The sequence below is a fragment of the Ursus americanus genome, chromosome 4, assembly GCF_024610735.1.
Source record: "Ursus americanus isolate L20-20 chromosome 4, mUrsAme1.1.p, whole genome shotgun sequence".
NCBI lineage: Eukaryota > Metazoa > Chordata > Mammalia > Carnivora > Ursidae > Ursus > Ursus americanus.
The window spans coordinates 95,970,778-96,091,292 of NC_142130.1; the positions used below are offsets into that span (position 1 = coordinate 95,970,778).

Genomic DNA, 120,515 nt, shown 5'->3' on the forward strand with positions numbered 1-120,515 from the left:
GCTACAATGTTCAGAGCACAATTCTGGAACCCACCATGGCCTCCAAGGCTATCAGTGTCTGTTATCAGGTGATGTGAGCTCCCCTAACGCAGTGAGGTCTCAGATGCCCCACCAGCTCATTTGGCCCCCACTTTGCAGCAACAATCGCCAGCCAGGGCTGTCGTGATGGAATGTTATTGAAGTCATTCTAGCCCTTCCACTAGGACATACTCCGTTTATCCTTAACCATTACCCTAGAGGCCCTGATGCTTTTTAGTCTTTGCTGTAATTGTTTTTAATGTGCATTACAAAAAAGTAAGTAAATTCCACAGTGTTCGCAAATGTGAAATCTATCATCTGACCAAAAGTGGGAAATAAGTAGATTTCACACTTGGCCCATCTGTGGACGGACAGGTAGTGGCTGCTCTTTTATGCCAGTAACCTTGGAGGGAGCACACTGACCTTCAGTAACCTCACAGGCTTCCTGTTTGCTGCAGAAACAGTGACACCGGCCGTATTCTTACACATATGATTGCATTATGCCTATTTTAAAACCTTTTGTCTTGTATGTGCATAGAGCAGAAACTGAAATCATTGTTTGTGGTTTGGGGGTTTTCACATGTCTGCAGTGATGAAAATTGAAATTCTGTCCTACAGAAGGCAAGGGTTACTTCCCTTTATTAATTGCGGAATAAATACATCTCACTGCGGAAGGGTCTGTTTTGCAGCAGAAGGGCTCCCTGGGAAGTGTGTGCATCTAAGCTGTGGGTAAGTCACTGACAAAGTGCTTTTTAGTAAAAAAAAATGTTTTTTCAATATAAATGTAGAGAGTAAATGTAATTAGTTGTAGGTCAAAGAAAATATGCCGTGTGTGCATATAGGCCCAAACAATGATTTATAATTTGAGCTGTGATGTAAAGTGTCTCTGATTTAAGTCAGTCAGTCTGCAAATACTGGGGGAGGCAGGCACCTGCTGGAGGTGGGGGCTCAGTAAGAACGAGCCAGAACCTCCCTGTGTCCTCCGGGCCCACAGACCAGTGAGGGAAATACAACCGATCTGTGAATTGGGATGGGTTGCCTCTCTATGAAAAGCAAGATGCCTCAATTTTTCCCCCAGTTTTGTCGAGACTGAACTGACATATAACATTGCACGAGTCCCACGGTGTACAGTATAATGATTTGATAACATTTATATTGCAAAATCATCACCACAAGAAGCTTAGTTAACACCCATCTCCTCACATAGTTATAATTTTTTTCTTGTGATGGGAACGTTTAAGATTTCTTCTCTTAGCAATTTGCCGAAACACGCTACAGTAACATGCACCATGCTGGATGTTATGTTCTCCGGGACGTATTTGTCTTAGAACTGGACGTTTTAACCTTCGGACCGCCATATTGACGCCTTCACATTGGATATCGAAATGTTATCCCTCTGAGCTAGGAGGCCCTTTGTACATTTATCCACCCATTTTTCTTTGTAGAACGTCCCAGGCAGCACGGTTCATCACAGGAGGAAAAGAAGAGCAAGCCACTTGGGGAGATGGTGAGCAAGGGCAACACCGGGGGAGGGGCAGGGGAGGGTTGTGGTCTCAGGACCTGGAAGACAAGGTTAGATGCACACGAGCGCCCTACTCTTCCTTCTTCTCGGCTCCGGGCACTGGACCCGCTCCATCTTCCTCAACCGTCATCGTGGTACTGTTAGTATTCCCATTTTACAGATGAAGGTTGAGGCTCTGAGAGGTGAGACCAGCCCAGCACCACAGATGGCTAATGATGGGGCTGGCGTCCCTGCAGGTGCCTGGGCACTGGAGCACGTGCGCACACAGGGGTTCTAGTAAGGACGAGGAGCATCGGCCCAACCTTCTCAAGTTGACAGTTGACAAATAACGGTCACAAATGCTTCCTGGTCCAGCGGCCCACTGTGTGGTCCCGAGTGACCTGGTACTCCCTGGTTTCACGTCCTCTCCCTATTCATCCCCAAAACTCCGCCACTTACTTCCTCGTTCCCCATAGTCCACATGAAGTCTACTTGGTGCCACAGGTTGATCTGAGGTCACCTCATCCGAAGTGGCCTCACTCAGGACTGTCCTGTGACTTCAAAAACATTAACCTTTGAGTTTTGAGATAATTGTAGGCTCCCATGGAGTTGTAAAGAAGAACACAGAGAGACCCTATGTGCCCTTGACCTAGTTCCCCTCTTGGTCACATCTTGCAAAACGAGTACAACATCACATCCAGGGTGTTGACACTGGTCTAGTCCAGACACAGGATGCCATCCACACAAGGCTCCCTCACGCCACCCTCCAATAGCCCCATTCTTTCTTTCCACTCCATCCCCTCCTTAACCCCTGATAATCACCAGTCTGTCCCCATTTGTGTAATTTTGTCATTTCAAGAATGTCACATAAATAGAGTTGTACAATGTCTAACCTCTTCACATTGGCTTTTTCCAGAAGAACTCTCTGGACAGCCATCCAAGTTGTTGGGTGTTGAGTAGTTCATACTTTGTATTGCTGAGTAGTGTTCCATAGCGTAGACCACAGTTTCACTCTTTCCCTACTGACGGACATCTGGGCTGTTTGTAGGTTTTGGCTAATCACAGACAAAACTGCTGTAAACGTTTGTGTGCTAATTTTTGTCTGAATGTGAGTTTTCATTTCTCTGGGACAGATGTCCAGGAGCACAATTGCTGGAAAATGAGGAAATTGCTCTCTATTTCTATTTTTCTGAGTTTTTTAAAAAAACCATGAATAGGTGTTCAGTTTTGTCAGATGCTTTGTCCGTATCAGTTGGCATGATTGTGTGATTTTTCTTCTTTAGTCTGTTAATACGGTGTACTACACGGACGTGCAAATATTGAATCAGACTTGCATGCTTGGGATAAATCCCACTTGGACATAGAGTATCTTTTTAAATGTAGATTGCTGAATTCTTTTTGCTAATATTTTGTTAGTGATTTTTGCATTTATATTTATGAGGGATTTTGATCTGTAGTTTTTAAAAAATACTATCTTTTTCTGATACCAGGGTTATAGTAGTTAAATAAAATGAATTGTGTAGAGTCCCCTCCTTTTCTATTTCTGGAAGAGATTGTAGAGAGTTGATGTGAATTCTTTAAACACTGAGAATTCTCCAGGGAAGCTGTCTGGGCCTGGAGACTTCTTTTCCTTCCTTCCTTCCTTCCTTCCTTCCTTCCTTCCTTCCTTCCTTCCTTCCTTCCTTCCTTCTTTCCTTCCTTCCATCCTTCCTTTTCTCTCTCATTTTTAAAATGATGAATTCAGTTTCCTTCATAGTTATAGGACTATTCAAATAACTTATTTTATATTCAGTGAGTTGGTGAATTTGAGGAATTAATTCATTTTATCTAGATCGTCAAACTTAGATGTGCGGAGTTGTTCGTAGTGTTGCCTTATTGTCGTTTGGATGACTGTGGGATCTGTAATGATATCTCCTGCTCCATCTCTAATATTGGTACTTTGTGTTTTCCCTGTTTTTTCTTTGTCAGACTTGCTGGAGGTGTTTCAATTTTATTCATCGTTTCTAAATGATCAGTCCAGCTTTGTGTTTCTTTGGCTTTCTTTATTCTTCTATTTTTAATTTCGTTGAGTTCTTGTCTTTATTATTTCCTTTATTTTGGTTTATTTTGCTCTACTTTTTCTATATTCTTGAGGTGGGACTTTAGATTATGGATGAGACTTTTCCTCATTTTTAATTTATACACCCTTAGCATTATAAATTTCTGCTCCACACTGATGTAGCTCTCACATGTGTACTTTGAGATATGTACTTTCATTTCAATTCAGTTATTCTGTTTGCCATTAAGACCTCCTCTTGGATTCATGGATTATGTAGAAATGTGTTTACTTGGATTCCAAGTATTTGGAGATTTTCCTATTACCTTCCTTATATTGATTTCTAGTTTGATTCCATTTGGGTCAGAGAACACATTCTGCATAATTTCAGTTCTTTTAAATTTGTTGAGGCTTGTTTCATGGCCCAGGATATGATCTATGTTAGTACATGTTCCACGAGCGTTTGAGAAGAATGTGTATTCTCCTGTCGCTGGCTGGAGTCGAGTGTTCTATAAATACTAACTGGATCCTGTTGGTCAGTGGTGCTGTTGGGTTCTATGTCCTTGCTAAGTTTTCTGTCTAGTTGTTCTAGTGGTTGTTGAGAGAAGTGATGAAGTCTCCAACTGTAATTGAGAATTTATTTATTTCTCTTTTCAGTTCTCTCAAGTTTTGCTTCACATAGTTTGTAGTTCTGTTGTTTGGTTCATTTACATTTAATGTAAATATTGACATGTTGGACATAAGCGCGTATTTTATTTTTTTATTTCCTGTGTTCTCAGTTTTTCATTTTCCTGTTTTCTTTTTCCTGCCTTCCTAGGAGTCACCTGAACGTTTTTTAGAATTGCTTTTTGACTTCTCTATAATGTTTTTGAGAGTATCTCTTTGTATTGCCTTTTTAGTGGTTTCTCTAGGTATTACATTACATATACATAACATAAGTCTTTTGGTGTCATAGTTTTATAAGTTGGCGTGCCTTGTGCCTCCCTCTATATCTCTTTATCCTCTAATTGTCTTAAATAAATATTTACTCCACACACATTTAGAATCACATCAGACAATATTACAATTTTTGCTTTAACCATCAAACACAATTTGAAAAACTCAAGAGCAGAAGGAAAATTTATTTTGTTTACTCATATTTTTACTTACGGTGTTCTTTCTCTTTTTTGATACATAAAATGTCCTTCTTTTACCATTTTCTTTATTTTTAGAGAACTTCCTTCAGCAATTCTGTTAGGGTAGGTCTACTGGTAACAAATTTTCTTAAATTTGTCTTGATTTCCCTTTCATTCCTGAATATTTTTCTGGATATAAGAATCTGGGTTGATAGTTCTTTTCTTTCAGCAAGTGAAAAGTGTCGTGCCAATTCTTTCTGACCACTCTTGTTTTTAATGAGAAATCTGCTGTAATTTGAATTGCTTTTTCTTTTGGTAAGATGTCATGTCTCTTTCACGGCCTTCAGGATCTCTCCTTTGCCTTTAGTATCAGAAGTTTGACTATGGTGTGTCTAATTGTAGATTTCTTTAGATTTAGCCTATTTGGAGTTACTCAACTACTTGAATCTTTTGAATTTGGAGGTTTCTGTCTTTTGCCAAATTTGGAAAGTTTTTAGCTATTATTTCTTTCAGTATTTTCTTTTTTTAAAGATTTTATTTTTCTATGAGAGAGCGAGAGAGAGCATGAGTAGGTAGAAGAGCAGAGAGGGAGGGAGAGAGAGAGAATCTCAACCAGACTCTGTGCTGACTGTGGAGCCTGTCCAGGGCTCAATCTCACGACCCTGAGATCATGACCTGAGCCAAAACCAAGAGTCAGGTGCTCAACTGACTGAGCCACCCAGGCACCCCTCTAAGAATTTTCAACCTCCAACCACCCTTCTGGAACTATAGATTTTCCATTAGATCTTCTGTTATGGTCCCATATGTCCCACAGCTTTTGCTCATTTTTCATACAACATATTTTTTCTCTGTTGTCTGGACGGGGTAATTTCTGTTGTTCTATTGTCCAGTTCATCAATTCTTTCCCTTCTCCTCTCCATTCTGCCGTTGAGCCCAGTTTGGGTATCATATTTTTCAGTTCTAAAATTCCATTTTATTTGTTTTTTATATCTTTTATTCCTTTGCTGAGACTTTCTATCTTTTCATTTGTTTCAAGTGTGTTCATAATTGTTCACGGAAGCATTTTGACGATGGCTGCTTCTAAATCTTTGCTAGGTAACGGTAAGTCATCTTGGTGTTAGCATCTACTGACTGGTTGCTTTTTTCATTTGAATTGTGAATTTCTTGGTTCTTAGGTAATGAAAGACTTTTGATGGAAACCTAATATTTTTGGTATACTGTTAGGAGACTTTGGATCTCATTAAAGCTTTCTGTTTAGCTCGCTTCCTCTGACATCACTCAGGTAGGAGAAATGGGGGGGACTGCCTCATTACTGCCAGGTGAGCACAGAAGTCCAGGTTCCCTGCTCAGTCTTTGCTGGCATCCTCATTACTGCTGGAAGGGTTGGCCACCACCCACACCGCCCTGGCCAGGAAAGGTAGGAGACCTCATTATTGCTCCCTTGATGATGGGAGCATGATCTCCACTGACACCATGATTTGGGGAGAGTGTAGTGTCCTTGTTAACCCTGTGTGGTGGTGAAAATCCTGAGTCTATTGGATCTCCTCTGCCACCACCCCAGTGAGGAAAGGAGGAGCTCCTCATTACTGCCTGGTGGGGACGGTTCTGGCCTCTGGATATGGCCTTCTCTGACACCATTTTGACTAGGGATGGGGGCACTTTGGGGTGCTTCATTACAGTATGAGGAGGGTGGAAACCTGGCTCCCCACTCATCTTTATTGGTGTAGGCAGGGTGTGGAGTTTGACTGGAATAGCGCAACTGTCTAAAAAATGTCTATATTTCTAGGGTGCCCCTTTTCTGTTCTTTTGGCCAGAGAGAGTAACCTTTTGTTGGGGCTTACTTTGTTTGTGCCCATGAGCATTTCCAGGTTGTTGGTTTCTTCAAATGAAAGTCTGGGCTATATGAGGCACAAAGAGAACCCAGGGACCTCAACACAGCGTGGTTCCTTGGGTCCCAAGGTCCCTGGGCCATCTGCCTTGTGCTCTCCACCTTTCAGGGTCTCCTCATGTGCTTTGTACAATGTCCAGAGTTTTTAGCGGTGCTCAGGTGGGGGGAATAACATATATCTACTCCCTCTCCCCACTAGCCTGCCTGTGATTTTCAGCAGCTGGACGTGGGCGTCTTCAGATCTCTGTCCCTGTTTGGAGGAGCCGTGACCCTCCAGTGGAGAGGACTCAGCAGGAGGCAGGAGACCTGGGGCTTTTCAAACCTCACGGAACCTCAATCGCCTTGTTTCCAAGTGGCAGGATCATTTACTGAGATAGTTCTGAGGCTAATTTCCTTCCTTTAGATAATTTCCCCTCCTCTCCCTTAAAAAGTAGCCAAGTCTTTTTTTTTTTTTTTAATTAAATTGTTTTTCTTTTGCCTTGGGGACTTCCGAGTGCAGGTCCCTGCCCAGAAGTTTCCAAACATGCAGAAGATAATCTTCCCAACCAAATTTTTGCTTTCAAAAGCTCAAGTTCAAGTAGGTGACCGCCCAGGTCTTCTTGGGAGGGAGGAGAAGGGGAGCTGGGGACTTGGAGGAGAGAGGCAGGGGGCTCAGGAAGAACATCCCAGGCCTGGGGAAGGGGAGGGGGAGGGTTTGCAGATCACAGGAGAGCTCAGGTGTCTCAGGGAAGCAAGAGGGCTTCTGGGCACCTAGCACACAGGACTTGAGCTGTGGTCTTTGGAGCCAGGGGGAAAAGATCTGTGCCTGAGCTGGCGTGGCATGGAGGCACTGCCTTCCAGGGACCAGGGGCACATTATCTGACTGCTAAGGAAAGTAAAATGTGGCCTGCCCTGTATCTAGGGCTGGGGTGTCAGATTCTCACGTGATCCAGTGATGGCATCTGCTCTCCTAACCTGCAGGGGCGTCCCGAGTGTCCCATGCGATAATGCCTGGTTCAGCGCTTTCCCAAACATTGGAGGTTATTCAACATAACTCGTGATGTTTATCAAGCACCTACTTGGCTAGATGCCAAGCTAAGAACGATGTTGGAGGCAAAGAAATAATCCAGAGACGCTGGGATTTATGATCTCCTGAGGGAGATAAGGCAAGTGCCAGGTGAACAGAGACGAAGGCAACAAAGGGTTATAGGATTTCTCCATATCCTGGCTTAGGGGCCCCGATTTTTAACAGCCTGTTTGTCCTAATGAGGATTTCTAGGCTGTAAGCGACTGAAACCTAATTTATGCTAGTTCAAGGTCAGAGGGAGAGAACTGGTTCTCATAATGAGGATGACCAGCCTTTGTGTGTAAGACACACACAATGAGCCAGATGTGATTATCACAAATTTGACTCATTTAGTCCTCCCAACGATCCTGAGATGGGCATGGCTGCCAGTCCCTTTCTAGCTGTGGTCATGGAGGCACCGAGAGGCACGAACTTGTTCAAGGGGCCCAGCGCGTCCCACCATGCCTCGCAGCCTTTGTGCCTCCGCGGTTTCCCTTCCCAGCTGGCCAGTCTCCGCAGGCAGAGCAGGTGGCCAACGTACAGGGCTGTCAATCCCCAAAGGGGAAGAAACACTTTCCTTCTCAGGGCTCTGGCAAGTCCCAGGGAGAACTCTGATGTCCCCCCCGCCCCCCGCCCCGGGCTGGTAAATCCTCTCCAGAACAAACACAGTGGCCTTAGGGATGGAATGTTCTGGCTGGTTCCAGGTGGGGGTTGCATTCTAGAATCGATCACATGCAGTTCGGACAGAGCAGCTCTGTAGAGGAAAAGTGGGGTGCACACCCCGAGCTACCTGTTTTCTCCCTACTGGACCCTTGAATGGGGGCAGCGGGAGGCTTTTATTTCTGTGTGGGAAGAGGCCTCCGGTAATTTTCCGGTGTCTGACTCTGAGACTTCTGTCCTGGTCTTCAGCTTTGAAGGTCATTTCATTGCCAGATGTTATTTCCTCTTTCTTCATTTGTGGAAATTGTTTCCTAGAACTTTCTTGCCACTCTCTGTTCTGTGCTAATGGAAGAAAAGAGGAATAATCTGCAACACTTACTTTTTCCTAACTTAGCTTATGAATATTTGCTTGCATTTTTTTTTCCTGAAAACATCCTTCATTAACCTCATCCTTCCATCTTCTGGCGCTCCCCCACTTCCTACCTCCACCCTGCGTGCACCTGTGGCTCCTCTGCTGCCCCCGCCTCCCGGAGGGTGAGGAGGGAGGGGCCCCTTTGGAGCTGGGCCAGAGGATGCAGTGTGGGGACATCGGGACACTGGAGGCAGAACATGACAGGGGACGGGAGGGCCAGCAAAACAGGAATCCAGCAAACCATGGAGATGAAAACAATGTTTCTTTAAAATGAACCAGCCTACAGAGAGTTCCCATTCGGTACTCAGACCCAGCCTTCGGCTGCCACCCTCCCTGATCGCACTGTGTCTGCTGCCCTTTCCCATCCCTACCCACAGGGCTGGGACAAGGTTTTCCTCTGCACTTCCTCCTACTTCTTAATATTCTTTCTTTCTTCCTTCCTTCCCTCCCCACCCCTCCTGCCTTTGCTCTCTTTCTCATTTTCTCACTCACCCAAATTCTTCTTTCCTTTCCCTCATTCTTTCTCTCTCCTCCTTTTTTTAAAGTGGAAGCATTGGCTTTTATGTAGAGGTAGAAAAGGCCCGATGGCCCTAATTCTCTGTTAAAATGACAGGGAAAGGATCAGAGACGCCAACAAGTCAGGGGCCATGACCAGAGGAAGGTGTCTAGCCGGGCCCAGCGGGTTTCCCACAGGGACGCCTCCAGGAATGCGCACCTGTTGGATGGTCGTAGGTGTGGGATACAACAGGGGTGGGATTCATCCCTGCTGGCCCAGCTCCAGGAGTCCCCGTCACATCTCCCACCTCTGTCTGCCAAGAGAAGGGACGAGCCCCGTCCCTGCTGCCTGGTGCAGACCAACAGTTTGCTTTTATTTGTCTGAAAACATTTACCTTCAGAGCCAGAGCTTTGGGTTGTAAAAAGCAAGCAAGCAAACAAGCAAACACCTCCCTACACCATTCCCTCCAGAACCGAGTTTCCTTGAGGCTTTGGGGAAAGCCATCGCACAAACCCTCACACATGGTCACAGTGCAGCCCTTGATGTGGTGGAAGAGGGGCTGCGGACGGGGCAGGGGAGCAGGCTTCTTTAGTTTTTCATTTTCCTCCATGAAATGGTGATATGTCAAATGAGGGAGATGTTCCCGCGGCAGAATATGGGCAGGGGGGCACTTTTCCACACTGGGAGTTTTGAGTATGCTGGAAACAGCCTGAAGGATTGGCTCTGAAAGGGGCAGGGCCACCGAAGACCGGGAGGCCCATGTGTCCCCACTTTTCCTCTCCCCCAAAACTACAAGAGCTCCTGCAGCTTTAGGGAAAGAATGATCCCTAAAGTGTGTTAAGCTCACGGAATGAGTTAGAAACATACCCAATCTAGTTGAGAACCTCAGCTTTCCGATCGCTCCCCATTACTGCCTGACGACTCTTTAGGGCGGGGCTTTCTCCATTTTGCTCCCTGCCACCCCCACGCCCTGTTCCAATGCAGAGATCAGCTCCTGGCAGAGCAGACAATTTTTTTTAAAAGACTTATTTATTTATTTGAGAGAGAGAGAGAGATGGTGCACATGTGAATGGAGGGAGAGGAGAGGGACAGAGAGAGAATCTCAAGCAGACTCTGTGCTGAGCTCAGAGCCCAACAAGGGGCTTGATCCCAGAACCCTAAGATCATGACCTGAGCTGAAACCAAGAGTCAGATGCTCAAGCGGCTGAGCCCCCCGGGCGCCCCCAGGGCAGGCGATCTCTGAGTGTCCACTGAGTGCAGGGCAAACGTCGTAGTGCCTGGAAAATGAAGCTCAGCTGGTGCAGCCTGTAGTTGAGCGGGAGCAAGTCAGCCGATGGTTCATTCAGAGCTGGACTCCCTGTAAAGAAAGAAAGCTCAAGGTCGAAATTGTTGAAAGCCAAATCACCATGGTATGAAGAAGACGGTATTAGTAAAGAATCTATTCATTAGATTTCTTCCTAGCCAGCTGGGAGCAGGGGGGCTGGGAAGACATGGGATGTCCCCGAAGGGTTCTCTGGAGGGATCTTGTGTTTCGGACCTGCAGGGGTGGGGCAATCCACGGTGCCAAGCCCAGCCTCACCCCCTTGCGGCCGGCCTCCCGCAGGAGCTCATTCATGTCAGTCAGGCCTGCGGTGAGCCCATCTGGATGTCTGACCTACCTGTCACCCCTTTTACCCCCTTCACTGGACACCAAGAGCAGAAAGCTTGTACCAGAGACTGGGTGCTCGGGGTGCCCCTGTCTCCCCACCATTTCCCGGTCTCAGTGGCTAGATATCTGGCAGAGATGAATTGGACAGTCCTTAAAATGGAATTTGGGGCATAAAGTGCAAACCAGGCAACTGAAATGACATGATAAGGAAAGTGAATTCAGTCCCCGGTGGTGGAGTCCACGGACCTGCCTGTCCCTAGATAGCAGGTGGCCGGTTCTGTGGCAGGGAAGCTTGTCCTTACCGGCAGTCTGAGTGGAGCCTGGGGCCACTGGCTCCTCAGCAAGAGGAGGGAGTGCCTTGAATAGGCGGTCAGTCGTGCACCTCAAGTTTCACAAGGGACACTGAGTAAATGGAACCCATGCAGAGAAAGGTAAGCAGGAAGAAGGCGCACAGTCTAAGAAGAACCGTTGGGTTGGGGGCAGGGATGTTTGGTCCAGAGAAGCCAAGGTCTAGAGAGAAATATGGTGCCTTGGTCAAATACCTCAAGGTTTACTGTGGGGAGGGGGTGCCACCTGGCTCTGTCACTTGATGTATTAGCAGAAATCCCTATTGGGTTTGGGGTCTGGGCTGGACAATCCTGTGACGAGCTCCTCTTGTGTTTGCCTGCTTGACACATATACTTCTGCTCAGAGTGCCCCCAAATGGCCTCGTGAAGCACCCGTGTCCCAATCTTTCTGCATGGTTCCAATGGGCTGCTCTTCCCTTTGGCCTTCTTGGCCCAGCTAATCAGTGTTTGGCACCCCTCCCCCAACCCCCTCCACCTGGGGACAGTGACTGGCTGCTGACTGATAGGATGAAGCCTGCAGCTGCTTTGCAGAGACAGCCTCGCTGAGGGGGAAGCCAGCAAATGGAAAGTGGAGTCATGGAAAGAGCTAGAGACCAAGAGCCGAGGACAGAATATGGGTCCTTGGCCCTGGCAGGCTTGAAACCAGCACACTCTGAACCTTTCTGTGACCTAAGACAACGCTTTACCTTTAGTGTAAGCCAGTTGGGATTGGGTTTCTGTTACAACCAGGAGTCCCGATACAAATGTCACAGATCCGACTTATTCTACTGTTTGCTTATTCCCTGACTTGGCACTAGAAGGATGATACCAGTAAGGATTGGGATTGGCTTGCTTGCTAGGTGCCGTGCATGGTGGAAAGTGTAAGATATGCGCTATTTCCCACATGGCTGAGAGTCTTATTACCCAGCCTACAGATGTGTAAGTGAGGACTCTTTCAAGGCGTGTAATGGAAAAGCCAGCAGCTCAAGCCGTGCCAACAAGGACTCACTTTCCTGCTGTCTTCCGTCTCTGGCTTCATACCCGGGCTCTGCACACTGTCCCCGTGGCCGTCCCCAGAAGCCTGGCAGGCACTGCCTTACACCTCTAGTTCCTGACCAACCGTTGCTATAAATCACACGATGCAGAACAGGGTGGGGGTGGGGTCGGGAGTTTTCCAGAGGGAAATTCTGCGCTCATCCATAGGAGTGAGGACAGTGGACAGTGGACAGAAAACAGAGGCCAGAGCCATAAGACTACGATGTCACATTGCCTGCCCTGACCACAGAACAGGGTGGTGTCCAGCCAGATGCTTATGGAGAAATCCTCCCCTGCTGTGTTTCATGTCTTCCTCTTTCTGCTTCTTGTCCTGTCTGCCCCTGGAGCAGGCGGTGGGCTGCAGGGCTAGCCACCAGCCCTGAGCTTCAGTAGTGAGGCACCTTTGTCTCTGCCTTTTGACCTCAACTCTCCCCAGGAGGTTTGTGGATTTGAATCCTCTTTCCAGAACATTTGGAGTTTTTTGGCTTCCCCGTTCAGTACATTTAAGGTACCACACAGCCTTCTGGGCCGAATGTGCAGAGTGGCACCTGAAAATACAGTAGTCATGCTTCCTTCCTCTCGGACAAAGAGAATAAAGGTAATGCATTGATCTTTGGGTGAAACTATTCAGACAAGAGCAGGGCCCCCCTCCCCCTGAACTCCACATCATACTCCCTTTCCCTCCGTTGGGTTGAGAGGAGAATAGGACTATGTTTGTTAGACCTCTGGGTGTGAAGTCCACCTGCCAGGTGTGCGGTAGGTGAGGAGAGGTGCATTCCTACCTGCAGTCGCAACATGCAAACCGCTGAACAAAAGCATTAGCCTCTGAGATTGGGAGAAAGAATGCCTTGTCACCATGGTTACCAGGAAATGGTCCCACTTATATATAATAAGGGAATTAGCAGATGCCAGGCCATCTGATATTCATCTGGGGCCAAATGAGAGGGTGTCTGGAGGGACATTCCTTATTCCTTATGCAGTTACCTGAACACAGCTGCGGGCCAGGGACTGAGCCAGGCACTGGAAACCAGCCTTTTTTTAGTGGGGCTGGGTGGGCGGGACGGTGGCAGGACAGAGGCCTGGGCACCTTCACCTAGCGCCCCTTTGTTACCCAGCATTTAGTCCTGCAGCTGGCCACAACAGTGGTGCAGGAATGAGTGTGTTTGCACTGTCTCAGTGCTGGGGCGGGTCACCCCAGATACAGAGCTGTATTTGGGGGGATGGCGGGCGTTGGAAAGGCCATGTCTTCTTTAGTCCTCACGCTCCTATCTGACAGAAAGGTACTCGACAATGAGAAAAGACAAGAAAAGAGCCCCCCACCCCCACCCCACCCCGCCCGTTCCAGCCTCCCTGACGCTCCCTCTGGCCCCATCCACACAGCCGCGCGGGCTTGGAGGCGGCAGTCCTGGAGTGAGACCCCGCTGTCCGTCTGGCGCTCAGGGCCGCTGGTCCATCCCCCTCCAGTTTCTGGGCGCGGGGGCTCCGGGGCTGGGGAGGGTCCGCAGCACCTGCCGGCCCCCGGCGCCGGCGGCGGGGCAGCAGGGACCTCCTCGAGCTAGCCCGCAGCCCTCCGCGGGAGCAAAACAAGAGCACGCGCACCTGCCGGCTCCGCCCCGCCCCGCTCGCCGGCCAATCGAGGGGCGTGGGCGGGGCGTGGGCGGGGCCGGCGCGGCAGGGTGGGGCGGGGCCAGCGCCCCAGCGGCAGCCCAAGCTGGAGCCGGCGCGGGACGCAGCAGCCTAGCCTGGAGCGAGCGCAGCCTCGTGCCCGCCGCCCGTGCCCGCCGCCGCCGCCGCCGCCCGTGCCCGCCGCCCGCCGCCCGTGCCCGCCGCCCCCGGGGCATGGCCTGTCTGATGGCCGCTTTCTCGGTCGGCACCGCCATGGTGAGTGAGCGCATCCTTCGCCCCCGGGGCTTGCTTCTGTTTTCCAGCAGAGCCAGAAACGCACAAAGACCCGCACCCTCACCCTTACAGCCGCCTCTGGGTCCCCGGGGAGAAGTCCGCCTCCCATTGCCCCCCGTCCTGTTCACCTGGCGCCTCGGGATGCTCCTTGCACCCGCCGGGGACGCGGGGCAGGCGGAGGGGCCAGGAGTGTGCGGGAGGTGGCCAGCAGCCCCACAAGTGCACCGATGGCCCCACCTCGGCCCCCTCCGGGTAGCGGCCTGGGGCCTGGGTTCCTGAGCGCACTGGGGAGGGTGGCAGCCTGGGCCCGAGGAAAGGGGGAAGGTCCTCTCTCTCAGTCAGCGCGCGGCCCGGACTCCGGGAGCCGGCACTTCTCTCGCCACCCTCCGGAGCGCCGGGCATGGTCTGGGGGAACAAAAGAGAGAGCTGCTCCCTGAGAACCAGAGCCTGCGCTGCCCCTGGCGCTCCCCGGGGACAACCTCTCCTGGACCTGCTCGGGAGGGGGCGGCGGATTCCGGGGAGGCAGCCCAGGGGCGAGCCTGGATACCTGCAGGCCACCTTTCCTGCACCCTGGACAGAGACCAGGGTGGGGACAGGGACGCGGAATCTTCCGTTCCCGAGGGTGCCAGCTCCGTGGAGGGACCACCGGGCCGGCAGATTCAGTGCTAGACACACTGACATCAAGTGCTATTCCCAGGGGTGGTCCAAAGTCTCCTCTTGCTCCTTTATAAGAGCTCCATAAACTCACATCAGTGGGGGGGGGGGAACCAAACCCGCCCTCCCCCACCAAACAACAAACTAACCATCGGCCTTTTATTTTTATGCCTAGCACACCGACATTGCAGTTAGGTACTCACAGACTAGATTTCAGGTCATCTAAAGTACAAATATAAAGTATTCAGTATTCCAACCCACCTCGCCCTCCCTTTCCACCCCTCTTTCTATCATCTGTCTATGGATTTACTATCCTGCTAATTACTCTCCATAGGCTGTAAGCCCACAGTGCACAGCACGCAGCGGGGTTTCACCCCCACCCCTCGCCTTATTTCATTTTTAGCATCCTGTATTTGAAGTCAGCAGGGCTCAGCAGGATTTGACCGACAGTTACCTCTTGCCTTGAGCCCAAGGAAAAAAAAAAGCATAGCTGCTGTGTGCGCATGCGCTCTCTCACAACTGCATCCTATGCCTCCAAACAGGTTACTGTAGAACACATACCGAGCGGCGCCAGCTCATTATATAATGATTTTGTGTAAACCGATAGAATGGGGCCGCAGACGTGTTTAGGACGTTGGTGGAGCAGGGGCCCGTGGCAGGGGGACTCACCGACCGGGTCCCCTCTCTGGGCATGCCCTGCCGTCATTACTTGGCTTCTCACGTTTGAGGGGGGATGGAAACAGGAGAGGCAGCCCCTCCTCCTGACATTTGCTTTTATCTGGATGAATGTTTGGGTAATGCTTGGCCATTCTTCCTTTTACATTTACCCATCTTTTTGGGCTTCCTAAATTATGTTGATAATGGAAAATTCAGGAGATTATTATTGTTAGCTGTAGGTAAGGAATGTTTCAGATCTTTTCGATGCCGGGTAACTCTTGAAGTCCTTTCAAAGCTGCAAAAGTGGCTTATACATGTGGAAAAATGATGAATCGGGATGTTTTGAGATGTGGATGTTTTTATGTCAGGATTTTTTAATGTTATGTGATAGTTTGATACAGACGCAGAACTCCAGTGCTCTATACTCGACGTGGAGACACTAAGGGCTGGGCTCATTTTTTCAGGGAACGTTGTTTTGTTTGACAAATCATCTTCCTTCTCGAAAATCTTGTACTTTTTTTTTTTTTTAGTTTAAAAAATTGTACCCAAGTCATAAACAGCCCTTGAGAGAGCCCCAGGATCCTGAGCTCTTCCCTCACCCCCTGCTCTAGGGTCCCACCTGGGACTGATTGCACCAGGTGTGAGCCCGGAAAAGCCGACTTGCAGGATGGGAGAAGCACCTGGCCCTGAGCTGGGCTGGGAAGGACAGGCACGAGGTCCCAACAGGATGGTGGTATTCGGGGCTGTCTGGAGCGGGGCTTGGTGATGAGGTCAGCAGTCTAAGTGACCACACAAGTAGTACCAGCCTTCGGCTTAGTTAAGGGTGTGACATTTGGATTATTTTCCCCAGGGCAGTGGCCTTGAGGATTCTTGGCTAGCGTTTTCCTCTTATGTGGGCCGGGTACCCGGGAGGGAGCTGCCCTCCAACTGAAGGGTCCACTGGTCTAGGTGGGCACCAAGCCCAGCAGTGACACGCAGGAGAGAGAACTGAGAGAGAAGAGTGTGCCAATGCCTGCTGCCTGCACCTTCCTCTTCCTTTTCCTCCCTTCCCCATGGGCTGTGGGAAGAAGTTTCTCTCATTGCATGTCCTTGGGTAAATAGCGTGAACCCGCCTCACAGTCGCCTGGGGGACTGTGAGAGACCCTCCCCAGCTACACAGGCATCTCTGTATGCTTGCATTCCAGTTGAAATCAGCACCCAAGAAAATGTTCTCAGGAATGGCAGGCAGCAACAATTCCAAATAGGGTCTCCTCGGCATTCAACACCCATGAATGGACTTACTATCATTTATCATTTATTATGCAGCACAAATTGTGTGTGGATGGGGAGATCAAAGACAATGCTTAGAAGGAAAAGATTGGGAAACATACAATGAGAGGGAACAAATGGGGAGGGAAGATGTATTTGTTTCATTTTTAATGAGCTCAGGAGGCTAAGGACAAGCTCGCTGTAACCTACATTGCCGACCGCGCTCATCTGAGGATGTGTTTCCAGAGAGCTGGTCTATTTCAGAATGACAGCCACCGCCTCCCATCATCCAAGGTCTCATGATTTTATTAATTGGGCAAGGTCATTGGACACCCGTGGAAGAAAGGTGGATAATGGTATGCACTGCTTGGGCGTCAGTTTTTTTTTGTGGGGGCGGGATTGTCTGGTTTCCTCAGTTTCTTGTGGATTCTTCTCTAATGGGCAGGGGCTGTGATGACCCCGGGTCACCTAAAACTTGCCTCTAGAAACCTAAGCAACGTTCGAGTGCTGTTAAGGGCACTGGCTGGGACAACAGGGTGCAGAACGGAAGCCACACAGAGCTGGACCCTGGCTTGGCTACTCATTAACTGTGGGTCTCGGGCAGGAGGCAGTCTCAGTGTCTTAGAGCCCAACTCTGAATGGAGTGGGAGATGGCGATCCCCCCTTGGTGCGGGGATAGTAAGACGCATCCTCTTTGTAGCTTAGAGTTTACCGGGTACAGGTAATTACCGAACCAACAGTCACAATTGTTTACGATCAGTCACCTAGTACGCAGGAAGCAGTATTTAATACTTCAAATAATGAGTGCTTGACTCTGCCTCCTCCCTCCCTCTCTCTCTCCCAGATCAGTTTAGTCACCCAGCTTTGTCCTACTGGCCTGTCCACTTGCCTCCCTCCCCACTGCCACTAGCTGGTTATGGCCACAGTCACCCTCCCATCTGCATGTTGCTTCAGGAGATGGTTTTTAATTACAGTTTCTGGTCCGTTACCTCCATTTCAGATCCCGGGTGCCCCCCAAGACTTCCAGATAAAGTGCAAAACTCTTCACAGCGTTTGCAAGCACTTCATGGGCAGACCCTGTGTGTCTCCAGTTTCCTCTGACCCTCCCTCCCTCCTTCCCTACCACCTGAAATCTGAGCTCTAGCCTCTGAATTTCTCTCAGATCTCCAGAGATTCTGCTCCCTCCTGCTGCTGAGCCTTTGCACATGCTGTTCCCTAGCAGGCACCCTGCTCCCACCCCACCTGGTCTCATTCTAGCTCTGGCCTCAGGGCATTGTGACTGCCTGCATTCTTGCCTGGGGCCCAACCTTGAATGGGGAGCTTGCTGAGGCCACAGGCTGCATCTGCCTGGCTGACTGCCAACCCCCAGGGCTTTGCTGGGTGCTCTCATTTCTGAATGAGTGAGTGAGCGAGAGAAGAGATAGGCCTGGAGTCTAGACCCGCATCATAATACGGGTTGAGCATCTGCTGTAGTCCTGTGGTGGGTGCCAGGGAGAGGGGTGCAGTTTGGGTGGGCAGCTGGGATGGGAGCCTGGAGCTCCTGGGGCCACCACTGGTGAGGGGCTGCTTGATGCTCCCAGCTGACCCCCCATGGCTGAAGCCAGGTCTGCCCGCAGGTGCGAGTTTGGAAGCAGACATTTAGCCTTTCCGCAGAGGTGGCAGGTGGGGGGAGCATGGGCTTTGGGGACCAGGTCTGGAGCTCCCTGTCTTCCCCCACTGCTCTCTCCGCTAACCCCCGGTGTGCCGATGGACTCAGAGCGGGTGTGAAGTTGGGTGGGTGGGCAGAGGGGTGGCACTCGGAGCCCACCGTGGGTGTTGCAGTGATGTTGCTCGCGCAGCCAAAGCCAAGAGTGTGCTGAGCGAGGGTGAGCCCCGCCGTCCTTCCTTCAAGGGGCCCCAGCACGGAAGGCAGTGGGCAGAGCCACGGCAGAGGCCGCGTCCTGCAGCTCCCCCCAGAGTGGAGAGGCTCCGAGGAGCCCGTGGCCGGCCAGACGCAAGCCTTGCCTGCTTCTGCCTCGGGAACGTAGGAACCTACTTATGTTTGCGTGTGAAATGTTTCACATGCTCCGTGCCAGCAGCAAACCGAACTTAATTTTCTCAGTTTTACTTTGCACTTTAATTTTTATCCACAGAATGTTATAGTCAGTGAGCTAAGCTTTGATTTGGTTAAGCGTTTCAGAGGTAGGAGATGCCTGGGAGGGCTGTGTGTGTATGTCATTGACTTAAACAGCAAAGCAACATTTTCAAACACGCCGAGGACCAGAAATCCTTGTGCCCACACCTCCCCTTGCCCTGTGTGTGCTTCCAATATTCGGAAACTTCAAGCCCTCCAAGATTTTTTTTTTTAAGATGTATTTATTTATTATTTTAGAGAGGGGAGGGGCGGAGGCAGAGGGACAGAGAGAGAATCTCAAGCAGACTCCCTGCTGAGCAAGGAGCCCAATGCGGGGCTTGATCCCACAACCCTGAGATCATAATCTGAGCTGAAATCAAGAGTCCGACGTTTAACAAACTGAGCCACCCAGGCGCCCCAGCCCTCTGAGATTTTTGAGCCTTTCAATATCATGATGGAAATAATGCCAGCTCTTCCATCACAGACCCTAAAGAGGGCACTCTAATGGGGGAAGAGCAGAGTGCCTGCAGTCCTATGGCAGGCGGAAGGGCCTGAATCATCGAAGAGGGTTATCGATGGGCTCTCCCAATCAGGCAGCCGTATGGAGGAGAGGTGCCAAAGGCCCAGACTTTTGGCACTGTGGAATGTTCTCTTTGGATCGAGGGATGGCCAGGAAAAGCACAGCATATTGGCCTGCCCAGGGTTCCTCTATGTTCTGGAGGTACCAGAAGCACGTCGATGGGCTCCGCATTGCCAAGCCATTAGATAAGGATCTTCCTTTCTTTGCATAAATGCTTTCGGTTCTTTGGCGTATCTGTAACAGTTCAGTGACTCCCAATGGAAGCTTCAAAAAGCCAAGGTCGCTACAAAATATCAGGTCCTCTGCTGTTGCAGTGGGAGGAACGCCTCCTTTTCTGATGACTCAATTCGGGGATCAGTTCTGCCCCTCTCCCGATTGTAGGGCTCGGAGCAAGCTCCTTAGAGTGTCTGTGTCTCCATTTCCTCGTGTGTATAACAGAGAGAGAGAAAATCAACCTTTCCAAGTTTCCAGTGCGATCAGGAAGAGACAGTGAGAGGCAGAGTTGGAAGCGAATTGGAACATTTGCAGGGAAGGCACGAAGCCGACTCCCACAAAACAGCGCGGTTCGAGTGGAGTCGTGGCTCTTGGGAAATGTTTACAAGCTTCAGAGGAAGGCAATAAAAGAGCTCATTTTAAGTAAAACTCTTTCAATTATGCATTTCTTAGGGACCCCATGCACCTTCCCTGGGTCTTTGAATGAGTGTACTTACTGTAAAGAGGTAATTTTTTATGGTGGCTGGTGTCTGACTCTTTGAGACAAGCAATTCGTTTATTACAGTTTTGTGAGGCGATCTGATGATTCCACAGTGAGACTTCGACAGATTCGTTTAATATTCTATCTTAAGCATTTTTTTTTAAATAGAAGCAGCCGCGATGGCTAGAGATGACAAATCCCTCTGCGTAAGCACGTGGCGGTACAGTCACAAGTGTGGCCGTGGAGAGCCGATGACCCCGAGCCTCATGGCCGGTCCCTGGGGCCCTTCCCTTCGTGGAGCGCTAACCTCTCTTGGTGCTTCCTCCCCATTTCTTCTAGAATGCCAGCAGTTACTCCGCGGCCATGACGGAGCCCAAGTCCGTGTGCGTGTCGGTGGATGAGGTGGTCTCTGGCAACATGGAAGCCTCCGAGACCGACCTGCTGAACGGACATCTGAAGAAGGTGGACAACACGCTCACGGAGGCCCAGCGCTTTTCGTCCCTGCCGCGCAGGGCGGCCGTGAACATCGAATTCAAGGACCTCTCGTACTCGGTCCCCGAAGGGCCCTGGTGGAGGAAGAAAGGTAGGGAGGGCTGCTGTGCGCGCTGGGGGCGGCGACAGGTGGTCTGGGACAATCGGGGTCTGGAAGTCAGGAGGCGGGGAGCCTTGCCACCCCTATCGCTGGTGCTGCGGCGGCTGCTGTGGCGTTTCTTTAATGGCTTCATGCCAGACTTGTCCTCGCCTCTGATGCAAACAGGCTGGATTAGAGGACTCTGGATTCATGGTGGCTCTTCAGTCCCGCCCTGACGGCAGAGATGCTTGGGAAGGCTGGCCAGCGTCTGCGTGTCCTGGCTGCCAGCGTGGGCTCGGCCCCTTTGCTGGGTGCCCTTCATGCTGGTCTTGCAAGAGACACGATTTCTTACTGTTTCAGAGGGGAAAGGAAGGCACGTGCTGCCTCCCAAGTTTGAAGGGGTACAAAGTAGCCGGTGCCCTAGAGTGGCCTCTCTGGCCACCTGTCATCTACGTCACGGGTGGTGCCGATGGGCTATAAATAGGCTGTTGTCAAAAGAGCCACAGAAATGACAACAGACGAGAGAGAGGACGGGACTGGCAGGCGCTGGAGTGCGCTGCAGTTTGCTGCGTGTTCACGGGATTTGGTGACCGACGACGGTAGTTTGAGTTTTCTCAGCAACCTCGACGTTCTGGGCTAGCTCTCGATTTAAGTGTGTAGAGTTAATGCTTCCCTGGGCTGGTGTTTCTTTTTCCAGCCTGACCTATTTCTTCCCATGGAATTTACTCCGTATGTCCCTCTGCTCCGTGTGCCCACCCTGCACCCCTCTTTCAGGCGGGTGGGGGGCCGGTCAGGAGAGGGCATGTCCCACATCCCCCAGGAACAACAGCCCGTGGCTTCTCATGAGTCATTTACAATGACGTGGACATCTGTGAGGAGTCTGGCCCAGGGACCACTGGCATGTTGCATTTTAGGACTCTCCACTGAAATCCAGAGCCAGCCCCTCCTTCTCTTCGAGGAAGACCCGCCAAGACTTTTTCAGTTTTCATTTTCCTGTCTCTTCCCGCTATTACCTTCCTTTGTTCTCCTACTCCTTTGAAGCTAAGCTGTTGAGATTGTTGGTGCGGACGCTCTGGCTTCCTTGTGACCACGGGGCTGGACCCTTGACGGACTGGCTCCCAGGACTTGCTCACCACGTTGGTTGCTGGATGACTTTATGTCTGTTTGTACAAGTAGGAACACATCCTGAGACTTATCAAAGGCCGACTGTACGTTGCCATCTGATACTTACATTATCAGAGTTTGCCAACCAGCGTTGTAAAGAAAGAAAGTCTGTGGCAGGCTCAGGGTTGGGCCCGTGCATGCGAGCCCGTTGAAATTTCAACACAGGCTTATGGCCTTTTCCTTTTCACCGTGAAAGAAAAAACTTAGGGACAAACTTGCCAAGCCACCGGGAGGGCCTTGTTATGTTGGCTTGGTTGGCCTAGAGAGACAAAGCGTGGCAGGCCTATGAGTGGCAGAGGTCGATTTCGGCATGCCTGGTACGTGTGGCCACGGAAACGGTCATGAGTCTTGATGGGTGTCCGGTATGGTGAAGGTGGCTTGCAGAGCAGACATGCAAACATTGGAAAACGGTGGCAGACTCTTGGTTTGACATCCAAGACAGCAAGTGTTCGTAGTTTGCAAGTGGAGAACGGCATTTCCCATTAGGTAGGGGGCTGTGAATCCCATCCTCTCTACATGTGAGAACCGGTCACGCTCATTGTCCAAGTTGGTCCGGGGTGACGGCCTCTTCAATAGTGAGGGAGGGGCCCCCACAGCCCGTTCCCAGCAGCCTCCTTGGGAGCCCCGCCCAGGTGGCCTCCAGACAGACACTTGCCCTACAGTAACCTGTGTGGGCTCCGGAGGGGAGGAGCAGGAAGTGGGCCCCACGGGACCTGCCGGTGAGTCAGAGATGGTTAGGGCTAGAGGGGAAGATGGCAAGATCGGGCTGGTGTGTCCCAGTTGCTCGCTTCTGAACCACTGGGGCCTGGCTTCCTTCCCTGCCCCCCTCGGCAGCACCTGTTTCCGCTTTGCTCCCCTAGCCCTTCCCCCGCTGGGCGCCCCATCGTTTCCTGCGTTCTTGGTACCCTGCAATTCAGAACTTAGATGGCTTTCCGCTCCCCATAAATTTAGGGTGGGAAATGCTTCTCACTGAACAGAAAGGAAACTGAGCGGTGAGGGGCTTGCCCGTGACCCTGAGCTCGTCAGCCGGGCCGGTTTAACTCTGTGGCCCACCTGGGTGCCCATGCCTCGCCTGGTGCAGGGCCTCAGGGACGTGGCACTGCCCCTCGAGGCTGAGTGCCCACAGAACCTCGCTGCTGCTGCTTGGCGGGTTGGCTGCCCCATTAGGCTGCAGGCTGTGGCCAGGGAAACCCAGGGCTTCCAGAACGAAGAAAGGTAGCTGCTGACGCCGGTCGTGCTCACTGCGTCATCCCCAACAGGCTCCTGAGCGCTACGTCCCATGGGCTCGGAACTTGGGGACCACATCTCCCCGACTAAGAGCCCCCCAGGACAAATCACAGAAGCAGGCATGAAATCTGGAACCGGTCGTTGGGGCTGCCCGGGGGTGGTCCCTGTGAATCTGCCTTTCCCACGCAGTTCGCCACGTCCTCATCGGTGAGCCCCCTCCTTCCTGGGGTCCCGCTCCGTTGCCCTCAGCGCGGGATCCTGCTTTCCTGCTTTTGTTCCTCTGATTGTTGGTGATTGCCTCAGCCCCCAGCCAGGATTCGGCTAAGCTGAGAAGTCAAACCAGCCACTCTGCACGCCCCGTTTCTCACTGTGGCCGTCGTGTTTCTGGCAGCACCTCTGTCTGAGGCCACGCGTGGCTGACCTTCAGGGCAGGGGCTCTTCCTCTTACTTCTCTCACCATATTGGTTCTGCTGACTTTTTTTTTAAGGCTTATTTTTCTTAGAGAAAGAGAGAGAGCGGGGGGTAGGGACAGAGGGAGAGAGAGAATCTCCAAGCAGACTCTGCGCTGAGCACGGAGCCCAGTGTGGGGCTCAATCCCACGACCCTGAGATCGTGACCTGAGCTGAAACCAAGAGCCAGACACTTAACCCACTGAGCCCCCAGGTGCCCCTGCGGCGGTGTTTAATTGTTTAAAATTCAGCTTTACGTGTGGAGCTCCAGGCAGTGACCGCACTGGGCCTGGACGCCCTGGCATTTCCGGGACGTGAGTTCCTGGAGGGCCCGGCTCCAGAGAGCCACAGTGGTCGTGCAAGGTCAGAGCCAAGGCGGGACCCGCGGTCCAACTCCTGCTCCAGCTCTCTTTCCCCCACAAAGACACCAGACCACTCTGTACGTTCCAGACCAGCCTCTTTCTCACACGGCTTCTCCCAGAACCAGGCGCTGGGACCCAACTCGACACAGAGCGCTGTCGCAGAGCTTGGCGGTGCGACGGGAATGATATTATAAACCCCCACATGATCGTTTTAAAGAAAGGGAGCATCCTAATCCTTGGAAGAAAAGTGGCCGGTGAATCAGTGGCACCGTTGTGAGATGTCGGGCGCTGGTTCTTTAAAATCCTTGAGCGGGACGATTGCCAACATTGAATATGGCGTTTAACAAACATCTCTACATTTTCAATTGTAGTAACATTTTCACCAGATGATTAATGATGTCTTTGGAGGAAAAACTAGATCATATAATAGATTCCTTGTAGAGAGCATAATTGTGAAAGGAAGTGTTCTCAGGAGAACACAGCACACCCCAAGGATAATTTCGCCGGCTTCTGATGCAGTAATTACTTTCCCCCAAGGAATGCACTCACATAGCACAAGTTGATGGGACAAATGATCTGGAAGAGCGTGGACACTGGCACGGCCACACAAGCCAGTGTCGGGGATGTGTCGGCCGGAGGTCCTCATTCACCCTCAGTGTGACTTACTTTGAAAGCGGCTTCCATTCCTGTAAAGAAGACACAGTGTTGGGAATATTTAGGACCCCCGATGAAGAACAGAATCCACATCATGAAACTCTCAGGTGAACACGCCGTTGCGGGAGGCAACGAGGACATTCACGCTTACGTGGCACTTCCTGGCTTTCAGAGCTCTCGGCAGGATGTGACCCTTCGCAAGGAACAAGAAGATACTTGGGGTACTGGGTAACGCTGCTCCCCAAGGAGACCCCAGTGGTTTCCATCTGTAGAATGAGAGCAGTTTGTGAGGCCACTTGGCTCAGGGGCCAATTCTTCCCTCTCTCCCCGTGGAATACATGAGGTTCAGAGACAGGGCCTGGCCCAGGAGCACAGAAGATGGCAATTGGAAAGCGGGTCTGTACAATTTGAGGCCAAGACCCAACGGGGCACCTGGTAAGCTCGTGGCCCCGAGACGGCACACCCTCAGACCACCGTGGCCTGGGGGTGCCGCACCCCATTTGATGAAACCACGAGGCACTGCCTTGACCGTTCACGCTGATAGATTTCCCTCTTACCTGACCTGTGGGGATGTCAGTCCCCTTTGCCATTCCTAGGGACCCAGGAAGGATCTCCTAGGCCTGGGAGAGGCTCCAGCTGTCCTGTCCCCTCACCAGGGAGGTGAGCTGATATGTGTGGCATGCTTTCATACAAACAGGTGACATGATTCTTAGAAATTAAATACACATCCCATGATTATCAGGTGACAAAGTTCAGGTTGAGAAGGAAAGGAATCCTGTCTGGGCTTTAGAGAGTTTTCTTTACCACTCCTCAGCCTGGCACTGGTCTCAGCATGGTGCTCCTGATGGAATGGAATAGCCTGGGCTGCTCTGAAACCCTACCTCCCAGCCTCCGCCTCGCTAGAGGCGTTAGAACATTCTGGGCAGACCCACATCGGATTATCTGTCCCGGTTTGCGTCTAAGCTTTAAAAATGCGTTTCTGATATTAAAGTTTGCTTTCTCTTAATTTCCAAAGCTACCTCCCGGGGCCTGCAATGACAGACTGGCTAACATGAGTGGAATGTGCCACTAATAAAGCCCTTTCAGGAATTCCATTAGGGGAGGACTGGATTCCAAGCAAGCGCTGGCTGGCTCGATGCAGCCCACGGGGGCAGGGGTGGGGAGGGAAGGCCGAGACGGGAGGCCTGTGGGGGTCCCATGGCACTGTGGGTTTGCAGAGGGGTGGGGCTGCTCAGGTTCGAGGGGGTTATATAACCCCCAGCATGAATGAATGACTTTTGTGCTTCCTGGCAACCATCACACTAAGGTGGACTTCCTTTGGGTACAAGAGAAGATTGGTTGTACTACTGTCTTTATCTGAGGCTGTGACCAGGCTTCTGGTGGAGCGTGGTGAACCTAGGCTCACAAGGGCTCCTTGCTTGAGGCTAGGCGTTTACAAAGGAAGCCCAATGGCCCTACGTTGCCGTTGCCGTGGAGAGCCCAGACACTGCAGTGCTCCTCCCTTCCCCTCTGGGGCCACTTCTTCGGTCCTCAGTACTTGGTGGCTCCCTGGGGCAGACCAGCCGGCCACCCACTCAGGCCCTGTGGTGATGAGGTCTTCTGGAACAGTGTTGATCTTCTGCTTCACAGGCTTTGAAAACATGTTGAGGACGGGCTGGCTCTCCCACAGAATCATAACAGAGGAATGCGTAGTGACCACGTTCCACACCAGGGGGTTGCTAGTTTACAAGGAGAACGTTACAAGAGTCTCTATGCTCCCCTTCTCCCGCCGGCACCCTGCGCGGAAGCCCCACCATCGCCAGCTGGGACCTGCAGTCAGGTGCACAAAGCAAAGGTGTGGCCCCGTCAGCCTGAGGGCCCCTGCAGCCCTGGCTTTGGTGGCCCAGCCAGCATTGGCCTTGAGGTCTCCTTTCCTCCTCCGCTTCCACGCCTGGCCACCCTGTCACCCTCCCATCTGCAGCATCTCTATTCGGGCACGCTCCCCTTTTGTCATTTTCCCAGAGACTTTGCTTGTTCTTGGGCCATCTGGTCTCTTCGAGGAGACTTTGCAGGGCTGCGCTCTGCTCAGCGGGGCACTGGTGGCTTGGTGTCACCGTCTCACTTTTTTGAAGACATTCTTGCCACCCTTGTTTTCACCTGCCAGGTAGGTGCCCTCCTGCCTTCCTTTAACACCCCAGACAAGCTCGTGTCTTGAGAACTGCACGTTCTTGAACTCAAGTCCTCTGTTATAAACCAGAACCTAATCTGCGAAGGCAAAGAAATAACCCGAGGTGACATGTTGCTGAACACGAAACCATTTCTGTTGTTTATAAACTGGCAGAAAGAAATGTTTAGTAACCATACACCTGCCCTTATGAGTTCAGTTCTGGAACCAGCAGACTTGCTGATTTAAGGAACAAAGGTAACCACGTGGTCAGGGTAAACCGGACCTGTCCCATCCAGGGCTTGTAGAACGGAGGTGCATTCTCTATCAAATCCGTGCTGACCGGCTTCCAAAACCTTTGTAGGAAAGCTTACCTCCAAATGAAATATATCTAATGCTGAGTGTTTTGCTCATAATATGAGAAAAGGCAGCAAGAGGAGTTTTCAGAGTCAAGGGTGGAGGCTGGCGTGCCTGCAGGGGCCAGTGTGACCCCAACCGTTAGCTTCACTTCTCACCCTTCAGCTGTGTTGTCAGCCAGCTGCGGCGCTGTGGGGTGAACGGCGTTCTGCGTCAACATTAAGAGTGACCGCGAGACTCTTACTATGTCCAACTGAGACGTAGATTTAGAGTCCGAATCTTGGAGACCCACGGGGGCCTCGAAGCTCCCTTAGTCTGACCTCCCACCTGTGGAGCAACTCTTCTTGCTGCATCCCTACCAACGGGCGGCCGGCCTCTGTCTGAGCTCTTGCAACAACCAGGGACCGACATCTCCCCGGGTGGCCAGGTCCTTGCTCGCACAATGTCATTCTCAGAAAAGGCTCCTGTCTGTTGAGCTGAAACTGAATCTGAGTTCATCTGTTGATCCAAGTTCCGCTTTTTGGAACTTTGCAAAACACTTATAATCTTAGTCTTGAAATAAGCTCACATATTAGGAAGAGAAAAGCTGAACCAAGTACAAAACCATAACCAAGTGCATCAAGACCAAGGGCCACCTGAGAAGGAAGACACAGAGCATGTGGCCCCTGGAGGAAAGGAGGCTCGAGTCCCGCTTTGGGTGTGGGCATCACAACAGCATCCCTGGGGGCAGGGCAGTGAGCTGAGCTCTTGCTCTCTGTCCCTAAACCGAGGAGAGGAACTTCACCGAGGAGAACGTGAGGCCGTCTGTTTCTTTTATTGTCATGAGGCAACAAAAAGTCCCTCACCTTCATATCTCAGTGGCTTATCTTGAAACTGAATCTTTTGAGCAGGAGTTTTGTGGGATTTCTCAGTTGTTATTTTGCCCCTCCCACTTTTTTAGGAGAAGTGTTTATTTTTTTAGTAGAAAGGTAACTGCCCCCTGAGCACATTGCGTCCTGAACGGCTCACAGGAGAGTCCTGGGGGCAGATCAGTATGGACATCTCATCCAGGAGTAAAGGTTTCCAGGGAGGCAGATCTTAGATTCAGGCTTAAATCTCAAGTCTTAACTCCCTGCGTCTCAGCAAGCTCCACTGCTAACTCACCTACCTTTGTCATCTCCTGGGCCCACGTCAAACGAACTGTGTGAAATGTTCTTTGCCTGTGACATACACAACCCCAGGCCCTGAGGAGCGCTGAGGCACCACAGAAGGCCTCCCCACCTCCCTGGCCAGGCGGTTCCCAGATTTCCGGCACACAGCAGGCTGGGGGAGGGAGCAGTTTCCTCCTCTGGCCTGGGTAGGAGCTCCTGCCACTGGTCTGGGGACTGTGCTGAGCACCTCTGCCTGCCCTCCCCCTGCAGGATGGGGGTATCGCGCCACCTGCCCTCCACCTGCACGGTCCTTCCAAGGGCTTCGAGCCTGGCTTGTTACCAAGGAACGAATTCAGTCTGGCCCATTTTCACCTGCACCTTCTTGGGAAAGTGAGATTCTGGCCAAGGGCCTAGAGGAGGCTCTTCAGCGGGCTTTAAAGACGGAGTAAAAACCCACCCCTTTCCCGGGCTGCGCTGTTCCCCCGCTGACTCTGCAGGCCTGCTGCCCCGGCGGGGTGGGGGGGGGCGGAGGGGGGGGGTGAGGCGCTCGTCCCCGCCGGTGGGCCGGACGCACCTGCTCCCACATGCAGATAAGGCTGCGGGTCTGCTGGGGGCTGCCCGGGAGGATTTTCGTGTGCCTCGGGAACCCTAAATTCTGAAGGGCTCCTAGAGCCCCACTCGGCCGGCCCCCAGCTCGCGAGAGGATGCGGGCGGGGTAGGTGCACGCCGCGGCGCGTGCGCAGTGGCCGCCGCCCAACGTTGCCACCGCCCGCGCCGGGGTTACTCTCGGTCAACGCTCGCGAGTAACCTCGGCGGCTCGATTGGCTGCGCGCGGGGCGCTGTTGCTAAGCGGGAGGGAGCCGAGGGCTGAGCGCGGGTGGGATGCTGCGGACCCAGGGGCGGCCGGGTCTCCGTCTCCCCGGCCCGGTTCCCCGTTGTTCCTCCGGGCGTGCAGACCCCGGACGCGCAGACCCGGTGCTCGCCCCGGGCCCGACGAACACCTGCGCCCGCGCAGCGCGCGCTCCGGTCCGGGAGCCTGAGTTTACCCCGGAGACGTCACTAAAATGGATCTGATGAATGGAGAGAATCTTCACTCGATGATTATTATTTTGATGGCCGTTTAAGCGTAACTGGGAGGCTCCGCCGGAGTGGGAACGGCACACAGACATTTAGAAAGGCCATCGCAGGGAAACGGCGGGTGTCCCGTGTAGTGTCTGCGTCCTTGCAAGCGTTCATCAGCAGCCTGGGGAGGGTTCACGAATTTTCCAGACTTCTATTTAAAGTGGAAGGTGGCGCCATTAGGTCGTTCCCTTATGAGACGACCGACTTCTGATTCCCTGTAAAAGGTTCCTGTATCATTTTGTTTCAGGCTCACCTGTATGTAAGGTGCTGAGAGGGTGGGGCCGAGCAGGTCGGGCGGGAAGCACCCGGCCCAGCCGTGGAGCCCTCTCCACCGGGGCGGGTCAGCGTTTAAAAATGACCAGGGCGGCTTCTGGAATCCTGGAATTCCCCTTAGGAATCTGGAGCGGGGCATCCAGTAAGCGGGCGGGAATCCCGAGGGCCAGGCTGCGGCCTCCCTGCCGCCTGCTGAGTCACTTCCATGCTGGGCGTGGCAGCCAGGGCAGAGGAAGAACAGCCGAACTTGACCCTGTGTTTTCTGGAGCAGCCAGTACACATTTTCTGTGAACCCACAAATGTGATGATAAGCACAACTTCTGCAGTTAACCTGGGGATGTCGCGGTGAGATTGGGTGCCGTCCTTCACCCTCCCTGGGGACGGGGCCTTCTCCAGACATATGCAGCTCTGGTGTGTCTGGGCTTCATTTCCGTGTGTTATGAAACACTAAACACCATCACTCATATGCTTTGCTCAACCTTCTGGGCTCCTGACCCAACGCAAGGAGACTAAGGACCAATGATTTTTCTCACAGGCTTGGGTTTTCCTGCCTTGCTTATTTGATTCTGTGACTGTAGTGTTGGCATTTTTGTAAACCGACATAGGGACCTACAGAGTCCCCCAGTCTCTGAGGTTTGCTGAGCTGAAGGTAGAATATACAGGAAGTCAGAGACGGCGGCGGGTAAGTTTCATCACCATAAATTCCCTCTCACGTTTTCTGGAGGATTTGTTGGTGCGGAGGGTAAAAACTTTGGCAAAAAGAAGGAAGTGCACATTTCTGATAACTGAGACAGTCCATCGTCAGGAACCGCAACAATGCATGTTGCTAAAGTAAGACCATACCATATACAAAAGTCTGGTTGAAAAGTGGGGGGCCCAATGTACATGCAAAGGAAGCTTGCGGGTTTCCTGTTTCTAAGAGCTACATATCAGCTTGTCCAGAAAGTGGTTACGTCTTCAGTGGTGCGAACAGTGAGCCTTCTAACCTCATCTGGGTCTGGCCCTGCTTCCCTTAACTTGTTCACGAACGTGCCACATGCTCTGGGCCAAAGCCCCCCCCCCCCCCCCGCCTCTCATTTTTATCAGGCTCAGAGAGGAGAATGATCCCGATCATCTTGTCTCTTTCTCTGTTCATATGAATGTTCTGTGCGTCTCGATTTTGGAATTGGGTATGTCTCAAAGGCTCCCCTTGGGCCCCCCCCTGCTTGTCTCCAGACTCTTCTCTCTGAAGCCAATCTGCAGGGGTAGCCAGGCAGAACTGCTCACTCTTTTCCTGCGCCATGCCCCCTGCCGGAACCCACCTTGCCTCCCCAGGTGGGGGAAGCGCTCCTTCACCCGTGCTTCCCTCTGCACATCGTGCCTCCATGCCCTGCTGCCCCCACGGTCATGGCACTCAGCACACGATTTTGTGTTTTTCTTCTTCTCTGCTTCCAAATAGGAAATAAGTTACCCCTTAGCCCTGCAGTCCTGCCCAGGGCCTGGCTCAGTGGGTGTTCACTGCCAGTTGAATGAATGCAATAGCAAAAGGCTAGGTCACAGTAGAGGAGCATATGTTCACCCCGGAAGAGACCTCAGGGCAGCAGGAGCCTCGAGGAGGTGGGACACTTGGATCTTCCCTTGCTGCGTGGAGCCCACAAGCCACCTCTGGCCGACCACCTAGGAGCAGGGGCTGCTTGCTTTTTTCTTGGGTCAGCCCAGCCTAGGGCCTCACCTTACAGCATCCGGCAGGGGCAGGCTGGCCGGTGGGTGGGGGATTGGGTGGTGGAAGTCTGGATTCCGGGCCAGGCAGCCTGCTTGTGAATCCTGGCTCCACCCCTTGTGAGCCATGGGGCGTTAGGCCTCAGTCCTCACATCTGCAGAATGGGTGAGGAGAGTACCATCAGGGGGTTGGTGCAGGGAGTGGCTGAGGCCCCCCCCACACCAGGAGCGGCACACAGCGGGGCGCGTTTCAGTGCTCTAGGACGGACTTTGCCCACCTGCTGGTTTCTGTCTTCTTGGCTTCATTGAGGGTCTTACTCCTGAATAAGAACAGTGATACCAGCGTGTTTGTCTTCCCAGCAACCACATGGAAAGCTCTTCTTACCGTTCCCCTGTGGCTCAGAGCCGGGAGGTCCCCTGTCCTCGCAGCACGGAGTGCCCTCTCTTACCCGGGACCCACAATCTCGCATCCCCATGCCCTGGGCTCTCTGTCCTGTGTGAGGAAACCTTGACAAGCACGCCAGGAGCTGTGCTCTGAGGGCATTTCTGTATTGTTCTTTCTTTAAGGCGTCCCAGGCTTCCTGCTCATGATTACTGCCAGGACTGACCCCCACCATTTCAGGGAGGCGAACAAACACCTTATTTAAGGCTTGCGCAGTTCCGTGGATGAGATAAGCAGAGGTCCTGTTATTTCTGCGGGGTCTTTCAAGAACTTTCAGCTCACCAGCTGATGTGGGTTGTGTCACTGAGACTATTGACGACAGAAGCATCGACGTTGCGGTGACCGGATGGAAATTTCCACCGTAGGAACAATGTTCCCAGCAACATTACACTTCAGAATTTGGCCCAGGAGCGAGGTTCATGCGGCTTATCTTAGGAGGGTGTGAGATGTAATCAGGTGCTGTGTGTGTGAGTCTTCTGGCTAGATTTTCATGGCTGCAAATTAAGGACGTCGTGCCCATTGCTCGCGCACAGGCAGCCGTGGTGGGTCCGGTGGCTTCTCGGGCGTGGGTGGTGATGGGCCGTGGTCTCCGCGTGGCGGCTGCATCACCTGCATGTGGATCTCGCTCTTGCATCTGCAGATGTTAAGTGTGAAATCCGTCAGGTTGTAATTTTGTAAAAAACGCATATCCCTTCCTTTGAGTCATAAGTGAATGTGTAACAAGGCGGAGGTTAAGACGAACTGAATGAGACATGGGCTTAGGTAGAATCTTCTTTCTTTCTCTCTCTCTTTCCTTTAATAAAAACATCTCAGGTCCAGCACCTGCTAGCAACGTGCACTCTGTGGATGAGGGTTGGGCTTGGGAATAAGGGAGCGTGTGTTCGCAGCCCGGCCCTACCTCTTACGGCCTGGGCAGCCGGGGGAGTGACCTCATTGGCTGTGAAAGGCCATCATCACCACCATCATCATATCCATCTCATTGAATCAAATTACTTCATACATAGGAAGTACTGTGCCCAACATGTAGTGTCTTGGGTTATTTTTTTTAATATTTTATTTAGTTGGAAGAAAAAGAAAGAGTAGGGGGAGGTATAGAGGCAGAGGGAGAGGGAATCCCAAGCAGACTCCCCGCTGAGTGTGGAACCTGACCCGGGGCTCGATCCCATGACCCTGACTTCACAACCAGAGCCAAAACCAAGAGTTGGACGCTCAACCGACTGTGCCCCCCCGGCACCCCTCCCCCACATAGTGTTTAACAAATAGTGGCTACTATCCTTACGAATGGTTTTATACGTGATATAGTAATAAAATAATCACTGTAGCCTGGAATCAACAGACTGGATCAAAGCCATTTGGTTATCATTCTAAAAGTAAGTTTGGGGTAAAATCTTAGGCTTTAAAAATCAGATCACGGTGACAGTAAAGACATGTCAGAGCTGTGAGCTCACGTGACCCTCACCTTGGCCCCGTGGGGGACGGGAGGACAGCCGCGTGGGACAGCCGCAGTCACAGGTTCTAGGTCTTGTCGTAGAGCCACCTTGGGCTCTGAGGCACCCGTGTGGGTAGAACAGGAGGGCGGTGGCATGACCTGCCTTGCTGCGTCCCCAACAGCACGTGGGGCACCGTGTCCACGTCATCGATGATGGAACCGTATAAGCACCAGGTTCGGAGTTCCTGCGGGGGCCACGGAGACCCCGGGATCGAGGCCAGCCTGGCCGACCCCCACGCTCTTCCTCTGCCCTTGGGCATGTGAAGCAGATCCAGTGACCACCCAGGCCCATGGTCATGTGTTGTCAACGCCCTACGTGAAAACGTTTCCCTCCTTCACGCGTGTGCCCTAAAGCCATTTTCAGGGAGAACGCGGCAGTGTGGACAGAAGTCTGGGGAGCTCGGAGCACTGTCGGGTGTTGGGGGCTGCAGCCGGTTCTCCTGACCTGGCCCAGACTCTCCCGGGTGCGTGTGCAGCTGTGCCGCGGGACTCGCTCCCCCGTGTGACCCCGGGTGGAGATGGGCAGTGGGGGAAGGGGGGTGAAGTCAGCCACTTTGTCACTTTGTCAGCGCAGGGCATGGGTAGACTCACCAGAGGAGAACAGGGGGTCTGGGAGCCCGGAACAGCCTGGGAGGGCCGCTGTGACAGCGATGCCCACCTTCCAAAGTGACTGCCTCTCACGACGCGGGTACATGCAAACTAGTGCCAAACGGACATTCTTTGTTGTCACATCAGTGAGCTCGCTGTCACCCGAAAGGGGAGGACATGTGGGCCTGTGTGTCTGTTGGGGGTTTGGAAATCTGTAGGGCTCTAGGAGGGTGGGACGAGGATGCGGGGGCTGCTCTGCGTGCGGCAGGGGCCAGGCCCAGGCTTCTGAGCCCCACGTGGCCTGAGAGAGCCTCTCCGTCCCCCCCTTCTGCTGGGGACTAAAAGCTCACTGTCCTTCAGGGCATCTCTGCAGGGAGAGCGGGCTCGGGATGCTGGGTAAATTCAGCAAATTCATTACTCTTACTTAAGAGAGTACACGTTGTATTTTTATCTTCATCTGATCCAGAGAACGATACTTTAGATAGGGCGTGTGTGTATGCCCGCACGCGTGTGCTCGTTTGAAATGTCACCTGTGTGGGCTAAAGAAGGTAGGTTTCCTCCTGCTTATTTGTCCAACCTGTTCAAGCCCCCAGATAAAGCCGTCGTGAGCTCTGTCGCTGTCGGATTCCTACACTGGCCAGTTCCACCGAGAGATCTGGGAAGAGGGCCGTGTGAAGGGCCGTGGGTCTGCTGCAGCATCTGGGTGGAAAAGCGAGGACAGAGTAGATGCGGGGGGTTCGTGGGTCTGCAGGATGGGCCATCGGACCCCAGCGGCTCCTCGCCCCTCCCGGCACGGGGCTCCAACACGAGCCTACCTGAGCCATCTGTTAGGATTTAGAAATGCTCCGTCAGAATAAGGTCGCGTTTCCAAAATCCTCCGCACGAGCTCTAGGGACTTGGTAAGAAACACGGCGGTTGGCACGGTCGTCGCTGTGCCGCTGAATTGGCTCGTCTGGAATCCTCCAAAACTTGTTCTCTTCTGCACTGCCTTCCCGTGGACGCTGTCTTACTTTGCAGTCCCCGCTCCCTTTTCGGCAAAGAACTTGAGCGTCTTCCTCGGCTCACAGATGGTAGGTTCTGAATCATGGGATTGTACTTCGTGAATTTTAAAAATCATCCTGGGAGCGCAGGGCTGGTCCTGATGGCTGGAGCGTGAGCGGGACGATCCAAGGCTTCTCCCCTCTGCGCTGAAGGGCAGGGGCTCTGAGGGGGCGTCCGTTTCCCTGCCACAAAATAGTTGACGCCACAACAGTACCTCCATTAGAAGAAACTGGTGAGAGCTGGTGGTGACTTTACCAGCGGGGAAGCCCCTTCACCTGCAACAGACCTGAGGCAGAGAGAACCCCAGGCTTGCTGGAAGAGCTGGAGTTTCAGAGAGGGCTGTTGACTTGGCAAGAGTCATCCCAGGAGGGACGAGTAGAAACCAGAGTGTGAACTCCCTCCCTTCCCGACTTGCCGGCTGAGGGGGACTTCCAAGTGAGAAGACCTGTGCCTGGCAGGGTCCTGGGTTCCCCAATCATTGGCCCAGCTCTACCCCCAGATGCAAGTCAGACCCATCCTAGGAGCCGTGTTTGCTGACCCTGGGTCCCCTGGGCTGCCTCTGGAGCTCGCTCCAGTCCGTTCCGGACACCCCGTGCTTTGTGCCAGAGCATGTAGGATGGAGCAGACCTTTAGGGTCAGAAGGCTTTTTGGAACTTCACAGATGGAAGAGCCAAAGAAAACGGGGTTTACATGAAAACTTGAGCCTTTCATTTGGCTTGTGGATCAGCTTGATTTATAAAGAAGCTGTTGGGTGGGGCTTTTGAAGTCCTAAAAATTAGAAGGGAGCTGGAAAGTTGCATTCTTCTCCCGCAGACCTTAGTCATCCCATGCAGATAAAGGGACTACCCGGGGGGGGAACTTAACCCCAGTTTGCTTCAGCCTACTGCCTGCCAGAGCTCTCTTGTGGGGTCCTTTGGTTTGTAAGCTGGGGCTTGCCTTGTTTCCCACAACCCGGCACAGAGGAGAGGCCAACCAGGAGACAGGAAGGGGTCAGGGCAGGGGGCAGAGCAGAAACAAAGGCTGTGGGGGAGGCCAGAAGAGGCCCACGAGGCTGGCAGGGGGCTGGGGGCCTCACTAGAGACAGAGAAGAGGGAGCAGCTGAGGGCTGGGATGCAGCCAGGCCAGGTGGGCCAAGCTTTGGGGAAAACCACGCAACTGAAGCATTTTCCTACATGTTCCTGGGCTCTGCCCATCCTGGCGCACCGCCACAGCTGGGTGTCCTGGTGGAACTGGGTTGCACAAGCTCCGGGGGGGCTGTGCCTGCACCTCTTCTCCCTAGGAGCATCCTGGAGTTAGGTCAGGAGCGGTGGTCCCGTCAGGAGACCCCAGAGAGCCTGGGCAGGCAGGGGAGGCGGCAGGCGGGGGTGCAGGGGCAGGGCGCTACTCCGAGGACAGTGACCCCGACACCTGAGTGGCTCACTGCAGCGGCAGGTGTCAGCTTCGAGGTGTGTGGTGTGGCCATCCCCGCACTTCAGAGGAGTGAACGTGGGGATTTTTACACAGGCGTGTGTCCAAGGCTGTTTCTTAAGAGGAAGAGTCATCGGTGGATATAAAACAGCTTTTCAAAGGATGTATGGCCCTTGAGAGCTTTTTCACTTATGATACCGGCCAAACACTAAAGCTGTATAATAAACGACCTGTTCGTGAGTATTTTCATGCAGTGACCTCAGTTCCGCGCAAGAAGCGTCCCCGGGGCTGCGGGGCGAAGAGAAGATTGTCAGGCACAGCGTAAACTCCCTGGTGGAAAGGAGTGGACTGTCTCATGAGCTTCTTTTCAGTTTCTTTTTCGTGATTTTGCCTCACAGAGAGAAAGAGATGTCGTCTCGAGACACGTGCAGACATTCATGCCGGTCTACGCGGTGCGTACATGGATGCTTGCGTTTATACGTGAGTGTTTCTTTTTAAGTCAGGGAAAGAACGTAAAGAGTCACAGAAGCCAGGCTTCTAGAAAACGAAGGCCCAGGCTCGACGGAGTTTGTTTGGAGAGAAATCAGCTTTTGAGATCAAACGCTATCCCGGCTGCATCCAAACTTCCGTGTCCTGTGTGTACGTTTGTTTCGTTCCGAGGGAGAAGGTGATGTATCGTTGACTACTGCCGGTCCTAAAGCCTCAGGTAACCAGCTTAGGAGAAGTTCAAGAAGGAAAAAAAGGCAAAGCCTGTGATCAAACGACAGTAAATGTGACCGTGATTTTTAAGTGACACTAGGAAAACCCCGTTCTACCTCGAATCATACAGGGATGTGTAAGGTAAGAGATGTGAGGTGCTATACACTGTCGAGATGTAATTTCTAGCCAACGCGTTTTCTGCTTCTTGGTGACTGTGCTTCTTTCCCCATCTGAGCAATTTTCAGAGTAGAAAATGCTTGAGATTTTCCCCCATTCTCATGATGGGGGATAAAGCATCTACTCATGACTCGACACGTTCCCTATGAATTCTCTGTTACAAGCAAAGTAGTTTTGCTAAGTGTTAGGGAGGGAAAAAGTGGATAAAGTACAGTCCTCGAGGTGTAGATTTCCCTGGGACAGTGGCTCGTGGGAAACGGGGAGGGGTGCGCGAGAAGGGTCCTGGGAATGGGGAGCAGAGCGGGCTGGGCATCAGTACCACTGCGAAGAAGCTGGGGCAGGGGATGGATGTGTAATGAGCCCAGATCCCCAGAAAAGAAAGGGGTCAGAGCTGCCCGGACGGCCCCGCTGAGTGCCCGGCCATGGTGCTGGAGGGACTCTGGACCAGGCTGCGTGGTTGAAGTTCTGGCTTCCCACCTGCTGGCTGCGGGACCCGGGGAAGGTCATTTAGTTCTCCATGACTCATTTTCTCATCCATAAAGTGGGGGCATTAAAGTGTGTCCCACGGAGTGTGGCGTGGGAATCAGATAAGCATGGGAGTGCAGAGCAGTGCCCAGCGCAGCGAGCCTGTGTAAGCGCTGGCCGCTGCGGTCACCACCGTCCTGCCATGGAAGCACTTCCAGATCCAGAAAGAAAGAAGCAGAAGGCACGGAACCACAGGGCAGTGAGGGACAGGACGGAAGGAGGGACAGGACGGAGGGAGGGATAGGATGGAGGGCTCCCGCTAAGGGAGGGCAAGTATGTGTGCGTCCAGGACGTGCAGTGGGATTCTGACTGCAAGCCGAGGGACTGCGGACCACAGGGGACAGGAGGGGAGACACCTGGAAGGAGGTGTGATGAGCCCTGCTTGGGCGGGTCTCCTTTCTCCTGACTGCCACCCCCGCGGGGCTGACTGGTGGTGTCGGCTGCCTTCCTGGGGGGAGCTGGCCAGGGGCCCTGGGGAGTGTGGCACCTTTGGCCACATTCTGAAGGCATTTCAATGGGCAGAAGCCAGATTCGAACCCACCCTGATCTCGGTGTCCTGCTGGGTGCCTCTCTGTTCTCCCGTGGCTGTCCGTGGGTGTCCTGCCCAGAGACGAGGCCTCCGGGCTGCCCAGGGCCCAGCGGCTGCAGACACTGAAGAGCCACACTCAGGCTAGCTCCTGGGACATGGGCCCTGAAGGTGGGCACCGGGGCGTCCAGAGAACGAGCCCGTCTGTCCAGGGGCAGCACCCCGTCTCCGGCTGGCTCGAGAGTTCTCTTTATGGCCGTGCGTGATCCTTGCAATTGACTCCAGGGGCCACACGTGCTCTTGGCACACATGCGTGTCTGTGTCGGTCTCCCGCATACCCGGGGGACCAGCCACCTGCGGGGGACACGAGGCCAGAGCTAACAACAGGAATGACCGCAACAGCACGGCAATGACGTAACGAACACTCCGGCTGCTGATGCGCGGCTGGGCCTATGTCCCACCGGACCCCCGACCCTGGCGCCATGAGGGACTGGATGGCCCTGTCCCCGCGGTGGCGGCGCCTGGAGGAAGGCGGGAGCGGGATCTGACCGGGTGCCTCCAGGCCCGCTGCTTTGACTCTCAAGGTGGTGAATGAGTTGGCAAGTGGAACAAACAGATGAAAATAGGCCCGGGGCTTGGAGGAAGAAGACGTTTGGGGGCAGGGAGGGGCCCGTTCACAGAGGCCCAGCCAAGAAGCACCTGGTAGGTGTCATCCCCAATTTATAGATGAGGAAACCGAGGCACACAGCGATATGTCAGTTGCCCCAAGCCAAATGAGAAACAACGGTAGATTTAGGATTTGAGCTATGGCCGGTCACCGTATAAAGGTCACTCTGTTCTCCACGGGCCTTGTAACTGGCAGGACCAGGATGGAGCCCGCACAGAGAGGGCGTTCTCTGGGGTGAAGTGCACCAGCCCAGGCGTGTTTGGGAGACCCCAGCAGACTGGCCCAGTGTGTGGGACAGTTGAAGGGTGATGGGAGACGGGCCTAGAAGGGCCAGTTGTGGGAAGGAAGGCCCTGAACCATAGGCCGGAGCACCTAGAGTAGATCCTGGATGGAGATAGTGGGGCCTCATCCAGAGGGGGCCTCAGGAGGCTCAGGATGCCACCCGGAGGCCCCACTGGTCCAGAGGGCGCCATGCTTTCACTCGTGACATTGAGTTACCCGCAAGATGAGTTTGAACATGCAGGTGGGGGGGGGCGGGCGTCCCCACGGCGGTCTCACCTGGAACACCGGGGAAAGTTCATGAAAGCGGGGAGGGGTCAGGAGCACGCCTAGCTCGGCAGCCATCTGGGTCATGGCCCTGGGTCCTTGGAGGTCCCGAATGTGGAAATGCAGCAGTGCTCTGAACTTCTGAAGCTGTCCCAGAATGCCTCTCGGATGTGGCCACGCACAGCAGCGAGGGGCTGAGCTGTCCCCAGCTCTGCACGGCTCCTCGCGGGAGAACGAGCTGTTGGCTGCCATTTTCCGTCTGAGAAGCGTCATCAGGGAGGGTGGTAGAGCCGAGCGCCCGTCAGCCCAGGCTGCTTCTGGAAGCCGTCCAGGGCTCTCTGGACCTACAATGGCGCGTGTGCTGATTTCTGCTTTGTTCTTCCTTTCTCCGTCAGAGTTTGAATTTGGGATGGGGATGCAGTCGTTTGCTCTATCCCAGCAGTGATCGTGACTTTCGTTAAATAGACCCCGCGAAGCACGAATCGGCCCAGGAGGACGGGGAGGCCTCAGAGCGCAAGGCAAGCCTGCGCTCGGTCCAGTGCAACATGCGTTATGCAGGTCCGGCCTGGCTGTGGGCTCAGACTTCGGGGCCATCCTGTCTGACAGTCTTCACGGTGCCTTTTCTGAGAGTGTGTGGCTGGTGGTCAGAGTTGTACCGTGATTTTTCTGTAATGGAAGGTGACACGAATGTCATTCCGTTCTGAAATGTGTCCCAGGATAAACTGACTCACAGAAGAGCCGCCTGCAAGGCTGGGGGCAACTTCCTGGTGCGGTGACTGCGGGGGGCAGGCGACCATCCCTGTTCAGAACCTCAGCCACCACCGCCTCTTCTGGGCTTTGGGGTTCATCACTGGGCTTTTAACCCACTTCGGGGGAGGGTTTGGAAGTCATTGCAGGAAGCCCTCTTCCCGCTGTCATCCCAGGCAGGAGGCGGTGGCGGTGAGCAAGGAGCAGGTGCGGGGAAGCTGCGGCTTGGCCTGGCTGTGCAGGGAGGAACTTTGGTGCCGTGGGCTGCCCGGTGAATGCTCGGTCTCCCAACGTCCCCCCTGCCTGTGTGCAGCATCCGCATGCGGGCTGGACAGAGCAGGACCCGCAGGATGCCGTGGTCAGGGCATCTCACATCCAGATCCCAGCCTTGGGGCTGCTGGTCCCCCGGGCGTGCATCTACTCTGCCCGGAGCCGAGGGCTGGTCACGACTCCCGTGGGAGACACCGGGGTCAGAGTGGGCACGTGGACAGAGAAGGCAGGTGCTGTAAAGCTATGGGTGCCTGGTCAAACACGGCATCTCCAAGGGCGGGTGACCGGGGCTGACCTGGTGCTCCGGTGGGGAGAGCGTGCCCAGCCGCTGCGGACGGTGGGGAGTAATCCCCAGCCACGCCAGACGGGGTTCAGCCGGGCACGGGATAATAATGCCCATGTCATGGTTTTCTTGCCCAAAGCAAGAAAAGGGCTTTAAAGGGCCGTTAAAGGGCCCCTTTGGCTCGTGTCAGGGAGAAAGGCCTTCATTCGACCCTCCAGGGTGTCCGTACCCCACTGACCCCCGGACCCAAAGCCCTGCACGCAGCGGAGCGGGATGAGCACCCTTGGTGCCGCGACTGGCTTCTGGGGGACACGGAAGGCGAACTGTGGTTCAGCGACTCTGCCGAGTGTCCCCTGATGCAGTGCTGTCGTCCGAGGCTGCAGAGTAACTCGGCTTTGAGGGACAGGCGGGACCCCGTGTTGTCAGGAGTGTTTCAGGTGATGGGCTTGCCACCTTACTGTTGGGGCAGGAGGCCAGAGGGGTGTGCGCGCGTCCCCGGGGCGCTCGCGGGACACTGAGCACCGTCTCGCATGGACTTTGTGGGCATGGCAGGTTAAAATACTTAGACCCAAGCAGGCAGAAAGAATGAGGGAGCTGCTTCTGCCTCAAGGGCAGAGGTGGGACCCGAGAGGGCCCTGGGCTGGGGCAGCAGACAGACAGACGGACTGACGGGTGGACAGGGGACAAGGACTCTGAGGGAGACCACCGACCTGGGACGACGATGCTGAGAGGCTCTAAGGAAGGAAGGATGGAAAGGCCTTCCGAACTGTGGCCAGGTGACCATTTTGAGTCCATTAAAGTCATGGCCCAGGGAAAGGCCTCCGAAAGCTTGGCGCTTTGTCTGCTATCCTGCTGCCTCGGGCATGAGGCCCCAGGGAAACCAGCGGTCGATTGTCCTAGTCGGACAGGTCACTGCGCTGCTCTGAGGCTGGACCGGGCTTGCCGCCCCAACACAAACTGGGGTGGTAGAGGGGGTGCCATGACGTTTGCATGGTTTGGGGACACACGGTAACGTCCTCATGTCACGAGTGGCTCTTGCTCATTCCTGGATCACGCTACGACGCCTGGTTGCACTGGGCTTCTGCTATCACGGTCGGTTCAAAGCCCTCTTAGCGTTTCAGAAGGTACAGAACACAGGAGAAGAGGTCTGGTCTGTGGGTGTGGCTTTGCCGCTTAATGAGGAAAACCGAGACAGAGACCAGGGTGTGAAGGCCCTTGGGCATCGAAGGGAGAAACAGGTAGGGTAAAAATGAAATGGCTGGGTGTATAGGAGTATGGACTTTGGTCCTTTTTGCCTTGAGGTTGCTCTTGGAGAGGGAGGAGGAAGGGTCTGGAGAATGAGGGTCAGTTTTCAACAAGAGCTCCTTTTAGCTCTAGGGCCAAGAGTAGTGGGGAGGGGGAAGGGGAGGCGGGGAGGAGGGAGGAGGGGAGGCAGGAGGAGGGGGAGAGGTGGGGGAGGAGAGAGGGAAGGGAAGAAGGGAGGAGGGCGGTGTGCAGCCGGGCTTATCTTACAAACACTGGCCTCCAGAGAAAACTCCCCACTGGGTGCAGAGAGCAGGTACGGGTGTTGTTTTCCGAGGAGCTTGATGTGACACTTGGGGATTATTTGGCGTCTTACTGGCACTTTTGGCATCATTTGAATAATCAGAAGGATTTTTTTTCTTCATTGTTCTAGCCAGGTTTAGAAGTGTGTGAAAAGGACCAGTTCTGCTTTTAGAAGTATAAAAATAACAGTGATAACAACTGCTTCATGCCTGACAGACAGATGTAAATGACTTCATCTGTCCCTCAGGGCCTGCGCCGGGGCGGGGCTCGAGCAAGCCTGTGGGTGTGGGCGTGGGGTGTGTGTGCGTGTGTACCTGGTGGGGTGTGTGGGTATGTGTGCGTGTGTACCTGGTGGGGTGTGTGTGTGTACCTGGTGGGGTGTGTGGGCATGGGGTGTGTGTGCGTGTGTACCTGGTGGGGTGTGTGGGTGTGCGTGTGTACCTGGTGGGGCGTGTGTGTGTGTGTGTACCTGGTGGGGCGTGTGTGTGTGTGTGTGTGCGTGTGTACCTGGTGGGGTGTGCGTGTGCGTGTGTACCTGGTGGGGTGTGCATGTGCGTGTGTACCTGGTGGGGCGTGTGTGCGTGTGTGTGTGTGTGTGTGTACCTGGTGGGGCGTGTGTGCGTGTGTGTGCGTGTGTACCTGGTGGGGCGTGTGTGCATGGTGTGCGTGTGTACCTGGTGCGGCGTGTGTGTGTGTACCTGGTGGGGCGTGTGTGCGTGTGTGTGCGCGTGTGTGCGTGTGTACCTGGTGGGGCGTGTGTGTGTGTGTACCTGGTGGGGTGTGTGTGTGCGTGTGTGTGTGCATGTGTACCTGGTGGGGTGTGTGTGTGTACCTGGTGGGGCGTGTATGCGTGTGTACCTGGTGGGGCGTGTGTGTGTACCTGGTGGGGCTTGTATGCGTGTGTACCTGGTGGGGTGTGTGTGTGTGTGTGTACCTGGTGGGACATGTGTGTGTGCGTGTGTACCTGGTGGGGTGTGTGTGTGTACCTGGTGGTGCTTGGGGCATGTGTGTGCGCGTACGTGGGGTGCACGCACACGCGTGGTGCACGGCGAGTTCTTGCTGTGACGGCTCTTGCACATACGAATTACAGAGAGGACACAGGAAGTTGAAATGGAGTCAGGATTTAATGTGCGGGCCTCTCCGCTCACCGCTCCGGGCTGGGGCTTATAGAAATCACGGAGTGACCCTCAGAGACTGATCGCTGTTCTGTGTGTCTCTGCTGTTCTTTCCCTTCGATCCCCGGCAAGCTTCTCACTGGTTCCAGGAGGGCGTGGCCCTGCTTCACCTAAAATTCTTCCTGTTCCCCTGATCTCTTCAGTGTAACAGAAACGCTTCCGGGGGCTTCCTTCATGTGTGATGACTTTACAGCCTGATTGATTCTACAAAGGATTCGAGAGAAGGAATCATAGTTGAGTCTTTGAGAACTTTCGTTATATGCCAAGCACCCCGCCTTGTCGCCTTGTCATCTGGCCCGTGCGCCGTCGCCCCCATGGTGGGCTGCCTGGGACCTGGACGCCCCCCCCGCCTCCGGAGAGGCAGCCCCATTGGGAAGGGGGTGGCCCTGACATGGATCCAGGTGTGGACACCTCCTCCCTGTGTGTCCTTGGCCCCCAACTCTGACATTAATTCCCTCCCAGGGCTGCTGTGGCCACTGAGGCAACGTCAGTGACAGACGCAGAAGGTTGAGCCTCAAACAGCCCATGACAGCGACGTGGAAAGATGCTGACGGTGCCGCTGGCGGGACAATCTGTCTCACCCCCCAGGGAGGGGCCAGGGGCTTTCAGCCGCTGTGCACAAGTCCGCGAAGGACCGCGGGCCTGGGCTGCAGGAGCCGTGGCTGGGACGGAGCGGCGCATCCGCGGGTGCCGCCGTCCTCCTGGCGAGGCTGCAGTGTCTGCCCGCCCCACTCACGCCGTCTAACCCCACGGCCGTCTCAGCGGGTCAGTATCCCAGAGAACCCCATGGGATGTGAACTGTGACCCGTCACCCAGGCCATGCGGGTCACCCGAGGCCACAGGCACTTGAAGCCAGCACTACCGGGTTGGGCGCTCAGCCACTCCGATGCTGATGCTCAGAACGGAGACCTCATGGGAATGTGTTTAAATTAGGGGCCAGGGAGAATTTCACATACTCTGGGCTGTGAGTAACCTGGCCGTGAAATGTGCCCAGTCCAGAACTACCTCCCTGCGCAGTGGGGGCGAGGCCCCAGCCACTGTGCCAGCAAAGGCGTTCTTTTTTTTTTTTTTAAGGATTTTATTTATTTATTTGACACACAGAGAGAGGGAGAGCACAAGCAGAGGGAACAACAGGCGGAGGGAGCAGCAGACTTCCCGCTGAGCAGGGAGCCCGATGCGGGATTCAATCCCAGGGCCCTGGGATCATGACCTGAGCCGAAGGCAGCCGCTTCACCGGCTGAGCCCCCCAGGCGTCCCAAGCAAAAGCGTTCTTGGGAATAAAGCCTCATACGGAGGGAGCACATGCGCATGGGCTAAATTGGCTCCGTGCCGTCTGTGTAAGCACGGACGGCACTGGCACGCACAGGAAACATTTACACTCCAGTGGGGACGTGAGCCATCAGAACACGGGCCCACACTCGAGCCATGGAAGCCAGCCCCTGCCCCAGAACGCAGAGGACTTCTCTGTGCCCCCCCTCCCGTCCCATCTTTCCACCGATTTGCTCTCCTGATTTCCAAACATTGAGAGTGATCTGGAGTGTCTCGTGCTGACCAGATCACGCAGTCTTTGGATTGGTGTCATTTTGCGTCCGTGACGTCGGCGTTCATCTTGATCGGTTGGGTGGGAAGTTCTGACTGCATCTCTGCCATGTGGCAGAGAACACAGTGTCCGTGGGACACAGTTGTGGGTGACGGGGGTCACGCCGTGTGCGGTCAGAGGGACTGTGTGTGGTCAGAGGGACCGTGCATCAGGGCTGCGTGAGTCTTGCTTGGCAGAGCGAGGAAAGGTCTATGTAGCGCTAGGAGTCTGTGAGTTAGCTGTGCAAAATTTTACCTCTAAAAAATACAGAGAGTAAAATCACATCTATTTAAAAATAGCCAATAATCTGTTTATTACCTGGCTCTTTCTAATTTGCTTGGGGCAGAGAACATCCATGTGGAATGAAACCCCAGCTCATTTTGAGGGAAGATGCTGTGTCAGGCCCTGCACGATGGTGAATTTGGGTCTGACACCCACCATGAGCATGGCGCGTGCAGGGGGGTTCCCTGTCTCAGGACCCCGCGGCTGTTCCCGTGGGAACTGCGTGCGAACCTAGCTACCGCCTGGTTGTCTAGGGAAAGAAAGCTACGCGTGACTCAACATCTGGAGGATTCTAGTGCTAGAAGGGGTTTTATCCTGGGGAAGCTGAGGCCAGTACGGGTGGGCAGCCTGTCCACGGCCACTCCCTGGTCCTGAGCATGGCTGGATGAGTCCCTGGGCTGCCTCCTTCTGCCTCGCTCTTCTCTGTCCTCACTTTCATCCTTACATTTAATGGCACGGAGTTTAATCTGCTCCTTGAACCTCCTTAGGAAAATTCTGCACCGGGGACGTGTTCTAACCAGGCTGCCTGCCATATGGACTACCCAAGAAAGTCAGGATGACCCTGGATGGGAGAAGGACTTCCTCTGGAAGAGTGACCAGAGGGCAGCAGGCTTTTCTTCTAGAACAGCCGGGGCTTCGCTTTCGCAGGGCAGACGGTCCATCAAGCCACCCCTCGTGAAGGCTTGCTGGCTTTCACACCGTGTGCACAGAGTGGGGGGGTGTCGTCTTCGAGGGGCACGAACGGGGCGTGAGCTGTTGTGAGCAGGGCGGGACTGAGCATGTGAGGGTCCGGGCACTATGGCAACAAATCACTACGCACTTGGTGCCTTCAGACTACACACAGGTACTGTCTTCAAGTTCAGGATGTTAGGGTCCCAAATCAGGGCTGTGTTCCTTCCAGAGGCTTCAAGGAAGAAGCTCCTCTTTGCCTTTCCCAGCCTCAGTGGTTACATCCTTGCCTTGCGGCCCTTCCCCCGTCTTCGAAGCCAGCAGGTAGCATCTTCCGATTTCTCTTTCCCCCACCTCTGCATCCTGGGTCATATCTCCCAGCCCTGCCCCTGCCCCGCCGGCCTCTCTCTTTCCCTTAGAAAGACCTTGTGGTTATTTTGAGCCTGACTGGATAATCGGGGATAATAGCTCCGTCTCAAGATCCTTAATTTAATCCCATCTGCAGAGTAACACGGATTCTAAGGATTAGGATGTGGACATCTTTGATGGCTATTATTCTGTCCCCCCATCACTCCCTCCCTCCATCCTGTATCCCCTCCCTCCCTCCCCCATCCCCCACCCCATCCCTCCTTCCCTGCCTCTCTCCATACCTCCCACATCCCCTCCCTCCCCCATCCCTCCACACTTTCCATACCTCCCACATCCCCTCCCTCCCCATCCCCCACCCCATCCCTCCTTCCCTGCCTCTCTCCATACCTCCCACATTCCCTCCCTCCCCCATCCCTCTACCCTTTCCATACCTCCCACATCCCCTCCCTTCCCCATCCCTCCACACTTTCCATACCTCCCACATCCCCTCCCTCCCCATCCCCCACCCCATCCCTCCTTCCCTGCCTCTCTCCATACCTCCCACATCCCCTCCCTCCCCATCCCCCACCCCATCCCTCCTTCCCTGCCTCTCTCCATACCTCCCACATCCCCTCCCTCCCCCATCCCTCCACCCTCTCCATACCTCCCACATCCCCTCCCTCCCCATCCTCCACTCCATCCCTCCTTCCCTGCCTCTCTCCATACCTCCCACATCCCCTCCCTCCCCATCCCCCACCCCATCCCTCCTTCCCTGCCTCTCTCCATACCTCCCACATCCCCTCCCTCCCCCATCCCTCCACCCTCTCCATACCTCCCACATCCCCTCCCTCCCCATCCTCCACTCCATCCCTCCTTCCCTGCCTCTCTCCATACCTCCCACATCCCCTCCCTCCCCATCCTCCACCCCATCCCTCCTTCCCTGCCTCTCTCCATACCTCCCACATCCCCTCCCTCCCTCATCCCTCCACCCTTTCCATACCTCCCACATCCCCTCCCTCCCCCATCCCTCCACCCCATCCCTTCTTCCCTGCCTCTCTCCATACCTCCATCCACCCAGAGTTCTCCTCACACTGAACCCCCAACACTCAAGGCCTGAAAAACACCTGGACTTGCAGTTGGGGATTGATCTGAAGGAACGCGTTTCTAGTGTACCTGGGTGAGCTTTGGAGACATGGACTAGAACATTCTATCAGAGAATGGGCCCCGAGGTCATCTTTCCTCGCGCTCCCATGGAAATGGGGCCCCTGATAGCAGCTGCCCTGAGGGCCCGTGATGAGGTGGCCCCTGTGGGTGACTCTGGAGACTGTGGCCCGGATGCCTCCCCTCCGTGAGCCCAGCAGCATGGTCCCTAGTTAGGATGGCACCGTGGGAAGTCTGGGAGTGACGGGGAGCAGCAGCCCTAAAGCCGTCCAGCAGCAAGCATGGACAGGCCAACTGCGGAGCTGGGTCTCGGCCGGAGTCCCCCTGGAGGTAGAGTGAAGCTCGCTTCCTCTGCGAGCTGCCTCAGCTCTCCTGTTTGCCCCCAGAGCAGGTGCACCCCATCCTTACCTGGCCTTTCCTCAACTCACAAGCACGCCTGCCGGAGAGAAATGACTTGGCAGGAGCCCAGCTGCCCCGGGTGCCAGGGCCAAACCCCGCTCCGAAGTTCGAGAGCAGGTTCCTAAGCTGTGGCCTGGGGACCGAATGCGCCCACCGCCCCCGATTGTGGGTAAGGTTTGTAGGCACGTGGCCATGCCCATTTGCTTTTGCGGGAAAACCGCAGAGCCCGGTGGCTCCTATTCTGCGTGGTGCAGCCCCCTGGGCAAGGTCTTCAGTGAGGGAACCAACCCAGGACAGTGGCCCCTCTGTGGCCCTCCCTGCGGGGCTCCGCGCACCACGGTGGTCTGTCCACAGTTACGTTTGTGGCGTGCTTGCCCCCGGAGGGGTCTGCTCTCCTCTCCCGGGGCTCCCGCCGTTCCCATCGGCCGCCCAGTCCCGCGCAGGGAGACCGCTCGCCTTCGCCTGGTGCGGCTCCGAAACCAGACCTGGGGGCTGACTGACCCTGGGACCCCTCCAAACAGCCGCAGCTTCTAAAGCCGCAGCTGGGAAAAACCAAACCGAGTGAGCGAGTCTCTTGCTGGAGTTTGCGGGACAGGCTGCTGATTCTTTCCTGCAGGTAACCAGGATCGGGGGCCTGACGGATCCCCAAGGGCTCAGACGGCAGGCCCCGGTTTGCCGGTGCTGCCCGCGAGGAGCCCTCTGAAACTCGTCTGCCGAACGCGGTTCTGGTGCAGCTGGCTGGGGGCAGGAGGTGGGAGGCGCGTCTAGAGCCCGTGGCCTCAGGGAGCCTCTGTCCCGTCAGAGGAGGCACGCCAGGCCTCATGCACCCAGGGGTCCGGAACAGAGGCCAGGCTTGGGTGCCCCCCCCAGTGACAGAACCCCTCCCTCACCCTGGCAAGAAGTTTTTGCTTTTAACTCAAGGGCATTTACGGAATGAAGAAGCTGAAGGGTAAGGGAGGGTTTGACCCGCTCAGAGCTCTTCGGATGCACACAGGGGGTTTTGGCCTTAGCTTCCAGAACAGGAGCCAGGGGGCATCCTCGGCAAGGGGCGATTTTGTCTTTTGGGGAGGAAAGGCGTGTCATGTCTTCCCGTTGCCTGAGCAGTGTTCATGCGTGGCGGACTGAAGGCAGCTTCCCGAGCTGAGCTGATGGTGGTGATTTGACAGGAGCCAGCCCGCCCTGGGAGCCGCTGCAGCTCCCAGGCGTCTCAGCCCGTTGCTGGCCCTGCCAGAGGCTCAGGCCCCGGGAGGAGGAGCCACTTCTGGGGCTGGGCAGCTTGGTTGGAATGTTGGCTCCTCCGCTGACCTGCTGCGTGACCTTGGGCAGGTCAATAACCCTCTCTGAGCCCTTGGTTTCTTGTCTGCAAACTACGGAGAAGAAGCTAGTGCTCGGCTTGCTGTGAGGCATGAAGGGGAAGACGTGGGCAATGCTGGGGCCGGGCTCACCCCGGGCCTGTGCACCCAGGGCTGGCACTTGCCCGAGAGCAGAGCTGTTCTCCGAGCTCCTCCTTCAACGGCTCCTTTCTACAAAAGAAGACATCTGTGTGCCCCCCATTCAACTGAAGTTATGCTGCCGTGTGTCCCCTGAACCTTGTAGGTGTGACAGACACCGTGTCCCTCTAAAGCACTGTGCACCAACCTGGGTCCCAGTGCCAGCGCTTTGCCAGCGTCCTCTGAGATGGAAAGACCAGTGTCTGAGCAGGGTTCCCGTGCCGGTGATGGAGGGACAGGGGCACTGTCCTCTCTGTCTTTGTCTCTTCTCTCCTCTCCTCTCTTGTCTGGGTTTTGCTTTGGCTTCTGGCCTGGCTGTTTTACAGACGGGCTGCCCGCACCCTGCGGGGGGCTGATGGGCATTGTGTGGCTTTGCCCCTCTGTGGTTTCTGTTCCCGGGTCCCCTGCGCATCACGACCCCCATCAGAAGCAGCAGGACAAGCATTTGTGTAAACGAGTGTCCACGGCGCATGGAGGAGGAGGCAGGCGGCCCCTCCACAGTGCCCAGAACGGGGCTGGGCGGAGCTCCTGGGTGGGAGGTAGGGCCGGGGCTTGGGACGCCTCATCTCCACTTCGTATTTCTGTAAGGGGACACGGGCAAGGCTCTGCAGACAAGGATAGTTTCGTTACATAAAGACAGAGTTGTGCACATGTGGGACCCCCACAAACCCCACTCTAAGGGGGTTCCCAATCCCCCGGCTCCAGACCGAGGTCCCCACTCCGAGTGTGCATGTGGACCACTGCGGGTCTGGAAGTAGGACAGACTTCTCCAGTTGTCGCCACTGTCACTTCTATGATTCTTCTATCCCAAACGTGTGTTTGTCGTTTCTAAAGAAAAGCAGGTTTCTGACATGAGAGAGGCGCAGCCCTGAGCCGGGTCTTGCCCCTTCTCGGCTGCCTGATCCCGTGCAAGCCCCACACGGGAGGACCCCTCCTGGCCAGCCCGCCACCGGCCACCTGTCCTTTCAGGCTGCGCTGGGAGCCAGCGTCCCTCCTGGAGGCACGAGCCCTGAGCCTCACGAGCCTCGTGTGACCTGGCTGTGTATCCGTGCAGCCAGCATGGGGGTCCATGGGTAGACCCACCGTCCCAGTCACGGGCTGTAAATGGCAAGACCACAGGCTACACCCGAGGGTCCCACCTTCTCCCTTGAAAGGGCCCGCTGCCCCCACAGCTTCCTCACCCTTGGTGCACGTCCTGGCGAGCTGGCCCTGGGCATCACAGCCTGTGTGAGTTTTGCTATTATCTGATACGCAGTGTGTACCCCAATACCAAGGGACAGCCCAGGGTGCTGTCAGAGGATCCCCCGTGGGCTCTGCCCAGAAGGAAAGGGCCTTTCAGAACCCTGGGGTGTGGGGCCGCCCCCAGGCCAGGGGACTGCCCTTGGCCTCCAAACAGCCCATGGTCATCTCGTGGTCAGCGCAGGGACTCACCTGCACCCTCAGGTGGTTCCTGGTTCACAGGAGAACAGCCTAAGGGAGGGTTTGCTCGGGAGTAACCCCGATGCTGACCTGAACCACCAGGAGGCCAGGAATGAAGGAACAGATGCCCGCCTGGCATTAGCGCTCCCTCGGTGATGTCATGCAGGTCCCTGTGGCCCAGGCCTCGGGGTGCCTGACAAGGGCCCCTGCCAGGAGCTCGACCTTGCAGAGGAGAAGCCACTGCTGTCCCCCAGCTTTTCCATGTGTCTGTCCACCAAGGGGCAGACACAGACTCTATGCTTTGGGGTCCCGGCCCCTCCCTGCACTGGTCTCCCTTGGCTCTGGTGCGTGTTTGCTGACCCGAGTCACCTTCGTCCCAAGAGTAGGCATGTGAGCTCCTCCTCCAGACTGCGTGCGTGCATCGTTCCTCTGCCCCTTTCCCACCCCGGCGACTGTCAGCCCTCCCCCGGCGACTGTCGCTCTCCGTAATGAGACAGCTGGCAGGGCCGCAAGCTTCCTGCCTTTTGCTTCCGCTCCTCTCTGCCTGATGAAACTATCCTTGGGGACTCCCTGTCCAAGTCGGGGTGGCACCTGGCGACAGGCAGGGTGTGGAGGTGTCCCATCTGTGAGAGACAAGTAGAGAGCTGGGCGAGAACTCCCCAGGCCCGTGCAGGTTTGGGGGTGCAGGGAGCATGTGGCCAGTGACAGGAGAAAGCCTAGAACAAGGGGCTCCGTGGAGGGCTTCACTCGCCCCTTTAACCGTTGGGTGTGGGGGGTCAGATACTTTGCATGATTGTGATTATCGGAGGGTCTGCTCTGAGGCTGTTCCTTAGGAACTGAGAAAATGTTTCTTTTCTTTCTTTTTTTTTTAAGATTTTATTTTTTTATTATTTATTTGACAGAGATAGACAGCCAGCGAGAGAGGGAACACAAGCAGGGGGAGTGGGAGAGGAAGAAGCAGGCTCATAGCGGAGGAGCCTGATGTGGGGCTCGATCCCATAACGCCGGGATCACGCCCTGAGCCGAAGGCAGATGCTTAACGACTGAGCCACCCAGGCGCCCCCTGAGAAAATGTTTCTGAACTAGGAGTCTTCACCTGTGGGTCCAGTTGCTTCTGTTTTGTTTATAGCACATCGAACAGTCCCCTGGAAGAAAGATGAACGTGGCTCTGTGTGCGACGCGAAGTGTTTTCCTTTGACGAAGCTCTCGGGGAGGCTTGGCAGAAATTCCAGAGCAATTTGGTGTGGCTGCAAAATGATAAACTCTTAATTATTAATTAATTATTACTATTTTAATTACAACGTAATGATTTATGAATACATTTTACATGAATAATTTATATGAATATAAATTATAAATAAATGAAATAAGAATCATTTAACGAATAAAGGCACTTGCTTACTGTCACGGGGGCGGAGGCAGCGTGGCGGGTGGTGTGGCCCTGGGTTAAGATCTGTTCACACCGGCTGGGGTCCTAGGAGGCACCTGCTTCCTCATGGTGCAATGAGGTGGATTCCTTGTAGGCCAGATAACGCACGTGCAAGCGCGTCGGAGCCCTGCAGGGGGTGCACACGAGCTGGGGGCTGCTAAGGGAGCCTCGAGATGCGGCGATGCCGCGAGATGCCTGAGGAAGGACACAGAGGAGGCTGACTTTCTTGCTCAGAGCTCGGCATTTTACGCCACGCATCCAAGACCTTGCTTTTAGCCTTGGTTGTGTCGTTAGGGCACTTGTGGGTTTGTCCCTCCTGCTGGGGGTCGAGCCCACGAACCCTGCCATGGCTGGAAATGAGTGTGATGTGCTTTCTGCAGGATACAAGACCCTCCTGAAAGGGATTTCCGGGAAGTTCAACAGCGGGGAGCTGGTGGCCATCATGGGGCCGTCCGGGGCTGGGAAGTCCACGCTCATGAACATTCTGGCTGGATACAGGTGAGCTCACCTGCCGCGGAGAACGGGGTTCTCGCCCCGTTGTTGGCCTGGGGGCAGCCCCTGGAAAAGCGAGGCCACCTCGGTCTGTCCTGTCACTCGTTGAGGTTCTGCACAGACTCTGCTGAGGCCTGCGGGGTCGAGCATTAGGAGGCAGAGGATTGGGGTCCCGGGGTGGCTCAGCATCCGACTCCTGGTTTCGGCTCAGGGCATGATCTCAGGGTCATGAGATGGAGCCCCGCATCGGGCTCTGGGCTCAGTGGGGAGCTTACCCGAGATTCTCTCTCTCCCTCTGCCCATCGCACTCTGCTCTCTCCCTAGATAAAGAAAACAAGAGATTTAAAAAAAAATGGAAGCTGAGCAGCAGGAGAACCATCAGGCTGGGGCCCGGGGCTCATGTGCTCTAGCCTGGGCCTGTGTTAGCCCCCGACATCCTGCCCGGTGTCTTTCCTGGGGGAGCGGCTGGAAAGCTGAATCTTTCCAAGCGTTCAGGTGCCCTCTTAGAGTCGGCTGGCCTCCCCTCTCAGGCTCCCATTTGCCAACGTTAGCGAGTACTGCTAATACTAATAATAATTTCATCTCCTGGGGAAAAAAAGGCGACTATCACCCCTTTCCTTAGGACCTCTGAATTACTCTTCAACACCACAAATTAGGATTTTTTAAAACCTCTCCTATGACAAGTTTCTGCCTGTTGCATTCATGTCGAAAGGTTGAGGCCAATGCCCAGCATCATGGGGACGCGTGGCAGGGGTGGGGGTGCCCACTCTCAGCACATCCACACCCACCGCCGCTGCCTGGCCCGGGGGGTGCTCGGGCAGCCTGGGGCCGCTGACCGCTGCCTGGAGTTGCCTGGGCCCCGAGCCTGGCTCCCAGAGTGGCCGGGAGGAAAGAGGCTAAGGTCGCAGTACTGGCCGGGATGAAGCTGGAAACCAGATGTGATTTCACTGGTGTCCACAGCCCCTTGGTGTTTCTGTGCTCCAGGACATCCAGGAGGCAGGCCCTAAGGGGGATGCCTGTGGCTCCCCCCCGGGGCTGAGATGACACACCCGGAGAGCCTGGGGCAGCGCAGACGCACAGTGGGTCTGGGAGGGTGAGGGAGAGAGGGGGGCTGGTGTCTCTGGGGTGCGTACGACGTGCCCTGACCTACTGTCGAGTGAGGGGACAGCTTCCCCTGTGGAGAAGGAGCATCCCCATGGCCGCAGGGGTGCAGGGCCCAGCCCCCTCCTCTGAGCCACCCGTGCGCTGGGGGCCTGCTCCTTCCGCGCCCTCAGGAGCTGGTTCTGACAGATGGCCACCTCCTTGGCGGCAGAGTCCCGGCCTTTGGGAGCCCTTGGTGTAGCCTTGGCTACTCACGAGATCATTTGGAAGCCGGTCTCACAAAGCCCAGCACAGCTGGGGTGTCGTCCGACCTGGGGCCGCAGGTGGGAACACCCACGCGTACCCCTGCTCATTAGCACCTGTTACGTGTGGGTTCGGTACAGCTTCCCCTTCCGTCCTGGGCATGTTCTCCGCGCAGCTCCTTCCTGAGGGTCCCGGTGCTCTTCTGGGCCCCCATCCCTTCCTGCCCCTTGGCGTCCCTGCGATAAACGCTCCAGCTGGGAAGCTGCGGGGAAGGGGCCACTCCCCTCCCCGAGGCCCTGTGGGCGGAGCTGACGGTATGCTGTGTGGGCTTTGCAGGGAGACGGGCATGAAGGGGGCCGTCCTCATCAACGGGCTGCCCCGGGACCTGCGCTGCTTCCGGAAGGTGTCCTGTTACATCATGCAGGACGACATGCTGCTGCCGCACCTCACGGTGCAGGAGGCCATGATGGTGAGCCACCCCCGCTGGCCTGCGCCCAGCCGGCCCATCTCCCTTCTCCCCCGTGAGACACAGCAGGGCCCAGTGTGGGGCCGGGGCTTGTGGGTCACCTGCGCGCTGTCAGGTGGGGCTCCGACACCAGGCCTGCTGTTTGGACAGCTCCATTGAGCGCAAACTCCCAACACCCCGGGTTCTCGTAGACTCTGGGCGGCAGAATCGTGGCCACGTGTCCACATGTGTGAGGAGGTTATGGACCCACCTTCGTGGGTGAGCACTTGGAGGTGTCCACAGTCCTACCGCCCGTGGGCCATCAGCTGTCCTTATTTGTGGCTCTTGGCCCGAGTTCCCCAACCTGGCACCTGGGTTCAGGCCCTGAGTGTCTGGTCCTCGGCCCCCCTGCCGGCCGGGGTCGGGGGGATTGAAACCAGCCTCTGCTGCACACCACTGCCTCCCAGCCCTGTGCGCGCAGTGGCCCACGGTCACCAGGACCGTGGCAGCGAGCCTTCCCCTCACCCTCTGCAAAAGACCAGGCCCAGCCTCCAGGCCCCTCCCCGTTCTCAGCTGCTCTGCCTCACGCCCTGGTCAATCAATGGGCATTTGCCTTGGTTTCCCTGACAAGAGAGGTCTTGCCCTGTGCTTCTGACTTGGATGGGGCAAAGCTTCCTCTCTGCGGGGTTGGAGAGTGGCTGCCTGGCATTTCCTCTGAAGGGCACTCCAGGGGATTCTACCTCCTCAAAGGGCAGCAGGCAAGATGTTGGGTACGCAGGCTGCCCCCTCCCCTGCTCTGCGGGTTCTCCTCATTCATGTCCCCGGGGGCCGAGTGTTCCGGAAGGGGGAGAACTCTCCACCAGGCTGGGCCTCGCCAGCAGACACATGCTCAGGGCCCCTAAGAGTTTATCCAGCCTCTGCATGGCCGTTCTGACCGGGGCACCGGGAGCTCAGGAGGGGTTCAAATAGAACAGCACATTTGGGAACCCCAAGCTTTGCTGATTCCTGAACTGCGACTTCGCCTTCTCTCCGGTGACCAGAGTCTAGCGTCTCAACCAGCTATTGACTAAACACCTGGTTACTTGACCAAGAATCTTCCCTTTGACTTCCAGCTCGATCACTCATTTCTTATGCAGACAAGATTGGCGCCTGTCCCCAACCTGTCACCGGGCTCTGCTGTGAAATTCATTTTCAGAATGAAATTAGGTTTTGATCTTGAGAGGTTTATGATGCCTTTGAAAATCACCTTTCACTTGAGGGAATCCTGCCTTTTGCTTTTGAACGTCCTGCCACAGACGTAGGGACCCAATCCCAGCCACGTGTCAGAACAGCTATGCGTTTCCACGTGCTGCTTTTGACCCTCACGACCACTGGGCAGACCACAAAGTGACCCTGGGTATTGCCCGGCAGGTGGCTGGCCCTGCGACCCCCCAGGCTTGGCGTCTTCCCCAGCTCACCAGCTGGAAAGTGCGCCCAGGAGGAAACGGAGCAGTCCCCCTTGTCCTTGTCCCCCAAGGCCACCCCCAGAAGGGGGCAGAGCAGACCGGGGGCTGTTACTGGAGGCTGATGGCCGTTCGCGGTCTCACCGAGTAGTGTCAGGGGCCCCGTGCCGTGCCAGCGAACAGGAGCTCAAGCAAAAGTAAACAACAACAAAACCGGAGCCCTTGCATTTAGCTCTGACCAATGTCTGTGGTGTAAACACTGCACTACGGAGCATTGTCGTCTGTCGGTGCTCTAACAGGTGGCCCGTGGCTCCCCACATCCACAGCAGTGGTCTTCACTGATGCCTGGAGTCTCCCGGTCGGTCCGTTGCCCGCACCTGCCTTCCCTCTGGGCGTAGCAGAGAAGCCGTCGAGATGACAGGCAGCATCCCAGACACTGACTGCTCTCCTGGGCCCTCCCTTGTTCGGCCAAGGAGGGTGGGAAGCCCAGACCTCCGCGGGTGTCCTCTGTCACGTCAGAGTGAGGTCTGCCCTGCTGACCGCCATCCCTTCTGATTTGCACCCCCGCAGGTGTCCGCCCACCTGAAGCTCCAGGAGAAGGATGAAGGCCGGAGGGAGATGGTGAGTGTGCGCTGAGCCGCAGGCAGTCCCGGAAGTGCACGAAATTCGTTTGGCAAATGCATGGGGAGGGACTTTTGGGCACTGGTTTTGTTTGCTGTTTGTCACCCAGTCTTCTGTGCGGGGGACGGTGACATCTCAGTGTGCGCTCCGGCCTGGCAGCTGGGGGCCCAGACTCTCAGACCTTGGCGCGGCCACCAGCCGGCAAGGACGCGGCAGGAAAGCTTAGTGGCCCGAGCACGCCAGCCTCGACATTCGAGCAGGCGCTCTGCCCCTTTAGTGCTCAGTATGCTTTACACTCCATTGTTCTTATAAAACGCTAACAGTGAAGATGGTTAGTCATTCCCCTAAAAATAACCAGCCTCCACCCACACACACTCACAAGAAGAAGTTTGGTTCTTACACATTATTAAGCAGCCTTTAAAAATATATATCAAAAAACAAGTTTCTGGGATGCTGGAGACCTTCTAATCCTCTTCATCCCCCCTCCGCAGCTCCCCCAAAGCCAGGGGCCCAGGGAGGGTGCCGGGAAGCAGCCCCTGGGAGGCGGGAAGCCCCACACAACCCCACGCAGCCCCACGCAGCGGGGGGGGGGCACTTATGCGTACACATCATCTGGGGGAACCTCAGCTTCCCTCCTCTGCTCCCCAGCCAGCCTGGCGCTAGTGGGATTTCCATGCAAGAGTAGCGTTGGGTGAAATCCCACTCATGCACGATACCATCTTGTCTTCTATAGCCTTGGAAGACGAGGGTCCGGCCATGGAACGAGGAGGGTCTGTAGGCTAGCACCCTGCTGCAACTTGCCCCTCACGTTTGCTGTAAATCAGAGTGATGTGGCGTGTGCCGTCAAGAACTATTAACAGCGATTCTATTTACTGCATCCATTCCCTTTCCTGCAGCGCATAATAGTTAACATGACATACATGTGTCATGAGGACAGTGCTGGGCATCGCTGGGGCATCCCCTCTCTCCCGCGGCCCCCCAACCCGGCTGCCACCCTCCAGAACCCTCAGGATCAGCCCAGGAGTCGGGGGTCAGCTGCCCTGTGCAGGTGGGAGAGGGCGCACGACCCCTGTGCTGTTGGGGTGCTTCCTGGGAAGCTTTCATTCTGAGGTCCAAAGGGGTGAAATGGATTACTGGAACCCAGAACAGAGACGTGGCAGGTGTGGGGACCACGCCATCGGGCAGCCGGTCAGGGTCTTCGGGGAGGGCCACGGGAGCCCACTCTGCCTGCTCTACGGAAGGGACAGGGGCGAGACTGCCTTCTTGGTAAGGCAAGGAGGTGTCTCCGGTGGGCCAGGCCCACGGGCACGTCCTCCATATGCTGGCCTGAGACGCGGACATGAGGACACCCACGTGCTGCTCTCAGCTGGGTTTACAAGAGCAAAGACATGAAGTCAGCGAGGGTCTTCTCTGCCGACTGTGTGACTGAGTCCTCCCGTGGGAGCGGGAGCCTTGCCCCTGTCCAGATTCGTCTGCTGCTGGATTGAGCAAGGCGCCAAGCCATCCCCGTGGGGTCTGGAGCTGCTCTCGGGTCCCACACACGCTTCTCACCGGAAGCGCCCATTCCAGTCCGGCCAAGTGTAGGGCCCGCCTCTCCCAAGAAAGCATCCGCAGGACTGTGTGGTTATTTCAAGGATGAAAGAGCGGCCCAGTGCCTGCCCTGACTCATTTCCCTCGAACCTAGGCTGCGGTTGTTTGTGTCTCGTGGAAACAATAGAATGGAATGTTCTAGTAGGTAACGGAATGTGTCATCCACAGCCTTCCTTGGTTCCCAGAAAAGCAGCCTCAGCCCTCGAGGGTTCCCAGCAAGGGGCTTGTTTGGAGTGAGATCTCCCAGGGCTGGGACATTGTTCTTTCTGACTAGTTTTACTACAAAACCAGCCTGCAGAGCATCCCTCTGGAGAGAGCGCTGGAGAAACGGGCTGGACGGGACAGGGGAAGGGCCGGCATCGACATTTGCCTCCACCTCCAGCATCCTGTCCATGGCGGCCGAGGGCACGAGGGGCGGGGCACGCCCGGCCACAGGGAGGGAGCTCTGTGAGGACAGATGGTGGAAGGGAATGGCATGTGCCATGCCGTGGGGGGCCCCAAAGGTGAGCCTGGAGTGACTGGAGTGACTCTTCATTCGGCAAGTTCGGCCTGTGGTTCCAGAAGGCCGTAGAAGCTTGGTGGCTCTGGGAAAGCCAACAGATGCTGGCTGCAGGGGAAGAAAGCCATGCTAGAGAGCCCTCCCCACCTGCCCTGCCTTGATGGCCCTTCCTGGGCAACCTCGCTGACCTTCTTTCCTGATTGGGATCCCTCAAATGCAGTGCATTCGAGAAGGGCAGCGGGTTGGGTTTACAGATCAGCAAGGAAAAAGCCTCGTGGGATTTGGACCCAGGTCCGCCTGACCCAACTGCCTCCTGGTCTCTGGGACAGTAGTGCCCTGGCTCAGCCTTTCGCCCAGCCTGCATTTTGTCAGTAACTCAAGAGCTGGAGTGGAAACTTTCTTTTCTGTGAGTTCTTTCACCTTCTGGATGACCTCATCTTCCTGCAGAAGCCCCTGGACTGGGGTCCACCACCAGGGGCCGGGATGGTGGCCTGGCGTGTTCTCGCGGGAACTCCAGGAAGGCTGGCCCTGGGAAGTGAGCCTGGGGTGGAGGCGGGGTGGGTGACCACAGACCCCCACTGTCCCAGGGCCTGCTTCCAGGAAGACACCTGAACACCGCACTCAAGTCTGCTGACTCCTGTTCCCCGAGTCAATACTGGATCAGTGATCTGGAGTGGACATGGAGGCCTAGTCACAGTGGACTGTTTATATCTCGGTGCCCGGCCTGCTTCCTGGAGAGGGACGTGGGCAGGGACCCCGTGGAAGGAGTGACTGCGTCAAGCCGTTTCCTGGCCTTACTGCCCCATCAGAGCCCTGGTTCTCCATGATGAGTGCCAGCGGGAGGCTTTCCTTCTTCCTGAGAGGCCTGGCCGGCGTGGCGTGGGTCTGCGGGAGCCGTGGGCCCTGCTCAGAGTGCCGTTGATAGCTGCTGGTGAATACAGGGCCTCCTCTGTGCCAAGCTTTACGCCGCGTGCTCCATTGCTCTCGCATGTCGCCGTCACGATGGCCCTCCCCGTTGTGCTTCTCAGACACTTGATCAGCCGCTGGCTGTGTGTGCCGATCCCCCCATTCTGCACATGGTCATGGAGCACCTTCCCGGGCCTGAGCGAGGCTTACAAGGGCGGGAGCCTGCCAGGTCACCAGCAGGAGGCAGAACGGGGCCTCTGGCCCCAACGGGCCTGGCTCCAGCACTGCTCCCCAGCCTCCTGGGCCCAAACCAGGACCTCAGACTTGGAAAGGCACCTGCCCCCTTGGCAACGGGCAGCCTGGGATGGGCCCTGATATGCAGCCCCATCCATGTGTCCGCGAGGGGGTTGGGGGAGGCACAGGCGTTTCCAGATGGCCTGGAGGTGAGGAGGCGCGGCAGGCAGTCCCTGATGGCAGCTCTGGCTCTGCTGCTCCCCCAGGTCAAGGAGATCCTGACGGCTCTGGGCTTGTTGTCTTGTGCCAACACACGGACTGGAAGCCTCTCTGGTGGCCAGCGGAAGCGCCTGGCCATTGCCCTGGAGCTGGTGAACAACCCTCCCGTCATGTTCTTCGATGAGCCCACCAGGTAATCAAGAACAGTGGAGAAGAGCCCTGCCCAGTTTTTGCAGGAGCCCCTAGAGTCACCTCAGAAGGGGGAAGCATGTGCTCTGCCTGCCCATCTTTTTCTCCTATCCTGGGGCCCCAGAGCAGAGACCTGACTTCCCCCCCTCCCTGTCTGACTCTAGAAGATATGAGGGGCTCAGGTTTGCAGGACGGAGCTCCCCACTGTGCTATGAATGCAGAGTATGGTTTGGGGGGGTCCCACAGGCATTTCACGGTGCCCCTTGCCTTACAGTGGCCTGGACAGCGCCTCCTGCTTCCAGGTGGTCTCCCTGATGAAAGGGCTGGCGCAAGGAGGGCGGTCCATCATCTGTACCATCCACCAGCCCAGCGCCAAGCTCTTTGAACTCTTCGACCAGGTACATGTGGTGATAGACCAGGTGACACCAAATCCCAGGGACTCACAGTTTCCTGGCAGTTCCTGGGGGTGTCTTCATTTTTGAGTGGCCTTAAGTGTTATGTTTCATAAGACTCTGGAGTCATAAGCAGCTAAGGTGGCAGGGCGGGAGAGGGTAGAAGGAGCTGGCCGGTATTCTCCCTCTGGAGCTGATATCCGGCGGAGGGGTCTGACATTGCTAAAGCTTTTCCACCCTCACCCCTGTAACAACGGGAGAACACTTGTTTTACAGAATTGAATGGCAGGTTATCATATGTGTACAACACCATTTCTTTTATAAATTGTAGGTTTTGATATTGTAAGCAAAAAAAAAAAAAAAAAAAAGGCCCAGGGATGAAATGTGTACAGCTTCAAGATTTTTCCTAGCAGCTGGTTGGTGTGAGGGGAAAGAAAAGCAATATAATACATGTCCATATGATATCTTCCCTGTCTTAAAGTTCCCTTTGAACTTCAGCATTTTGGGGAGGTAATATAAAACTCTCCTGAAAGAAAGAGAAATTGATTGTGGATGGGTGGTTGGGTAGGTGGGTGGGTGGATGGCTGGATAAATAGAAGGTTGGATGGGTGGTGGATGGTTGGGTGGATGGTGGGTGGATGGCTGGGTAGATAGGTAGGTGAGTGGGTGGGTGGATGGAAAGATGGGTGGTTGGATGGAAGGTTGGATGGGTGGTGGTTGGATGGGTGGATGGATAGGTAAATGGGAGGGTGGATGGATGGGTGGGTGGGTAGTGGATGCATGTGTAGATGGTTGGGTAGGTGGGTGGACAGAAGTTTGACTGGGTGATGGATCGAGGGGCTGATGGATTGGCAGCTCCTGTTGCTTTACAAAGGAGGACGAGGTTGATGTTCTCCCTCTCCTTACTTTTTTCCAGCTTTACGTCCTCAGTCAAGGACAATGTGTGTACCGGGGAAAAGTCTCAAATCTCGTACCATACTTGAGGGATTTAGGTCTGAACTGCCCAACCTATCACAACCCAGCTGACTTTGGTAAGTAGAGCCTTGACCCGCTGGAGGGGAAAGAAAGGGGCTGTTTTCCACTCTCGGTGGGTTTCTGCGTTTACCTGAAGCCCCCAAATCTGGAATTCCTTGAATCCACATATGGCTCAACTCCCATCCTGTGGTGGCACTTCTAAGAACAGATAAGAGTTTTCTTTCTTCCAGAGAAGATATCTGGGAGCTAGAACAAGGATGCTGTGGTTAGGAGCCGTGTTTCCTAATGCTTTGCCGTACTGGGTATCTGATTTAAAGGAAGGTATTTCTGAAAATAAATAACCTTTAAAAATAAAAAATGACCCTTTTACATTGATGAACTGAGGTCTTAAAATGTGGATTTAAATTTCCACCAAACAGAACAAAAAAGGGGATGCTCAGAGTCCAGAGACCAAGTTGATGGTCTGAGCTCCGTCTCCTGAGTTGGAGGTCCCAGGGTTGGCAGCCCAGTGCGCCATGTCTCGGCCCTTGAGAGGCAGGAGCCCACACCTGCATGCTGGAGTTGCTCCCGGGCACCTCCCCTGGCCATGCCCTCCAGGGCGTTGATGCCGCTGCTGTGGCCATCACTTTCCCCCCACCCGCTGGGGCTCTGGGCCCAGCACCTCTCCTCCACACCATACCCCATACACCTGTCAGCAAGCCACACAGCCTCTCCAGACCGTGTCTCCAAAACCAATTCTCCTCCTCCACCCAGCTCTGCAAGCCAGGGAGCCTGGCATCCCTCTTGCCTTCTCTTTTTCTCAAGCTTCATATTTACTAGACCGCCAAGTGCTTGACACCCCCCACCCAGTCGTGTTCCCCCACCTCAGCCCCTGTGCTGGGGTCGAGTCTTGGCCAGCACATTCTGCCTGCCCATGTCTGCTGCAAGGAAGCCCCACAGGCTGGTTGGCCTAAAACAGCAGAAATTCATTCTCTGGCAGTGCTGGGGCTGGAAGTCAAGGTGTGGGCAGGGCCGTGTTGCCTCGGAGGGCTCCAGGGGAGGGTCCTTCCTGCCATTCTGGCTCCTGGAGGCTCCAGCATTCCTGGGCTGGTGGCTGGGCCTCTCCAGTCTCTGCCCTTGTCCTTGCATGGCTTTTTTTCTCGGTGTCTCTGGATGTCCTCTCCTCCTCTTGTAAGGACACCAGTCATGGGACTCAGGGCCCACCCTAAATCCAGGATGATTTCATCTCAAGATCCATAACTAGTTATATCTGCAAAGAGCATTTTCCAAATACAGCCACATTCTGAGGTTCCAGGTGGACATGAATGGGGGGGACCCTCTCAATCTAATGCACTCCTTCTCTGTCCCAGCCATCAGTCTTTCTCATCCAGATGTTTCTCCCCCAAGCAGCTGGCCACAGCACTGCTGGGATTCCATATCTCTACAACATCATCCCCCAAATTGTGTTCCATGAGAACATGGTTCCCAGGCCAGGCTCTATCTTCTGAGACGTGGGTCATGACAGAGAGGGGGCACATAGTGGACAGGAAGGGGCCGAGGGAGAGGGAAGTCTCACCTAAAGAGAGGCTTCAGTGTGTTTTGAAGGCAGTGGATGGAGCCAATGGTCATCACACACTTGTTCCCCAGAGAGAGAGAGCAGGTGGGGGCAGGGACCACTGAGCAGGGGCAGAGTGGGGAGGTCCAGAGCTTGCAAAGAGGAGAAAACCTAGGGGGTAGGAAACCAGGCACACGGGACTGTGGGAAGGTCTCAGGAAGGTGAGAGTATTCCCTTCTGGCAGCTTCTCTTCCCTCTGCGTCACGGGAGAGAGGGCGGGAGGGGAGGGGAGAGTGGCCGTGTGGAGCATGGTGGAGCATGGGGTGGGAGTGAGCAGGTGAGCCAGCCACGCTGGGCTCGTGTGGCATCACCGATGACGACGTTCTCTTGTGGCAGCATGTCCTGGTTTATGACAGGATCTAGGAGGGCTCGGGGAAAGCAGATAGCTGGTGTGGCCAGAGGGCAGGGCCAAAAAAATCGAGGCCGGTGACTTTGGGTTTCAGCAAGGATGTTAGTGAGGGGAGGGGCCGTGGGAAGGAGGCATGGGAGATCGCAGGTCGCGGTGGGAGGGAGCGGCAGTTGTGTGGGGTGTGGAACCAGGGGCCACAGAGAGGCCGTGGGATCCAGAGACGGGTCTGGAGGACACGCTCCCTGGGGATCAGGAGGTGGGGCTGACAGTCCCAAGCTGGCCAGTGGCTCTGGGCCCCTCTCCATGGTGCTGAAGCTCTGTCTCTGCGCCCATCGCTCCCGCTCCCTGTGGAGCCCAGAAGGACACGCAAGCCCCCTCTTGCTCATCCCTTGCCTCCAATCCTGGGGCTTGAATGCCCGAGGCAGGCATTCAGGAAACATCACTGGGTGAATAAGTTAATAGACGCACGAGCTGGTTACCTCTCAGGCTCCCTGGCATCACCATCTGAATTTGCATTTCTAGGATCCTGACATGATACATGGCCTTGCTGGGGGTTTTAGAGCTGATGAAATATTGGTTGCAGAATGAGCTTATCCTATCATGCAGCATCCATATAATCCGTTAAAAGTACTCCTGCGAGGCTCATGGCTGTATCGTTGCAAAATGAACAAGGCCTGGGCTCACATTAGTGACGGGGGCTCCTCCCCAGGGGGGCCTGGGGCTGACCCGTCTGTGTCTCCCACAGTCATGGAGGTCGCGTCTGGCGAATACGGTGATCAGAACGGCCGCCTGGTGAGAGCCGTCCGGGAGGGCATGTGTGACTCTGACCACAGGAGAGAGCCCGGGGGGGATGCCGAGGTGAACCCTTTTCTTTGGCACCGGCCCTCTGAAGAGGTAAAGCAGGCAAAACAATTGAAGGGGTGGAGAAAGGTAATGCAAAGCTCCGGCCCCCCCGCGGGACGGCTGCATGCTGCGCCTTGCACCCTGCCGCATGGGGGCTCTTGCTCAGCCAAGGGGAGCTGTGTTGGGGCTGGCGGCTCATGTCCCCCCGTTCCTGTGTGTGCCCGCAGGACTCCACCTCCATGGAGGGCTGCCACAGCTTCTCGGCCAGCTGCCTCACCCAGTTCTGCATCCTCTTCAAGCGGACTTTCCTCAGTATCATGAGGGATTCGGTAAGGCTGTTGGCCAATGTCTCTGAGGGCAGAGGGGGCTGCGGGGTCACTTCCCTGTTAGTTCATCCTGACTGAGCTCTCAGGCTGTTTTCCCTGCATTTGCATGGGTCAGCTTTCCCTCTGTGATGCTGCCGTGACAAACACTCCCCAGTGGCTAGACAGGAAATACGCAGGTTGCACTGCGGTCATGTGTTGGCGGCTGTGGCTGGTGGCCCCACCCTACGTGTCTCATCCTGGGACCCAGAATGGAGACACGGCTCCTTTTCTGGAACATGGCAAGGGCACTGTAAAAGTTCCCACTGGAGGTGGCAAACCCTCTCTTGTGCTCGCGTTCCTCTGGCCAAGCCCAAGTGGGAGGGTGCTCCTCTCTGAAGGAGGCCCTGGGGCACAGGGCGCTGGCAGGTGCACAGAGCCCGGTTGGGGAGGAGGTGGCGAGAGACCGGGAGCCGTGATCCTGTCCACCCATCACAGTGGACAATCTGGCAGGCTCCCTGCTGAGGAGAGCTGAGTGCCCAATGGGGCCTCTGGGACTGCTTTGACCGCTGGGGGCCTTGTCGCTGCTCAGGCTAGAGCACTCTGGGGAGGGGCCTCAGCTGTATCCGTTCTCTGCCCCTCCCAGCACTGTCCCCTCCTCTGAAGGCAGACTGCCCTTCGCGCCATTCGTGAAGGTGATTTAACAGAGGATAGCAAGTGCTTCTGTTTTAACAGCAGCAAGCTGCTGTGTGTCTGTGTGTATGTGTGTGTCTGTGTGGGTCTCTGTGCGTGTCTCTGTGTGACAGTAAACTGTGTGTGTGTGTGTGTGTGTGTGTGTCTGTGTGTGTCTCTGTGTGTGTGTGTCTGTGTGTGGAGGGGGACTGGGGCTTGTTTTTCTGGAGGAGAAATCGGGGGCCTGATGCCTCCGAAGGCCTTGGCCTCGCGGTCTTTGCCCGACCCCCACGCCCATCAGCGAGAACCGTGTCTTCCCCCAGGTCCTGACGCACCTGCGGATCACGTCTCACATTGGAATCGGGCTCCTCATCGGCCTGCTGTATCTGGGGATTGGGAACGAAGCCAAGAAGGTCCTGAGTAACTCCGGCTTCCTCTTCTTCTCCATGCTGTTCCTCATGTTCGCGGCCCTCATGCCCACCGTTCTTACGTGTGAGTGCCTGACCCTATACCCACCTGCCAATGGGGGACCGAGGTCATGGCTCGCCCAATAGATGAGTTTTGTGACACAGAACATCTTGGTTTTTCGAAATATCACTTTCTTTGTTGACAGAGACTATCGTATTTTCTCTTAGACAAGAAAATACATGCCATGTTTAAGCCAAAGGAATTAATCACTAATGGAGAAACTTGAGCATTGTGGAAAACTGACGAGAGAGATTTCTAAAAAGTTGTCTAATCTGGAACCCCTCGAATCTTACTGCTTAACTGTTACCTCATTCACTTATTACGCCCGCCTGCCGTGGCAGGGTTTGTGAGTGAATAAAGCTATTCTAGATGGACTTCCATGGTTCTAGATGGTTTGCAGAGCACGCTGCCCTCACGCACTCCAGGCTGACAGTAAACCCCAGCATAAAACTTGCCCCAGTGTCGCCTCCCTGAATGGCCCTGCATGCTCAGGACTGGGGGATCTTGCCCACGGGAGGAATCTCACTGGTCAGTGTCGAGCTTAGCAGGAAACACTTGTGCGAGTCACTACGATAATGCTCCGTATCCGAGTAGATGTTCTCCGCTCTTCGACTGTCCGCCCGGTGACCCTTCGGGTTAGAAACACGGTCGGCAGCTTGTCCAGGCTGGTGAATCGTTCCGTGGGTCTTAGCTCAGTGTCCGAGTGCCCCACACACTGCAGGTGCGCCTCGCAGCCCCCAGCACGGCACGAGCACGCCTGGGGGGACGTCCAGCTGGCGGGCTGTGTCTGCCTGACCCCTTTGCCCTCCTTCTGTCTCCTAGTTCCCCTGGAGATGGGAGTATTTCTTCGGGAGCACCTGAATTACTGGTACAGCCTGAAGGCCTACTACCTGGCCAAGACCATGGCCGACGTGCCTTTCCAGGTGTGTTGGTGAAGGGGCAAGGGATCTCCGTCATTCCCCGTGGAAGGGGCAGGAGACGCCCATTTCCACGAGGGGTGACGGACGCTGTGCTTGCAGATCATGTTCCCCGTGGCCTACTGCAGCATTGTGTACTGGATGACGTCCCAGCCGTCCGACGCCGTGAGGTTCGTGCTGTTCGCGGCGCTTGGCACCATGACGTCCCTGGTGGCGCAGTCCCTGGGTCTGCTCATTGGAGCCGCATCCACGTCCCTGCAGGTACCAGCTGAGGACACAACACGGGGAGGGGGGCTTCCTTCTCCACCTGGGCCAGTGAGGCTGGGAACCTCCTCCCGAAAATGCCTCCTCCTAATTCTGCCCCGACTTCCTGGATTGACTTCACCAGGTCGATGCCCAGGGAAGGAACCTCATTGCCATGGCTGGTCAGGGTTGGCACACTGACAACAGCAGGTGCCCTTAGGTGGCCCTAGTGCCTGCCAGGCGCTGTTCCCAGTGCTTTCTGCATCATAGCTCGTTGAGCCCCAGGCAACCCCCCACCCCGAGCTGGGGTGGCGCTATCCCCATTTCACAGTGGGGGAGACTGAGGCCCAGAGAGGAATCATGATCTGGTCAGGGTCGTGCCGCTGGCTCGGAGACCAAGCTCTCAATGCCTATGTTTTGCTGCCGCTGAGGGATCCACCCTGCCATCCCTTGGCCCCCCACCGGCAGCCTGTGCCCCGGGGCTTCACATGCCCCCCAGCCTGCCAAACCCATGTGCTTCTACAGCTCCTGCAGGGGTGGCCTCTCTGTCCCCCAAAACAAAGCCACACTCTGGTGAATTGTGTGCACCCCAGGCCTTCCACACACGCCCCTCCCCTGCCGCTGGGTGTGATGGGCTCTCCATTTCCGTCTTCAGAGCCCACTGCCAGTGATCGCTCAGCCTCCAGGGCGGTCCCCTCGTCCGTGGATAGGCATAGCGATGGTGTGTATCGGATAGCCATGGAACACACTCAGCCCCACCGACGCCCCAAGTGCCCAGGGAATGGTGCTCCTTGCCCCTTCCTCCCTCGGACACAGCAGCAGCACCTCCAGATGCTGTCCCGTGGCCTCATCGCCATTCGCCTTGGTCCCTGCCTCCTGCAGGAGGCTCTCTCTCTTCGCCCTCCCTCTGCTGGGGCCCCCTGATCTCTGAAGACGACATCCCCGCCCCTCCCTGCACGGACACAGGCTGCGGGCTGGAAGACAGGGGCTCCTCAGTGCCGTCCTGGCCTTGTGTGAGCCTGGAGCCCTGGCCCTTTCCCAGCTGCTGGTGACTCTCCCCAGACACATGGGATACGGCCCCCAGGGGACATGAGGAAACCACCTGCTGCCCCTGAGCACGTCCCCTGTGTGTCCCCCCAGGTGGCGACCTTTGTGGGACCCGTAACGGCCATCCCCGTCCTCCTCTTCTCGGGGTTCTTCGTCAGCTTCGACACGATCCCAGCTTACCTGCAGTGGATGTCGTATGTCTCCTACGTCAGGTAACGTGTGTGGGGTGTGAGCGCTCGGGGCTCCGTGTGGACAGAGGGAAAGGACAGAAGCCACTTCTTAGCCACCAGCTCGATGCCAGCGTGATGCTTGCACCATGAATCCGAGACTGTTGGTGCCTTTCAGTTTTTCCTAAGTCTCGTGTGTCCGCACCCTTTCGAACACACACGCACACACACACACACACACACACACACACAAGGATAAGATAAATACTAGGAGTTTGTGCCTTGAAGAAGCCATGGTGGGCCCCTATGTTCTGCCCATTTTGGAGAGGGCCATGTGGGGGCGTATTTCCACCTCACGAACCTCGTCCGTCTCTGGAATGAACAGCGCTCGTAGCAAGGTTCTGACTCTGTATAAATCCAGTGGAAACCAAGTCATGTTTCAAACATCCTAGTATCTTTGAACAAGAGCGTCCTGGCCCCCGGGCACTGCAGCGTTCGGACCTCATCCTCTCTGCTCCGGGTCCTGGCGCGTCGGCCTCCCCGGCAACGCCCATCTTCAGAGCGCTTCTCCCCCAGCTGTGGTGATTCCATGTGACACGCAAGAGCCAAAGTCGGGAACAAGCTTTCTTTTTCTAGAATGTCAGTTCAGACCCAGATGCATTGTTCAGGAAAACAAAATCAGAACAAAGCACCGTACAGAGTTTCAGCGGTCTGCGTGTGCTTCAACGCCAGGAAATCAGAAACCCACGTCTTTCTTCTCAAAATTGGCGTTTTTGTTCTGACACGATAGGGCTGGACCCGCGTGAGAGATGGTGCGGAAGGGTTTTATTGAAATGCTCTCTAGTCCTTCAAAGGCTATCAGATCCTTTATTATATCTAACTGTTAAAAAATATGCTCTATCAGGAGATCAAAGAGCCTTCCCGCTCGTTTCCCCACTGAACAAATACCTCCCCTTCGTTCAGCTTGGTGTTGTGCAAAGAGGCTCTGCAGGAAGCAAAAATCGGGAAAACCTGAGCCAAGCCGTTGGATGCGTTTGTCTTGGGAGGCTGCTGGGAGGCTGGGAAGTATTTCTGTGAAGACGGGTCTCAGGGAGGGAGGGGGGCCGCCCTGTGGATCACGGACGGGGGGCCCTGTTTCCCTCGGCAAATGGAGGCAGGCGCGAGGGCGTGGGGTCCCCTGGCCGCGAGGAGGGCCTTGCTCACGGCCGACGCCTTCCTCCCCAGGTATGGGTTCGAAGGGGTCATCCTGTCCATCTACGGGCTGGACCGAGAGGACCTGCACTGTGGCATCGATGAGACGTGCCACTTCCAGAAGTCGGAGGCCATCCTGAGGGAGCTGGACGTGGAGGACGCCAAGCTCTACCTGGACTTCATCGTTCTGGGTGTTTTCTTCATCTCCCTGCGCCTCATCGCCTATTTCGTCCTGAGATACAAAATCCGGGCGGAGAGGTAAAAACACCTGAGTGTCGGGAGACATGGACATAGACATCGCGGCCCAGGGTCCCTTGTAGGGCCGCAGAGACAGCTGCCACCCAGCCCCTGGCGGTGCGCTCGGTCCGCGGGCATCGTGCTGCCCGTCCGCGCCCAGCCGGCTTGGCGCCTCTCTCCCATCTCCCTTTCTGGCTTCACCTGGGAAGAAGATGTAGAAAGGTGTCACATCCTTGTGCAGAATTTAACACCGTGGCGGCCGAGCCCGGGAGCGGGCAGCAGAGCAGCGGCCGGGAGGCCGGGGAGGAAGGCCCGGGCCAGGGGCAGCCCGGTCTTGTGCCTGTCGCTGTCGTCCTACGGTTTTGCCTCCTCCTCCGGGGAGAAGTCAATTTCCAAGCCAAAAGCCGATAACTCTCATTCATTTTAAGAAGCTGTATCTTTTTAGTACTTGTTCAAGGAAATTATTCAGGGTAAATAACACACTTTGCTTAGAGACGGGGGGCTTAACTAAGGCGCAGAGCGGGTCTCATTTTCAGGCAGAACTTGGGAAAGCCGCGGGCGCGGTCCCCAGCAGAGAGAAGTCTCTGGGGCTGCACGCGTTCCAAAAAGTCGTACAGAAAGCTGGAGGGTGACATTGGCCAACCTTCCCAAAGTCTTTTCTTCCTACCCACCCCCCCACCCCGTGCTGCTTATTTTAAGCAAAAATATATTGTTTATTTCTTCCTAACTTTCTAAACACCTTAATATCGCCTAAAAATTCCGCCCGTCTAGAGGATGAGCCTTGCTGGATTTTTGCACATGTCCCTCTCCTCACGTAGCACATCAGCTACGTCCACGGGAGCGGGGGGAGCCGGGTGGATGGCAAAGCCACGGGGGCTGGGGAGGGTCTCGGGATGCCGAGAAGGGAGCTGCCGGCAGTGGGGCAAGGGCGCCCAGACCTCACGGCCTGCAAAGCCTCGCAAGCAGCCGTCATAGTCCGCGTGGCCCCAGCTCCTGTGGCTTGGTCAGACGGTGCGCAGGGTCGTGGGCAAGGCCACCTCCCAAGCCCCGTGTCTGTGACATCCTCGCCTTCTCGGTGCTGGGCCCCTGTCGATGTCACAGACCAGAAGCTCCTTCTTCCCAGTGACGGAACCACAGAGTAAGAGCCCTGTGGGGCAGGAGCGGCGGGCGCATCTGCGGAGTAAACGGCCTCTGGCTTACGCACGGGCGCCGTGAGCCTGCCGGCCTTCGGAGGCCGTGCGACCGCAGGGGGAGCTCAGAGGAGGCCAAGGAGGGAAACGGAGTCGCTCCCTGCTTGGAATCTCACGTGAACAATAGCGCTGCCTGGTCTCCAAGGTGCTGGCAGCTCTAGAGGGGTCTTTGACTCCTCAGTTCTGTTCCCAAAGCTTCTATTTCCCAATTTGATAGAATGGAAAGAGTTCCAGTTTTACTCACATGCAGATTTGACTTGCAAATGCTTGGCGATCCTGTTTCACCCTTGGGTCCTTTGAGGTAACCACACTGGAGTGTGTTAAAATGTCACTCTGACTTTCACTGTTCTGTACGACGGTGGCATTACCTTCCAGATTAATCGTTTACCCAGGACCTAACTTAGGCTTTAAAAAGAGTCTTCATTTAGTTTCAAGACAGATTTGCCTGCAAGACGTCACAGGTGGGAAGACCCACCTAGGAACAGCCTGGTGAAATGCAGGGGGCGGGGGGTGATGGCTGTGATCCCGCCTCCACCTCGCAGCAGGTGCGCTCAGCACTTACAGGCCTCTTCCCCTCTGTGACCCTGCAAGGATGGGCTGGCCTGGAGCCACACTGCAGGGCTGAGGCTCCTCCCCATCCCGCTCCTGCCCCCGCCAACACGCAGCTCATCTCCTGCACTGACAACCGTGCCATGTCTCGGCCACTTCAGAAAGAGACAGTGAGATCCCTCGAGATTGAAAACCTGGTTTCCAGTACACCTGTGCCCTCAGAAGGGGTCATTTCCCAGGAGGTCATGGTCCCCGCATTTCAATTTTCCAGTTAATAAATTCATTCATCCCTTTAATAGACGAGGAACTGAGTAAGGGGCTGATCTTGGGGGACATGAAGGCTGTCGGCTCCTTTAAGGGAAACACATATGCTAAGTCATATGGTGATTTTTGAAGGGCGCTAACTGGGGTGTGGCGAGTATGCGGACAAGCCAGGCAGGAGGATTTGCTGAGAAAGATGTCCAGGGGCCGAGCGAAGCTCTGTCAGCTCTGGAAGGCCTCCTTTCCTTCTTTATGGGCAAGTGCCCCCTGCTGCCGCCTTTTCTTACAAACCCTCTGCAGCAGTGCTGCAAACGGTGTGGTTTGCGTCTCCAGGTCCTTAGATAAAATGTCTTTTCCAATGGGTGAAGATAATGTCCAAACAACTTACTGATTTGTTTTTTTAAATCGTTGTGGTGAAGAGGTAGGTGACCATGTCTTGCGTACATTGGGACTTAAAACAGGCCAGCTTGCCAGAGTTCATTCTCATACGGAATTTCTGAATGTAATGCCCCAACTATTCCTTTCATCTTGGATCGTGATTCTTCAGTTAGAAGAATTAAATCTTGCCTAGAAGATGTGCAGCCTCTCCCGTGTTTGTGAGTAGAGGCGAAAGTAGAAGTCCAAAGAATATCACTTTTAAGTGACATTTGTCAGGAGAGAAGGGGGAGCAGCTGGGATTCTGCCCACTGCCCACTGCTCACTGCTCCCATTCCTGCTCCTGCTGTTCCTGCTCCTGCACCTGCCCCTGATCCTGCACCTGCTCCTGTTCCTTTTCCTGTTCTGGCTCCTGCTCCTGCACCTGCTCCTGCTCCTGCTCTTGCGCCTGTTCCTGCTCCTGCTGTTCCTGCTCCTGTTCCTGCTCCTGCACCTGCTCTTGCGCCTGTTCCTGCTCCTGCTGTTCCTGCTCCTGTTCCTGCTCCTGCACCTGCTCCTGCACTTGTTGCTGCACCTGCTCCTGTTCCTGCACCTGCCCCTGATCCTGCACCTGCTCCTGTTCCTTTTCCTGTTCTGGCTCCTGCTCCTGCACCTGCTCCTGCTCCTGCTCTTGCGCCTGTTCCTGCTCCTGCTGTTCCTGCTCCTGTTCCTGCTCCTGCACCTGCTCCTGCACTTGTTGCTGCACCTGCTCCTGTTCCTGCACCTGCTCCTGCACCTGCACCTGCTCCTGTTCCTTTTCCTGTTCCTGCTCCTGCACCTGCCCCTGATCCTGCACCTGCACCTGCTCCTGCTCCTGTTCCTGTTCCGGCTCCTGCACCTGCTCCTGCGCCTGTTCCTTTTCCTGTTCCGGCTCCTGCTCCTGCACCTGCTCCTGCTCCTGCTCTTGCGCCTGTTCCTGCTCCTGCTGTTCCTGCTCCTGTTCCTGCTCCTGCACCTGCTCTTGCGCCTGTTCCTGCTCCTGCTGTTCCTGCTCCTGCACCTGCTCCTGCACTTGTTGCTGCACCTGCTCCTGCACCTGCACCTGCTCCTGCTCCTGTGCATGTTCCTGTGCCTGCTCCTGTGCCTGCTCCTGTTTCTGTTCCTGCTCTTGCGTCTGCACCTGCTCCTGCACCTACTCCTGTTCCTACGCCTATTCCTGCTCCTGTTCCTGCTCACTGTTCCTGCTCCTGCTGTTCCTGCTCCTGCGTCTGCACCTGCTCCTGCACCTACTCCTGTTCCTACGCCTATTCCTGCTCCTGTTCCTGCTCACTGTTCCTGCTCCTGCTGTTCCTGCTCCTGCGTCTGCACCTGCTCCTGCTCCTGCTGTTCCTGTTTCTGTTCCTGCTCCTGCACCTACTCCTGTTCCTGCGCCTATTCCTGCTCCTGCATCTGCACCTGCTCCCACACCTGCTCCTGCTCCAGCTGCAGGGCCCAGGCTCTGGCACCAGCCCCACCTCAGGAGCGTTCCACTTGTGCCCACACTCAGAGCACTTGGTGCCTCCCTTGCTCCTGCCCTCACTGAGTATCAGCCAGAGAAGTCTGTCCTTGAAAAGGTCCTGCATGAGTGCCATGGGAAGAAACCCTTTTCTGTAACCATTCTACTGAAAAGATGCTGGAGTCTGCTAAAGTCACCTTGGGTGAGGGGCCTTCTGGGTCAGGAAATGGAACCTAAGCTTTCAGATAAAAGCCCATCCCAGAGACCACAGAAAGGCCGTGTTCCCACCCTGAGAAGGGCACTACCAGGAGGTCAAGGACAGGTGGCGTCACCTTCGGTTGTTTTGCTGAGAGAAGAAAAGACTGAGCCCTGGTCTCCTGAGCCTCTCTCCCCGCTGGGGTGTCCCGGGCCCTGCGCTGGGGGTCACACCGGTCCTCTGTTAATCCCCTCACTCAGCAAACATGGTCATTGGTGCTCCACACGTGCTGGGTGCTGACCTGGGCACTGGGGGCCCGGGGGGAAGGAACCCAGATGTAGCTTGGCCTCCAGTGTGGGAGGGGGTGTATTCATCCTGCAGGTGCAGAATGTGGGGCTGGGGGAGGGCGGGCAAGGTCCCAGGTCTCACACCAGGAAAGAGTGCAGTTGACATTTGGGCCACAGTCGGACCCCAGAGCCTTTTTTTTCTTTTTTTTTCCCTTTGCCATATTGCCTCCTGTTTGTAATGCACAAATACACACGAAAATACTTTGGAAAGCATGAAGCGCAATGCTAGTTTAGTGGCGACTCATTATGGACTTGCTGTCACTGCCCAGAAAGCTGAGATGGGAGGGTGGCCTGTGCCCCTAGCCCCCCACCCATCGCCTGGCATGGGGGGTGTCCCCACCGGCCTGGAGGCTGCGCTGACTCCTGTCTCGTGGAGAGAGGCCTTCCTCTGCCCTTGCCCGCTCTTGGTTTCTTAGCGCAGCGTACCTGAGGACTGGCTCGGGCACGAGAGGGCCGGGGTGTGTGTGCGTGTGCACATGTGTGCATAAGTGTGCGTGTGTGTACACGCGTGCACGTACAGGCTTGCTCCAGGTGTGGGTTCCCCTAGTATTATTCTGTGGCGTTCGCTTTGTCTCTAAATGCTCCACCATCCTTTACTCCCAGAGGGAAAGACAGAATTCCCTCGCTTCAGGCCTGCCAGGCAGATGGTGACGAGTGTAGCCCACGCCCGCTGAGGCTTTCATCCAATGCCAGGTAAAGGGGAATGTGACAAAGGAAAAACCGAGCCCCCAAGACGGGGAGGTGCGGAGTGTGTGAGTATAAAGCTAGACACTGAAGAAATAAAGACTGCTAATAAAATATTTTATATAAAATTCTTACCTGTGTTCAGTGTTAAATGCTTCAAATTCAAAATGATTTGCTTACCTCTTACCAGGCAAAATGGGTTTGGAGGCTGCATTTTGGATATACTTGCGCGTCTAGTAAGAGTTCTGCGTTACTGCCTGCTGTTCTGGTCTAGCGCCCCGATGGTACACAGTCACTGTTCCCTCTCGGACACCCTCATGTGTTAGGCGGGACTGTCTTAAAATTCTATGCTTTCCCTCTGTTCTCCCAGACTCCCCACCCGCTTCCTCCTGCCTGGTCACATTGGCCACAACCTCAGAAATTGCCAAGACCCCCACGTGCTGAGACCTGAGCCTTCCCTTCTGGTCCCCTCCTGTCCCCTCTGCCTCAGAGGGTTCTCGGGGGACACGCGCACTGGCAGTGACTCCTCAGAGGGACAGCCCTCGCTCGTGGCTCTCGGTTCCTGGAAACCGTCCTCTCCAGCCTGGTCTCTGTAGAGACAGCTGCGATGGGAAAGCACATCCTCCCGAGGTCGGGCCCCCGCAGTGGACATGAGCAGGACCCCGAAGGACCCTGGTGTTGTGCGCTGCCTTAGCTCCCCCAGAGCCAGGACTTCCAAGGGCAGTGGGGCTTAGGGCCTGGCCTTCGAACTGGTCTGCAAAATCGGAGGGTGGGCGCCCCACGTGTGGAACCCACTTGTAATGGTGCCGTGTGCCCACCAGCTCCCTCTGCTGCTTCTGCACCTCCCTGCCTTTGCAGACCCACCCGCTGTCCCTCGGCCCAGCTGACATTCACACCAGGATCCTTCTGGGTCACTGTCCTTGGCCTCTCGTGTCAGGGAGATTCCTCTGGGATAACCGGCCCCTGCAGTGCCCGTATCCGGAGACTCCCTGGGGCCAGCGGCAGCCGGAGGCGGGGAAGAAACCCCATTGCACACTTGCAAGCTCAGCTCGCCCGTCTGTACCACACAAGCCTCCAGGGCGCGAGGGCGGGGTGAAGATCACCCTCGCCCCCAGCCTTCTGCTGGGTGTAGCTGGAGTTTCTGAGAACACTGCGCCTTCTTCCCATTCCTTTTCCTTATCTTTGTGCAGACGGAAAGGTTTAGCGTTAGCCCAATTTTGTGTGTCACCTCTGAACATGCCAACTTGGATCGTTCCTCCAACAGACATTTCTGTGGCTTTTGCGCACACTTGAGGCCAACGAGGAGGCCTGCTTTGCATTTACATAAAGCTGCTCAGTGTCCATGGTGCATGTGAGCCTAGGTCTGGCTCAGAGCCCCTGATGCCTCCCTGGTCTCCAAAAGAGTCTCCCAGCATCAAAGGAGAAAACAATGGTGCATACTAGGTATGCCAGGGCCAGGGTTTGCCATGGGGGGGGGCACAGCGTAGGGGCTTTTCGTGGCATAAAGACCATTGTGAAGCCCAAGAGGAGGGAGCAGGGGCATAAAAGTGTCCTTGTTTCATCACAAGCCCCGGGGGAGCCTGCTGGCTGTGTCTGTCCTCTGCTTTCTGAGGCTGCGGGGAGGGAGAGGCAGAGCCTGCCTGGGGGTCCTTCCACCGCCAGAGGGCTGGGCTTGCCCGGATCTGCCTCTCCTTCCCGGGAGACACCCCATGACCCCACGACCACCTGGCTTGCCGCCCAAGCCGAGCACACGGCCACGGCACACGTGCGTTTCTCACTGGCCTTCTGGTTTCAGAGCTGGGCTTTCAGGCCCTAAGCAGGAACACCAAATTTGGGGAACAGCACGTACCCCAAGCCACATAAATAAGAAGTAGCAAAACTCAAAATTCTTACATTCGGCTGAAGTTTTCCCGGCAGAGCAGCTCTTCTCTCTGTTTGGGAACATCTGTGTAAACGGAAGAGAGAATCCCGCTGATCACCTTGGGGTGCCCTTGGCCTACACTTTGCACGTGAATTTAAATGGGGCCCTGGTTTTGTGCACAGTTAAATGGTTTCTCCTTCTGTTCACCTTAAGGCACCTGCTGTGACCTCTGCACTCGGGAGCCACTCCCAACGTGCAGCAGGGCCGGGCGAGCTGGGTGGGATGCTGAGGCCCTGCTGGTGGGTGTCGGAGCTCTGGGCCTGGTTCTTGAAACCCCCAGACCGGTCTCCCGGGAAGGAGGCTGCAGAAGGCCCTTGCTGGCCCCTATGCAGGTGCACGGTTTTCCTCCTGCCTTCCCTGCCTGGGGCCCTGGCCCAGCAGCAGATCCTAGCCCAGCCGTGGGGCAGAGTGGGAGTTTCTAGAAATAGTGCTTGCCCATTTCTGCAGGACAGGTTACCAAGACAACCTCCCCTCCTGGGGGGCCTTTAAGGTGCCCTCTCCTGGTGGACGAATCCATTAGGCCTGAGGGAGAGGTGAGTCAGGGGAATGTGGGGTTAAGGTTGAGAGACCTATATTCACAGGTTCTTGGAGACCCCAGACTGCAGCCCGATCGTTAACAGTGCCGTGGGTCTTGGTTTTTCTGGAAGTATTTCGATGGTCATGGTAGCTCTTCTGTTCTTATAGTTTTACATTATTTTTGAACAATTCTGTCATCGTGTACCGCAGGGATCTCTTTTCTGTGACGTTTGGGATACAGGCTGCCTGAGTTTAATCATATATATCTCATTTTTAAGTTCTCGGCCAATTAAAAATGATGGAAAGGATCCTATCATCCAAACTGCTAATACAATGGACCACCAAAGCCACACGGTGGGCTTTCCATTTTTGGAGTCTCACGATCCTTGTAGAAGGGGGTGAGAGGTAAGTTTCTCGACAGAACATGTATGTTTAAAAAGTTACTCTCTGTAACCAACCCTTTTCCCCTCGTTTGTATCTTCCTTTGCGGACAGGCTGGTGAGAGAGCGGAGTCTGGCGCAAACTGTTCCTTTTATTAGCCGAAGAGCTACTTAGCGTCAGCCCTTGGTCATTCCAAAGCAAGAGTCAATGCAAGTAACGTTTTCAATCAGCACGCAAACGTGTGCACACATCTGTGTATCTAATCCGTGATTGTATAATCCCTGGTTTTTATAACACTGTATGGATGACTTTACAGTGATCTTGCCTTGTTACTTAGGGAATAATGTCGCTTATATTCTGCGAGAGGTTTGCACTCTTGTAGGGAAACACAACATACATATATATATATATATATATATATATATATATATTTAAAAATAACATCAGCTCTCCCAGGCACCTGTGCCATCGGCTGTCCGCTCCGTTGGAGCAGAGACCCAAGCAGACCCTAGAATGTGAGCTTTCTAACTGTACCCTACAGGCCGTGGTCCTGTTGTGCATATTTCTGTAGAGTTCTCTCCTTAGAAGATTTGTACGTGCATTTTTTGCAGACTTGACCTTTGTTTTCTGAAATTAGATGCCACTTATGAAAATGTGACATATATCAAATAAAGCATTGTTATTTTCAAATTTCTACTTCTCTCTCCTTGCTTTCCATGACACCAGCTCTCACACCAGCCAGAAGAACTTGGCCTGGGGTGTGGGGGAGACTCACTTTTGTTTTTCTTTAAGATTTTATTTATTTATTTATTTGAGAGAGAGAGAGATGAGAGGGGTGGAAGGGGAGGGAGAGAGAGAGTCTCAGGCAGGCTTTGAGTTGAGCGCAGAGCCCGATGCAGGACTCGATCCAACGACCCTGAGATCACGACCTGAGTTGAAACCAGGAGCTGGATGCTTAACCGACTGAGCCACCCAGGCCCCCTTGGGCCTCCGTCTTAATGGAGCAGTTCCTGGGTCAGCGTTATAACAGATTTGTATTAAGCTGGGAAGAAGAGAGTGACAGGGGTGTCGTGCCAGTCCCCCACTTGCTCTGTGGGAGCACAGGGTCCAGGGCACTTTCATGCACCATCGCATTTAAACGTCCTCCTGGGGCGGGGCCAGAGAGCCCAGTCAGCCCCATTTCACAGGTGAGGAAGGAAGGCTCTGAGGCATTAGGACCACTTGCCCGAGGCAGTGGCTAAGGCTTAATTCAGAGGGTGATGGTCTAGCAGGGGAGCAGGGCTCTTGGCCCCTTTGTCACCCTCCTGCTGTGGGAAGAAGACTCTCTGGGACCCAGAGTGAAGGAGGAGGGTCTGTCTGGTCATAGGAAGTGCCTGGGGGAATCCATGCCCTATGACCCGAGGAAGCTTCTCCCAGGTACTTTGCCGAGGGGCAGGATGATGGGCGAGCGTCCCCAGGAGTCAGCTCTGGGGTCCCCGTATAGTTCAGCACTGGGGTTCAGGGGGGTCTGGGTGCAGGTGTCACTCTGGGACATCACCTGGGCAAGACTGTGGCGGGGAGGACCAGGTTACTTTCGTAAGTGTGGAGGAAGGTGTGCATGCAGGACACACAGAGAGAAAAGCCAGGACCCGTCGACCCAGCACTTCCTGTCCCTTCTTCCTGCCCAAGCTTCTCTGTCCCCAGACGCTGTGCTGTGCTCCCAAACCACTCACCTTCCCCCATCAAAATCCCCATGCCTTCCACACTTTTTCCAAAATTATTTTCATTAGAATCTTGAAGTCACAAAAATTCTCCATGTTCGTTTTAACAACCAATACACAAGTGAACAATCTTGCCCGCAGCCCATCCCAAGCGCACCCTGTGAGGTTCCCAGAGTTGACACCAGATAGCAGTTTATCCACTCTCCCCTTGTCACACCCAGAGAGATGGACACAGCACCCCCAGCCCTCCACCCCTCGCTTTCCTTCCCTCACACGGCGTCACGGATAGCGCTCCACACCAGGGGGTACGGCGCTCCCTAGTCTTGCTTCAACAGCTGTGTGCACACCATCGTGGGAATGTTCCAGAATCCCTGCAGCCGTTTGCCTTCTGATGGACACTGTGGTGGTTTCTACAATAACCACCAGGCTTTAACAAATCTGAAAATTTGTAGGTATCCTGACGACCTACAATTTGAATCACAGAAGCTCTTCTGAAACGCAAGTGGAAGGAAATCCAGCAGGTACAACAGGTGTGTAGAGAAGGAGGTGGGGACCTGCAGCCCCGGCGCATGCCCCCGCACTTCCACGGTGCCCTGAGGGTCCCACGTGGCCAACGCTCTCTCTCTAGCCCTCTGGCCTGCTACACCTGGACATGGTGACTCAGGGGCTGCAAGTGTGTGGGGGGATGGGAATGGGGGGGCCTCAGTGATGTGGTCAGGAAAGATTAGCCCAAGAAGGTCCTACCCCACCCAAGGGTGCTAATCTTTGCTGAGAACGTGGCCATGGCCTTGGCAGTGAAAGTAAGTGCTCTTGTTGGCAACCTCATTCTATAGAGTGACAAGGACGTAAGTCATAGGGGGTCAAACCCTGTGGCAGGGAACCTTCTTGGTGGATCAGCTGACGTCACCCCAGCTGCTTCCTTCCATCCGCTCTTCCTGCTGTGCGAGCCGCTAGCTGCGTGGTCTGTGCTCAGTGTTGCCTTCTTGGGAGATGCTGATCTGGCCACAAGCAGCAGTGCCGGCAGCCTGGCCTGTGGGCACCGTGACCTCGGCACTTGACTCGTTTCTCCTGATTCTCTCATCCGGTTGTCATCTTTGAGAACAGGTGGCCGAAGGAAAAGAGATCTCTGCACATCCCCAGAGAATACCCCTGGGTAGAGAACTAAGACGGAAGCCAGGGGTCATGTGGGTGTCCGAGGGCTCCCTCTAGCGGGCACTGGGGCCATGCAGTGCCAGCCACGGAGCCCCCCACCCCTCCTGGGGGACAACGCACCGGGGAGGCAGGTTTGTAGGATGGAGGAGAAGGGGGGCACCGGGACCCCCAAACCAAGGAGAGAAAGGCTGCAGCATTCAGGCCAATAGGGGCAAAGGCAGCTGCCCCGTGAGAAGTGGCTAATGATCCTTGCGGCCCGAGCTGCGGAAGCTGGAGGTGGGTCCACCTGGAAGGGGACAAGGCCCCCCCAGGGGCCATCTGGCAGGACCAATGGCATCGAGGACAAGACGAGCCGGCCCAGACTGTGGCCCTTGGTAAAGTCTTGGGAGTAAATTCAATTCTTGGAGCAGAAAGTCAGACATTGTCTAAGTCAGTAAATCAACAAAGAGAGAGACAATCACATTTGGGTTTATATTTACACATATGGAGAGAGAGAGAGCTTATCCAACATGAAATGTGCTTTGCTAAAGTGTACGACTCGCTGCTTTCCGATGTCCTCACAGAATTCCGCACCTGCTACCACTCTCCGGTTCCAGAAGATTTTCGTCGCCCCCAAAAGAAGCCCGTAACCGCTACCCTACTTCCTGTCCCCAGGGATGTGCCTGTTCTGGGCGTGTCGTGTGCGTACAACCATGCACATGGCCTTCACTTAGAAACCACGGTAGCTTTCAAAAGCAACACACAGCATACGAGAAGGATCGCCCCAGCTCAGAAAGGTTGAGACACCCCCCCTCCAAAACGTTACGGGCCACCAAGGTGTGCTGGCTCTGAGCTCCCAGGTTTTCCCGAGACTGTGTCTTGCTGTCACAGCCACTTAACACCCTCTGATGTAGCCACGGTCGTTGGCCACGGTTTGCCGACGAGGTTTGGAGGATGTCTAACTCTTTCCAGAACATGACAGCTCCTCTTTAACCCTGAAGACTAGAGGTCTGAGAGGGAGAAAGAATGTCCAGCCTCTGCCGCCCAGGACCCTGAAGGGCCTCAGAGCAAACACGCAGTGAGGGAGAAGTTTCCGGGACAAGTGCTGCGCTGCGGGCCAACCCAGAGTCCATCCAAGAGAATCTGGTGGAACCAGAGAGAACTCCGCTGCCCCCCAAACCCAGTTGCTGCCCCTTGGACCCAGCACGGCGCCCAGGCCAGGCTGGTCTTGCCCCGAAGGGATTCCTCCAAGGGGCACTTTGGTTGGCTGGAGACCTCACCGGGACTGGGCCGTGGTCTGAGGCTGCGCCCACCCCCTTCGTTCCTTCAGTTTCTCCGCTCCGAAGTGCCAACCCTGCAGCCATCCTGAGACTCCCCACTATACCTGATCTCTCCCCCCGCCCCCGACTGTCCCCACCGGGTCTGTTGCCAGCTCGACCCTGTGGCTGAGTTTGAAGCAAAACCTTCCTCTTTATGCCACTGAGAGTTTAAGGACTCTTAGAACAGAGTGAGGAATCCCAGTGACCGGCCAGCGTCTTCTGGGACAAGACAGAGCCACGCAGCCGACGCAGAAGGAGCCACTGCCAAACAAGAAATGCTGAAGCCACACTCTTAACGCCCAGCAGTACCGAGGGTCGGGGAAAGGCACGCACACGTGACAGGAAGTAATAATCAGGTCGATGGCCACAGCGCGAGTGTAAGGGGTGGAAAGCCTAGCATTTCTCTCCCCTTTACGCCAGCAGCAAGGGGGTTCGGCTTCTCCCAGGCAAGTCAAAGTTTTCGTTCTGTGGGTTCTGGAAGGTTCTACATACGTACACCATGTCCAAGTCGGTGAGGAAGGTATTCGATTTCAAAATGACCCCTGGGTCCTATGGAACCCAATTCATTACGTGAATTCACTGTGAGCCACTGATGGGTGCATACTTCAGAGGTGCTCTGACCAGCAGGTGGAGGCATAATGGGTGCCCTTTGGGGCCCCCCGGGGTCAGCTGAGTGGCCAGGGTGCCCGATGGTGCCATGAGGGGCATCATGCGGCCCGTGGCCCCACAAAAGCAGCCCGCATATCCCAGCATTGAACCTCAGCAAGGCTGTGGCCTTGGGTAAATTTCTCTCAACGTCATCATTTGCAAAGTAAGAATAAATATGTGATTTCTCACTGCACTTTGGGTAAAGGGGAAAAAGAGTCTCCAGCCCACATCCTAGCACTTCCCAGCCCCCAATTTTAACATTGGTAAACGCTCTTTGGGTGCTCTATGAACATTGGCTGTCCCCAGCCAAGAACATTGTTGAAACGTCCCCGTCCCCCTGGGAGACACCCCCACTCTGGCCGGTCCCGCAGAACTCAGGGTAAGAACTGGGCTCTGGGGGACTTTGGGCCCCTGGCAAGCAAGTCATTAGAAGTAATCGCTCAAACTTAGTTCGTGCATTTCAGCGTCACGTTTTTAAAGCTGGCAGATCACTGTGGGACTTTACATGAGGCTGAGACCCAGGACCAAGGTAATGTCCTCCCCCGTGTCTGATGCGGCTGGGAACATGACGCAGAGCAGAATGGCCCACATGTGGCAGGGGCCGTCACCCGACCTCGCTCTTCCAGGAGGGCTCCGAGCCCTGGGAGGCCTCCTTCTGGTGCGTCCTCACAAGCCAGCCTCACTGGCTGCAAATTCCCTACCAAAGTACTGCCTGGCTCGTGTCTGTTTCCTCCTCTGAAAAACATACTCCGTGGGCTCATGTGGGAGCACTCGGAGAGCTAGCAAATCTCAAGTGCTCACTCGGCGTCTCACCGGCCAGGTGCTCCATCAGTCCTGGCTTCCAGCTCTACCAACCTCTCTGGGCATCAGCCACCGTGATGCGTGGCTGGAGGCACCACCATGAGACGGTCACACCTGCGGCAAAACCAAAAGGCCCCCCAACACCTCACCCCTGCTGGCAGAACCCACCCCGCCCCGCCCCTGCCGCAGACGCAGCACACTCTGGGGAACTGCATCCCTCTCCAGGTCCCTACTCCTGCCCCGGGGTCCTTCACACAGATCCCGGGGAATGAGAGGCAGCTGCAGACTTTGGGCAGACGCACAAAATGTGTAACAGACACATAATTCACCCTCACTTAAAAATTCCTTGTACAAAACAGCCACTTGATTTTTCTCTATTGCTGAACTTAAACCCCCCACCCAGGCACCTGCAGGTAAATTCAGTCCAGGGTCTCCTGCCCAGGGAGCTGGGGGCTCACGGGGGTCCTGGCTTCCACCAGGGGGCAGGTCCTGCTTGGCCCACCCTGGGGGAAATTCTCAGTGAGTCCCAGGGGGCTGGGGTGGGTGGCGAGGACTTCTGCAAGCCTCCCCCAGACAGCTGTTCATCTTGTCCCTCAGCTTCCCCTGGGCTAGTGCACACCCAGGTGGGGTCCTAGGACATTTGGGGTGCCCTCTCAGACCGTTCTGTCTCCTGCAGGTTCAGTGGAGCTCCTCTAACTCTCTCCGGTGGGACGCAAAGCAGCCAAGCAGCCGTTGCTCCTTACTGACCTGAGGGCCCTGGAGCCGCCTGCCTCTCTCCCCCCTTCCCCCAGAGGCTACCCCACCCGGTGCCCTGGCCATGAACCGAGAAGGACCCCCTCCTCTACTCTGAGAGCTTGGAGCTGCTGGGACTGGGGGAGTGTCTGCAGACCCTGGAACCAGACTGGGGGCTCCCGACCCCCTCTCTGCTGTGTGACCTTGGGCTCTTGACCTCATGCTCTGTGCCTCTATTCGCTCACTTGTAGCCCATACCTCGCAGGGCTGCTGTGGGGCTCCGCGAAGTAAAGTCCGTGAGACAGGACAGCCCTGCAGCAAGGAGCCTTCCTTAGAGGAGCCCAAGTCGCTCTTTTATCATGTGTAGGGGGCAGGGCACCCAGTGCTCCCCCGAGACCCTCCCCCTTCCAGTCCAGGTCTCTCCCCCACACAGAGCACCTCTCTGGGGGTGGGAGGTGGAAGGCATAGGCCACACCTGAGGTCCGGCTCAAACATAGGAAAAGGAGAATGAGGAAGAACTTCGAAATGTTGGCAAAGATGAGTTTTCCCTTAATTGATGGAGACTGGAGGTCAGTTTGTGATGGCAGGAGTGAGGGAGTGTGACTCACCCCTGCGGGGATCCTGGTCCTTGACACACAGGTCAGGTTGGCACCAGGATTTCCTGGAATTGGTAGGTACATCAGTGGTATTAGTGGGGAGAGAGGGAGGACGGGGGAGGAGGGAGGGACTAGGTGGTGAGCAAGGGAGGGACCACGGTGCTTTAGGGCTTTCACCAGCTCTATCCTGGCCCTGGAGGGACGCAGACCCAGCTACAGACCCAACCTTCCCAGGTCGAGTGCTGGGGCAGGTGTGAGCCAAGGTCTTGGTATCCCTGCTTCTGTGGCCTGGTGAGCCTCCCTCATCTGACCTGGGGAGGAGGGGGCAGGGGATTTCGGGGGTGGTCCTAGGGGAGCCAGAGAACACATCTGCCAGCCTTTGGGACTTTTTAGATTCAAAAGGCATGATTCAGATTTAAGATTGAAAGGAGGGGAACAAACAGAGGCCAGGGAGACAGGGGTCTCCTGGGGCTGCCCCGCTCATGGGGGGGCGGGGGCTGGGCAAGAAGAGGCAGGAGGCCTCGGTGGGAGGTGGGAGATGAGGCTCATCCCAGCAGAATCCAGCTCTTCCTATCAAGGATTTCACAAGACCCATTTCGATCTCCTGAAAGGAAGTTACACTTACTAATTTTATACTTAATAACATGCCTACACACAGAGTAAAATAAACGTGCATAATGCCCCATAAAATAGGAGGAGCAAAGGGAGCGCGAGGGTGGATGGAGCGACACCGTGCGTTTCCGTGCATGCCCTGCATGATGGCCTGGGGGGAGGTGTCGCAGGCGTGGTGGCTTCCCCTGCACAAACCCCTGCCCCTCCCGTGAGTGCGTGGCCTAGGAAGGCAGGGAGCCCCAGCCGACTACTCACAAGCCACGTGGGGCCCCGTCCCTAGCGACGACGTGTTTGAAACGACCCATTGGCCGAAGCTCCAAGCTCAGCGAAGCCTTCGCTCGATTCTCATCAGATTGCATTCCTGGGAAACCCTGGCATCTCCAGACTTTGCAAAAACCCAGACGACAACTTCATGTCAGGATTTAGACAGAAGTAGGTTCAGGTTTGTGTCTGCCCTGGGCATCCAGCGGGAAGTCCATGGACACCCTGGCGCACCACAGACCCCTGCCGTGTCTGGCTTCGTGTCCACTCGATGCCAGTAGCCCCCCCCCCCATTTGTATGATGCTCAGAAACGTGCCACCAATTTCCAAATACCCCCGACGGCTGCGCAGGCCCCACTGAGAACCACTGGTCAAGACCATGCGTCTCTGGGCCCCCACCTCCCCACCAAGCCTTCAGCCCGTGTCTTGGTGATGCCCTCCTGCCCCAGACCTCAGGAACACACATGCTGTCAAGTGGGGTTGGTGGACTTGGGGCGACAAGGGACACCACTCAGTGGGGAACCTTGGTAAGACGGCGTTAGGAAGGATCAACTATAGGACTTGGGCGTGTGTTATGTGACTTGGGGACGTTCAAGGAAATGGGGCTTGGCTCAGGATTGGGAGCTGGCAGGAGGCAGAGGTGGCCGAGAGATTGGGTATCCTCATAAATCTTATCTAGAAGGGGGAGGAATGAAGCCAGGCAGCGGCTGGGAGGGGTTGGAAGCTGCGGTACACATGCTCGCCAGCAGAGAGGGCTGGTGGTCCCTGGGGTTTGGACCAGGTCAGCCGGCTGGCGCCTCAGCCGGTGCCCTGGCTGGGGCATGGGGGTGTCTCCTGCCACCAGGGTCAGCGGTCTGGCCGGCGGCAGGCTCTCTGTGAACTCATTTGAGAGCATACCACAGCCCCCCCATGGGCTCAAGACAGGGCTAGGCTGAGGCACGAAACTGAAGGGGGTGCCCTAAATCCGAGCGATATAGATAAATGGCATTTTAGTGCAGTATTTTTCTAAGGTGGCCTGGCAGGGTCTCCGGATGTCTGTAGGCTTTTGGGCCCAGAGGCTTTGCCGGGACGCGTGAGCCACAGGTTTACCTGGCTGCTTTGGTTTGACACAGGCTGGAGAGGATTGGCAATCTTGAGCCCTGGGTCAGCCTCTGCACTTCGGACTTGGAGATCCCGTCCTCCCCGACAACCCGCTTTGCTTAGTTGTTGCGTGTCTGCCCCACACAGATGGAGGTGCCCAGCTTGCCTGCCTGGCTGGCCCGAGCCGGGGCCTGGCCCCACCCTGCAGACCAAGGCTTGCCGGGCCTCTGTGGTTTTTGGAAGCTCCCCAGATGACTGTAACATCTGTATCCATTCCTTGAAGCATCCGTGAGGCTATTGGCTTTGGGGGGGCGGTGCTAGCATTCACGCTGCCCGGGACAGCCTCCCCCCTCTCCCCGACCATGGAGCAGACAGTCAAGCATGACTTGCATGAAGATCCCTGTGCCCCCTGCAGGAACAACAGAGAGAGGTTTGGGGGAGAACTTTGAGCCCCAAGATGAGACGATTAAACCCCCCAGGTTGATTCTCCTGAGCAAGGTGGGGGGGTCCCTGGAAGGAGGCCCCTGTGCTGTGGGTGAAGGTTGTTTCCATGTCTGAGTCTGACCTGGGGTCTCCCCGAGTTACCCGGGAAGACACTCCCAAGACTGGAGCGTGCAGCAATGGGCTAGAAGACATGGCCACAGGTGGTGGGGGCAGGGGGCAGGACCGCCCCCGTGGTGGTGTCTGTGGCTCGGATCCAGCCCGCGAGTGAGGCGGCAGGTGGCGACAGCAGTGTCTGTGAGGGGTGACGGCTGCTGGGCGGCGCTCCTGAGCTGCATCCAGGGAGGGCGGGGTGCGGAGCCTGGGGACCCTCGTGCCTCCATGGGGCCAGGGGGTGTCCCTGTCCCCGGCCAGGCCTGAGCCCTCTCCTCACTCCGCAGGTGCGCGACCACGCCTGGAAGCTGCAGGTCCCCGAGGGCCCGTTTGGTCACCGGGTGGCAAGCCTCCTCTGAGGGCCTGGCAGCCGCAGGCAGAGGATACAGCAGCTCTTTGGTACCCCCCCCCGCCCCCGCCCGAGCACCCCCTGGGACGGCTGGCCTGGGGGCAGTGATTCCTCAGCTGTCGGTCAAGAGGCCGGGGCATTTTCCCGGAGTCCAAGCCCGGGCCACCCAGGGCCGTGGGAACTCGCGCTGAGAGCCACTGGGGGTGAGGTGGCCCCGCAGAGGTGGGGCTCTGTTTGCTCAGCTCACCCCTGGAGTGGGTCAGCGGGGAGCCACGGAGAACAGATCCGGACTCAGGACCCTCCAAGAGGAAAGACAGGGAGGTGTCCCCTCGCTGGGGGAGGGTGTGGCGAGCGCACTGCAGCCAGCAGCTGGAGGATGGCTGCCACCCGCACCCAGGTGTGAGGACTTGCTCGGGGGGGATAACGCGTCAGTGGGGGTCTTGCTCTCCCGGGACCTCAGGGCTTTAGATTCAGAAGCCTGGGCGTCTTGCCGTGGCCCCCTCGCAGCAGACCCCATTGCACGGGACTTTCAAAGTCTTTTTCCTTATCTTTCCTTATCTGCAAGGCAAGGGTAATGATATCTCACTTCCCGGGACATTGTCAGCTCTGGGGACCTGGCCCCAAGTGCAGGTCCCAAAACAAGGAGTTCTGATGGGAGCCGGGGTCTCTTTCTCAGTAAGAGGGTGACTCAGACCAAGACACCCCACTTCTGTGGGCTGCACTACCTTCTGAAGGCCCTTCGGAAGGAAGGAGCACGCGGGGAATCGCATCTCTGGCCGAGGGAGCGCAGCCGGCAGAACAGCCCATGGGACCCCGTCCCGAGAGGGGGTGCGCGCTAAGCTTCCCACCTGGGGGCCCCGCGTAGCAGCGGTGGGGAGATACATGTCCCAGAAAGTCAGGGACGGAGGGAACAACCCTGTATCTAGGGGTCGTTAGGACGTTCTGAGAACCTGGGATGGAATCCTCATGGTGAGACTAGCTCATTTCTTCACAAAGCTACATCCGTTTTCAGAAGAAACAGGTGAGAGAAGGCCTCCAACGAGTCACAGGAGTTACACTTCACTTGCAGATAAATACAGAAAAGTGCCAGTTGGTGAGACGGTTTTATTGGTTTGCTCTCTCCATGAAGGAAGACGGTAATCATCTTCTTTTTTCTGCACCTTACATCTGAAATGTCTTGTCTGAGTTTGCCCGAGGTGGTGGCCCTGAGAAGGCTGCAGGGCCCCCCGCCATGGCAGGTGCGGTCTGAGGCCGGTGACAGCCTCACGCAAACCATGCGGCTACTTAGGGGTCATCTTTCCGGTCGGGGGGGCCTGGGAGGCTCTGGGCCAGAGGCACTCGCACCCCCTCCCGCCACCCCCGTCTGGGAGAGGCCGAGAAAGGAGAGCCCCTTGGCAGAAATAAAACACAAGAGCATCGAGTCTCAGGAAAGAGGAACGGCTGAGTACAGCATCTTTATTGGTAAAGACATCAGGCCCCAGGCGCTAGCTGGCAGCAGGGCTTGCCGGGAGCAGGTGGGAGAAGAGCGGGGACGCGCGGCAGCTGGCAGAGGACACAGGCAGGTGCCCTGAGTGCAGAAGGTTGTATCCCGGGGTGTCCAGGGCCAGTGGACGTTGCTTCAGAATCTGCATTCTGGAAACAAAGCACAAGCATGCATCCCCATGACCAGCCTCGGCCTCACCCGCCACGTGCAGGGCTTCTGAAGGTGAAGACAGTCTCCAAGGTCAGCGCCTTGTGCTGCTTTCTCCCCAAGTCACTGGGAAAGTGTTGAGTGTCCGACCTCGTGGAGAATAGCCATATGTACCACCAGAACCTAGGGCTTCTGGCAGGTGATAGAAAGGATGGGCCTGGGCAGGGCCACTGTCAGCACCCAAAGGAGAAGATGTAACACCCCCATCTCTCCCCCCTGAGGGGCCCCCAAAGAATGGGGACAGCCAGCAAAGAGGCAATGGACAACTCCCTCCTAGTCCCAAAGCCTTATCTGAGCCTCTGCTTGGATTTGCCAAGAAGGGACAGGAGGCCTGGGGCCGTGGGCGGGGCCCCATCACCGGCATCAGCTGGAAGGCGGCCCCACTCCCTCATTACTGGGGACAAAGGGCGCGTGCCGATTCCAGGAAGGTGCCTTGTGTAGGCGCCTGTGTCCTTCTTAGAAGATGAGCTGGCATTGGGACTGCCAGGTGGCTTCCAGCAGACGTCACGCCCCAAATGTGGGACGGGACTGACGGAGCCAGGGCTGCACACCCCACCCCTGCCCCACCCCGTGTGTGCAGACACCTGCTTGCGGCTGACTCGGGGTTCCCCGGAGTGGCTGTCCTGACCCCACTGCACTGAGGAGGAAGGGAAGGGGGGCACTTTGGGTGGAGGCAGAGTGGGGGAAGATGGGGGGGTGCAGAGAGACACCGAGGCTCCGTGCCCAGAGCCACCACTGTCTACACCACCAGGAGCGCATCACAAACGACAATGCTGTTTGCTGAATGTAGCTTCAGACATTGGCCCCGCTTCGCACACCGGTGCATTTTCTGCTCCTCTCCAGGGTAGTTTTAAACTAGCTCCCTGTACAAAGCACCTTGACTTTGAACACCTTTTCGAAACAACGGCTTTTAGAGTCGGCACAAACCGCTCGGCAGAAGGACAGCAGGGGACAGCCCCTGGGCACGGCTCCTCTGACTGAGGCCTCCGCCTATGGACAGCCACGGCGTCGGGTGTCCTGCCCGGACGTGTGTGGCCTCCGGGGACCCAGGAAGGATGCCGGGAAGGCGGGGCGGCTCACCTGTATCCTGCAGAGGCTTGAAGCACCAGATCACCCCAGGGATGCTGGAGTCGAAGCAGCATCCCCGATTGTTGCACTGCTCGGAGGTGATTTCGGGGTAGCCACAGTCCACCCTGTCCTTGGGCGACACCTCGCACAGGTTCGTCGCTGTCCCAAACGACACCCGGTCAGCGCCGAGCCCGCCTGGCCCCGGGTTGGTTTGCTGACATCCGTTTGCCAGCGGGCCCCCCGCTTCTGAGTTCGAAGCACATGACCCCACCCGTACCCCAACACCTGCTCGAGGAGGACGCTCTTCCCGCGGAAGGTTTACTTGCCCTGTCGGAGCTCTGGCCTCCGCCAGGGTGCCCCTTGCACTGTGTGTCCCCAGTGCCCTGTTGGGGGTCCACGCACCATGGTTCCCTCCCGCTGGCAGGAACCCGTGGCCATCTGGGGGCCCCCAAACCCAGAAACAAGGTTCCCCGTCACTGTTTTATCCACAAGAACTGTCCCCCTAAAAAGTGAATAGTATAAAGGAGATGCACACTCAAAATAGAAAACCACAATGCATGCTGTTTTCCCTTCCTTTTCCATGTCTTCCTGTCTCCCAATTGCTTGGTGTGTCCCATCTTCCTGGCACATCCTTGCGTCCTCAACAATTGTTTTTGAAGCAAGACTATGTTGTCTCAAGTTCTGCAATGTTTGCCTTGTCACCTAATGGGATTTTCCCTAGGAAAACAGAAACCACAGGAAATCCCCCAAATCCTCTCTATCCCTGCCACTGGGTGAGTCCTCATTCCAGTGGTTTCCGAGTTTCACTAGGGCTGGGAACCCAGAGACCCTGTGGTGTGGGGGGCACTTCCCGGGCAGCAGGAGGAGCAAAGCCGTCCAGGTGACCCTGGCGGGCACGCAGGCTGGGAACCACTGCCTTTGGCACCTGATAAGAGCCACACCCTAATTTCTTCAAACTTGGGTGGATGGGACGGCCACACCCCCCACCTGCAGGTGCAAGGCCAGGGCTGAGTGGAAATTGTTGGTGTGTACTGAAAATGTTCTGGAAGAAACTGTGCTCATTGGTCTTTCTGTTGGTAAATGTGTCCACACAGTGCGTCAAGACCTAGCTGGTAATTCAGAAATCTGCAGCCAAGAAGGCAATGGGGTAGTAGGGTTGGCAGGGGCTGCCGGCCAGGCCAGGAAGACCTGGGTGCTAACCTGGGTCCAGCACCGACTGGGAGGGTTGCCTGTGGTCAGTTACTAACTTTCTGAGCCTCTGTTTCCTTGTCTGTAAAATGGAAACAGTAAGACCCAGTTTGTAGGGTCCGGTAAATGGCAGTTACTAATTCACGTGGGGGTCTGGTCACCTTCCCCAAGCCCCCAAGCTGTCCCCCCGAGCCTGGATCTGGTGTCCCTTCCCACTCTGCCACCAGCACCCTCCTTCCTGCGGCGTGGAGAGGAAGTCAGAGGAAGTACTCACACAGGCCCTGGTACGCCGCTGTCCAGCTGGAGGACCCCAGCACCAGGACCACCACCAGCAGCCAGAGCGCTCTGGCCTCCATGGTCACGGGCGGGCGGGCTCCGGGGACCCGTCTGCTCAGAGATGTGCCGCGTCAGCCAAGAAGACGCATTTATACCGCTGTGTTTGTACAGGTACTCTGGCTTCTGTTTGTTCGGGGACAGCCCTCCCCTCTGGCTCTGGCCGCACCTGCTTTTCCCTGCACAGGACTGGGAAGCCCCCAGCGGCTCGTCTTCCTGAGGGGGACAGGGCGGTCTGACCCCACCAGTGCAGAGCAAGCCAGCTGAGAGGCCAGACTCCAGTCTCCAGATTAACACTCCTCTCCGGAGAGCAGGGCTGTCAGTCCCAGGCTAGCCTGGCCTCGGGGACAGCATGAAGGCTCAGCGTGGGGCTGGACGGCAGCCAGAAACCCAGCCAGGAACAGCCCAGAAGGTTCCCTGCTCAGTGACCACAGCACCCAGAGTCCCGGACCGGCCTTGGGGACTTGAAAAGATGGGTCACACCCCACTGCCTGTGAGTCAGGCACGCTGTGCACACGGATCTCATTCCTCCCTCATAACTCTTAAGATCCTGTCCTTTCTGTCTCTATTGTTGACAGTAAGATTGATTTTCATCATTAAGTACACTTCCATAAATGTATTCAATAAACTTATTCAATATTTTAATAAAATTTAGGTTAATAAATTGTAATATTTTGATAAAAATAGAATACATGCAATAGATTTTGAAAATTAGACAATCCAAAAAAAAAAAAAAGCCCTCCTGTCCAGAGGTATCTGTGTTTAACACTTTCTTAGGTATTTTTCCAGAAATGTTCTCTCTGGATCCAAGCATGTGTTTACCACAAATGAGAGCTTACTAGACGTCTTTGCTCAGCTTGCCTTTTTTTTTTTTAATGAAGGATAGATCCTGGAAATTACTTTATAACAACTTATCAAGAACAAGATGGGACTAATTGCACCCACCTTGCAGAGGAACGCACTAAGGCTCACAAGACAAGGTGCCTGTGTGGGGCTCCGTCTCATGGGCCTGGCAGAGCAGGGACCCAGGAAGCTGTGTAGGAGATGGAAGCAGGTGCACCTGCTGGTCCCCGCGGCCCCCGGTGGGGGTGTGGGGTGGGAGGAGGACCTGAACTACCCCGGAGTTTGTGCCCAGAGCTGCCCTCCACGCAGGGACTGATGGGGCCTGGCATCAAGCATGGAGTCCCGCCTTGCGACAGCCCAGGCCTAGCCCCTCCTACTCAGCAAGCCCCTGAAGAACCGACCCCAGGCGACCCCCACCATCTGCTCTGCACGCCCCCCACCCCCAAGATAACTGCAGACTGCAGAGAGCAATGTCTGTGTTGTTTTCAGGGCTGTTTTGCTCCCAGAAGGAGAGCGCGCGTCCAAGCTAACAGATGGCACAAATTTTATTATGAAAAGATCATCCTAGAGAAAATCCCTGGGAGCCTTTTCTGGACACCCTCCGCCTTCCCACTCCCCACAACATCCCACAACAGGCCCGGCCCGGGTGTGGAGCTGAGCCAGGTTCCAGGAAAGCACAAACACCCCAGAATAGGGCTCAGAAGGAACAGCTATTTGAAGGCTCTTGGAGCGCCTGGTTTCCATCTGGCCGCACTTGTAATCCCCGGGGGAACTGGAACCCTACGGATACTGTCCCCTGCCCGCCCAGCCTGGGCCGGTCATTCAGATTGCTGAGTCGTCCCGGGCAGCTGGCGCCCAGAACCACCACCACGGAGGAAAACCACTGGGCCTTTTGCTTCGATTTACCTCAGCTGATGTCAACGGAGTCTGGGGCTTGCACTGAGGTGACAAATCCCTGCCCTTGAAGAGCCTCCCGTGGGCAGACAGGGTCATGTTGGGATTCTGATGGGAAGCTGAGAGGTTTGGCCCCGAGTCACTTTACCGTCTGTGCCTCAGTTTCCCCACCTGTCCCAGAGCGCCTCACTCACAGGGCTGCACGAGTGGGTAGCACAGAGCTGAGCCAGGCACCTGCCGGGTGTGGCATAGTAGCCGAGGCCACAGCGGGTCCAGGCTCAGGGACCCCTGGGTCTGATAGGGCGGCCTGGGGCCGAACTGGGCTGCTGGGCAGAGACCGCACAGGCTTCTGGAGGACAGCGGGCTCGAGCTGGCCCATGGGGACTAGAGCAGTGGGTAAATGTTTGTGGGGGGAATGTCCTATGTGTTCCTCATCTCTGTTCTGGTGAACCCTCCCGCTCGGGGCAGAGGTTGGGGACCAAAGAGCCCACCCCGCCTCCCGGAGCTCATGGGCCTGTAGGCTTCCCCAGCCTTCCTGCTCCTCTTGGGGGACGTTCATCTCCCAGGAGTGAATGAAAAGCAGGGCAGAAGCTGCAGGCCCGGACTGGTCGCCAGCCCCACCCTGACCAGGCGCTGCCCTGGGCAGCCCTGAATCTAGGGTCAGCCTGGCTCCTGCTGGGGGCTCTCTCCTTCTTCGGCCTCTGAAATCTTACCTCTGCCACAGTCTCCCTGGCCATGTGTCTGGACTGTCCCGGGTTCCCTCCCCTATGAATCCCTCCTGCCCTGGGCTGCGTGTGCTGATGTCCCAGGGAAGGTGAGGTGCTCCCGGACGGGTCCCAGCAGTGGGGGGTCTGTCCCCGGGTGCTGGGGCTGCAGCCTCCCACCCGCAAGGTGCACGGCCATGGGCACATACACGGCACAAGCGGGGACTGAGTGTGCGTCGAAGGCAAGGTGCTCCACCTGCTAATTTTGGACCCTAAGGACGCCAGGCAGAGCCCCCAACCTCAGAGCCCGCGGGCCCGTGAGGGAGAGTAAGTCTTGACACGTGGACTGCGATGCAATGTGGTAAGAACTGGTGGAACGCCGCCCGGCGGGCTCCTCGCTGGCAGGGCAGTCTGAACTGGGTCTTGAGGAGTGAATAGGAGTTCACAGATGGGTGCGGGTCAGAGGGGGTCCCAGGCGGGCACTGCTAACTCGCCCAAGCACCAGAGTCAGCGTGGCCTACGCAGGCTTACACATCCCGTGCTGCCCCTCAGCTCACTGGGATTGTCACTCTGGGTCAAGCCAGCAGAGAGCCCGACGGAGGGAAAGATGGGTTACACCGGGGTTAGCCCTGGACTCACACACCCCGGGGAGCCTCCTATTGACCGGCTGTCACACCGTCGAGCAGCTGCCCTGGGTGAGGCACCGCCCTCTGTGTTCTGCACGGAATCTCCTCCTGCTCCCCGGAGAGGGGCTTCCAGACCCTTCCTGGAGGTTTACACTGAGGACAATCGTAGGGTTGGGGGGCAGAACTGTGCAAATGAGTCTCCCACCCACTCTGGAGGAGGACGGGTAGAGGACAGAGGGTGAGTCAGAACAGAGGCCAGGAGCCCTAGGAGTCCCCTCATGGAGCCTGTGCCTCCTGCCTCCAGCACCGGGCCGGGGTCTGTCCTACGATACAGAGGGGCATGCGACAGTCTCTGGGTGTCTGGAGGAACCAACGTCTAGCCCAAAGTCTCCTGCTGGTGGTTTCGGTGATAGTAGCCTTAACCCCAGAGCTCCTTGGGGTGCGGTAACAACCAGGAAAGTTTCCTGGGAATAAGTTAGCTGATGACCAGGACACCAAAGGAAGAGAGATAAGTCAGGAATCAACAGAGCTAATAGCCAGGGAGCAGATGGGCCTGGGGGTACCAGGCCCCTCATGGACAGCCCCACCTTTCAGACCCGGATGGGCCTTTCCTGAGCAGCTGGATCAGCTCCAACAGGAAGCCCAGGCTCTGGCAGTTGCACTGACATGAAACACGGAGATGCCCCCGACCTGCACCTGTTGCTTGCCAGCGCTTGGCCCAGCACCGAGCCGTGTCCCAGGAGGACAGCCAGGGAAGGCGGAAGATGGCCCTCAGCCAGCCGAGCTGAACAGCCGGTGTGCTCTTCCCTGTGAATCAAGCCGTTGTCACCAAGTGACTTCCCAAGTGTGCTGGAATGGATCGTGTCCTCCCCAAATTCAGATCCTTCCTGGAACGTCCGAGCATGGCTTATTTGGAATGGGGCGGTGGCAAGCGTAATTATTGAAATGAAGATGAGGTCGGACTGGAACAGGGTGGCCCTTAATCCAATATGACTGGCGTCCCTATAAGGACAGAAACACAGACACTTGGGGAGACAACACGTGACAATGGAGGCCCGGGCTGGGGTGACGCAGCGAAGCCCCGAGGAGTGCTAAGGGCTACTTGCGGCCGTCAGGGGTGGAAGAGGCTAAGGGACCCTCCCCCAGAGCCCTGGGAGGGAGCGCAGCCTACGCCACCTTAATTTCAGACTTCTGGCCCCCAGACTGCAAGGAAAGAGATCTCTCTGCGGGAACCACCTAGTTCAATGGCCTTTGCTCCTCGAGGCACATCTAGCTCTGAGATCTACCTTCACTGGCATTTTCTCACAAGGGGGAGGAAAGCACACAGTCAGAGACCTGAAGAGCTTATGTCCCGGGGACCTTCCCCTTTCCCACCCTGACTGGGCTTCCCGGGAGCTCTGCCTGGTGCTTGGTGCCCCTGCACCCGGGACCCTGTCCATCCTGCCAACCACAGCCCTGTGCTTCCACACCCGTCCTGGGCCTGCCTTTGCCCTCCCTGTGCACCGTCGATCTCTGGTCTCTACAAATCGCTGGCCATATGTAATCAATCATCACTGTTTGTAGAGCCCGCTCCTGCCCTCCCATACCTCACCCAAATAATCCTCAAGGAGTCCTTTGTTCTAATTTCCTTGTCTCTGGGGAGGCTAAGACAACACAGGCTGGTGGGCAACTGTGAGACTCCCATATCCTGGTCGAAGCTGGGCCAGGCTCCACCCCCCCAGGCCAGGGGAGGCCCCTTAGGGAGGTGACTGTGTCATGAGTTGTCCAAACTGGGACACTTTTCAGAGCCTACAGGGAGGGCACGAACAATGATTATACCAGTCAGAGAAGAAGTGTGAACGGGGATCATCCCGGCCCAATGGGATGAAGTCCACCTGCCAAGCGGGCATCCCGCCGGCCCCCCACTGGGTAGCGGTCATTTTCGAGTCCGTGTGACTTTGATGGAGCACAGACACTCTTCAAAGCTCTGGAACCACACAAGCCATGCGATCAAACGTGAGTGCGTCATGCTCCGTCACGTTCTGACATACGTGTTGTGAGCTGATGGGAAACGCGTGTGTGGGTGTGAGTGCGTGTGTCTGGCCCGCCGGGTGCTCAGTCTGCTCTGGCAGAGGCCATGGACTGGGTAGCTCGCGAGCAGGGTTTATTTCTCACAGCTCTGGAGTCTGGAAGTCGAGGATCGTGGTGCCAGCGCGGTCACCTTCCGTGAGGGCTCTCTTCTTGCTCACAGATATTTCCACCTCCCCTGGTGGAAGATCAGAGGGGCAAAGGGGAACATCAGACAAAACTTCCCGGACATGTGGGGACAGTATCACAAGGTCTAATAGAAATAAAATAGAAAAACAACAACAACAACAGCTAAACAAGAAAAAAATTAACCATCCTGGATCTTTGAGAAGATGAAACAACAATCAGTACATTTCTAACGAGACCCACCAAGAAAACAATGAGAGCAGACACGTATTACCAACATGAGAAATGAAAGATGGGTATCGCTTTAGTCCTATAGACATTAAAAGGAAAATCAGGTAATATGCGGAATAATATCAATTAATTTTTATACCAACAAATTTGATGACTCAGATAAAATGGACAAATCCCTTGAAAAACACAATTTACCAAATGGACATAAGAATAAATAGAAAATCTAAATAGCCCGATTTCTATGGAAAATTTTGCATTTACTGTCAAAAACTTTCCCACAACTAAGTTTCAGGTTTAGGTAGGTGGTTTCACTATTTCATTCTGTCAAAGAGCTCCCATCTCACACAAACTAAGAAAAAAGATGAGGAAGGACTGCTTCCCAGATCCCTTTATGGGACCAGCATAAATCTAATTCCAAAACCTGGCAAATATGTTATGAATTATGAAAGACCATCATGAACATAGATTCAGAAAAACTTAAGAAAATACTGGCAAACGGAATCCAACAACATATAAGAACAGTAACACGTCATGGAGGGCAAGGGTTTATCCAACGATAACGAGGTAGGTTTAACATCAGATAACCAACCAATGCAATTCACCACACTAATAGAAAAAATGAAAATAAAAAACGTGATCATTTCAATAAACGTGTAACAAGTGTTTAACGAAATCATATACTCACACATGGTGCAGACCGTCAGACAATAGGAATAGAGAGGGACCTTCAGCAGCTGATAAACGCCGTTTACCAAAAGCACCCAGCGCCATTCTTCATGGTAAAATACGAGCATTCTCCCCGTAAGACTGGGGCCAAGGCAAGGATTCTTACCCTCGCTTCTATTTAACGTTTAAGGGTGGGTCTAATAGATGACATAAGGCAAGAGGGAAAAAAGGCATGAAGATCACAAAGAAGAAGTAAGACTGCCTTTATTCACGGGTGATAACTTTACACCCAATTGTTTGCTGCTAACATATGAAAACACAATTCATTTTTATATTAACGTTGTATCCTGTCATTTTGTGGTTTTAAAGATTTCTTGGGATTTCCTAAAATCGCACATATTGTGAAGGTATCGGTGATAGGTTGGACTCAATCAAAATCCAGGCTCCCTATTCAGCAAGACGTGACAGGCGACTAAAAAAGCCAAGCCACAAACTAGGAACAGATATTTGAAACCCGTGCAATTGACAAAGGATCTCTATCAGGGAGACATAAAGAATTTCTACACACCAATGAGAAAAAGACAAACACGGTTGTTAAAATACACACAGAGGTAATTTACGGTAAAGGTGGAAAGACGTCCAATGTCTCTCATGGTCGGGATGACATTGTACCCATGTCACAAAACACCGACAAGAGTATAGAGAAAAAGGAACTCTGCTTCAAAGTTGCCAAGTGTAATTAATGCATCTGCTTGGGCCAAGCATTCTGACTATACGTAGGGAACGGAAGTGCGTGTTGTTCTGATAGGAAGACACCAGGAATAAGATACATAATTGCTCATCAGTAGGGGATGCCCTCCGCATCAGAATGAACGCAACAGACCCATTTTTATCAGTAGGAATACATTTCAGAAGTTAAATGTAAAATATAAGATCAAAAGCCGGTATATTATAATACCGTTTCTGATTATTTGAAAACAACAAGCACCAGGTACCATTTGTGGGTATGCATGGGATAATGTACACTGACTTCAGAATGCCTGTTTACTCCAGGAAGCGAGGGATAAGTATGCGTAAAGGTGGTGCTTTGATTGTTTTATCTCTTTTTATAAAATGAGAGGTATCAGGGCAAATAGAGCAAAAGTCCAGCATGAATAAATCTGGGTAGTGTGTATATAGGGGAACACTACCTTACATACGGTTTATCTGAGGAAAAGGATTTGAAATCCAGGTAACATAAGGTGGTTTGGGAAGCAAGGGGAGAAAGCGCTGGGAGTGACCAAGCCTGGGAGAAGCCAGCTCTGAGGCTCGGGATCTGAACACTGGGTCCTGGGTTGGAGGAGCCATTTTAATGTTCCATCCGGGATGCCTGGTCAATATCAAAGGGGCTTATCTGGTCCAGGAGGAGGGAGGGGCCACTCTGGAATCCCATCCAGCATCCATCTTAACAGTGAATAAAGTCTCCAGTCATTTCAAGTTTTCTGATTTTGATTCCTAGGTCCCTGGGCTTCTTCAGTGCAATCTCAGCTCTCTCTCCATATTAGCAGGTTTGCCAAATCTGTTCGATATGGAGACCTGACTATGTTCCTGGGAGAGGAGGAAGAGAGTGCTTGCGTATGACTTGGTATCCCGGCGGGCAAGTGCCAAGCGATCTGGGTTCATACTATTCCTCTCTGAACCCAAGTGTGCTATTGGGGTGTTCTCTGACGTGCATCCTCTCAGCCTTTACCTCAAAGTCCGTCAGAGAGAATAAACTACAGATTATGATTCTGACTTTCTAGAAATGAGCACTAATCCATCTGAGGAGAAAAAAAATGGCCCATTAGATTTTTCACTAAAAGGTACATAAGAATGATCAGAGTTGAAAGTATCTTACATCCATAAAATGCAACCTTATGTCATACCTGGTCTTTTCCACCACATCCCAGACAAGGTTTAGCTCAGCTGCGGTAGTTTTTAGGGAGTTCAAAAGAAATTGAAAGCAGATCCCATCCTTAAGAAATGCATCGTTTGTCAAAAGTGAAAAACCTATTGGACCATCAAAACTGCAAAGAGAACATGCAAGATGACCTGGGCCAGATTCTCCACATTCTTCCTTGCACCTGTCTATGCGGGGGAGGGAGAGTCCTCTGAGCGGGCGAGAAATTCCTCACCGCCAGCCATCTCTCCGGGGCTGCTGCTCACAGGGATTCTGGCTGGTTTGTGTTAAAGGTGCCACATGGGTATTTGTTGGATTTGAAGCAAGTATGTCTCTCACGTTGGCCCTTTCAGTACTCACCATCACTCAACGTTTCGAAGAATGCTCTTGCCCTACTGTCACGTATGCACCCCATTAAGCATGTAATCCATCGGGGAACTGAAAGCAAAGTGTGAGATCACAAACAATGGCAACGTCCGCAGGCAAGAGCCAGCCTCGGTGGCCAATGCCTCCCTGTCGTTCCTAGTCACAAAGACGTCCACCGTCCACCGGGTCTCAAGACCCGTGATAGCCCTGTTTTGCATATGAAACGGCAAGAAGCTAAATACTGTGGTTCATGAGCAGATTACTCACACATACGTAGCACTCTACGATATCTTGTTCTGAACATCTTGCGTTACCAAAGCGTTAATATTTGTTGAGCTCCTATAGGTGGATAAATTATTGAACAAAGGACAATCGGTCAATATTTACCAAACATTCTTTGTGTGCACAGGCTTCAGCCCAGGTACTGTGGGAGGTCATAAAGGGAGAAGATGATGTGGTCAACACTGATAAGAAAACTGTGGTCATGGACAGGGCATCATAAAGTCGAAGCCAAAGATCCCATGGTGGGATCTGGCCACCTCCCTACCGCGGCAGCGAGTGCCCTCTGGTGGCTCGCACACTGAGAAGGATCCGGCAGGCGAATATGTTAATTTCAAAAATGAGATCACAAACACACACGCAGGCTGAGGGAGGAAAGATATGTGGGCGTGGGGTATCGACGTTAGCGCGTCACTCTTCTAACAGAGGTGGTTTTGAAGGAATAGGAGACTCTGTACTGGGCTCTGCCAGGCAGCAGGGATGTCATCGAGCCGATGGGAGGTGTGTTGCGTGAACATGAAAAGATGCAGCAAGCAGGTGCCTCTCTCCAGGGCATCAGGACGGAGCAAGACACCCCCAGACACGGAGCGTAAGCGGTGGAAGACACCCCAGGTAGCCAGGGGGCGGAAGAGTCCCCGGTACTTGGCTTCCAGGTGGCAAGAACCAAGCAGAGTGGTCACGGCCTGGGCCCTTCCCCATCTTTTATGTGGAGTGGGAAGGTTGAGAAACGATGACCCTGACGGTCTAGAGACAGAGACTGGGATTCGAGCTTCCACGGGTGTCCCCGGACACCTGCAGCACGGTTTCCGGCTGGATAACCACGGTGCCTTTCCAGGCGGCGTGAGTCAAGCAATGACGCTCAGTGTGACCTGAGGTAGGACGCCATCCTCTCCCCAGCAGCGGGGGCATTGCCTACATGACGGGGGCCCATGCAGTGACCGCTTTATTGATGATCTGGGGGTGCAAACGATAGCCATCCCTGGTCCCTCACGACTCAGTTCCATGGGCCTTGGTCTAACTTGCTAACCAGCCTCCTGAGTTGTACGCCCAGAGCTGCTGACCGGTCCTGGAGCAGATCCCTGGCTTCAGCTGACCTTCCCGCCCTTCTCCTGAGCTGGAAGCCACTTGCTGCTCAGCTCCCACCTGTGGGAGGACGGAGGTGCCTGCTTTTGGCTGCAGGATGGATCCGTGAAGGGACCTGGCCTGAGGCTCACAGGTGAGGAAGCTATAACACAGTGCTCCACCCTGAGGCCACATTATCCACTAGTTACCCAGCAAACGGCATCACTCCAGGCAAGCGCCCGGTGGCTACCGAGTGAATGGAAAGCGGAGGCTGAGAATTTGCTTATCATCACACTTTTATGGACCCCCCGGTAAAACAAACCGAGAGTGGGCAGACCGGAACGCCACGTGGTTTCATTTCCATGACGAGGGATTTTTGGATCATGATTCAACACACTCAGTGCACCAGGGTCCATCTTGCAGAACAGGGCAGCACAACGCCGGAAAGTTCAGATTCTGGAGCCAATAAGCACTCGTGAGTCATTACGAGGGTCAAGAGTGGTAGGCGGTACAGAAGCGGACATCGAGCCACGCGTCCCAAACCTCCCGTCTGTGGACACTTCTCACGGAGAACAAAGTGTCAAGCCCTTTTGTAGGGATGACGAAGAAGAGCTGGTAGTAACTTTGCAGGGTACAGGGTAAAATGCATCGGTATGCGAATATTTCACCTCTGATGAGTGCTTCATTTAAAACACAATAGTTTATATTCTGGCCATTTTTTTTTCTTTTTAACATTGTTTTCACTTTCTGGAGAAATGTGGATGCTCCTGACAAGATTTTTAAGTCAATCCATCAGATAACTTCTCGTGCTGAAGATCCAAAGTTGGATTTTCACTGTAATTATTTGTATTATGATTCTCCTCATTCGCTTCCTATATTTCTTGACCAGTATTCCATTTGCTTTCTGCTTTTAACCAATAGTCGTCATGATTAAAAATTGTAATAATTGGAATTTATTGATAAATTATATTTATTAAAAATAAATTTATATTATATTATATTAATTATATATAAATAATATAATATAATTCTATATAATATATTATTATATTATGATATAATATAAATATACAATAATATAAATAATAAATAATAAATATATATTTATATATAATATAGTCTACAATATGTATTATAGACTATATTATATTATAATACATTATAAAATAAAGTATATGTATTAAAAATAATAAAAAATAAATCTAAAATAAAAAATCTAAAAATATAGATCTAAAAAAAAAATCTAAAAATATAGAACTTTAAAACACTAATGATCAGAAGGGATTTATCCAGCAGGACACTGAGCGAGTAGGGTGCCATCTTGATGGTCCCACAAAATAGAATTCAGGCCAAAGCACTCACTCATGACCAAGAAGGACACTAGATAAGCCGCAAGTCACAATGAGGATGTAACAGTTATAAACATGTTTGTACCAATAAAAGGCTAGGCAAAGGTGTTCTACTTTACAAACCAGAAAGAATGGGTCATGCAGGCAGAAATGGATAAAAACACAATCGATGAATGTTGGGGACACCATGCTGGGCCTAAGACAAGTCATGTGAACAGAAAACTAAGTAAGAAAATAGAGACACCAGCAGAGTAATCAGTAAGGTAGATCTTAGGGACACATGCACATGAGGCTTTCAGTCCTGACGACGTGACCTCGTAAGTGTCCACGGGAAAGAAGCACAAGACTTTGTCATATGCCTGCCCGCCAGGAAAGCATGATGTTCCACAGAGTGGAAGCCTTACAATCGCTCTGTGGTCAAAGACAACAAAACTAGGAAGTCAGGACAACATTTTTAAAAGGTTTTTGCACATGGATGTTTACATACTTTAAATATAAAGTAAACACTCGTGGCTAAAACATAAACTATGAACCAGAATTACAGAATTTTTAAAAAAATCATAATAAAAACACCGAATTTCTGAATGTATAAAGAATGTTTAAAATATCGATGGCAGTAAAATGTATAGCTTTAAACACAGATCAAGAATAAGTGGATTAAATTTCCGGCATAAGGAATCACATGAGCCCAAATAAAGCACTTGATGAAGGAGCTAAGGGGAAAAGTGTACAATTAAGCAACACATCAAAATGCCTGTTCTTCAAAAAAATAACCACACAAAACGGCTAAAATTTCAAACCACCAGCCAACCTAATTAAGGGAGAAAAAAGGAGGGGGGAAAACCCCAATATACGAAATAAGGATTGACGAAGGGGAAACACCTACTGAAACAAAGGAAACTGTACAACTTATACGAAGCCACTCTGCACAACTTTACGCAACTCTGTGCAATTTGGGAAATCTGGATGAGATGGAGAAGTCCCTAGGAAAAGCACGGTTCCCCAAAATTGCCCCAATAGAGACAGAAAGCTCAAACAACCTGCAGGAGAAATAGAGAACGTTACCCAGGCACACACCTGTGACATTCTTCATGCCCAGAGACTCTCGCAGGGAAATTCTAACAAAGCTGCAAACAGCAAGTGGTCCCTTGGCTATAGAGATTGTTCCAGAGAATAAAAAACAAAGGAAAACGTCCAAATTCATACTGAAAAATTAACTTGAAAAGTGTCGTAAACCCAAAATGCTAAAGCTATAAACCTTCTAGAAGAATATAGAATAGAAAACCTCTGTGGCCTTGGATTAGGCAGATTTTTTTTTAGCGGGGGACACATAAAGTGTGAGTCATAGAGGTGGGCTTGAGCAAGAGGAAACACACTTGCTCTTTGAAAGGTACTGCTAAGGAAAGGGAAAAGCAAGTCACGGATGGGGGCACGTGTTCGCACAACACCCGATAGCTGAAGAACTTGTTTGCAGAAGAGATGAAGAGCCCCGACAGCTCAGGGTGAAGAGGACGAAGCCCCTGCGTAAAATGGTGTGAAGATTTGGGCAAAGGCTTTAGCAGAGAAGATGTAAGACAAAGACAAGCCCGCTTTGAAAAGACACAACACGTCACTAGCTGCTAGGGAAATATAAATGAAAATGAAAATGAAATATGATATCACATCCAGGAGCCTGGCTACAATGGAAAAACAAATGATACCAAGTATAGAAGTGGATACAGAACACCTGAAATTCTCGTACGTTGTTGCTGGGCAGGCAGAACGGGACAATTACTCTGGAGAAGGGTTTGTTCGATTCTTACAAAGTAGCACTGACACTTGCCATGCTACCCAGCAATCTCACCCGCGGACTTTTACCCCGAGAAAAGGTATTTACCCAAAGTCCAGGGAGACCTGTACGTCATTATTCATCGCAGCTTGGTTCAGACTAAAGAACCGGGAACCTGCCAGGACTCCATCAGCTGGTGGGCGGTACCGGTGTCAGATGTCCCTGCTGGGGGACAGGGGAGAGGAGGGGAGCCCCCTTACACACACACAGAGCAGAGACCAGGATGCGATTTGGGAGTGTGGTGCTGAGTGAGAGAAGACAGGCCCAGGAGCCCAGGCTGTTGGGTTATTTGTGTGAAATTCCAGAAGAGTCAAACTGTAGTGAAAGAAAGCAGATCACTGGTGTTTGGGGCTGGAGGCGGGAGGTGGGTATCGACCGTGAAAAGGCAGAGGGGATTCGACATCTTTGCTGTGGTAGCGTCTCCGTGAGTGTGCACATCTTTCAAAACTCAGCGAGTCAATTCACTTAAAACAGGCAATTTTTATTATATTGAATTATACCTCCATCGAGCTAATTTAAAAAAAAAAACACCTTTAAGGTTTAACTGTTAGCATTATCAGTGTTACTAGAGCAAAGACTGAGCTGATTAATGATGCTGTGACTGGGTCATCCCCCCACGTGCATATGTTGAAGCCCCCGTCCTCAGGTTGATGGTATTTGGAGATGGGGTTGGGGTGGGGGGGGGTGACAGATGTAATTAAGCTTAAAGACCCTGATCTAATAGTGTTACAGGGTCACAGGGTTCTTGTCTCACGTAGTCGAAGAAGGAATCTCACGACACAGAAGGGTGACTTCTGTGATCAGTTTAGTCACAATAGTCATCGAGATGACTCTCTTGACGCTGGGAGGCCAAGTATAGCAGACACCACACCTTCGCGGCCGGTTGACACCCGCCATGCCCAAGGAGGGGACGGCAGGGGCAGCGCGCTCCCAGGGTGGCCAGCAGAGGGCGCTGGAGGACTGCCGTGTGCGTGTCCTTGGCCGGAAGCTCTTCACATCCATTAGCCACCTGTCCCAAAGACGACAAGCAGAATGGTGGTCCTTCTTTCCTCGAAGCCACATTTCTGACTGTGCTGATGAAGCTTGAGCACTTACGAAGTTCTCTCTTTGGGTGACAGGAAATCATACGGATTCGGCCACCCACGGGACCTTGTGGAAAGCTGGTCATCCTGCCCTGGAGCCGTGGTATCAGCCCATCCGTGTCTGAGCTTCCAGGGGAGCCTGGCTGGGCTGCAGCAGGGGTCACGCTCTTTCAGGTGCTGTGGACCAAGGCGGCTCCTCTGTCCCCAATCCATCTGGGTTCAGGGAAGTGCAGGAAACTCCCAGGAATGGCCTGGAAACCTCCCACAGCTGTTCACATGGACACAGACAAGCCTTGGGCAAGGGAATGCACACAGTAGGGGCTTTTCAGCAGGTCCCAGCATGGTCTTGTCAGGACAAAAGAGCAGAGTCACTTCTGTCCAGACGCTCCAGAAGGAGCCCACTGGGTACCAGGCAGCTCACGAAGGTTAGTTTTACTTCCACTACAGCATGGCCAGGGATGGAATTAGTACCTATATTTTACAAACAGAAAGGCTGATGACCTGAGAGATAAGAGAACCCCCCGAGGTCACACCCCAGGGATATCAGCCCACAGGTGCCCTGGGACATGTCCTATTTTTCCCTTGGCCAAGAGGCTTGTCCGAACATCTCTCTACCTGAACCACCAGGCAAGGACTGCATGACCGTGGGGAGCTGGGAGACCGAGACAGTGGGATTGAGGGGCAGAGCTGGCTTTCCCCCTTCGTCTGCTCTGGTCGGGGGTGACGCTGCCAGACCCTCTGCACCAGCCTCCCTGTTCGCCCACCAGCAGGGTCCCACTGGAGGAGACCAAACGGAGGGAAAGAGAAGCAGACACAGCAGAGGGGACCAAGGAATTACCTCATTGCAGGAGGAGAAAAGAGGAAGATTGGCTTTTTCTGATGGGGAGGGTTTGAATGTCACCAGGTGTTGCTCCCGGGACAACGAGGACCTTCAGGTGGCCCACCTCAAAGAGGAGGTGGGGGGGCAGCACCCTCCCAACCACGCTGGGGTACCACACAGTGACCTGTAACCCGCAGGTGTCAGAGTCTCTGACACGAAGTAGATCCGCCAAGCCCCCAGGGCCCATGGCGAAGGCCGTGCAGCTCTTCCAGAAGCTGCCTTCAGTTATCAGAGGGGCGACCCAGGATCGGCCCAGAACCCAGGGCACACTGCACTGGGGAGACTCCCGCCCAAGGAAGTGGGACTGGGGAGGGGGCATGAGAAGAGAACTCTGAGGAAGAATGCCCCATCCCGGCACCCAGAGATGCATGCCGAGGGCCCCCGCAGCCTGAGGACGGGGGCTGTGGACCAGAAAATACCCAAGGAGGGTACAAAACCAGCAGCTCACACCGAACCCAGCATGTATGATGGCCACAGCCACCAGTGCTGGGAGCAGAACCCAAACTCTCCGTCCAGGGGTGTTGGGACGGAAGAGTCATGCGTCCCTGGAGGTGCGTGCCAAAGACCGAAACAAGGGGCCAGACGTGGCTGTGGGCCTCGGGTGTGGCTGGGCCGTGCTCACTCGGAACCACACCACGAGCAACAGGGTGCTCTGTGGTGCATAACGTCACAGGCGTCCGTCTCCACCGGCCACCCGTCCTGCATCAGAGACCCCGAGTCCTCGATTCGCTGAGCTGACGAGTGTGCTGTAAGCCAGACAAAGATACAGCAGTGACTTGACTCAAAAGAAGCATCCCGAGAGCTCGCGTGGGCTGAGGTCCCCCCTTGAAGACGCACTTGTGAACGTTCCTGCCTTTGGCTGCAGAGCCCGTGTCGCTGGTCCCTCCCCGCCCTGGAAGGGGAGGCCTTGGATTCCCAAGGTGTAAACCCCTTGATTTCCAAGGGGCCACTGGGTGACACCCTGGCTAAGCCAGCAGGCTCAGGCTGGAGGTGGCATTGGGGAGGAGGAAGAAGCCGCAAAAGACTGGCCCGTGTCCTCCCCCTGCACCCTCGCCCCTGACTGAGGAATGCCAGGACCCCTCCGCGGAGATGCAGGCCACAAGGTTTTGTGCCCAAACCCTCCCGCAGGCTGGCCTGGTCTCGGTGGAGGTTATCAACCTCCTCTTTGGACCGGCTTTGACTGCGGCATGGTGCCGCAGCTGCTGGCAGGTGGAGGACGGGTAGCGTTGGAGCCAGCCCACCCTGCCCCACCCCTGCCAGGACGGATGGTGGTGCCCAGCACTCCTGCGAAAGCCGTGGTGTGGGATGCATTTGATAACAGCGAGGCAATTTTATAACCAAAATCTGAAATGAGACGTTACTCCAAGAGGTTTTCAGGGCTAAGTCATTTGAGTTTTTATACGAATGATTGGGAATGGGAGTGACGGTGGGCCCTGAATTCCCTCTTGCTGCTGGGGTGGTTTGCACCTGCTGGACGAGTTGTCGAACCCCGCCCCCCACACTCACACTCTCACACCTGTATACACACAACTCCCTCTCTCCCTCTCTGTCTCTCCACGTCTGTGTCAATGAAGCCAAAAGGAAATATAGAAGCTTTTAAGGGTTTTCTTTATTTGAAGAAATGTATGTTGAACCAGTGAAAAGGATAAAAAGCAGATTAAGGAGAGCCAGGAACTCTGGAGACATGAGATGCGATGGTGAGTATTCTTCATCTCCAAACACCCAGGGAGCCTGGTGGGTTCTCGGAAGGGACTCTGCTTAGTAACTGCAATCTAGAAATGTGAAATGCCAGGGCTGGGTGACAGTGTCTGGGGGCTGAGGGAGCCCGCTCTCACAGGCCCTGGGGGCACCTGTCAGCAGGCCCTTGACCAGACTTCCTGCCCAAGGAGCTCCCTCCCGGGAGGGAAGGGGAACATTCCTCGCGTCCATTCTCCCCCCGTAACTGGCAATTACCCAGAGAGACCCTTAAGTCCCACAAAAATCACTCAGAAGTGTCCAAGTGAGGGCTGCACTCTTTGGCTCACCCTGATGTTCTGAAACAGGGAAAGAAAAGCGTTCGGCACAGGCAAGGGCACGTTGCCCATTTTGGGGGACGTGCCGGAGCTTTCCTTGGTGTTGATAACTCAGGGTCAGGAGATGCACTGCAGTGAAGGGGGAGGGGACGACTGGACCCCACCAGGGTGGCCCTGAGCAGGCCGCCGCGGGCAGAACTTGTTCCTCGTGCTCACGAGTGAGGGAAGAGCGAGGCCCACAGCAGAAGGCCCACGGGAGAAGGCCCACAGCGGAAGGCCCACAGGGGATGTCCCACATCCACCCCAGCACCCAGTCCACGTGGCACTTAGTGGCACTGCCAACCCATGGCTGCATGACAGTCAGCTGGGCTGGGACCCAGGGGCGTGGCTGAGGTGACTTGCTCTCTGCGGCTGTCCCACAGGCCACCATTGGAAGGCTGGTGGCTTCCGGCTCATCCAAGAGCAGCTGTCACTGTGGGGAGCCACCCTCAGAGCCGAGTTTTCCTGAAACGGTCCCCACTGATCTCAGGGCCTGGCCCCGGCTCCCAGCCGCGTCCTGCGGGGACGTTACCTTCCACGGAGATTGGGAAGAAGCACCAGGGCACGTTGACGATCGTGTCGGAAAAGCAGCACTTGCGAGCCGCACACTCCTGGGGGCTGATGCCCGGGTACCCGCAGTTCTTGCGTGCCGACACATGCATGACACACTCCTCCAACTCTGGAAGGGGCAACACAGAGGCTCAGTGAGGGCAGCTCAGAGCCCACAATGCCTCTGCCCGTCCTCCCGCGGGGACGCTGCTGGGCTCCAGCCTCCGTGTGTGGTGAGGGGCTGCGGGACCATGACGCCCTGAGGACCGTCTGAGCGTCTGCACGGATGCCACAGGTCAGATGTTCTAGGCCTTGGGAAACTCCATTGGCCTCCCCGGACCCGGTATTCCCATCTGTAAAATGGGGGAGTGCCGTACCCTGATGAGAACGGCGGTGGGCACCCGTTAAGCAGGTGAAGCATTTTGCCCGAGTCCTGAAAGCCAGCCACGCTTCCACAAGAGGGAGGGCCCTGCCTGGTAACCAGCTGTGTGTCTTGTGCCCTTCGGAGCCCAGGGGTCTGTGACGGTGGAGGGGGGCGGCTGCGGGTGCCAAGCTCCCCCCACACACAACTCTGCTCTGCACACACAACTTTCTTCTCTCCTCGTTCTCAGGAGAAAATCCTGGAAGTCTTAACTGACTCTCTTACCATTGGAGGCCTGTGAGCAGTTATGTGGATACTGGCCTATGAACTGCCTCCATAGCCCTTAAGGCTCCCTTGGAAGTCACAGCTCTGCAGCGGGGAGAGGCCCGGGAGCTGCTTTTCCTTCTCACCGTACAACTGGCGGGTTCTCACACGTGTCTGTGGGAGGGGCGAGTGGCTGACCCTTGGGGCTCCAGGTGTGGACAGCGGGCCAGGGGCCACCGTCTCTTCCCTGCTGGCTGGCTGGGGTGGGGGCGGGAAGAGGGCCACTCCCTGGCCGGTTACCTTGCTTTGGGAGGGGGTGGAAACACCAGGGGACGTTGGGGATTTTGGAGCTGAAGCAGCAGCCGCTGTCGAAGCATGTGTCGGGGGTGATGCCCGGGAAACCACAGTTTGTCCTGTTGTGTGCTGCGATCCGTGAGCACTGGCAGGCGGCTGGGGAGAGAGCCTTGGTCAACCTGTCGCCCCACGTGCCCCTGCCTGCTCTTGGGGGCACGTTCGGACCTTTCCCCAGGTCCTGTGGCCACACAGGGAAATCACAAAATCTCATCTCGCTCAGATTTGAACTATGCAACGTCCTGAGCAGCAAACAGGGCTCTGCAGAAATTATTAGTTAAGAGAAAGAAAGAAAGAAAGAAAGAAAGAAAGAAAGAAAGAAAGAAAGAAAGAAAGAAAGAAAGAAAGAAAGAGTGAATTCAGGAAAGACGGCAGACAGTGGACCTCGGAAAAGTCAAGATGAAAGGTGACCAAGGTGGGCTCCTAATGTCTTGGGGGCCTCCTTGCCCCAACCCCTCTCCCCAGCTGGCCCCCCAGCACCTGTGGTCACCCTGATCTTTTCCAGGAAGGAGGCCTTTCCTGGAGGTCACACACCTCTGGGGCCCCTCCTGAATGGCAGGGAAGGGTGCACAAATGCTATCAGCCCACATCACAGAGCTCAGGATGCCCTTTTAGCTCCTTCTGCTCTCAAGTGAACCCATCATTTGCCCTGCGGCTTTGAGGAAAAGAAACAAGAGCAGAGACCCACCAAGGGCAAGGGACTTGGGTACCCCCATTGCATTTGGGGTTTCTCCTGGCTCTCGGGGCCTGAATGCCCTGTTGCCCAGTCAAGGACACTGAGCTGCACAGGGCAACTTACGGGCGGTCACTTACAAGGTTTCTGGGCCCCCACCAGGACACAGAGCCCCAGGGTGAGGAGCACGGCCAGGAGCTGGATGCTTCGAGATGCCATGTCCATGCCGCACACCAGGACCGCCTGTGGAATGTGCACTGCCCGTTGTCATGAGCTGTTTTATAATGTCCTCTGTGTTTGCTCAGCAAATGCAAATAACTTCTCTCTGTCCCTTGTGGCACCAACTCGGGTCTTTTGTTGGGAAAATGAGCTGAGATAGGCCGCTGGGCAGGAGACAGAGCGGCCGTGCCTGCAGGCGAGGCTTCCGGCAGGGGCTCCCATGCCGCCCCGGGGCCAGGAGCCAGGTCACGCCAGGATGCCAACGTGGAAAAGCGGCCACGTCTGGCACGGGACACCCCCAGGGTCACACCCAGGAAAGGATAAGCCAGGTATGTCTCCTGATAAAGTACGTGGTTATCACATGATTTTTTTTTAAATATTAGACCCAAGGTTACTGGGGAAAGTAACCAGCAGAGGCATAGAGAAGACCCCACCTCAAGGGCAGGGTGGATGCCTCTGGCAGCCCCTGGGCTTCTGTGTCTCCTTGTCTCTGTCTTGAGGAGGGGCTGCTCCCCGTCGATGTGAGGGTGGTGTGTAAAAATCACAAGCTCTGTTCAGCAACCCCTGAGATGCCTCTGTTTTTCTTCCATGGGAGCATTGCGTGCTTCCTAAACGTAAGCCCGCCTGTGTGCAGGGGTGCAATGTGTCGGGGAAGACTCCGTGGATGGGACGGAGGGAGAGGGGAGAGGTGGGACAGGGAAGCACCCCAAGGGACGAAGAGGGAAGATTGGGGCAGAGAGGAGGCTGTGACCCCCGCTGCCCGAGGCCTTGGAGGAGGGGCCCCATCTGTGAATCGCAGGGTGAGCAGCCAGGGACCCCGAGATGCACAGATTCCAAAACCCAGCGTTCTCGGGCTCCAGAAAGCTTCTGCCTGACCCACTCCAGCCCCTCCAGCCCAGGTCCCAGACCCACTGGGCAGCCACTGGATTCCCTGAAACCTTGGAAAGTCAACTTTCCCCATCCCATGTCCCCACCACCCTTGGTCACCAGCAAGACACGAGGGTCCCGAGTGACCATTGTCTCCCCGCTCTGCTTCCTCTCCATGACCCGCTCCCACTTCCTCCCACTGTCCCCATCCTGGCCCTTCCAGGAGTCCTGCAGACCCTCCTCATTCATGGTGAGCCCCTGATCTCTCCCCCTGAGCCCGCGGCACCAGCAGAAGCCTGTGCCTTCCTGGACACACTTCCGCTGTGCTCATCCCAGGAGAGGTGCTCGGGCCCCACCCAGGGCACTAGCTGTCCATACGGTGCTTTTGTACCAGTTAGAAAAAGGCTCACTTGCTTCAAGACAAGTCACGTGGAGCTGTGGGGAAATCGTAATAATAGATGCAACATCTCCAGTATTAGCGACACCCTGCCTGAACGCGGAGCTGTGCACCGCACGACCTCGGCGACTGCGCGGGGTGGCCGCGTGCCCGTCACAAGGGCTCAGGCTGGAGGCCTGGGTGCTGGCCTTGTGTCCCAGTGTCTCCACGTGCATGCAAATCCATGCCCCTTGGAGATGCAGGCTGGGTCCTGGACAGCTTCCAACGCCCCTGCCCTCATGTCATCGCCTGACCTTCAGCCTATCACTTTTGTTAAGGATTTTAGCACTGAGTTCACTGTGTCCCTTGTCATGCCACAACTTAGCAACAATGCTGATGGCCTCTGCATTCCAGTGAACAGCTCACCCAAATCCATAGTCACTGGGAATATCCGTCCCTACTCCTTGTCTGCTATGTGTCTCCCACGGCCACACTTGGAACCCATCCTCTACTCAGAAAGAAGGCATGCTAATGTCCTTTCTGTTCAGGATGTCCTAAGCGCCTGACATTTTCTCTGTTATTCCCACCACACCTGTTCTTCAAATCCTAAGGCCCACCACTCCCTCAATCCCTCTCTTCCCCTCTGTGAGCACCATCATGCCCGTCCCTTCCCCCTCCCTCCTTCCCAGCCTGGTCCCCATGGTCCCCACTTTCTCTGCTCTCCCCTCCGTCCTGGTGCCCAGCAGTGCACCCACCTGCTTACTGTCTGCAGGCCCCACCGCAGCAGCTGAGCTCGCCGGACGCACTCCTCCGACCGTGGCCACTGTCGATGCAGGAGCTCAGACGGATCCTGGCAGTCACTGGCATTACAACTTTTCTTTGAAGCTATCCTTCTCCACCCCCCTCACTTCCATCCTGCGAACTTCGGGGGTGATATTGTCTATCAGTTCACAGAGAAAACAGAAATCCACAAATGGGAACTTCCTCAGATATCACCCGTGTGGACCTCTGCTTCTGACTGTGCTGGAGAAACTAGAACCAGACTGTCTCCTGGCACGAGGACCTGGAACTATGTGACAGAGCACATTTAGACGCTGAGCAACGGCGGAGGCAGGCTGAGAGGAGGAAGCAGCACGGGAGTCCCTCGGTCACCCTGCGCTCTGCCTGGAGACGCTGTCTGGACCACGGCCCAGGGAGGCGACCGCACCGAGCAGGCAGGCTCACCGGGCTGTGGGGACCGAGGCTAGAATTGGAAGCCACGGAGGCAGTGGATTTTCAGGGTAGGGTCCCAGAGAAGAGGGCGCTCCAGAAATATGAGTGGTGGGCTCTCTGGGGTTTTAGTCAAAGACTTAGCTGCCCATGAAGACAAGGGCAGGCAGAAAAAGCTGCTGGGAAAGAATGTGCACTTTGAAGGGGAGACAAGCAGTGGGGCAGCCATGGGACATGAATCATTGGAGCTCTGACAGCCTTGGGGAGAAGGCTTATTGGCCATGTTGGGCATTCAGTGGGGACACAGAAGGCCATGTCATGACTTAGTTGGCATAGGCGGCCACATCAAAATGCCACAGACAGTGTGCCTTAAGTAGTTCTAAAGGCTGGAAGTCCAAGATCAGGCTCCCCACACGGGGAGGTGGGGGGCTCTCCTCCTGGTCTGCAGACCACCTTCTCACTGTGTCATTTACTGTGTCCTCACCTGGTGGAGAGAGAGAGAGAGAGTAAGCTCTCTGGTGTCCCAGTAGGAGGACTCCATCCTCACGACCTCACCTAACCCTAATTACCTCCCAAAGGTCCCACCCCCGAATACAATCATATTGGGCGTTAGAACCTCAAGAGATGAATTTTAGGGGTACACAAACATTTAGTCCATATATGCCATAAACGTCGACTTGACCTGGTTCTAGAGGAAAGACATTCTGTGCCTACTCTGGCAGAACTTTAAAACAAGTCTTAAAAGAATCAGGTTCACCTGGCAAGTAAATTAACTGCCTAACAGAACAAAACTTGGTGTTTTATTAAGGGAGACAATGAAATCCAGACACACGACATTGCATCCATGATGTTCAACACAAAATCAGACATCACCAGATGTGAGAAGATGGAAAACATGACCCATAGTCATTAGAAAGACCAGTGAACAGAAACAGATCCAGGAGCTGCATTAAAATGTTCAAACATTTAAGGAAACATAAAAATATAATGATGGAACACATTTAAAAATCTGAACAGAGAATAGAAACTAGAAAAGAACCAAGTGGAAATTCCGGTCATGAAAACACTGAATTCCCAACATGAAATCCACTGTATGGGCTTTAGATTAGATACTGTGGAAGAAACAGCTGGTTTATCTGAAGCCAGCACAGTGTAAATTCTCCAGACTGAAGCAGAGAGAGAAAGGGGGCTGAGAACAATGAAGAGAACGTGAGGGCCCTGAAGACAGCGTCGAGGGGTCTAACAGCATGTAACTGGTGTGTCAGCAGGAGAGGAGAGAATAAGTATTTGAAGAAATAATGGACAATTCGGGGAGGAAACTTGATGAAAGACATAAACCCATGTATCTTAGAAGCTCAGTAAACTCCAAGCAAGATAGATACAAAGAAAACTCTGTCAAGGCGAAGCACGAGCACATTGTTGAAAATGAAGGATTGGAAGAATTCTTACAGCCCCTGAAGTTCCCTGCGACCACCGCAACGCGGCTGACTTCTCTCCAAAATGGTGCCCGCCGGAAGGAACAGAATGACCATTTTAAGTGCGAAAAGAAAAGAAACCAACCACTCTAAAGTCAGAATTTTATACTCAGTGAGAGTACCCCTCAATGATAAAGGCAAATGCTCTTTTAAAACATGGAATTTATTTTTCAGAGCAGTTTTGGGTTCACAGCAAAATTGAGCAGAAGGCACAGAGATTTCAAAATACTTTTTTTTTTTTAGACAAACAAAAGTCAAGAGAGTTGGCCACTTGCAAACCTGTCATCTAAGGAATTTTCAAGGACATTCTTCTGGCTGAGGGCATGAGTCCCCCAGGGGCTGCAGCCACTTCCCCACCTGGCGGGATTCATTCAGCGTGGCGCCTGCGTGGCCTCTGAGCACACGTGCGTGTGCTGCCCAGTCTGGTGCGTGAGGCTTCCTCCTTGGTTTGCAACAACTGCCTCCCATCTAGTCTCTCAGCCACAGTTGGGGGGCCCAACAGACCAAAGTTTGGTCCCTTAATTATCTTTAAAAAGTGGAAATCTATATATGTTACTCCTCTGCCACGCCACACTCCCCACAACCTGTAGGGTAAAGACCACGTATAGCTTCCTGAGTACGAAAAGCAAGACTCTGTAGGAACTGGACCCCGCCCCCCGCACCCTCTTGTGCTGCTGGGCCCCTAAGAGTGTAAGCAACTTGGTCTTTTCTAGACACACCCTGACCATTCAGCCTGCCCGCCCTTCAGCTCCTAACTCAGGAGCCACCTCTTCTAAGAAGAATTCACTTTCACCAGAGTAAGGACAGGCACCCTTCACCCCCCCACCCCCCGTTGTTCCCCTAGTTCACAACAACTGCACGCGGAGTGGAATTCTACGTTTCTGGTTCCTTTATCGACTGTACTAACAAAACAGCTAACACGTGTTGCAGGCTCACTTTGTGCCAGGCGATCCTCTAAGGATTTCATACGCTCTATCTCATTGAATCCCGACAACAATCCCAAGTCAGGGCTAAGATTTCACCCCCATTTCATGGTCTGTATAGGTAAAAGGATTTGCCCAAGGAACACAGCAAGTACGTGTAGGGTGAGATCGAGACCTCAGCTCACTCATGTTGTATCGGGAACCCGACCTTATGTGCGTACGTGGCCACACTCAGCGAGGGGCGTGGACAAGTGGGTAACACCCCAGGAACTGAGGGGGGATCTTGCCTCTTAGTGTCGCCCCTTGCCCAAATTACCTTCTGTAATTCATGAAACAGTATCTAAATATGGATATATGCAAATAAACCAGGCAAGCCTCCTCCTGTCTCCTGATTAGTGTCCTGTAAAAGCCGAAGCGGAATGGGGAATTTTAAATACTTTTCAAAGTCTCACATGCCTTCTAAAACCTGAGTTGTATAATATCTCATTTTTACACCATCATCGGGGAAAATGTATTTTTATTTCCAACATTTATCATGCCAAATCCAGAAAGGCAGAAGTCCCCCACGGGTCTCCCCAGCATTGTAAGTTTCTGGTTTGTTTCCGCAGTTTGGTCACGCTGGTCGGTAAGGTGGGTAAATAACAGAATCTTGTAAAGCCCACAACTAAATTTATCTACATAATAAAGAATGTGGCCAAAGCTGGGAGAAGAAATAAGCAAATCCACCGATGCTGATGGGAATTTGGTTACTGAATCTGGGAGGGAATGCCATCGGAGATGTCTTGATAAATTGTATTTGAGGGATCTAAACGGACAGGCATAAATTTTAGCACATTTTTCAGGGTGTTGTGTGATGAAATTCCTCCTTGAACTTCTCTGAGAGATTTTCATCAAGATTGAAATTACTTTAAGATGTCTCCTTGGTGTCTAAGTGGGTTTTGTTTTGTTTCGTTTTGTTTGGCACCAGGCTGAGACAAGGCCAATCTTAAAACTAAAAAATGTTTGAACCATTCAGGTTACCACATGTCAAGGAAAAATAATAGAGTATAATAAAAGTTGGCAAACTATGATCCAGAGGCTCATTGCCTGTTTTTTAAATAAAACTTTATTAGAAGACAGCCATGTCCATTCATTTACATATTGTTTTGGCTACTTTCAAGTGACAATGAAGAGCTGGGTCCTTGTGACAGAAACTACCCCCATAAGACCTGGTCCTTTACAAAAAACCCTGCATACCCCTGTATTATAGTCTTAAACCTCTCTAACAGTGAATTTAAAAAATAAAGGTGGAGAAAAATATTTGTATTTTATTTTATTTATGAAGGAAATGTTATGGAAACATGCCTCCATGTTTTCTTTCCTCTCCAGTAATCGGTCTTGAAAACCATACATTTGGTACGCTGGTTGTTGGGAGACAACTCTCGAGTCTCCCATTTGTGCGTGTGAACGAGGCATTAGCTATCCATATGGTAGAGGACCTAAATTAAGGTTCAGGGATAAGTGCTGCCTTGACATCTGGTGGAATCGGAGAGCTTCGAGTGGCCTAACTGCAAATTCCCCTCCCCGCTCTGCTCCCACAGATATGGCCCCCTAGCCAAACAGCCCTGCTTATCAGGGGACCAGGCACAGTTCCTGCTCACCCCTAAGCAGAGGGTTCCACTCCCCCAGAATTATTCAAACAAGCCAACCACATTCTCCTGTGGGAACCTCCTGAGGGCACCCCACCCTCTTGTTCCTACAAAGCTTCCTACCACAACCCTAGTGGTTCCTTCAGTTCCCAGGGTACGACCCGTGTGGCCCTGCATGGTGTGACGTCTTCCCCTCCGGGCTGGGCGTATATGTGACTCATCAACTGCTCTTGATCTCAGCTATCCAGTGTTTGTGTAGCAAACAACCTTGGAGCGGAGATAGGGTGTCGCCCCCCAGAGCAAAGCCAGCCGAGCTTCCCGCCCCTTCAAAGATTTGAGCCCCTGAAGAGGTCAGGACTCCTCTGCTGTCCTGCAGCCCTCTGTGTGTGCCGGCGTCCATCTGGACCCACCCATGTCACCCCAGGGAGACTTGGGGGCAAAGGGAACCAATACAAAGATGCTGATGCCCGTGCCACTGGCTACACCGCAAGTACTAAAGCCCTTTGTCTCTGAACCGGGAGTTTCCTACCCTCTGCCAGCGTCAGGGGTCGATCGGCTTGCAAGGAAGGTAAACCCACAGCCCTTCCAAGTTCTCCACACTGACCCGAGTCCTTCTAACATTTGCCTTTAGAATGCACGTTCCAGCCACTTTGGAAAACAGTGTGGAGGTCCCTTAAAAAGTTAAAAATTGAGCTACCCTATGACCCAGCCATTGCACTACTGGGTGTTTACCCCAAAGATACAGACGTAGTGAAGAGAAGGGCCATATGCACCCCAATGTTCATAGCAGCAATGTCCACAATAGCTAAATCGTGGAAGGAGCCGAGATGCCCTTCAACAGACGAATGGATTAAGAAGTTGTGGTCCATATATACAATGGAATATTACTCAGCCATCAGAAAGAACGATTACCCAACATTTGCAGCAACATGGACGGGACTGGAGGAGATTATGCTAAGTGAAATAAGTCAAGCAGAGAAAGACAATTATCATACAGTTTCACTCATTTATGGAACATAAGAAATAGCAGGAAGATCGGTAGGAGAAGGAAGGGAAGAACGAAGGGGGTAAACAGAAAGGGGAATGAACCATGAGAGATTATGGACTCTGGGAAACAAACTGAGGGCTTCAGAGGGGAGGGGGGTGGGGGATTGGGATAGGCTGGTGATGGGTATTAAGGAGGGCATGTGGTGCACTGGGTGTTGTATGCAAATAGTGAATCATGGAGCATTGCATTGGAGACTGGGGATGTACTGTACGGTGACTAATATAACAAAATAAAAATTATTAAAAAAATAAATAAATTAAAGTCATCCATTAACTTTAACAAAAAAAAGAAAGAAAGAAAGAAAGCACGTTCCCAATGTATTAGTTCACTCAATCTCCTCACTCCACCTATGTATGCAGCTGTGTGAGTTTTTGCCTGATTAAATCTGCTACCCCCAAAATGTCCAGCTCAGGGCAATGTTAAGAACTGAGAAGAACAATAAAGAAATACCTTTAAAAATAATACTATTTCTGGGGTGTCTCAGTCAGGTAGGTGTCAGACTATTGATTTCGGCTCAGGTCATGATCTTCGGGTTGTGGGATCGAGCCCTGAATCAGGCTCCCTGCTCAGCAGGAAGTCTGCTTGAGATTCTCTCTCTCCTTCTCCCTTCCCCCCCCCCGAGCACTCTCTCTCCCCTCTCTCTCTCTAAATAAATATATAAAATCTATATTTTTAAAAAAGATTTTATATATTTATTTGACACAGAGAGGGAGCGAGCATAAGCAGGGGGAGTGGCAAGCAGAGGGAGAGGGAAAAGCAGACTCCCCGCTGAGCAGGGGGAGCGATGTGGGATTCAGATCCCAGGATCCTGGGATCATGACCTGAGCCGAAGGCAGTCGCTTAACCAACTGAGCCACCCAGGCGCCCTAAATAAAATCTTTAAAAAAGAAAATAGTATTTCTCTTTCTGATGCTGACTATAATCTTCCATCTGCTTAGACCCTTAAAAAGGTGAATGTGCCCTAGGAGCTTTTGATACCTTCCAGTAAGTTCCACGCTGGATTTGCCAAGTGTGTCTCTCTCTTATTAGCTGATGTTTCCTATCAGGGTCTCAGGCATTGAACATTTCCACTGACCACCCCTCCCCACACTCACAAAGAAAGGTGAGGGAGTTTTCTTAAACTAACAATAACCTTCCCAGTGACCCTACAAATATGATCTTAAACCACAACTTGGCTTCAAGAACTGGTTCCTGGTCTGATCCTTAGATCAACATTTTCTGAACAGAATCCTATTGTTGTGTGGAAATTATCCAGAAGCAATGGTAGCCTCCAAGTACACGACCAGCCACGGAACAGAAAGGCTCGTGGATCAGAGCCACAGAGTATGGTAAATCAATGTATACCATGGGTGAAAATCAAGAGGCAGGAGAAGCGGCAGGTTAATGCTTTGCGTGGGGTGCAGGTGGGTGGAAGGACCACATACCTGGGTCCTGGGTCACGTCCTGTCCTGCTCTCGGCCTTCCACCCACACATGGTAACCAGGACCAGCACCTGCACTTGAGCACGGGGCTAGGACATGGATGGCGCCGGGGCCACCATGCTCGAGCTTTACTGGAGAGACTCAGGGTAAGCACTGCCAGCCCAGCTGTAGCCCACAGTGACCCCCAGGGCAGCCGTGACATTAGTCTGTGTTTCTGGGGCTGACACATGGGCCTGATTTGGGCCATGACAGGGGTCACTGATGGGTTCCTGATTTAGAGATGTCATTCAGCCCGCACACGCACGCTCTGCTTCTGATGGCTTGGCCTTTCCATCCCTGCCTGTCTGTAGTAACATTTCTGTTCATTCCTCCCCTTTATCACGTAGCACACCCTACAGGTCCCCAGCTCTCTACATTGAAAACATCTGAGGAGTGCCACCCGCCTCTCACAGGCCACAAGTTTCCTACCCTCTGTACTTGACACATTTTCAGTTTCGCATATCACATTTGTTTTCCTACCATTATCAAAAAATGGACCAGTCTCAGATATGGAAGATGATCGTGACACCTGCCCTTTGGTGATCTGCATCGATCAGGACTCCTTGGTAGCAAGGAACAGGTGCCAGCTGTCATGGGCTGAACCAGGTTCCCACCAAATTCATATGTTGAAGTCCTGACCTCCAGTAGTCAGAACGTGACTTGATTTAGAGATAAGATCTTTCAAAAGG

The 120,515-nt window shown here is 54.5% G+C and overlaps 3 protein-coding genes across 5 annotated transcripts; 1 reads left to right on the forward strand and 2 right to left on the reverse strand.

Annotated features, from left to right (window-relative positions):
* The first annotated feature begins 673 nt into the window (after positions 1-673).
* Positions 674-70,182, forward strand: ABCG1 (ATP binding cassette subfamily G member 1). 3 transcript variants are annotated; one of them, XM_045774156.2, is made up of 16 exons: positions 674-747; positions 1,464-1,525; positions 20,364-20,607; positions 52,458-52,575; positions 54,250-54,382; positions 56,371-56,421; positions 59,917-60,062; positions 60,333-60,456; positions 61,367-61,481; positions 64,114-64,298; positions 64,439-64,540; positions 65,509-65,677; positions 66,476-66,576; positions 66,673-66,831; positions 67,954-68,072; positions 69,252-70,182. In XM_045774156.2, exons 2-16 carry the CDS (start codon positions 1,523-1,525, stop codon positions 69,478-69,480), a joined length of 1,998 nt encoding a protein of 665 aa, XP_045630112.1. In that variant the 5' UTR covers positions 674-747; positions 1,464-1,522; the 3' UTR covers positions 69,481-70,182. The 3 variants fall into 3 exon arrangements, with proteins under 3 accessions (XP_045630112.1, XP_045630110.1, XP_045630111.1); XM_045774154.2 differs by lacking the exons at positions 674-747; positions 1,464-1,525 and adding an exon at positions 13,898-14,060; XM_045774155.2 differs by lacking the exons at positions 674-747; positions 1,464-1,525 and adding an exon at positions 13,900-14,060 and having other exon boundaries at positions 64,114-64,262.
* Positions 70,183-88,600: 18,418 nt separating this feature from the next.
* Positions 88,601-91,766, reverse strand: TFF3 (trefoil factor 3). Its single transcript, XM_045774203.2, has 3 exons — positions 91,393-91,766; positions 89,943-90,089; positions 88,601-88,804 (listed from the first exon to the last, which is right to left on the reverse strand). The coding sequence occupies exons 1-3, from the start codon at positions 91,472-91,474 to the stop codon at positions 88,791-88,793; spliced, it is 243 nt and encodes an 80-aa protein (XP_045630159.1). The 5' UTR covers positions 91,475-91,766; the 3' UTR covers positions 88,601-88,790.
* Positions 91,767-107,961: 16,195 nt separating this feature from the next.
* On the reverse strand, positions 107,962-110,963 carry TFF2 (trefoil factor 2). The gene is made up of 4 exons (XM_087861326.1): positions 110,762-110,963; positions 109,898-110,047; positions 108,956-109,102; positions 107,962-108,144 (listed from the first exon to the last, which is right to left on the reverse strand). The coding sequence occupies exons 1-4, from the start codon at positions 110,844-110,846 to the stop codon at positions 108,131-108,133; spliced, it is 396 nt and encodes a 131-aa protein (XP_087717452.1). The 5' UTR covers positions 110,847-110,963; the 3' UTR covers positions 107,962-108,130.
* Between the last annotated feature and the right edge of the window lie 9,552 nt (positions 110,964-120,515).

Coding starts and splice junctions, on each gene's coding strand:
- ABCG1 (XM_045774154.2), top strand. CDS start 14,019: ATGGCCTGTCTGATGGCCGCTTTCTCGGTCGGCACCGCCATG. Junction 65,678..66,475: donor CATGCCCACCGTTCTTACGT/GTGAGTGCCTGA, acceptor TCTGTCTCCTAG/TTCCCCTGGAGATGGGAGTA. Junction 66,577..66,672: donor TGGCCGACGTGCCTTTCCAG/GTGTGTTGGTGA, acceptor CTGTGCTTGCAG/ATCATGTTCCCCGTGGCCTA.
- TFF3 (XM_045774203.2), bottom strand. CDS start 91,474: ATGGAGGCCAGAGCGCTCTGGCTGCTGGTGGTGGTCCTGGTGCTGGGG. Junction 90,090..91,392: donor AGCGGCGTACCAGGGCCTGT/GTGAGTACTTCC, acceptor CGTTTGGGACAG/CGACGAACCTGTGCGAGGTG.
- TFF2 (XM_087861326.1), bottom strand. CDS start 110,846: ATGGACATGGCATCTCGAAGCATCCAGCTCCTGGCCGTGCTCCTCACC. Junction 110,048..110,761: donor GGTGGGGGCCCAGAAACCTT/GTAAGTGACCGC, acceptor CTCTCTCCCCAG/CCGCCTGCCAGTGCTCACGG. Junction 109,103..109,897: donor CCACCCCCTCCCAAAGCAAG/GTAACCGGCCAG, acceptor TGCCCCTTCCAG/AGTTGGAGGAGTGTGTCATG.